The sequence below is a fragment of the Sturnira hondurensis genome, unplaced genomic scaffold (assembly GCF_014824575.4).
Source record: "Sturnira hondurensis isolate 20B ecotype Veracruz unplaced genomic scaffold, ASM1482457v3 Scaffold0008196, whole genome shotgun sequence".
Taxonomy (NCBI): domain Eukaryota; kingdom Metazoa; phylum Chordata; class Mammalia; order Chiroptera; family Phyllostomidae; genus Sturnira; species Sturnira hondurensis.
Genome location: NW_028080827.1, coordinates 22272024 through 22384639, shown reverse-complemented (window position 1 = coordinate 22384639; position 112616 = coordinate 22272024). Strand labels below are relative to the sequence as shown.

General features: G+C 43.9%; 2 protein-coding genes and 1 long non-coding RNA gene across 3 annotated transcripts; 1 reads left to right on the top strand and 2 right to left on the bottom strand.

Annotated features, from left to right (window-relative positions):
• The first annotated feature begins 18364 nt into the window (after positions 1-18364).
• On the top strand, positions 18365-56122 carry PYGL (glycogen phosphorylase L). The gene is made up of 20 exons (XM_037054281.1): positions 18365-18714; positions 23626-23727; positions 26710-26788; positions 30118-30221; positions 38257-38388; positions 41083-41194; positions 41632-41714; positions 46231-46374; positions 46612-46704; positions 47335-47481; positions 47807-47970; positions 48445-48559; positions 49127-49228; positions 49355-49502; positions 49601-49659; positions 49765-49906; positions 51256-51463; positions 52346-52480; positions 52919-52985; positions 55772-56122. Exons 1-20 carry the CDS (start codon positions 18472-18474, stop codon positions 55946-55948), a joined length of 2556 nt encoding a protein of 851 aa, XP_036910176.1. The 5' UTR covers positions 18365-18471; the 3' UTR covers positions 55949-56122.
• A 53-nt stretch (positions 56123-56175) lies between these two features.
• ABHD12B (abhydrolase domain containing 12B) lies at positions 56176-81974 on the bottom strand. Its single transcript, XM_037054282.1, has 13 exons — positions 81736-81974; positions 77293-77420; positions 76310-76412; positions 74351-74470; positions 72759-72789; positions 70307-70352; positions 69995-70124; positions 69524-69561; positions 64776-64855; positions 58573-58655; positions 57386-57464; positions 56676-56794; positions 56176-56556 (listed from the first exon to the last, which is right to left on the bottom strand). Exons 1-13 carry the CDS (start codon positions 81795-81797, stop codon positions 56529-56531), a joined length of 1047 nt encoding a protein of 348 aa, XP_036910177.1. The 5' UTR covers positions 81798-81974; the 3' UTR covers positions 56176-56528.
• A 28827-nt stretch (positions 81975-110801) lies between these two features.
• LOC118992385 (uncharacterized) lies at positions 110802-111708 on the bottom strand. Its single transcript, XR_005067619.1, has 2 exons — positions 111331-111708; positions 110802-111044 (listed from the first exon to the last, which is right to left on the bottom strand). It is a non-coding gene; the product is annotated as an uncharacterized LOC118992385 (long non-coding RNA).
• Positions 111709-112616: the final 908 nt, after the last annotated feature.

Genomic DNA, 112616 nt, shown 5'->3' with positions numbered 1-112616 from the left:
TGAATCAGGATTTCTGATTATGAATCAAGGGGACTCTAGTAAATAAAGGAATTCTCAGATCACACTACCTTATAATCTATATAACTATGCTAAAGACATCTGCATATATTTCTCAAATATATGTGCCAGTGCCTTCCACTGAGTTACTTAAGGAAGCCCAGATCACACAAAACTGAGGCTACCTAAATCTTGCCTTTATCTGAAGAACCAGCTTTTTGGTGACACAGAATGTGTGGTACTGAGTAAGAGTGAACAATGGAAGCACGTGATTAAACACACACTAACACCAGTCCGGCCTTTTGAATTTGTTATCTGCTCCACTCTGCCACAGCTGTGCTAAGAAAAGCTGCAGGTATAGAATTAGATACCACAGAATTAGAAAGTGGGAATGGTTGCATAACCTTGTGAATATAGTAAAAAATAAATCACTAAACGATACACTTTCAAGGGGTGAAGGGCCATGTTGAACCTGACGAGGACTCTCCTTACAGCCTCCCTCACACCACACCTATTAGCCTGTTCCTATTTTAGCTAACCTGTCCTCTGGGGTAAAGCCCAAAGCAGAGGGACAGGAGAGCCAAGGACCTGGCAGCTGACTTCCTGACCCTACCTTTCCTTTCCCCGTCCACCTTCCCCACCCCCACCCCGTCAGTGCAAGGGCTTTGCCTCGCTTCCACTTCCTCTGGTGAAGATTGTCTCTGCTTTTCATTATCTGCTTTTCTGACAAGGACTTTAACCTTCCCCTTTCCTGAGGGCCATGGTGGTGGGAAAGGTAGGAAACCTGATTACAATTAAGGAAGCAACTAAAAATAGCTCTTACATACTCCCTGTGGTTAAGAATCTTGTTCCTATATTTTTCTCTTCTCCCACCAGGTAGAAATAAACACCATGAAATCTAAAAGGGATCGTATTGTGGCTCATAATCTTACCCTTTCTTTCCCAATGCTTTTGCTAAAATTCTCTAGTAGTTACTGAAGATAATAAAAATGATTTCACTAATAAGCATGGCTGAATGTTAAATTTTAATTACCTGTTTATCGACTTAAAATCCATCTTTTGATGCATGACCATGATTTTTGGTGTGTGAAAAAGAAAACTATATAGCTGAAGAAACCACCTTGAAGAGAAGAACTTCATAAAAGTATAAACCAGTGGCTAAAATTCTCTGAGGGCGATGTGTTCCACCATGTGTTCATATATGTTCTACACAAAGAAAGGGACACACGTGAGATGAAGCAGGTAAAAGTGATGGCCTAATAAAGGTGAAAGACATGTCAAATGCAAGTGTCATTACTGTAACCTCTGCACGCCAGCAGCCCTGAGAAGACTGGTACAGCAGCTGAGAGCACAGTTTCGGGCAGTGACTGAACTCTGGTCCTGGCTCTCAGGGGTGACAGCTTGTGCCCTGGAGCAAGCGATGACCACTCTGGCACACTTTCCACATCTCTAAAGTGGAGAGAAAATAGAATTGTTTTTGAGGGTTAAATCAAATAACACGTGTAAAACATTCTGAACAGTGCCCGGCCCATAATGAGTGCTATGGTATTTTATTTGCGTACAATCTGTCAATGGTGCGGGTTCAATTCCCTCCCTTCTTTAGCACTAATCCCATCTGAGTGTTGACAATGACCCTGACTGTCATCTCAGGAGATGAGCAGTATTTGGGGAACTTGACAAAACGTTCATTAACTTCTTCTGCAAACATTAATGAAAGAATGTTGGCAAGGAGATCCCTAGAAAATGTAATAACTTGACTTGTAGGACACAGTGAACTATTTCACAGCCACAACAATCAACATGGTGTACGTATTACTAAAAATAACCACCAGCTAACTCAGAAATAGAGATTTCAGTAGATCATAAGGGAGGAAATGAAAATTATTCAAAAAAGTTGAAAAACATTATTTGAAAATTGGTTAAGTATTTGGAAAGGAAAACTGTATTCTTCATCACATCATTTTCCAGATGTTAAGGTGCTAGACAAAATATTTAAAACTTTAATAACTTTACGTGACTTGCCCATCAAAAAAGAATGCAAATAATTCATCTGATCTTCTGAAGAAGGTTTAAGTCACTGTAAATTACTTCATGCAATCAGCTTATTCATGCAATCGGCTTATCCATTTCATATCTTCTCTCCTACTTACAGTTCACATTATAAACTCTTCTTTGTTATCCTTGCCTGCACAAGTTACCTGTTTTCTTCTTTAGTTCCCTGGCCATCTTCATCCTGTCTAAACCCACTTCTGGTACTGTGGATTTACTGAATGTATTGATTTACTGTTATGCTGCCATTTAACAAACTACCCTTAAGGGAAGATAGAGGCATTAAGTATAAACTACTCTGCACTCTGTTTTTGGACTGTATTTTCAACCTGCCAGTCAATGAGTTTATAATGAACAAATCCTCTGAGGTAAATGAGGAACCTAATGGTTCCTTCTGTAATGCTAATTTGCACATATGACCTGTGAAAAGACCTCTCCACTCAATACATTTTCCTAACTACCTGGTGGGCTGTGTGGCTGTCAGATCTGAAGAAATGTCTCCAGTCTTACCAGGTGGGCAGGCTTCAAATGATGAGAGCAGTTGAAGGTTAATTGCAGCTTCTCAAGAGGTTGGCTTCATGGTTGGCAATGCCACAGGGTTGGCAAAATATGCAAATCTTAACTATCTAAGTATAGCGATGCACTCAGACCTGATCTGCAGAAAAAAAGTATAAATACCTATCAAGAAAAAAAAAAACAGTCTTAGAAACTTCTCAGGATCACACAAAACTTCATGCCACTATTAAATTCCATGTCTTCAAGATTTCAACTAAGACCAAGAATTAGGATGCAGTGCAGTCACGCCTACCATCCACGAACTGTGTGTAAGCTCGTTGTCCATCACCAAGCTGAGGGGACACTTGATGTTAAGAGAATCTGCGCATCCGCCCTCCATGCCTTGGGAATGGACAGAGAGAGAATCTCAGTGGAGCAGACGAAGCACTGAGGGCCAGCCCAGGGGCAATGGGTTGTCAAATCAGGGGCTCAAAGGAAATGAGAGAGAACAAGACACCGGAGCAGGCTCGGAAACAATGATATTGAAGTGCATTTCTCATGTACTTCTTTCCCTTTAGAAATGGGTCTCAGGCTTCATCTTTAAGCCTCCTGCAGGTGTTTGGCAGTAACTAAAGGAAACAGTAATCACTGAGGCACATTCCTAGTAGAAACTTTTTCAAAGACACTCTAAAAGAGGACAACTAAGGAGCACAATTTTTCTACAAAATGAGTCTGACCCAATACGATATTTTTCATGTTCTGAATCTTCCCGGGGGCTAGATTAACAATAACCATGATAATAATACCCTATTTTCTCACTTCACAGATGCAAGAGTTGTTTTGTGTTTTGATTTTTTTCACTGTTTATCATCCCTGCAATGAAGATACATCTTACATGTGTCAAAAGAAACTCATCAGCTACCAGCAAAGTGATGGTTCTCAACCTCCGCTGCATATTGAAATCACCTGGAGAACTTTAAAAATCCTGGCACCAGGCTACTAATTTAGTTGGCCCTGGATGCAGCCTGAGAATGCGGGATTTTGAAGTTCCCTGGGTGACTCTAACCTGCAGCTAAGTGTGAGGATGAGGATGCAGAGGTAAGGACTGAGTGGGTGGGGGGCGCACAGTCAGACGGTGTTATTGCCTGTACATCCGGGATGTTAATGGGATGGAGGGTTGGGGCCACAGCCAATACCACCTTTCACGCCCTTTCCAAGCAATGAACACAAGAAATCACCACCTCTAAGGTACTCAGAACTCAACTAGGAATTTTTCTGCATAGCATACCCAGCAGCTAAGGAAAAAGTTCCTTCTTTAGGTATTGCTGATCCAAATATCTGTCTCAACATGGACTTCCGAGTCAGAAAAACCAGGTTCCCAGTCCAGGCCAACCACTTATTAGATACAAGCTTAAACAAATTAATTTAACCTCAATCAGCCTTAATTTGTCACAAAGCACAAGTAATTATACCTACGAGACAGGGCGATTGCGAGATTACGTTAGAAAATAACGTGTGAAGTGCTTGAGGCAGCGCCTCCTTGGGATTCCTCTTCGTTAAGCTCTTGCTGACCTTTGCAATGGCAGGTGGAACGGACATAATTGAATGCACACTGCTAGAATGTCTGCATTGTGGATGTGGGAGAGAAAGGGTTACAAAAGGGCTTGGGCTTGAATAACTTTCAAAGATTTATATTCCTTGAGTATAGTTCACACCAGTGTTTCTTAGGGCAGGTAATAATTGCTACTGTTACTTTAGGGCTTGCAGTGTGCCCTGCGCTATTGTAAATACTTCATTTTTATTAACTTGCTTAATCTAAAAGCAGCCCTAGGAGATAGCAGTACTATTCGCCCTCATTATAAAAACCAGGTGTATGTAATTTGCCAAAGGTCACACAGCTAGTAAGCGGGAGAGCTTGGATTTGAACCCCCATGTGTTGGTCTGGGGCCTTCACTGCTAACTGTTCTGCTTCACTCTCCAAACAGCAAAGAAGTGCCCGCATGGGCCCCAGTGGGCTGTTCAACTTCCTCTCTTGGATGCAAAGTTGTCCATTTGGAGTAACAAATTAGAACTCCAATTTTAAAACTATATGTGTAATGTTGATTCTCCAAAAATATACTTCAAATTTTTTTCAAGTATTAAGTTTTGCTAGGAAAGTACTTCATGTGAATGTGAGATGTTTGAAGACAAGAGCCATGTGTTCTTCGATGTTATTCCATATGCCCACTGTCCCCTACAAGCTGTTCTGTGTAAGTGTGAGCAAACCAACCACACGCACCTATGCACACACCTATAGCACTTGGTACTACTGGTCAAGCTTCTCAGCTGCGTCTGTTCATCAGAGTAGCATGTCTGACATGAAGAAGACATTGGGATCAGGTAGTGGTCTGGAAGTAGGGGGAAATAGGCATTCTCCCCATTTCCTAAAATAGATTTAAATGGTTGATGTCCGCATATTTGACTATCGTAGATTACTCAGGTAAGTGGGGTAATGCAACATTTGCCCTGATGTGACCAGTTTATTTCATTTAGCATAATGTTCCGACAGCTCATCCGTGTTGTTGCAAAGTATAGAATTTACTACTTCTTTTAAGGCTGAAGAATATTCCATTGTATATATACACCATGTTTTTCTTTATCTCTACTCACCCACAGAAGGACATTTAGGCTGGTTCGGTTGCTTGGCTCTTGTGAAAAGCTCTGCAACGAACATGGTGGTGATAAAACACAAGGAATCAAATTGGAGAATGGTGGTTGCCAGAGGCTAGGGAAGAGGGGTTGGGGAATTGCTCATCAACACATAAAGTGTCAGCTAAGCAAGATGAGGAAGTTCTAGTGATCCGCTGTACAACTTTGTACTTCCAGTTAACAATTCTGTACTGTGCACTTAAACATTTTCCAGGAGTATAGACCTCATGTTGAGTGTTCTCACCACAATAAAAAACAAAAAAAGTTTTTTTAAGGTTAAGTCCAGGGCCTGGTGAAATTCTTGCAACCTGGCCCCTGACCTTGGCCCTCTTGGAGAATCACCAGGCTGGGGTACAGAGGCTCTCTTCTCTGAGCTGTATTGCCCATCTGGTGTCCTGGAGGATGGAGAACAAAGTCAACTCCAGGCAAAATACCAAAGTAAACAAAGTGTCTTTCTGGCACCTTTTCACTTTCCTACCTGTGACCACCACTTCTCACGCAGAATACAACATCCAAAGTACTGAAAGCTGAAACTTGCCCCACGCCTCAGGAGCCGAACTCGGCTCAACCTCTTTATCACTTCCCTCATTTATCAAATTTTCTACTCTGCAATTTCTAGGTTATTGTGTATCAGAGTAAAAATCTCTAATACAGTTTCTTACAACTTCCCACTAAGCTATCTATACAAGCTTCTTAAAATGCAAAACTTTCAACCGCATTAGAAATTCTATCCATTATTTGACCGTGCCTAAAAAGGATCTAGATCAATGTCAGCATGAAAAAGGCTGAACTGCGAAACATCCTTGTGGCCAAGGTGCACGGGGAACTTGTTGAAATAAACAGACTCCACCCTCTGACACAGAGCAGCAGGATCACCTTGAAAGAAGAGAAGCAGCAGCTTGGGCCACCCAACCCCCATCAGAACCTAGCTCAGAAATACAGGTCTGCACAAAAAAAAATGCCCAGGTAGCCATGCCCTGCTGCACCCGCCTCCTCCTACTGTATCCATTCAGGACCACGCCTCTCAGTACACACCACGGCTGTGGGAGGAAGGCAGGGGGCAGGGGCAGGGTGGGGGGGCATCTGAGGGCTGAGAGGGGAAGGTCCTGAGAGGCCAGCCCTATTAAGGGTGTTTTGCTAATATTCTTGAAGACAGAAATCAGTTTTCTCAGTGAAGCAGAACAGAAGAGTGGGAGTTCAGAGCAGGATGACCAGAGCATAAGAATTTTTAAAGCTGCAGCCAGAGCTGCACTGAGGACACTGCGGACAATGTGTCCTTTGCGGGGGAAACTGCTTTTATTCTTGTCTCCTTCTCTTTCTTCTTTTCTTAAAATGCTTTAAAGGGACCTCTAGTTATATAAAAGGAAAGTCCTAGCCTAGCCCAGTAAGAGTGACAGGAGAGAATGTGGAGCTAACCGTTCTGCGCTGTAACGCGTTTTCATCTTTGCACAGTTAGGGTTTGGGCATAGAGGTTTGTTGTTTGTTTGTTTGTTTGTTCATTTTAAGGGACTTCCTTTGCCTTCTGGCAGCTGCAGCTGGGGGGTCTCAAGGGAACAGAAAAGTGGAAAAACACTCTAAAAGGGTGGCCTCCTGGAACATGGAAGCAGCATAGGACCCATAGAAAGAAAGAGCCAGAAATGAATTCCCTCTGACAGTGTTTGCCCCATGGTCTCTGGGCACAAAGATGCCTGCTAGCTGATTTCAAGACATTGCCTGTGTTGTGAGAGACTTTTATTACCACAACCTCCCACCACCCACCACCCCACCCCCACCCCCACCAAGTCTTCCTTAACTTACACGAATCAGGGCCAGTCTCACATGAGAAGCACCTTTGTGCTTCAGACTAAGTGACTTGGGGGTGGAGAAGTCAACCAAAATGCCCAGGATTTATTCAGAATGAAATTGTGCTGCATTTGTATAATGGAACACAATACAGCGATGAAAACATGTGCTGTTTGGCAAGAACATAAATAAAACTTACAAACATAATGCTGAGTAAGTGAAGTCGGGCAAAATAGAGAGGTACCACATGATTCCACATACACAAGGTTTAAAACAGCCAAAGTAACTTGCAATGCCGGAAACCAGGGCAGGGATCCCCTTTAGGGTGCAGCAGTGAGTAGAGGCAGCACAGTGAGGCTTCCGACTGCTCAGAATGATCTGCAGCGCAGTCTGGGTGGGCTTTGCATGAGTTCTTCATTTGTGAAAATGTATTGAGATACAAACTCAACATTTATAGATCTGTCTGTAACTGTGTTTTAGTGCTATACAAATATTACACAACAGAGGGTTTTCAAAGAGCGTATACAGGATAAGGCAAAAGTAGGTTTATAGTTGTGAGTATGTAAAACAGGTTTTTTGTATAATTTATTAATTATTGTATTATTTCCCACACCAACAACTGTAAACCTACTTTTGCCCCACCCTGTACCTCAAAAGAGACAGCTTTTAAGGTTCTTTTAATAAATGTTCAATAAATCTAAAAACCTGACTAATAGTATGTACATGATGGTGCTTATTTCTCTAGTTCTTAGGAGCCTCTGAGTGAGAGGACATCTCATTAATCCAACACAAATGTCACTGGTATTGTTCCCCCTTGCCTTACCAAACCTCCAACCCCAGCACACCAAGCCCTGTATTCCTGGGAGTCTCCAGAAGGCATCTTCACGGGCTCACAGTCCGGCTGGAATCCTCAGCCCCCAGAGCACAGGGATTCCCCCAGAACTCTAAGCTGTGCAGGAATGAAGTGCAAGAATGACTCACTTGCTCCTGTTAAAAGACAAAGCAGTATTTCTGAGATCTGAGCAAGTTTACAAAGCCTAGTGAGAAAATTCTTTCACTTTTTACTGACAGGCCTCTTCGTCCAGTAGAACACGTGCTTTTAGGTAGCTGGACCAGAGAACAGAATCAAGAATCCACTGCAATGCCCCAGCCAGACTTCCTACCACAGTCTGACAACTAAGACTTCTTCCTGGCTCAAGCTAACCACAGACTCCTTCTACCCTTAGGGTGAGTTCTCACCCAAGAAGCTCCTCAGCCTCCACTGGCCGCCCACAACTTGCTAGACAAGCCTGTATAGACCGAAGCCCCGGCAGTGGGCCTGGCCTGACTTCTTTCCCGACAACTCCAGCTCCCCTAGACACACTGACTCCACTCACGCCTGGCTCACCAGGCTGCAGACACACCCACACAGGGTTGGAAACCTGCGACAGACCCCCGTGAACCAAGTAGAGATCCATCTTCTCGGCTACTGTAAACTCACCTGGGCGACTGGGAAGCCCGAGCCGCTAGCACATCCAACTTTGTGTGTGTTCCAAATCTAGCGAAAGAATGTTACTATCCCATGTTTTCCTTTTTTTCATGGCTTCATTTCTAAGTTTTATATTTTAATTTTTACTTTTATATTTTATTTTTATTGTATTTTTTCCATCACCATTTATACCCCTTATACCCCTCCCCCCTGCAAGCACCACACTGTTGTCTGTGTCCATGAACTTTTTTTTTTAATTTTTAAGATTTCATCAATGTTCTATATCAGAATAAATTATTCATTTAGATTTAAATATATTTACATTTAGTGTTTGGAAGAGAAGAAAGTGCCATCTATTTTACACTCTGGCTACAGTGATGAGAATAATCAATTTTTATTTATCTTCAAAATACAGGTATGCTGGGGGGAGGCAGGTTTAATAGGACTAAATGGTGATGGAAAAATACAATAAAAAGATTAAAAAGAACATGAATACTTTTCACAATATTTTGGTGCATAAACACCTAGAACAAAGAAAGAAAACAATGATTAAAATTGCAATCACGGCCTTTGGTGAACCAGTAGCCAGAGATGTCAACTTTAAATGGCAAATACCTCCACCTGCTGGTGGAAGCCTGTTCTGCAGTTCTCACGCTGAGTCCTTTCCTCAAAAAAACAAGATAATTTGTCATGAAAATTATTAATGGAGTAAATCTCATCTTTTCACGTTAAACTGGAAATGTATAATGATTGCATAACTAAGATACAATATCATTCAAGAGGGTGAGGTGTAAATAGAACTGCCAGGAAAAAAAAGAAACATTTGTTGATATTTGGCCTTAAGACAAATATATGATTCTCTTTCCTTCCTCTAAACTTAGATAGCTCTTAAGGTCTAGGCTAATTGCTTTTTAAAAACATTTTATTTATTTATTTTTAGAGAGAGGGAAAGAGAGGAAGAAAGAGAGAAAGAGAGAAACATCACTGCACTAGAGAAACATCGACTGGTTGCCCCGACATGGACTGCAACCCAGGCATGTGCCCTGACCAGGCTTTGAACCAGTGACTTTTTGGTTTGTGGAACAACGCCCAACCCACTGAGCCACACCAATCAGGGCTGGACTAATTATTTTTTTCTCTAGCATATTTATTCGGCCTTGTGTCTTCAGGTGCCTTAACCTAGTTTAAAAGTTCTTGTAAGGCAGTGATATGGCCTGTATTCTTCATACCATTAATAATGAGCACAGTACCCTGTACACAGTAGGTGTGCATCATTTAGTGATTTTTTTTTTACTTTCCAAGGTGGGCAAGACTCCCAAGTCCTTCTTTCAATGGGGACATGACCATAGGGGAATTCTATAGTCATGGTTGTAAAACCTAGTTCAAGTTAGAAAATGTGGGCAAAGGGCAAACATTTGCCCACAGAGGTCAGGGCAAAACGTGGGCCCCATTAAAGGTCTGTACAACGAAGGCCCTGAGACAAGGTGCACCATGATCATCTGCTGAAATCCTGTGCTGAGCACACGTCTCACTTCCCTCCCTCCGTCAGCGTTTGGTCATATCTCTTTGCAAAATTTTCCCAGAATTAGCCTCATTCATTCCCACAACAAGTTGAAAGTTTTTTTCTGAAACACAAGTCTTGTTGCCTCAGTAATAATACCAGAGGGTTTTATCACTCTTGGTGTGTCCCCCGAACGTTAACCTAGGCCAACAGGCCAAACTCAGGAAGGCTCATGTCCTTCCCCAGAGGTTCAAAACACAGGTGCCAGGGCGGCTTCTCGTGCAGAGAGGGGAAAAGTAAACTACAGGAGAAAAGTCAAACATTGACTTTATTTCAAAATATGATCCCAACCCAAAAGCTGACATCTTGATAATGCTTTTCACTGTCTACTCATAGGTAGACACACTGTGCTGGCACTTCTCCACTCATTATTACTTCTTCTTGGAGCTCAGCCATTTGATGGAGTGAATAGGACAGAGAATGTTCTCCTTACTTTGCAGACATCGAAACCAAGGCACTCAGTGATTCCCCAGTGTCAGCACTTTCCACAACAGGGACATTATTAAACTCGTGATTTGAAGGGCAGGGAGAAGATGGGCTGCTGAATATTTCTGGTATCTCAGGAACTCCCACCAGACCACACCTAACAAGTCAAACGACTGTATTAATGAGCAAATCAAATATGACAGGACCTGAAAGTGCCAGTCAAGCACCCACTTGCTTCAAGACAAGCCAAAAATATTCAGGTAACAAGCGAATGGTCATAGTCACAGCCAATTATAGAGATGGTGATGCAGTCAGCCGAGCTGCCTACAGATTCTAAGGACATTCAATTATATAATAAATCAAGGCTCTCAGTCATCTTACTAAATATTTAAAACAGCAGCGCCTTGGTTGACAGATTCAGACATTAAATATACTGTGTGGAATGTACTGAAATTCACTCACCGAGCAGAAAGCTTAGCTCACTTTTTACACTGTCCACCTCTGGAGGGCAAATGACGTGTTTGTGGGCCACTCTGGACCTCTGATATTTCCCTGAACTTCAAAACTGATTAGAAGTAGGTCAAAAGGCCAGAGAGCAGTGCAGAAGATAGGAGTGAGTCAGCTGAGGGGCAGGCAGAATTCAGGTTTACTTAACAGATTGCAAACCCTGTTTCAGAGGAGGAAAAACAATATAGAAAGATTTGAAAAAACTCTTCAGCCTTGTACTTGTTAAGTGATCTTGATCAAGCTACTTAATGCCTCTAAGCCTTGGTTTCTTCACCTGTAAAATGGTAAGAAAAATAGAACTTGCCTCAGAGAGCTTGGGAGAGGGCTAAATGGGGGAATGCACATTAAGAGCCAAGCCTGAGCCCTTGAAAAGTAGGAGCTGTGGTTTGGGTGAGCCTGAAAGTGGTGTGCCAACACCGTAAGGCCTACTTTGAAACATAATGGCTGTTAACCTGTATTTGTTTATCTAATATCTTTCCACGATCGCCACTAGAATGGGCCTCACAGACCTGCAACTGCAGGGAGCATAACCAGGGGCCCCAGGTATCCTTGCTGTGTTTGTGCCAAAGCCACGCCCCCCAGGGGGATGCTCCCACCAAGGACTAAGAGCATGGGGACTTCTCTGACGGCTGACTTTGGTTCCATAACTGCCTGGGGGCCTTGCTGGGTGCCCCGTGACTGCACAGCAGTCTGTGGTACTCCCTTCCACTCTCCCTGCCCTCTCTCCTCCACGGGGGGGCTCAGACTTGCATCCCATTCTAACACCCTCCCGTGCTAACTCGGCTCCTCCTGCATTTTCTCTCCCACAGACATTTCCCCTAATAAAGTCCTTGCATGTTTAATCCTATCTTCCCAACAGCTTCTCTGAAAACTCAGACTAACGCAGGTTCCAAATGTTCTTTTCCCATAGTGGGAAACTGATACTTGTCCTGTGAGGTCTGGAGAGCTTGCTCATTATTCACAGCAATGTTTCACCATAGCAGCCCCCGGGAAGAAGCAGATGGGAAACAGGGACAACATAGGTTTGGGGGCAAGATTGGTGTAAACAGATGTGAGCAATTTAATGCACACTTTTCCAGGCAACCACAGTTTTTGGTGTTTGGGGTGTTTCTGGTCAGGGAGAGGTGAAAGGTTTTTTTTTAGTTTTCTGATGCAGACCCTGGCTCATGGGGCCGGAAACATTATGGATGAGATACAACACAAATTCACACAGACTACCAAGTCCTGTGGAAGAAAAAAGATGGCCACTCTCTCAAGGGGAAAGCACCCCAAACCTTGCCTTTACAAGCTTTTATTGGGTTCAATTTACACAGAAATAAAGCTCATCAATCATTGTCAGGCAGAAATAATTAAACAATAGATAACATTCAAAGAACTCTGAGGGTCAGATAGTTAAAGGGCCACCAAACTCTGGGGAACAAACTCACTTCCTGCTTGGTCCCTTATTATTTAAATTGAGGGTATTAGCAAAGTAGGTTTTATAGTATTTTATGCACTCTTCCTTAGGCCTGATCGCCCTAGGGAACCTGCCCTTCCCAGCACAGGGCAGCACCCACCACCAGCTTTGCTTCAGGCTTTAATCAGGCAGGGGGACTTCCGGCCAAGATGGAGGCATAGGTAGACACACTGTGCCTCCTCACACAACTAAAATAAGAACAACGACAATTTAGAAACAAAATAACAACCAGAACTGACAGAAAATTGAATTGTACGGAAATCAGACAACCAAGGAGATAAAATGGACACATTCATCCAAACTGGTAAAGCAGGGTGTACTTGGGCAGCTGGGTGGAGAGGGGTTGTGGCACAAAAAGTGGTGGCACTGGGCCCACAAGGCACCCCCAGGCACATAAGACAGCGGCTGGAGAACCCCAGTGGTCAGGGTGGCAACAGGCAGACCCAGCAAGGCAGCAATTGTGAAGCGAAGCACTGCAGGCAAGGCAGCTGGCTGACTGGATGGCCCCACATTCTTGCGCGGACAAACCAAGTGAAATTGGGGAGTGAGACAGACCATGCAACCCAGGGTCCCAGGGCCAGGAAATAAAGCCTCAAAACACAGATTGAAAATACTTGTGGGGGTTGAAGCACAGGGAGAGACTCCCAGCCTCACAGGAGAGTTGGTTGGAGAGTCTCACAGAGTCCTAGAACGAACACAAGCCAATCCACATGGGAACCAGCACCAGAAAGGCCCAGTTTGCTTGGGGGAAGTGGTGGAAGGGACCAAAATCCAAGAGAGCAGAGCAAGCGCCATTGTTCCCTCTCGGACCCCGCCACCACATACAGCATCACAACCCAGTGACTAGGTTGCCCCACCCTGGTGAACACCTAAGGCTCCTCCCCTCATACATAACAGGCACAACAAAACCAAAAAAATGCTCAAACTGAAGAACAGATCAAAGCCCCAGAACAAATACTTCTACGTAACCAAGAGATAGCCAACCTATCAAATGCATAGTTCAAAGCACAGGTGATAAGGATGCTCACAGAATTAGTTGATTTTGGTCACAAATTCAATGAAAAAATGAAGGCTATGCTAAGTGAAAAGAAGGAAAATGCACAGGGAACCAATCATGATGGAAAGGAAACTGGGACTCAAATCAATGGAGTAGACCAGAAGGAAGAAAGAAACAACTAAATAGAAAAGAATGAAGAAACAAGAATTCAAAAAAAAATGAACCTCCAGGACATCTTTAAACATTCCTACATCTGAACTAAAGGGCACTAGAAGAGGAAGAGGAAGAGCAACAAGTGGAAAACATATTTGACCAAATAATAAAGGAGAACTTCCCCAGTCTGGCAAAGGAAATAGACTTCCAGGAAATCCAGGAAGCTCAGAGAGTGCCAAAGAAGTTGGACCCAAGAAGGAACACACCAAAGCACATCATAATTACATTAGCCAAGATTAGAATGAATGAGAGAATCCTAGAAGCAGCAAGAGATAAGGAAACAGTCACCTACAAAGGACTGCCCATCAGACTGTCAGCTGATTTCTCAAAAGAGACCTTACAGACAAGAAGGAGCTGGAAGGAAGTATTCCAAGTCATGAAATCCAAAGACCTACAGCCAAGATTGCTTTATCCAGCAAAGCTTTCATTTAGAATGGAAGGCAGATAAAGTGCTTCTCAGATAAGGTCAAATTCAAGGAGTTCATCATCACCAAGCCCTTATTATATGTTAATGTCCCTTTAAATGTTAAAGGGACTTAGCTAAGAAAAATAAGATAAACAGCATGTATAGTAAAATGACAGCAAACCCACAATTATTAACAACCACACCTAAAACAAAACAAAAACAAACTAAGCAAACAACTAGAACAGGAATAGAATCACAGAAATGGAGATCACATGGAGGGGTAGCAACTGGGAGTGGGAGGCGGAGAGAGGAGGAAAAGGTACAGAGAATTAGTAGCATAGACGGTAAGTAGAAAATAGACAGGGGGAGGGCAAGGATAGTATGGGAAATGTAGAAGCTAAAGAACTTATGACACATGGATGTGAACTAAAGCGGGGAATGTGGGTGGGAAAGGGTGTGCAGAGTGGGAGGGAATGAAAAGGAGGAAATGGGACCACTGTAATAGCATAATCAATAAAATATATATTTTTTAAAAGGCAGGGGAAGTAAGGCAGCCAAGAGATTAGGAGACTTCTTGCAGATAGAATGAGGACTCAGGCTATGTTAAAGCCAAGGGGCTAGGGCCCATCACCCCCTTTTTCTGTAGCCCCCCAAGTCCTTCCCTAGGGGCCCCAGTGATCATGCCTGTCTTAGGTCATCCCTCCCTTGGGGAATTTTACCCGTTATTGGCTAACCAATCAAGCACTGGGGGCCAGGCACGGTGAACTAAAAGGAGCAGAGGCAGCACCCCTGCCAGGGAGATAAGCTTTGTCTCCTTAGCGGCTTATGGTCCAAAGGTCACTCACTCAGCCTTAGCCATGAGGGGGTTACAGCTTTTGAAACCAGGCAGGGCAGTTCCCAACAGTTTTGTTTTTAATTTTAATTTATTAATGAGAGAGAGAGAAACATTAATTTGTTGTTCCACTCATCCATCCATGCACTCATTGGTTGATTCTTGTATGTGCCCTGACCAGGGACTGAACCCACAACCTTGTTGTATATTGACATTGCTCTAACAAAGTGAGCTACCAGGCCAAGAAAAGGTTTTTGAAGATAATCTTTTTGGTCAAGTAACTTGACCTCCCTAGGCCTCAGTGTCCCAGACCAGATAGAGTACAGAACAAGCTGGTGTCAGATTTCAACCAGATCTGGGAGACCATAAGCTCTGTGTTCCCCAAACTTCCGTTACATTCATACGCCACTTTTTGGCCAACCCATGTAACACCCAAATGATATTATTTTTCTTTAAGTGAATTTCTCTTGAACTTAAAACTTAAAAAACAGCCCTGGCTGGTGTAGCTCAGTGGATTGAGCGCGAGCCTGCAAACCAGAGGATCGCGGTTCAATTCCCAGCCAGGGCACATGCCTGGGTTGCAGGCCAGTTCCCTGCAGGCCAACTCCCAGCAGGGGACACACGAAAGGCAACCATACATTGATGTTTCTCTCCCTCTCCTTCCCCTCTAAAGATAAATAAATAAATAAAATCTTTAAAAAAAAAAACTTAAAAAACAGTTTATTTTGAAACATTAACTAGGAAAGTATCATTTATCATAAATGCAAGACAATATTATTAAATTTTAGTTAAATGCTGAAATCCGAAGAGAGTTTATGATAAGGGACTCAAGACTTGGAAAATTTTAGCTTAAGGTAAAAAGTTGTAAGTCTAGCAAGTAATGTGTATGTTAAAGATTTTGTTTCGGAAACTACAGTAAGGCCCATCCTGGCTCCTGGGAAAACAGCCGGCCTCCTGGAGCACTGGCTAGAGATTACCACCTGGGGACAAGTTGGAGGCATCCAGGCCTTTGTGTTCCAGTGGGGCAGAACACTACCCTCCCCTGGTAACAGCTAACTGCCCAGGACAGGAGTGCTGCAGCTTTACCCACCCAAACCTCCCTGAATTTCAAAGCCCTCATCGTACCTTGTTTATCCACCCACCCACCCACCCTATAAAAGGTCTGGCCTGGAAAGAAAGGACAAGATGGTCTGTTAGGGTAAGAACCCACCATCTTCTCAGATCGCTGGCCATCTGAATAAAGTGCCCATAAAGATCAATCACTGTCATTGCTTATTGGGTTTGGTAGTGATAGGCAGCCCAGACATCAGTGTCTTTTCTGGTTAGTTTAGAGTCTGGGCCTGCTTTCTGTTAAAGGTGCAGGTAAACAAGTTTTAAAGATATACTAATGTTAAAGACTTTACAGAAAGACTAAAAGAGAAGCGAAAAGGGAATAATCTCTGGCCATGTGATTTATCATCATTTGAGCCTGGGTCTGTGTAGTGCCCCAAGCATCTGGTACCGTGATGTTCTCTTTAACACAGGAGGCTAATCCCTCCCCACGTTCTATAGTTTGAACAGTCTATAGTCCACAGTTTTTCCCCTTTGAGAGATGTTCAACTCAGGGGTGTGGGCCTACTGACCAGGAACTGAAGCAAGTAAATAGTTTATTAGCTCATTACTATCTTGGGTTTTCAACAAGAATTTAGTACATCTAGGGATATAGTGGGGCTAGGTTCCACTTATTTGAAACTGTCTTAAGCAAAACTAAGGAACAGTAAGTTTGCCTTTGGAGTTTTCCATCTCCTCTTTCGCACCCCCCAATTCCTTACTCCCATCCAAGTGCCCAGACATTATTTTGCCTTTTGCTGCTCAGAGGTCTCCCTGGAAGTAAGATGTACCCAGATCTTTCCCCTCATTCCACTGCCCCACCCTATTCCTTTACCGAGCTATTAAAGTTGATTGAGCTATTTCATACCAATATGTGAATGACTCAAAATGGGCTTAATGCTGTGACCATCCAAGGGGTATTCAAAACTGATTTTAAGAACACTTTTTTGCTTATCTAATCTGTCAAGGACCTTTTCGTTCAGTCATCTACCCCCAAACATTACCACACAGGCCTAGTCATTTTTTAAGATCAATCATTTTTATGTGGTTCCACTCTCACTCAGGGTATATTTCTGCCCTCAGCTCGATGGCCACACCTTCATCCCCATATCTCCTGTAAATGCTTTTCTATGCAGATCATCAGTGTTTCAGGTATTGCGTGAGTCAAAAGTCAGTCTCAGTTTTGCCCCAAAGGCCTAAACCCCTGGATCCTGGGGTACAAGGGGTCGGATATTTTACCAGACCTATGCATTAGAATTTTCATTTTTATAGCGAAGGCTGTATTTAGCCTGAGTCAGACAATCCTGCCCCCACCGCCAATGCATCAACTCCAAATAATCAGTTTTGGTTTATCTTATGTAAAGTCTATCCATCAGTTCTAATACTACTTCTTGAAAACGGAAATGCCTCTGACATTCTTAAAACCCTGTGTGTTGGGGGAGGGGTGCGGGGAAACACACCTACCGGAAGTGAACGGAAGTGAACGGTGCAAGGATCTCCTGTACTGCCGATTAACCATTAACACAGACTGCTTTGTTTCCTGTAAACAAAGGGCCAGTGAGCTATCCCTTCATTTTTTCACACACACACCCTCTCTTTTCTCCCCACTCCATCCCCCTTCCGTTCAAAAGGAACTCAAGGTGAAAGCCCCCTGGCCCTAATCATCCCGAAGGTCCAGCTCAGGGCTTCCTTATGGAGTACTACGTCTCTGCAGATGAGCAGTGGGGTGCTTTGGACAAAGCAAACATGAATCTGAGAAGCCGAGAAACCCGAATCTTTAAATCCTTAAAACAATAAATGAAAAAAAGGCGGGGGGGTGGGGGCGGGCACCAGAGAATTCCTTTCTGAGGTCTAAGATCCAAGATGCGGCAATGCCAAGGTCTGACAAGAGCAGAGGAACAATAAAGTAAAAGGGTACAGACCCTCCAACATTCCTTCCAATGCTTGTGGTAACCCCCTTCCAGATGAGAAATAATAACAATAATAATTGCATAGCAGACAAACATCTGTACAACACATTTTGTACGGATGCTGCTTTTGCTGTGCATCCTCCTTGCATCCAAAGGTCTGGAGTGGAGAGGCTGGACAAATGCCCTGTTTCAAATTCCATTCCGCAGATCCCAAAGGGAACCTCTACGCGGCTACGTGACCTACCGAAGGTCCCACCTTCCACAGCCAACACGGCCAGCCCCGCCCCATCCGGGCAGGCCGGGCGCGCCCAGTCTCGGTGGCTGGGGTCCCCGCGCGCACGCGCGCACGCGCGCACGCGCGCGCGCACCCGCTATTCGATCCGGAGTGCGTAGAGGGACCGGCCCGCCCTCCGCCACTCAAGCCTCAGCCAGCAGCGGGGAGGGGGCGGTTCTGCACGCAGGGGCGGACCCCGAACTTTTCTCCAAATCAAAAGCCTCTGCTACGAAAGCTGCGGAGCCTCCTCCATCCGTGTCCTGCTGCCGGGTTCCTCTGGCCTCACGTCCCGCTTGCAGCGCCGCGCCACCCGCCGACGCCATGGCCAAGCCCCTGACCGACCAGGAGAAGCGGCGGCAGATCAGCATCCGCGGTATCGTGGGCGTGGAAAATGTGGCGGAGCTGAAAAAGAGCTTCAACCGGCACCTACACTTCACGCTGGTCAAGGACCGCAATGTGGCCACCACCCGCGACTATTTTTTCGCGCTGGCTCACACGGTGCGCGACCACCTGGTGGGGCGCTGGATTCGCACGCAGCAGTACTACTACGAGAAGTGCCCCAAGGTACTGGCCCCAGCTCCTCCAACAACTGCAGAGGGGGTGATGTCCGAGGTGGGAGGGAGGATCCCCCATGGTGACCCCTTCCCACTGGAGTCTCTCCCCGTGGGGGTCGTGCTTCCCGAAATCCGAGGAGACCGTGCTCCCCGAAATCCGAGGAGGCGTTTCTGGGTGGTGAGTGGCCGTCCAGGGAACAGGCCGGAGCTTCACCAGCTCTGCATTCACGCTGCCCTCCAGCCCTACCCAAAGCAGTTGGCTCCCGGGGGCAGCCGGCTCCCGGAGACAGCACAGCGTCAGGACTCCCTCGCCTGACCACTTCACAGTTTTTGGAACATTTATTCTCCACATTTAATCAAGAGGTGTCAGGCGCCTCCTGTCTGTATGCTAAGCACAGCGCTAGGCCCATAGCAGTTGGTCAAATCCCTGCCTTGGAGAAAGGGATGGGAGACAAGTATATAGAATTCGCCAAACGGAAATAGCCCCTGGGAAAGGAGGAGGAGTTGGAGAATGCCCAGTGGTTTGGGGCTTCTCCTAGGCATCGCCCGAGTGTTGTGGAAAGGTGGGTAGAAGTCCCACCCTTGGACAGAGCTCTGCGCCACCCCGCCCCCCTTCCTCCCCTCCACACCCCCCACCCCTACCCCCGGTGTTCGGTGAATAGGGTGTGGCGCTCCCGGGCTTGATTCCTGCAGGATGGAGGCCTTTCTCCCAGGGCATTCTCAAGCAGGACCTGCCCCCGCCGCTGCGGAGAAAGGCCGTTCACAAACCACCCGGTCCACTGCGCAGGGACTTTATGGAGGGTTACTTTGGGAGCTTAGAAGGACACGGCCTCCCCCTGGTCAGTCTGCGAAGGTGGTGTGGGGAGGATTGAGGAAGACTGCAGAGAGAGGGTTGTGTTGTGCAGAGTGGGTGTGAGAGAGTAGCTCTGGCTGCTGCAGTGAAGTGGGGGTGAGTCAGTATTGGGAGAGGAAACTGGAAACGCTAGTAGGAGGCATATTGGGAAAGGTGAAAGACTGATATATCCTGGAGGCAGTGAGAAATACATTAGGAATTTGTTTAATATGTAAAAACCATGAAAAAGAAAAGGATAGTCCATAATCACAGCACACCTCCCCCCCAAAAAAATCGGAGCAAAAGAAAGTAGATTCTCATAGTAAGAAAGGGCAGCTGCAACAAAACTTTCCAATGGAAAGTAACTTCCTCACTCCAGAGGGCTAGGCCTCTATCCCAGGGATGGGTGTGTGTGTGTGTTCACTGTATCTTTTTAAAAATTTGCTTGAGGGGACTGTTCCTTGCGCTGGACTTTTTTTTTTTCTTTCAGTTTTTAAACTGGAGAGTGAGGTGATCAGCTATATTTTAGGACCTCACCCCCACAAACCTCCCTCCCCACACACACTCTTCTATAGCATTTAGCACCAAGCCTCACAGAGCACAATCCCCTTGCATGCATCTCCTCCCGTGGCTTATCTGGCACTTCATAGTTTTCCTGGTTCTCTAGCTAGTGTCTTCACTGGGTTCTTCCCTGCTTGAACGCAGATACAAGCTAGGTATTCTGATAGTGATGCACTAGGGATACAACAATGAACAAGATTCACTCCACACATGTTAACAAGGTATCTGCTCCGTGACAGCACCCACTGCAACAGGAGTCCCTGCCCCCACAGAGCACGGACTAGAGCCAGTAAGTCTCCGCCCCCACCTCCCCTGTGCTACAGGGACTGTGCAGATGAAGCCTGAACAGGGATCTCTCCTCTGAATTGTTTTTCAGACTCCATTCCTGCACTTCTAAGTGCTTGGTAAACACACCTAGATCTCTTTCTGTTTCCTCAAACTCAGGCCGTGATCCCTCCCAGTCCTGCCCCATCTTCTGTGTTTCTAATTTTAATGGCATTGCCATCCCCACACTCACCCAGACACAAAACTTGTGTCTCGCCTTTGACTTACTGTATTCCTCAGTCAGCAGGTTGCCCAATGCTGTTGATTTCTGCAGATTCCATTGAAAATACTCCCCTGCTGTCTCACTTCTCTTATTGAGGCTGTGGCTGCTGATCTATGGAATAGACTTCCAACTGGCTACCTGGGTTCCCAGAAGTGGTAAAACGGGCAGCGAATAGCTGAACTGGGACTAGCAGACATATTGTGGTTGGCCAACAAGACATCCTCAAGTAATTTAATTTTGAGTGGTTTGGGGCAGGACTTGTACACTACAGTTCTTGGCCCAGTATTCCTCATTATTATATGTGATCTATATTACATAGGTATTGCCTCTGCCTGGCTCCTAAAGGTGCCTGAGTTGGCAGTCCCAGCTCATTCTATGCATGGTAGTCCCATTAAGTTTACAAAGCCATATATCCTGCCCTTTGTTCAGGTATCATTGGCTCCCATTGACTTCCTTAGTCCTTAATCTAGGATTTAAAGCTCTTCTCAGTCCAGGTGACCCTGTCCTTCCCATCTTATCTCCCATTACCCTTCTGGATTTACCTTGCTCTCCCACCAAACCAAGGTGCCCTCCCATCCACGCCCTGGCCTCTCCACTCCGGGCCTCTGCCTGCCCTGCACCCTTCACCTGGAATGCCCTCCTTGCCAGTGTCGCCACACTCAACTCTTACCTCCTGCGAGTCTCAGTTTTTTTGCCTCATTCCGCCTGTCTTCCCAGAAGTACCCAAGTCCTCTGAGTAATGTTAGGGATAAAACTTAAATTACTTTAAAAATAGTGGTTATCGTTATCTCCTTTATTTTATCTTTGCATGCTTTTTTTGAAATGTCCGCATTTTCTAAAATATACACAACTAGTAGTGATAGCAGTGCATGCATGTAATTTTAAGACAGATATATTGGAGATGCTGTGCATTTTACTACCAGGCGTATGTAGTATTTAGAGACCACTGAGTAAGAGGATAGGAGAAATCTATTTTTCAAGGTCTCATATATCCCCAAATATAAAGCAAAGTTTCTCCCAAAGTTATTTTTATGAGAAAATAGGAAATTGCCTTACATACATATCTTTGTGAAGTCTCATATAACAAAGTCTCTCTAAATTATTTTAAGCAGCAACATTGTTTACAAAACCTTTACTTGGTCTTTGTATAATGTCCTAAAATGTCTTAAGTCCTTGCTAATGTGTAGTCATTAAAATGGAGACAAAGAAACTTAATTATTTGCAGGGGCATAATTTAACAATCTCAAGTGTGGGAGATACAGTCAAACCTGGGTTTTTGAATGTCTTGGTTCTCCAGCAATTTGGTTCTCAACCCAAGTTGTTCACAGAACAAAATGTCTTTCTTGATTGTCTAACAAAACTTTGGGTTTCTACCCAGCAACCCTTTCATGCTGATACCTGTGTGATCAGTCACGTGTCTCTCGGGTGACAGAGGAGATTTGGCCTTTGAACAGATCACTTTTCAGTTTTTCTCAACGAATTAAGTTCAAGAGCCGAGGTTCCACTGTGTATACTATGTTTATAAGCAAGCATTTTATAGATCACCAAAGAGTCAAAAGCAGTACACAATGGTTATCTTATAGAGATGAAAATACAGAGAAAACACCTGTGCCGATGTTATGCAAATGGGTATTTGTGGCATGAGATACTCTTGCCAGTGACACAGTGGCCTTGTGTACAAGGACATCAGCCATGGGAGCGAGTGGTGCCATGCACCTCCTCGCCTGGTATCTGCCCAGGAAAGATACCTTTTCCCAGCTCACACGGAGGCACCCAACAGACTGACGAGGGCCCTGATGGCAGGGTTACAGATTTTCAAACAACGTGGATAAATATGATGATGATGTGTTCTGGAAAATAGTGTTCGGTGACCCACTAAATATGGATGTTGACTATTCATGTTAAGACTTAGACTTCAGTTATTTCATTAAATGAGAGTGGGGAAAAGTAAAATTTCTAAATTGACATTTTCATAGGATATTTTAAATATATGTATAACTAAAGAGTTACATATTACAATAGGCACTTATTATACTGAACTCTGTTTATACATTTTTTATATTTTTGGGTTGACCAAATAATTTTCCTTTTGGTTCTTTTTATTAAGAAATGAGGGGAGTCCTGAACTTTTAGGTGACTTTATGTTGATGCATTTACAGATTTTTGTTGTTTTGTGTTTCATAGAGAAAAGGCATTGATATGGAGAAAAATATACTGTAAAAGGAGAAGATGAAGTTACTGATCTTTTTAAAAAAGAAATTAGTAAACTGCGTTTGTATTTTAAAAGGTTTTAGACAAGTCTGACCTTTGCACCTTTCACTCAGCAGATACTATTTACTTGGTGCTTTGTCAAAGGCAGTTTCTAAGTTGATACTTCTATTGAGCACACATACCAATAAACTTGAGGTAGTCTTTTGTTATTACCAGTTCGTGATTTTCTAGAACAATTTAATTCTAAAATAATTCATTGTGATATTACTTACAGAAAGTAGTCATGGAGTAATACTTTGTAGCCATTTGGTATATCTGGAAGGAGTTAATCTTTGTATTTCTTGGATGATTTGAGACGGTCTCAGCCAACCCCCTCTGACTCTCATCCTATAAATATTTTACAAATGAGCAGTGAGCTATCGCAGTCTGACTTCTCTTTGTCCAAAATATGTGCTTAATTTACGAGGCTCATGAACAGAAAGGAAAAAAACCACAAAACATTGAATCTAATTAGTGGGACGAGTTTACTTTTTTCTCCCTGGGGTTAAAGACACAGAACTACTTTGCCAAAAGTAGGATAAAATATGGATTCCCAAGGCCAGTTGTCGGAAATGCTTTCATTCAGCCCTTCATACATCTATAGGAGTTTCCTTGGGACCTGTGTCAACGTTGCCCTGCCTGTTTGTTTTTTATTGTCGGCCTTGTATATGATGTTGACCAGTAAGGTTGGCCTCATCGAGTTAACGTGACCTCTCTTTCCTTTGTTTCAGAGGGTGTATTACCTTTCTTTGGAGTTTTACATGGGCCGAACATTACAGAACACTATGATCAACCTCGGCCTGCAGAATGCCTGTGATGAGGCCATTTACCAGGTACATTGTCTCTGTATTTCTCGCATTCTCTCCCCTCAAATTTCAAGCTCAAGTCAATAACCTTGGGGATATAGCACCTCCCCTCCGGCCTTAAAAAATAAGGTGAAAAAATTGTTTCTATAGACATGGCTATTACAAACTATTAGAACTATAAACTACTGGTGACCTCTGGGTTAAGAGAAAGAAAGTTAGAGACCTAGTTTTACCTAATGAGAATTCTCCTTTGCAATCATGGCTTCTGACAGCATTCCCCAGCAACTTACATCTTAGAAACTAGCATCTGAACAAGCCTTTTTAAAGTGCTCTATTCTGCCCCTGGCCAGTGTGGCTCAGTTGGTTGGAGCATCATCCTGTAACCTGTAGCCAAAAGGTTATGGGTGGGTTCAATTCCCTGTCAGGGCACATACCTTAGTGTGTACAGGAGGCAGTGATCAGTGCCCCTCACTCACACTGATATTTTTCTCTCTCCCTAAAAGCAATGAAAAAAATATCCTCGGGTAAAGATTTTTAAAAATTTAAAAAAATAAAAATAAATAAGAGTGCTTGAATCTCTGTTGTCAGAATCACAAGCTTTACTTTAGGCTCCTGTCTACTTTCTAAAAATGGTCAAGGATTGACTTATTTTATATCAAGGCAATATGTGAAAATAATAAGCTTTTAAATTTCCATCACCGTACTTTCTCTTTTGCTAAGTGGCATGTAAAAATATACTTCCTCCTTAAAGGAGGAGCCTGAGGTCTTAAACCTAATACGCTAATTTATTTTTATAAATAGTTAACTGTTTCTCTCCTGAACTTCAGGGATCTCCATACCAAAGCAAACAGTCCTTGACCTTTTTGATGTGGTTGAAAGGAGTGGGTGTCTGCAAAGATATATTCAAAGTGGGAGACTGTTTAAACTGCTTTTTTTCCTTGGCTTGGGACTGCCCGTCATGTGGTCATGTGGTCAGCTGCTTGTCACTAAGGGCTGGTTTCCTTTCCGTGAGTTAGCTAGAATATTTCCTTATGAAAGAACCATGGCAGCTCCCCTCTACTTCTCTTTTTTCTCTTCCCGTCCCCTGATAACAGCTGAAAACAATATACTTTCCATGGCCCAGCAGCATATAACTAGGTAAGATGAAGTGACCCATGTCTGTTTGCTCAAGGCTTTTTTTGTAATTTAGATGTAGATTTTTAGAATAACCCCCCGCCCCCCGAGAATGTTAGCATTAAGCAGTTGACTTGTACAGGGTCCCCAGTAAACTCTTGCCGTACCAGGGAGCAAATTGCAAGTCCTTTCAGCAATGAACAGAAGCAAAACCATTTTTAAACTCTTAGAAGACTTCATGTATTTCACCATGTATAATGTGCACCCATGTTTTTGTGTGTATTATGCACAGGATTATTATACTCATGGTATGTAATCATTATACCCAGGTATAATGTGCCTCCCTTTTTTCCCCTAAAAAATTTGGGCAAAAATGTGCGTGTTATACACGGCAAAATACAGTACTTACCAAGACATGTGACAAAGCAATGTTTGGTGTAAGGGTAAGGTTCCAAATAGGTGACCATGGAAACTGAGGCATCAACTTCAAGCATGGTTGCTTCTCCTGCCTATGTTTTCAAGTGTATAAAGTATGTTTCCACTTTAAATAACATCTCATTTCATGGATTGCCTCACTCTCAGGTGAGAATGTAGTCCTTTCAGAACAGACCATCCTCAGCCAAGCATGGGCTGAGTTACGATCGAGTCAGCACAGGACGGGTCATTGGTTTTATCTGCCATCAGTTCCCTGACTGTAAGATGAGCAACCCAGAGTGATCTCCAGGGCAGCGGGATTCTGACGTGAGTCCTGAGCAGCCTCTGGCTCTGCAAATCCCAGCACGTTGGGGCCAGGAGCTGACAGGCTGCCAATTGCATCAGTCCCCGACGTCACACACGCCTCTAGGCCTCCCGTGGCCTTTCATCCGACCCAGAGAAAAATGGAGGATTTGAGCTCTGTCCGGCTCAACCAGCGATTTACGATCAGCGTGCCACAAGAATTTTTAAAACTTGCAATACCTGACTGTTTAATCAGGGGCACTGACCTCTTTTCTCTTAGACTGTCAAATTAAAAAGTGACAACAACCAGCATGATACTAGCCATCCGGTGTGAATGAATCAAAATTGTACCTATTTTTGTGTCAGATCAGCAGAAAATATATTATTTGGTGTGTTGCAGAATTGTATTAACTAGTTTATGTATGCCATGAGATGAAAAGGGTTGGAAATCACTGAGCTAGACCAGGGGCCTGAGGTTTCCTTGACTGCTATCTGGCCCAACTCATGGGCAGTGATTCACCGGCTGGCTATGGGTTAACAACCATTGACCCCATTGAGTAAATACGCTGCAGGACTGAGAAGGTGACCTTTACTCTGTCCTGGAAACTCTGACCTCATCCTCATACCTTTTGATAATTTTTAAAATTCTTTGGCCCAGTTAGTGTCAGCTTGGTTCTGGCCTATTTCTGAGGTTTCACCCCGACAGCACAAAAAAAGAGTCTGAAGAAATAATAGTAAGTTAACATTTACTAAGGAATATTGGGCCAGGAATAATATGAATGGTTTGTTTGTATGATCTCACTTAATTCAGAACAACCCTAAATATGGTACATATAGCCGTCCATTGAGGACTTACCCTTTAAATAGAAGAAGTGAGGCAGGGAGAGATGTAGTAGCTTGCCCAGGGTCACATGGCTGAGAAGGGACAGGGTCAGTAATGGACCCTGAGAGCCCACACTTCTCCACAAGCTGCTGCTATGCCCGTTTGAACAGTGTGCATTTGCAGTCACCAGCATCTGCTGCGGGCATCTGATGCCAGAATAAGTTGCAAGGGAGCCGACAGGATTGAGCACACAGAGAGGCCTGGGTACCCAACCCAGAGCTTTAGGGAATGACTGTTCTCTCTGAAATGGCCTGCATTTGTATCCACATTCAGTGGTGTTTTCCTTTCATCACCAGCTTGGATTGGATATAGAGGAGTTAGAAGAAGCGGAAGAAGATGCTGGGCTGGGCAATGGTGGTCTTGGGAGGCTTGCTGGTAAGTGACATGGTTAGTGTGTCATAGTGTTTGGCTGGGTGGTGCCTTCTCAGATGCCATGCATGACCATGCTAAGAACCAAGCAAGCTTCCTAGAAGTGTATAGTGTAACCTGCTTGTACATGGACTTGTTTTTGAGTTTGCACTGTGGTTTGATCAGTTCTACACAAACAGTAGAGAAGAGAACTTGAACAAAAGACACATTGCTTAAAATCCTCAGAGATGTTGCTTAAAACCTTAAGGTTAACCAGATCCTTCCTGTGCACTTAAGGATTTCCACAGTGACCCCTTTACTTCACTGTTAGGCAGTCGCAGCTACTCAGTTCATGTACTTGTATGATATAAACTAAGTTGTCTGACCATGGAGGTATTGTCTTGTGCACTTCACAGTTTGCTTTTTGATGGACTAGTAGGTAATGGTACACTCGTTATAGTATTGGTATGATTTAGTTAATTATTCTTGTTTGTATAGATGTGGTTTGAGTTCTTTATTCAGGAAATGGTTTTTCAACAAATATAGAGGAAAACATTAAAGATATTAACTCCATTAAGTTAAAAATACACACACCACCCTGGCTGTGTGGCTCAGTGGATTGAGCTCTGATTTGACAACCAAAGAGGCACCTGTTTGATTCCTGGTCAGGTTACATGCCTAGGTTGCTGGCCAGGTCCCCAGGTGGGGCCTGCAAGAGGCAACCGATCTGTTTCTCTCACACATGGATGTTTCTCTCCCTCTTGTTCTTCCTCCCTTTCCCTCTCTCTTATCTTAGAATAAATAAATAAAATCTTTAAAAAATATATATGTACACATACCTATGACCAAACAATTCTACTTCCGGATTATTATCTACTGTAAAAAAAAAAACCACCTCAAACATGCACAAGGAGGCATGTGAAAAATACTGTTATGGTATTGTTTGTAAAAATAAACTATTAGAAATAACCTAGTATCCATCAATAGCAGACAGGTAAGTAAGTAGCGGAACAGTCCATATTAAAGAATAGCGTACAGCAACCAAAAAAATAAAGTTGATCTCTATGTAATGTCCTAGATAAACCTCCAGGGTATGGGGGTGGCAATTTGCAATAAAAGCTATATAATGTGCTACTATTTATGGTTTTTAATATTTTCTGTGAATGGTTACACACACACACATCCACACTCATACGTACACAAAAGTCTGGAGTTTTCTCTTTTTGATCTTTTCTAGAGAGGAGGGCAGAATCGGGGGTGGCAATCAAGGTGGATGCTAGTCCTGTCTATAACATTTTAACATTTTTTATAAGAAGGATGTATTAATGTATTACTCGTGAAACTTAAAAGTGTACCACCACACGTGTATGTGTCAGATTGTATTCTATGAAAATATCTATCCTCTTTTCTTTAGAAATGGTTCCAAAATCTCTTCATTTTACACAAACTTCCAGGTTACTGGAAACCCATGTGCATGTGTCTCACATGTTTAATCCTCTCCCCTTAGTTGCACTGTGCCTTAACGTTGCCCTTAGGACTAGGAAAACATTGCCTTCGGGATGCTTGCTCCCTTGCGGAGTCAGCCATCATGCAGTTTAGAAGGCTTTCCATGGGACTGTGGGAAGATCAGCAGAGCCAATGGCGTGCACCCCTGAGATTGGCCACCAGCCTGCCTGCCTTCTGTGGAAAGCTCCAGACCTTCAGTATTTGTTGGCTGGGTTAACCCCACTCTGTGCCTGACTAACAGCCTCGCTCCTTCAGTTGGCTGAGAGTGAAGTGGCAATCGAGGCTGAGTATTTCTCCTTAGGGGACCTCATTTCCTACCTGACTGAAAATCTTGGGACCCCAATCTGGTCAGGCTCTAAGGATAATGTGATCAGGACCCAGGAAAAGACCAGCAGCCACAGTTCCAAGAGAGCAAGACCTGGATCAGAGCCAGGACATGTGACACGGGGACTTTTGTAATGTTGCAGTGACCTGAAGGATTGGCCACTGGCTTTTGTGGGTCTCTGTTTTAGGGCTCCACCATGAACCTAAATCAGTCCCTTTCTGTATAATCTACAGTTTTCAGTATTCATTCCCATTTTGGATCCTTCGGTACATTTCCTCATTCTCTGTATATTTCTCAGTTCAAAGTCCTAGAGGAGAAATCTTACTAGTATAAATAAGCCCTCAGGTTATACCTGGCCACCAGATAGATCCCTACCCAGCCTGTTGATTGACTGCTTTGGATCAGGAGTTCTGTCATTAATGCTCTTGACAACTAATGGCAGAAAACCTAGCAAAATAAAAATGGTTCAGCCAGCAAGTACACGTGTTATCACAGAACAGGAAGTCCAGGAAATGGGCTGTTCAAGGTCAGTTATTTGGCAGTGTAGCTCTGTGGGGACTCTGGGTCTCTCCGGTTCTCTTGGCTTTCCCCCATGGGACAGTTACGGCAGCTGCAAGGGACATCTTTTGCTTCACCCAGAGGACTTATTAGTGCCTCTCACTGGGTTGAATGTCATTGCAGTCATGCCAAAACCAATAACTGGTGAAGGAAATAGAATTACTGTGATTGGCTAAGAGGCTTAGACTAGTTGAGCAAGATTCACTGCTCATCCAGCCTCCCTGTAGCATGTGGCCACCTGGTACCTGAACGACCTTGGAATTCCGTTAGCCAAAAAGAGAGTCTGCCACAGATGTCCATGTAGTCAGTCAGGTAGTCACAGGCCAATCCTACTCTCCTGGAACTGTCTTTTCAGGCAGGGAGCTACGGAGACAGCGTCTCTTAGAAAGCACAGTATGAGTGACAAAGACAGGGGCAGCCATGTCCAATGCAGGCCAACTTCTTTATGTCTTCTCAAATGAAATGGCAACATGTACACAGCAGTTATTTTAAATGATGAGGTAATAAATGATGTTTATTTTCTTTTTGTACATTTTTGTATTTTCTAACTTCCCTGTAGTATTCATTTTACAATTTTTAAAAAAATTTTTTTAAATATTTTATTTATTTATCTTTAGAGGGGGAGGGAAGGAGTGAAATATCAATGTATGGTTGCTTCTCGTGTGTCCCCTGCCGGGAACTGGCCTGCAACCCAGGCATGTGCCCTGACTGGGAATCGAACCACGATCGTGTGGTTCGCAGGGCCGCGCTCAATCCACTGAGCTACACCAGCCAGGGTGCATTTTACAATTTTTAAAATGTTACTTAAAAAATGAATTCCCACTACACAGCAGTCTCTGTGCTTTAAAATAGAGATGTGGTTGCTCATAGGAAAATGCTTTGTGGCTGTTGTGCTTTTTAGTAAAAGACCTGAAAAGTGAATAACCTTGATGACTCTGCCTTTTGGCTTGTGTTTGGATTGATTCAGCCTGCTTCTTGGATTCCATGGCAACCCTGGGACTTGCAGCCTATGGCTATGGCATTCGATACGAGTATGGAATCTTCAATCAGAAGATCCGAGACGGGTGGCAGGTATGTGAGCCGTGGTTTTAAACTCTGTGATTGAAATACTTCTCCTTGATAGTCTGGATGATTTATCGTTTACAGACATTTAACTTGGAACTTCACTGATTCCCCTTGCCTTTGGTTGACATGAGGGAATACTGCCGCCCTTCCCCCTTTTGTATGTAAGAGCAGAGAGCCGGCCAGCGTCATGCACTGCCAGATCCAGAGCACCTTATGCAGTGCCCGACTCGCGGGGGTGCTCTGAAAGAGCTTATCGCTGAGTGTCTGCGTGTGGACCACCTACGATGTGGGACGTTCCTCTCTGCAGCCTGCTAAATGGAGGAGCACATCTTTTGACTTTTCTCTCCCAATAACCTTTCGTAGTAGGAGCATGTTGCCATATTACAGGTGAGAAAGTTGAGGCTCTTAAGAAATGGAGCTACCCCAGATCCCACTGCTGGCAAACGTGGGTCTGTCCCCAGGTTTTCAGATCCAGGTTCAGTGTTCTTTTCTGTGCTCAGTCCTGTCCTCCTTAGCACGACTATTTAAAAGATACGTAAGCCCAGGGTTCTGATTTTTTAATAAGGTGAAAGCAGGCAATCCTACTAGCTGTAATATCAAATAAATCTGATACATGTTTAATATGTATCATTATAGTGCTCTGTAGATTTGCACAGATAGTAATCAGTCCAAACAAATGATTCTAGTTTTACTTTACTTTTATTTTATTTTTATCCTCACCTGAGGACATGCTTATTGATTTTAGAGAGAGAGGAAGGGAGGGAGAGAAACATCGATGTGAGAGAGAAACATCAATCGGTTGCCTCTTGTGCACCCCAACTGGGGACAGGACCCTCAACCTAGGCATGTGCCCTGACTTGGAATCGAACCCACAACCTTTTGGTTTACAGGATGATGCTAGAACCAACTGAGTCACACCAGCCAGGGCGCTAGTTTTACTTTTGCTTAACCAAACCAGGTTCTTAGGAATTTGTTTCTCATATCTTTGGGAACTCTTTGAGTCCACACTCAGCCCTGGTGTGGACAGTCTTCCCCGATACTAAGTGTGATTTACACTCTTTCTCTCCCTACCTTTGTTTCACATTCATATACCATTGACGAAAAGATAGGTTGTTTTTCCAAAAAGCCTGAGTTCTCTCAGCCCCTCCCATACTTCTGAGCGTTGGTCTGAGGGCAGCACCCTCGGGTTGGATGGGAGGGTATAGGCTGGAGCTAATCCCAGGGGAGAGGAAGGACAGTAAGCGCAGTGCTCCCTGCTGCCGGCCTCTTTCCCCTCTCTCAGTGTTTGGACACTCTGGGCCGAGGAAGGAAGGAACTAAAAGATTTGGTGTGATGCAAGAATGCCCCAAGAAAAAAGTCTCAGAAGGAGAATATCAGGAATACATTAAAAGATAAACTTCCAAATTTTGCTAAGGACCAGTGTATCTTTACCTACTTCTCAATGAGTCAGGAGTCAGCATTGTGTGGGAAAAAGCTCTGGGGCCCTAATTTGAGATTTGATTTCTATTTTGAGGCCTAATGGCCACTCGTTACCCTTACAAGGTGTGTTGCCTGGACTAGGTCACCCAACTTCTCCGAGCCTCAGTTTTGTCATCTGCAAAATGGAGGTGCCAGCTTCACAGAATTATTATGAAAATATGTAAAATGTCAGCAACAAATAGACATTCAGTGAAATGTTCATTTTGTCCAAGGAAAGGAGGATAATTTAATAAATTGTAGTATTATATAATAAAATATTAATATATCCGTTAATATTATTTTATTAATTTTAATGAAATGGAAAATTATTTATGTTAGTTGGAAAAAGTAAATGTAAAATCATATGGATGATATGACTCAACTGTCCAAAGGCAGCCAAAAAAATAAAGGGCTGAAAAAATACATGAACACTTCAATAATAATTATCTCTGGGAGATAGGATTACAGATAACTTTCACTATCTTCTATTTATGTTTCACATTCCATAAAAAGTGTGTATTTCAGAGTCATAAAAAGCTGTGAAAACAGAGTAGTTGGGTCCCTTCCCTAATAAAATAGCATAGAGTTATGTGGTGAGAAGCTTCTTACTAGGTCGGCATTTCCAGTGTGGCCAGTGTTTTGACACAACTCAACCAAACAATACACAGTATCCATTCTCTTTGAAAAGTGTCCTCTGCGGTACTCATTACACCCCAAATGTCTAAGGATTTCATTTCATATCTTTTAACTACTCTTGTGCAAAATATTGAAGAGAAACTCTGAAAATCAATCTCAAAACAAAATCGTTTTCATTGCATTTTCTCCAGAATTTTATGAAAGGTCATATCTACTATTTTTGCCACTTTTCAATGGTCTTTATTCCAAGAAACCATCCCTTCTCTCAGGTCATACCGAGGAAGTACATGTCTCTCCTGTCAGACCAGGAATGATGTGTTATCCAGTGTTCCTAAGGAAAAAAGAGAGACCGCATGGCCCCAGCCAGCCTCACTAGCCGACATCACTTCTCTTCCTGTGCCTTGAAATTGCGTCAGTAGCCCACAGAGCTTCATTTGCCGTATCCACTGTTTACCAGGATGAGATTTTAGAGAGCAAACATAAAATATGTCATACCACAAAGAAACTATTTCCATAAAAAACTGGAACTGTCTTCCAGGAAAGCAGTGTGCCTCTTCAGGCTGTGGTCACACCCCACTCTCGTCAGACACATCCTTGCCACTGTAAGCAGTGACAGATACAGAGAATTCTAATGAAAATTACGCAAGCTGGGAAGATTTTCAAAGATGGATGGACTTTTAATTGTTGAAGTCTCTTTTCAAGGAAGATTTGCAGTCATGTGTTCATAGTGAAACCCCCCTAAAGAAAATAATGTTGTTGCTAAAATTCTTGACTTACTGTCAACTCTAATGGGGATCAGTAATAGTTCTCTGTGAAAATTACTGGCCTCTGGGAGGGAGCGGGGACAGGATGATTGCAACAGCCCCACAGTGAGTTTAACATCACACGCCAAAGTGCTGAGTTTCTACACACACAGTAGGTATCTTGCAGTTGAACCAAACAGTGTCTGCTGGACCCTTCTGTCTCTTAGAACCCCATGCCAAGCCTTGAATAACTAGTCATGCAAAGTTTTTACTACCTAGCAATCTTTTGGTTACCATTGTTGTATTCTCCATGTCCCCAGAAACATTTTGCGATTGTTTCTACCAGCAGAAAGCAAAGCTTGTTGACTACTCCTGGTGTTTGCTCACTGGTTCTTAATGTCCCGTGTGCCCCACAGTCGAGGGGAAAGCATTTCTTAGAATTCAGTCGCTGACAGAGCCACCTGAGCTGACCTCTGCTTCCACCCTGGCTGGGACACAGATTGCATTGAGCAATTCCTCTAGGGAGATGCCAAGTCCAGGCTGCCGCCCCCACCCAGGCCAGCACTCTGCCCCTCACTCCGCAGAGCCTCACTGCCTTGGTCTCAGCTCTCTTCATCTGGATGTTCAGGTCCAGCAGCCCGCTTGGATGTCCATGAAAGCTCTCCTCCCACCCTGCCCCTCCCTTCAAGTGGCTCAGCATGTTAGTGCGTTCAGGGATCACTGGCTCCGTGGAAATCTAAATTTACAGGCCAATTTGTTGATTCACTGGGGAGAAAAGGCAAAGTAGAGCAGAGGTTTGTCACCGTCTGGCAGCTTCTGTGGCTTTAGTGAGGGCGGTGAAAGGGGACAGCAGTTCTCTCTTTGATATGCTCAGACCTGCTTGGGGTTTGAAATATATGTTTTCTCTACTTACCTTACCAAACAAACTTGGTAAAATCGAGGAAAGTATTAAGTGATTCCTTGCTAAATCAGAAGACTACAAAATAAAGAACAGCAGGCTTAGAAATGTGTCCTCCTACAGAAGGCATTAACCCAGTGAAATTAAAATTCGCCCTTATTTGACAGGGAAAAGTAAAAGCAGTGTTGGATGGCATTATGAGTAATCAGCTGACTGGTTCCTTGTCCCAAAGAGCAAGGGCAACCTCTCACTTCCATAGGACACCGGGCATGGACTGGCCGTGGGAGGCCTCGGAGCCCACGGTCACTTCTGGAAGCATTTCAAGCTGCTTGAAGGCAGGACAGTATGATCTTATGTTTCTCAGCAGAAGATATGTTGCCGGTTCTCCTGTGCACTTGACACTTGACAGAAAACTGTTTTTGCCTCATCATCTTCCTGTTTCTTATACCTTCAGGTGTGTTTTACCACAGTCCTGAGTGCTGAAATGAAGCAAGCGGTCCTTTCTTATAGTTCTTTCCTGTTACAAGAAAGTGTTCATGTTGCCCAGTATTTGAAAACCCCAAACCTGCTCTTGCCTAAGTGCAGCCTAAGGTGTTTTGTAAAGCAGGATGTTTTTGATCCTTTCTGGACATTCTCATTTATTTGTCTGAGAGCCTAGTTATAACACATAGTTTCGTATCAGCTGATAAAATTCAATTGTATCCTTGTTAAAATTTAACCTTTTTTGTTCTCTTTTTAAGGGATAGTGCAGGTCTAAGTCCTTAATTACAGTTAGTGACTTTGTGGCACCATGTAGCCCCTGGGGGGTCATTAAAGGTGCAGAACTTCAGCTCTGGCTGGCGTGGCTCAGAGGATTGAGCAACAGCCTGTGAAATGAAAGGTCGCTGGTTCGATTCCCAGTCAGAGCACGTGCCTAAGTTGTGGGCCATGTCCCCAGTGAGGGGCGTGCGAGAGACAAACAGTCAGGGTTTCTCTCACACACCGATGTTTCTCTCTCTCTCTTTCTCCCTCCCAACCCCCCCTCTCTAAAACAACAACTAAAATCTTGAGAGAGAAAAAAGATGCGGAACTTCAGGTTCCATCTCCGATCCACGGAGAATGCCCATTTTAACAAGACACAGGTTGCCCTGGAGCTCAGATCTAGCCCCAGGCTTCCCTGGGCTTCATCCTCCATCGGAAGCATCCTCCTGCCTCCAGGGGCTCTCTCACTTCCAGATCTTCCACAGAGGACGTTGTTTCTGCGAGTCTCCCTTGCATTCATCATTACGCTGGTAGTTGGTATTGATGGGTGGCTTACTGGCTCTCTTGATATGAAGTCCTGATCAGTGTTTGAATAAATGAATGTGTATTTGCTTATCTGGCTGTTGACATAAATATTGTATTTCATATCTCAAAAAACATTAGCTGTTTGCTTCTCTCCCCATTGTGCCCAGGGCTGGCACTGAGCCATAGTTAGGTGATCGTGAGGCCCCCAGCCACAGTGTTATATCCTAGTTCATAACAGATACCTCCTTCAACTAAAGCCAAGTGAGTAACCACATTTGAATCTCATTGACAGGGGGCTTGGTACTAGAAAACCTTATTAATTCCTTCTTGTCAGAACACTTTCATTTTTTTAAATATATGTGATATGTTCAATGTTCACAGGTAGTATCCTTACATTAAAAATACATTCCCCAAAATATATTTTTGTTGTTTTTGTGTTTTAGTTTGTTTACTGCAAACCGAAATTCATGTGATATTTAGTATACTGTACTAAATACAAAACAGGATTTTAAAACATTTATAAGAAATATTTTGTTACAGTGAACATAAATAGATGACAAAATATTAAACTGTCAGTTGAAGAAATGTCCTTACCTCTTAGTATATGTTATTTTCAAAATGGACCATAATGAATAATTATCAGATTAGAACATTTGAGGAGTTCCAGCCAAATGGAGGTGTAGGTAGAAACCCTTCACTTCCTTGTACAACCAAAAGGAGGATAACAACCAATCTAAAATCAATAAACAACAAAAAGCACCAGAAAAATCAAACTGCATGGAACTCCAACAACCAAGGAATTAGAGAAAAAATGAACTAGACCAATGAGACTGGTAAGGCATGGAACCGTGCAGGCCAACTCAGGAAAACCTCAGAGATGTGGCCCACCATGGGGGCAGGGCTGGCTGCCAAGCTCTGTGGGCTGTGCGGGAGGGGCTCACTTAAGGGGAAACTGAGACTCAGAGCTGACTGTGGGCTGCGGCTGGGGTTCCGGAGGTGGGAGATACTCCCAGTCTCACGTGAGTGCACTGAAAAGTGCCCCCAGAGCAGGTGAGCCGCATCATTCCCTCTCTGGCCCCTCCCCCACAGGCAGCACCACGGTGCAGCAAAGAGGGTTGCCCTGCTCTGGTGAATACCTAAGCCCCCCCACAACTTATCAGTTGCACAAGACAAAGAAATACGGCCCAAATGAAAGAACAGAGCAAAGCCTTAGAAAGAGAACTAATCGAGGAGGAGACAGCCAACCTACCTGATGGAGAATTTAAAGCCCTGGTAATCAAAATGCTCACAGATCTGATTGAGCTTGGTCAAAAAATAAAAAAAAACAAGTGAAGTATACCTGAAGTGACATAAAGCAAAATATTCAGGGAACCAACAGCGACAGGAAGGAAACCAGGACTCAAAGCAATGATATGGAACAAAAGGAATAAATGGAAAAAAAAACCTTTTTCATCCAGAAGAAAATGAATGAACAAGAATTTGAAAAAGTGAAGGGACTCTTACAAGCCTCTGGGACAACCTGAAACATTTCAATATCAGAATTATAAGGGTGCCAGAAGGAGAAAAACAACAGCAAGAAATTGAACTTATTTGAACAAATAATGAAGAAAAACTTCCCTAATCTGGCAAAGGAAATAGACTTTTAAGAAGCACAGAGAGTCCCAAAGAAACTGGACCCAAGGAAGCACACACCAAGATACCTTGTAATTACATTACCGAAGATTAAAGATAAGGAGTGAATCAAAAGCAGCAAGAGAAGAGGAGACAGTTATCTACAAAGGAGTTCCCATAAGACTATCAGCCGATTTCTTAAAAGAAACTTTGCAGGCAAGAAGGGGCTGGAAGAAGTATTCCAAGTCATGAAAGGCAAGGACCTATATTCAAGATTGCTCTATCCAGCAAAGTTCTCATTTAAAATGGAAGGGCAGATAAAGTGCTTCCCAGATAAGGTCAAGTTAAAGGAGTGCATCATCACCATTATTATATGAAATGTTAAAGGGACTTAGCTAAGAAAAAGAAGGTAAAAAATATGAACAGTAAAATGACAACAAACACAACTGTCAACGAATGGACCTAAAAAAACAAAAAGAAAAACAGTGAAAACAAAAACTAAGCAAACAGCCAGAACAGGAACAGAATCAGAAAAGTGGGTATCACAGGGAAAGATTTCAGTGGAGATGGACAAAGGAGAAATGGGCCGGGGAAGGTACAGGGAAGAAGAGACATAATTACTAGGCATAAAATAGAGGGCGAGAGATAAAAAAATGGTATAGGAAACAGGGGACTCAAAGAACTATATGTACAACCCATGGACATAAACTAAGGGGAGGGAGATGCTGGATGGTTGGGGGAGCAGGGTGGAGGGGGAATAAAGGGAAAATTGGAAAAACTGCAATAGCATAATCAATAAAAATACATAAAAAATAAAAAAAAATATTAGGTTGAAATTCTATAGGCATTAAATTAAATAAGGAGAACAAAATATCTTCTATACCTATACTGAAATCAGCTCTATTAAGGGAGCTTTCTGTGAGCAGCATTTCTCAGCTGATTCTGTGCATTGTGGGCCCTAGAATCTTGACTGAAACCATCCTGTAGGACGCATCAGGCCCAGGTGTGCAAATGTAATCACCCCTGGAGGGCCTCTGTCTCTCGCGCAAGCTGGACGATCGTCTTCATCAATGTTAAGACACAGGCTCTGGAACACACACCTAAAGTCAAATTTTAGCTGTACCGTTTCTATTTGTGCAACTTTGAGCAAGTTACAATTTTCTTATGTTTAAGAAAGGAATCATAGTTTCCTGTGAAGATGAACTGCAATAATACATATAAAACATTTAGAGCAATATTAGCAAATGTTGTTGGGTTAGGCTGTGTGACAATAACTACCATGAATTGAGACTGACAACCAGCTCACTACTCGGAGCCAAAACAATATTCTCCAGTTGATTCAGTTAAAGATATTTTTAATTTGATACCATGGAAATGGCGAGGTCCCCCTCTCCTGAAAAATACATTCTAAGCCATATCCTTTTTGCAGGTAGAAGAAGCAGATGATTGGCTCAGGTACGGAAACCCGTGGGAGAAGGCCCGCCCCGAGTTCACGCTGCCTGTGCACTTCTACGGGAGAGTAGAGCACGGCGAGGCTGGGGCCAAGTGGATCGACACCCAGGTATTCAGAGTGTCCCCGTGCAGAGCACGTTGTACAGTGCAGCACAGGAGTGTGTAGCAAAGAGTATGTGTGTTTATGATACTGAGTGGAGTGTGTCGTGCGTTGAATAATAAAGCATGTTTTTGTAAATAAATGTGTTACTCCTCTTAGTGCAGTCCAGTCATTTTGGAGATCAGGGAAGTGAGGCCAGGAGATAAGTGACTTACTCAAGGTCCGGAGATTCAGCAGGGTCATTTTGTAATCGGCTTTAGCAAAAATTAATCAATTCTACGATCCCGGTGTGTTTAGCGCTCCATTTTACAAAAAGTTGTTGATAGCAAGATGGAATAACTTTAAATGTCCTTCTTCACCCCATCACCACATGTACATTTATTTACTTATAACTTCTCTGGGGTAAATATTTTAAACTGAAGTAATTATTTGAAGAATTACCAAAGTTCCTGTTCATTGCAAAGTCAAAAATAATGCAAAATATTGCAAAATGTATACTCTGTTATCTTGTGCCCAGTCACTCTTACAGAAAAATGTTGGTGTCAAGCAAGTGCACTTGCTTATGGCCACTAGATCGGAGTGTTACCCTGTCGCTGAACCGTTTTGTTTTCAGCACGCCCAGTGGTGGTTTGTGCTGTGCTGTCTTCGTACTTCCTGGTAAATAACCTTTATTGACTGCTGGGCTGCACTGTCCAGTCATCGGAGTCTCCACCTGAGATGTTTGTTTAATAGAGATGGCCTCAGGCTGGAAAAGATGCATCACTGGTCCTTCTTTAAGTTTAAAGAAAATGGTACAGAGCCATTAATGTTGTTCTTATATAACAAAATGGGGAATGACACTCAGCACTGTAATACTAAGGTCCGTGGGTTTGTAGGTTACCCTCTGTGAATAACGTTTCGTGTTGTGTCCTAGAAGCACCCAGACCCATGTTGTGGCTGGCTTTTTAAACTGACAGTCTGTTCCACTGATTCAGGTAGAGTTACTCACCATTCAGAAAAATAAGTCTTTTTAAAACAAGTTTTCCTAGCTAAACTTGAATTTATTCAGCCTATGAAATAACAGATTAGAAGCTAAAAATAGGTCATAGTCTACTGATAAAAGGAGTAAACTAATACTGTGATTTCAAGGTAGTCTCTCTTTTTTAGTTAAACAGACAATAATCTAAGTTGTACTTGGATACAAATACGTACCTCAGGAGAACTGCAAACAAATGAATTGTTATTATATCCAAAGAATTCATACATGTATTTGGTATTAAACTAGCAAGTATTTGGTGTGGATTTGGTGTCTAAAACTTCCAGGGACTTCTGATCTGTTTAAACGTGTGCAGTTCTACACACTCAGTGCTGGAAGCATCCTGTTGGCGCTGTAGGTCCCACTATTGAACTACTTCATGTTTGCCAAGCACCTCTAAATGTTTTCATAATATATCCAGAAATTCAATTAGGGAGAGTGCATTTTCTGTGCCCACAAATGCGAGGGTATGGGGCAGGTGTAATATAAAGTGAGTGACCCGGGCAGCACAGAACTTTGTGTATGTATGCAGGCCATCCCTGCTCAGCCGTAGATGTGTGGCTGGCAGGGTCAGACAGCATGAGGTCACACAGCTGTGGGCAGCTGCCAGTAAACTGAGCAGTTAACTTCATTCTGTGTCGGTTCAGGTCCTCTGGGAAGCAGACCCCAGAGAGAGTGAGANTTCTGTGCCCACAAATGCGAGGGTATGGGGCAGGTGTAATATAAAGTGAGTGACCCGGGCAGCACAGAACTTTGTGGATCTATGCAGGCCATCCCTGCTTAGCCGTAGATGTGTGGCTGGCAGGGTCAGACAGCATGAGGTCACACAGCTGTGGGCAGCTGCCAGTAAACTGAGCAGTTAACTTCATTCTGTGTCGGTTCAGGTCCTCTGGGAAGCAGACCCCAGAGAGAGTGAGAAGTGCAAGTGATTCAATTAATGTCATTCGTCTTCCTTAGAGTTTGACTCTGATAAGGCAGGGAATAGAAATGAGTCTTTCCCCACGTAAATTTTAAATCACACGAAACACAGTTCATCTTTCTGTTCTTCTCTATTTCATTGACTGTCACTGAGATTGAGCTAGATTTTCCAGAGCTTACACCTTAGACCCATCTCAGCTAATTATCCGCCGATTTGTCAGATCACTAAAATAACTCCTCTTCGTGCAATTGGGAAAAATCTAGCGTAGCATTTTAAACATCGTATGTGATCAGTCTTCATAAGTTTCCTGTTCCATTGATTTTTACCACTCTTGAAATCAGATCATTGAATCACCTACACTAAAACTTATCCTGATTACCGTTTTTTGATGGGAACAGATTCACATCTGTCACTTGTACACCACATTTTGTTACTCTCAGAGCTGTGGCTTGACCTGAAAAGATCTGCATCCAGATCAAGGCAAGAAAAACAGAGAAGTCAACATGGAAATGATACAGAAAACCATCCGTCTGGATGGTTCAGGCTTTCCAGATTGTTCCAGTGCGGGGAGGGTCCACAATGGCCCCTAATACCATGCCAAGCCCCACCCCGGCCCAGCCCTAGGACCCTTGGTTTGGTTAAGGCCATGCACAATTTGAGTTGGTGATAGAGCCAGCAACAGAATCCCAGTAGCTGTCTCCCAGCCTATTGTTCGACCTGTCATCACCTTCTGGAAACAGTGAGCAACTGCTTCCATTCAATCCAACAGGTGGTCCTGGCCCTGCCATATGATACCCCAGTGCCCGGGTACATGAATAACACCGTCAACACCATGCGTCTCTGGTCTGCTCGGGCCCCCAACGACTTTAACCTCCAAGACTGTGAGTACAGCATGGGCTCTTGTTTCCCTGCATGTGTGCTTAATCTTCCTGATCTGAGGAGTGAGTTGGTACCCTGCTCTAGGAGATGGCATAGAACAAGGATCCTGGGGACTAGGACATAATGGTTGCTTTCTGATTGCTACTTAGAACCAAATTGAGCTTGAGGGGAAAAGCCTTGAGCTTCTCATCTGAACTCTTCAGGGACTAAGCAGCTGTATGGAGGAGCAGGTGTGGAGGACATTGTTAAAGCAATGACTTCATTCCGTCTTGCCTTCTTAGAGTCTCATGTGAATCACAGCATAAAGGTTTGCCGAAACCTTTTTGGATTTTTAGGAATTTTAGGAATTTGGTGTACAGCAAGCAACAGGTGAGATCAAAGGACGTTGATGAGAGTGGCTGGCTTGTCTGTTTATTCATTTTTCTAACATTCCCCTCAGTTAACATTGGAGACTACATTCAGGCCGTGCTGGACCGAAACCTGGCTGAGAACATCTCCCGTGTCCTCTATCCCAATGATAACGTGAGTGATCAAGCTTGCTTTCTCAGTGGAAATAGAAGTAACTTATTTTAGAAGCACCTGTTCATTAGCTCTATAAAATACTTTAACATTTTGTTTCTTCAGTGCAAAATAATCTCCATATCTCTTCCTGAATTGTCTAGATTTCTCCTCCCACCCAAGTAAGGAAACCAAATTTGTGCAATTCATGAAATCAGAATTGGTATTTTGCCCTTGATTAGTGACCCATGACTAATTGGGAAGTTCTGTATGTGTATTTCAAAACAAACCTGGATATAAGAGATGAGTTGAAGAAATTCCATCCACACTTACCCTGGAGGTTTCCTGCCTGGCCTCGTCCCCTCCACGACGGGGCTTTTCCAGCCTCTGGCCCCAGGTGAGGAAGGGTCATGGACTTCAGAGCTGACCCAGGAGCAAATACCTATTTTTCATGCCACTTACTCATCTCTTTAAACTTCATCTTATGTGCGATTATTTCTACATACTAAGAACAGCTTAGCTTTTTAAAAAACGCACTTGGAACTGGATCTTAGATGACTGCTATGGATTTTTATTTGGTTTAAATATACTTAGCTCTTACTTCCACATGAGTAAAATAATTTTCTTGAAGCTATGATGACACATTTTTTTAAAAGATAATCTCAGAAGCAACCAAATCAGGACTCTGGTCTACAAAGATGGCACAAAACAAAGATTTGGGGACAAGGACATAAATGATCCGTAGGCCAGATGTTCACTTGGTGTTAAACCACCGTCTCTAAGGAGGATTGAGTTTGCTGCCGCATCTTCAAGAACTTAGTGGTATATGTTATTTTTTCTTGGAAGAAATATTGTGACTTCAGTACCTTTCAGAGAAATCTCTGACCCAAAAGCAAAAAGTTGATCTATTTCATTATCACTTAAAGTAAGAATCCTTCCAAGTCTGGGGCCATACTGCCTACCCAAATCCTGGACCTGTGGGATTGTTCAACTTGAAGGGGCTTGAACTTCATCCTTCTGTCTTCAGTAAGCACCAAACCTTACTTTACTTGAATATAATCACCTACAGCAGTTGACAGCATATACTAAGTTAAGAAAAATGAGGTGCAAATTTGACTAAATTCCTTGAGTGAAAGGTAGCTCTCAAGGTTATGCTTATTTTTAATTACAAGTTAATAAATCATTTTTGTACTGTAATTACAAGAATAAACTCATTCTTTCTCCCCAACTTGGCCATCTAGTCCAGACAGTATTCTTCCAAGACTCTGTCCTCCCTCTACAATGAGTTAGATTTATTTTTGTCTTGCCTAAAGCTCTTTACATGCTTCTGATCACCTATAAGAGAAGTACAAATTTCAGATGTGTTCTCTAAGTTCTTCAGTAATGCAGTTGTGAGTTCCCTGGTGCACCTGCCAAGATCTCGCAGTGGTAGTGAGGTCCCAGACGTGCAGAGCAGCCTGCCCTGTCTGTTCCTTCTCACCTGGATGGACGCCTTTCCCAGGCTTTGGGAAGCAGCCTGCCTGTGGGCTTCTCTCTCTGCCGGGGAGAAAGCACTCTGGCCCTCTGTGCTCCTCCGACAGATTCCTATTCACCTTTCAGGGCTCAGATAAAAAACACCTGAGTGCCCGGTTTCCCAAAGTACTGTGTATGTACTAAAGTATAACAATTTCTTTAAATCATCGCATTTTATTTAAAGCCTTATTTACACATCTCTCTCTCCTCACTAGTTTGAACTTCTTGAGGTCAGCAATTATGTTGAATCGTTTTATTTCTAGTACATTAAAAGTTCCCTAACTCGATAAATGTCTCATTAATTTTGGATGGATTTGTAGTGCTTCTTTTTTTTAAGAGTAATGATTTCATTATAATTTTCACCATGATACATGCCATTAGGGAAAAAAACGTAAGCAATATAAAAGAGTATCATAAGGAAAGTAGAAAAAAAATCCAAATTTCACCTATAAAATCTCATTGGTGATATCAATTCAGTTTCCTATTAATGATTTTCGATTTTTATTTTGATTTTTAAATTTTTATCAAATTTATACATGCACACAGATTAAAGAGAAACACAGTTCTATGAGGCTTGTACAAAAACATAGTCCCCCACTTCCCAGAAGCAACTATATATATCCCCTAGCTTTTAACTGATTTTCTGGATTCTTACCTCCATATTTCTAATAACGTGCTGTTCCTTCTTGGTTGGCCTGTTTTTACAACTGTGCATTGACTCCCCACTGCAGAAGATGAGAACACAGCTCACTCCCTCATACACACTCCCACCCTCAGTGCACAGACACGTGCGTCCTGCCTGCATTCTCTCAACCTAATGATGCAGAATTCTCACTGGTGCCTTCATCAGTGTTCCCATTATGACGACCGGGCAAGTGCTTCAGGGTGCCGACCTGTGCATGTGTGTGTCATCATATAAGGATTATGTTCCCTTGAAAAGTGTTGTTTTTTTCTGGAATTAATCGTTGTTTGCTTTGGTTTTGAGCACTTTTCCCAAATTTATCCCTCACTCTGTCTCGCTGTAGAAATTTCCTCTCGTTGTATTCAAACACGTTCGGTATTCTGTTAACATGGTGGTTTTGAAAAGCCTCTGCCGGTCTCTGCTGGTCGACTGCTCCCCTGTCATCTCGTGATCATCTCTCCCTGTTAGGCTGAGGACCCCTGGGCTCCTTGAGTCTGGGATCATGTGTCTTCATGTCTTTCTTTTTGTTTGTTTCTCTGTTTACTACCTTGTTTTGCTAGTATACATGCTCTAAGAGGTATCCTGGTAAAGGAGGTATATAAGGTCAATTTTTTTGAGGCTTTGCATATCAGAACATATGTTATTCTGTCCTCATATTGGTAATTTGCCTGGATGTAGAACAGTCAGATTTTTTTTGTTGATGTCCTTCCAGATTTCAGTATTGCTAAGAAGTACAGTGCAATTCTTAGTTTTTCTTTTTAACTTTTAAATTACAGTTGACATAATGCGTCAGGATGGCCAAGTGGTCTAAATTACAGTTGACAACAATTCGGATTCTCTTAGTCTTTTGTTTGAATCCTGCTTTTTCCCTTTGAAAGCTTCTAGTCTCTCCCCCTCTACCTCTGCCTTTTCCTACACCCTGCCCCCTGCCCCACAACGCCCACCGTCAACCTCTCCTCTCCTTTCCTTTCCCCAACCAGCTTGTCCCAACTGTACCAAATTTGGGGATAGGGTGGTTTGGTGTGAATCTCTTTTCACCCCTGGGGCCTGGGTATCCTTTTAGTCTGGGAACACAGCACTACAGAACTGATCCTTTAGTTTTCTTACCTTTTCCTCATATTTATCATTTCTTTGTCTTCTTGCTCAGCTTTGTGGGCAGTCACAACTCTCTCCTAACCCTTCTATTGGGTTTTTCATTTGTGCTATCATGTTTTAACTTCCAAGTAATCTTTTTTTCTCTATATACCTTCTTAAAGCATCTTAATCTTATTTCTTGAATACACTATGTTTTCTAATCTATCTGAAGATATTGGTAGTATTCTTGTAGTATTCTTTTTTCCCAATCTCTGTGCCCTCTAGGTTGGCTTTTGTTTGTTGATTATTCTAACCTCCATCTTTCTTTTACAAAGTTTTCTTAGATGTCTAGTGATTCTTAGCTGCCCACTAAAGTTTAAGGGAGGGGTATCCACAAGCTTTGGGGTAGCTCCGTGTCCGTGGGGGGGGGGGTTCCGTCGTTGGGCTTCACCCCACTGTGACCCGGTGGGGCCGTTTCCTGGGGAGTACCTCATCTCAGTGTGTCCCCAGGTCTTCCTCTTGGCTGGCCAGAGTCTCTAGAGAAGACCAGCAGCTTCTTTCCCAGTAGAATGATATTGACGGCCTGTGTTCTGATGCCTGGTCGGGAAAAGAAGACTGACAGTCTCCACATTCAGTGCATAAACTTGCACTTTACCCCCTTCCTCCCATTTTCATTATGGGGTGGTACCCCACCCTCCCCTGCACCTGCTGCCCTCCAGTCCAGAGACCCTGTTTTACCATCTCCACAGAAACACCAACAGCTTCTGCTTCCGATGGGCAAGGAAATGGTCCCACTGGGGGAACTGGGATGAGGTCTGAGGCTACTGCTTCCTAGATGGGCTCGCAACTAACCCATACCCCATCTTCACCCCTCCTTCCTAAGGTGACCCAGTACTGTCGTTTCCTGAGCCTTTGGGGGCTTTGATGTGTAAATCAAGTTGCTTTTTGGCTCTTTTCCAACACTAAGTCAGGATGGCGCTTCCCTGCCTCTTCCAGCCTGGTTATCACTCATCTTTTTTTCAGGTTCTAAAATGTTGCTGTTATCTTCTCTCCCATCTCCTTCATTCTTTATCAGTATGCCTTTTTAATATCCTCTTACTGTCATTTAAATGGAGTTTCAGGAAAAAGCAAAGGCTAATAATGCTTGGTATCCAGCCTGCCATCTTCCACCGGATGTCCAGTGGGCTTTTGCCTTCAAGTGTTCTGGGCAGACACCAAGCTTTAGCCATGCATAACAGTATGAGCTACTCACTCAGTCTCTCCGGCTTGAAGTTTTTTGAAGGGAAGGAGCTAAGACTGAAGCAGGAATACTTTGTGGTGGCTGCTACCTTGCAAGATGTCATCCGACGTTTCAAAGCCTCCAAGTTTGGTTCCACGGGTGGTGCCACAACCGCATTTGATGCCTTTCCAGATCAGGCAAGTATTCAGCCTGTGAATGCAGGCAGGTATTCAGCCTCAGACAGCTGAGGGGATGAGGCCTTCTGTCACGTTTACTCCTCTATTTCGGTGCTAAAAGACTGGAGGAGGTACAGCGTGCTAAAGCGTTCCGTGGAAGGGGGTCCTTTGGCTTGGTCTTCGCCCAGCATGTATGAGGTCAAGGGAGCCAGAGCTGGGCCATCAGTCACCTTCACCTTATTGTCCCTTCCTCCACAGGTTGCCATCCAGCTGAACGACACTCACCCTGCTCTCGCCATTCCTGAGCTGATGAGGATTTTTGTGGATATTGAAAAATTGCCCTGGCCCAAGGTCTGAATAGTTTGGTCGCTTTTGCCTTCAATTAACCAGGATGTCTGTGGTTGGGGGAGTTTGCCAAAAGCTCCTTTTGTAGTTGTTTAAAATAAGTTACTGTTGCTAACTTTAGCAGTTAGAGGTAAACTTTGCCCTGGTGGCTGACATTTCTCACTCTTTACTGCTTTACAGTGAGTAAGACTAAGAAATAAATAAATACACTTCTAAGGGGGACTTATCTTTTTTTTTTGTCTAGAAGGATTCTAAATTAAGTCTCTAACCTCAGGATACAGCTGATCGAAAGTGTCCCATTGCTTTGGAAGTCAGTATTTTAAACACATTTTGTACCATCTAACAGTACTACTTAAGTTTTTATTTCTCAAATTTTATCTATTTAATAAATAAAAGATATATTGGAATAGTAGAGAAAATTTACCAGCATGCTGTCTTAAGTTTTATCAGTCATATTTCCCACTCTCTGGACCATTTAGGAACCTAGTGAAGTCAAGTATGTCTCACTACATACAAACAGAATTCTCCTCTTGCAAATGCGTTGTCCCACTATGAACAGGCGGCAGCTGAGGGAACGTCTGGCCCTGTGGGGTGGGGTGTATGAAGCAAAGCAGCTCCGCCCTTCCTCTCCCTCAGGCGTGGGACATCACCCAGAAGACCTTCGCGTACACCAACCACACAGTGCTCCCAGAAGCCCTGGAACGCTGGCCTGTAGAGCTGGTGGAGAAGCTGCTTCCTCGACACTTGGAAATCATTTATGAGATAAATCAGAAGCATTTAGATGTAAGTCATTTTGAGCGTTTCATGAGAATGAGGTCTTGAGGTGGAGGGTGGCTACCGTGGTACCTCTAACCAAACTTGAGACCTAAATATCTTTCACTCATTGATACCTCAAAATATCCAAGTGTGGGTGGGACTCTGGTAGAGACATCTTTTTGAAAACACTGAAACAGAGGAGCGGCATCTCCCTAAGGCTAACTGGCCCTGCTCCATGGGAGTGAAGTTTGTACTCACTCCATCAGAGAGTTTGTTTGGGAAGTGAACAACATAATCTCCATGTTGCTTTAAACCTGAGTGAACAGTGCAGCCTTTCTCTTCCTTTGGCTAGAAAATTGCGGCCTTGTTTCCTAATGATGTTGAGCGCCTGAGAAGGATGTCTCTGATAGAAGAGGAAGGAGGCAAAAGGATCAACATGGCCCATCTCTGCATTGTGGGCTCCCATGCTGTCAATGGCGTGGCTAAAATCCACTCGGACATCGTGAAGACCCAAGTGTGAGCTTCCATTCTGACGGCAGTGGGTCTGACGTCGGTCCATTCATAAACAGTGCTAGTACATTCAGGGTCGCTTTGGAGATGAGGAGAGACCCCATCAAAATGTTGTAAAGTATTTTTTTCTATATAAAGTCTCCTCCTCTTAAAGAAGAGGAATAAAGGCCTTTCTGTCTAGATAATCCTAGTTCTAGGCTTAGCAGCCAAACCAAAAAAAACCAAGTATTCTGTTGAAAAGTCTGGTTTATATATCAGTGCTGGGAAATCATATGGAGGTGATGGGATTGGGGGTTTTTCTTGTTAACTGTTTTGAATTGCACATGGATTTCTATTTAGATTGACAGCCATTTCCTCCCTCCTCCTTTGTTTAACCTTTCTAAGCCTACACTTGGCTTCTTGAATGTAACTGTGAACTTCAACCTACGTGCAGGAACCTGCCATTTCAGCCAAATTCAGTGATGTCTTTTCTGTCTCCAGATTCAAGGACTTCAGTGAGCTAGAACCACATAAGTTTCAGAATAAAACCAATGGGATCACTCCAAGGCGCTGGCTCCTGCTCTGCAACCCGGGGCTTGCAGAGTTAATAGCAGAGGTACCTGGGAAGTGTGCAGAGGGAGGGAGGTCTGACGGTGCCAGAGGCATGAGTGCATGTGCAGTCTGCAGAACCAGTCTGCAGCAGGGCCGGCTTCATCGGCGTGTGACGCGTGCAGTCCCACGAGGCTCCGGGCTTGATTTAGTTCTCTGCTGCAGTCATCTTGAAATTTTTAATTTTTGAACAAGGGTCCCCACAAATTATGTACCTGGTCCCGGCTAACAGTATTCATCTGGCACACAGATGGAAGATGATAACCCTATTTAGCAAAGAGGGTAATGAAGGTCATATAAGTAACTGGTAGAACCTGGGTTCTTTGTCACCCTCTTTAGTAGATTTTCTGTCTTTGACATTTGCTGCCACTGCAACTACATTTAAGACACCAGCAAAGTGGTTTTCCCACACAGCATGTCTAGCCTCTTCTGTGAGTGAGGCCGTTCTGTGTGTCGTGTGGTAGGTGAGCCATCTGGTGTGAGTGAGTGTGAGCACACTCAGCACATTGGCAAACTGCTTGTTTGGGCTTGATTGCCATCCCTGACTGAAGCCACCTCTTCTTTAAACTGAAAGAAAATTGGGGAAGACTACGTGAAAGACTTGAGCCAGCTGAGGAAGCTGCACAACTTCCTGGGTGACGAGGTCTTTCTCCGGGAAATTTCCAATGTGAAGCAGGTGAGGCTTCCGGCGGGGGTTCTTGCCCGGTACTAGCTTAGAGGGTTTATGCGGCAGTTTTTTAACTAGAGACCATGTGATGCTTCTCAGTCAGAAGGACTCAGGCACTGTGCACTGTCTCAACAGGAGAACAAGCTGAAGTTTTCTCAGTTCCTGGAAAAGGAGTACAAAGTGAAGATCAACCCGTCCTCCATGTTTGACGTGCAGGTGAAGAGGATCCACGAGTACAAGCGGCAGCTCTTGAACTGCCTGCACGTGATCACAATGTACAACCGTGAGTCAGCCCGGAGCCACCGGCTGCCCCTGGAGGCGGGAGCAGCCCTGGGTGCCGCTCTCCATCCTGGGTTCCATCCACTTCTCCATCTTTTTCAGGCATTAAGAAAGACCCTAAGAAGTTATTCGTGCCCAGAACAGTTATAATTGGTGGCAAAGTAAGGCGATTCTGTTCATTGGGGATGTGGGGGCTCTAATCTCTCACGATTTCTCCACTTCCTCATGGTTGCATCATGTCAGCATGTTTGACCTTCTTCCCCAAGGCTGCCCCAGGATATCACATGGCCAAACTGATCATAAAGCTGATCACTTCCGTGGGAGATGTGGTGAACAACGACCCCATTATTGGAAACAAGTTGAAAGTCATCTTCTTGGAGAACTACAGAGTGTCTCTTGCTGAAAAAGGTAGTGCCCTCATTGCAAACCATGTGAGTCCAGGGCAGACCCTAGGGCAGGGTTACAAGATACAGAAAAATGGGGCAGCTGAGCCCAGGCGGCCAGTCACTTGGGATAGCAGGTGTCACTCTCAGGCAGAATAAGAGCCTCAGCTAATAGCTTTTAAGGTGACCCACCTAACAATGAAATTGCTGTCCCCAGAGTCAACACCACACTATATATATCACAGCATCACAGCATACATTAGAGCGCATTTTCCTCCCACTTAGTTAGAGCTGGGGGCTGGAGGAGGTGGCCGTGGAGCTTTGGTAAAGTGTGGGCTGCTCTACAAAAGACAGCCCCAGTTTGCAATAGAACACCACTTCCCCAGCCCCCAGATAGTCCTCTGGTCACTCTCTTTGTTCATGTGGTGACCGGGAATGAGGACAGACGTCAGGCTGCCAGAGCACGAGGCTCAGATGTGCCTCAGATGGGCACTCAGATCAAGCATTGAGTTCGCACATGGGGACAGCCGGACTGGCAAAAAGCCAACATCCCTTTCTCTACCACTGTGACCTTTGCTTATTTGCATCACATGCCCACAAAGCACCAGCCACATTCAAATGCCAACCATGTATTCACCCATTTCCCAAATTAAAAAGGGATCTTTCTCTTTCTGAAGTGTTCGTGGGTCCTCTGATGATACTGTTTAAGAACTGTCTGCATGAAGGAAAAAGAGCCAGGTTCCTACAGATGCAGATGAAGACATATCTAACCCACAAATAAGCCTGTAGTCAGAGGGCCAGGAGCACTGGTGTAAATCAGACTAAAAGGTCAGAGGCTTGGCATCTGGCCTCAGACACACCTCAGTCAGACGTGGTTTATTTCCCTGTGGGGAAATGGGAAGGAGGGTGAGGAGAAATGGAAGGAATGCAGATAATTCAATTTCTTCAGCTTGTAAAAGAAGGGTCAGGAGAGACTGAATTTAAGGATCAAGAAAAAGCAGTTTTAATATATTTAAAGTTATAAAGAAGAAGAATATAAATAAAGCCATAACAAAAATTGGAAGGGAGAAGAGAAATGTGGCAACTTAGATAACAGAGTCAAAAGATGCTCTTTGAAGTTAAGACCAAGAAAGAGTAGTATAAGCATATATTTATTTAGCACTGTGGCCAAAACCACCCAGACAGCACCTCAAAAATGGATACAAGCATCTGCCTGAGTCAAGGGGAAGAGTGAGATCTGTCCTTCACCATTTGAACATTGACATGGATGCCATGTCCTACTTTAGCGATCAAAATAAATATATTCGCGAATACAATACAAGCTGATCTTAGAGAGACAGGGTCACTTACTTAACATGCCTGCCTTGCTTGCAGTCATTCCAGCCACAGATCTGTCGGAGCAGATTTCCACCGCAGGCACTGAAGCCTCGGGGACAGGCAATATGAAGTTCATGCTGAATGGGGCTCTGACCATCGGGACCATGGATGGGGCCAACGTGGAAATGGCAGAGGAAGCTGGGGAAGAGAATCTGTTCATCTTTGGCATGAGAGTAGATGATGTGACTGCTTTGGACAAGAAAGGGTGAGAGAACAGCTCTCCCAGGAGGATACCTGCCCACCCACGTGTCCTGCTGAGGCTGAGTCACATGAAATGTAGCAGCAGACATCTCCCCCAAATCAGAGGAGCACCCTGGTCACAGATTAATCTTAGGAAACCCAGCAAGTAAAAGTAACAGGAGCTTGGGCCCAGGTGCATGGAGTTGTTGCTCTTTCTGTCAGCCATTGCTAAGCTGGTCTGATGAGCTAATCCCTTCTCTGCATCCTGTGATTCTTTATTTTATCAAAAGATGAGCCAGTTTTTAGTGAAGTTTTTGCCTATAATTTAAACCATCTAGTGTTCCTTTAAGATTGCAAAGAGATGGACTAAAATATGGGAGAGAATAGGTATAGATGTGTAGAAGCACCCAGGAATAGTATTTCCCTTAATATCTGGAAAGGTTTATTACCCTGGATTCCAACAAGAAATAAACAGTGCTGCCCAAAGGAACTACAGAGATCACAAAATTGGAGGATGTCCAGTATAGTTCCTGACCTGGAAAGTAAATTTTAACTCAGTAGCAACAAATTTGGAAATCTTTCTGTACAAAAGGTTCATTTAACACAGTGTTTGGAGCCATAAAGTCTGCTTCAAAATGAATCTAATTCTTGTATTTTACCAGATTAGACATTGCTGTATGAGTAGAATTTTATATCTACTGTCAAGGTCTTCATTTACAAGGAACTAAACAAATTTAAGTGGGAAAATGTCAAAATCTAGTCAAATATTAATACCCATACTGAACTTTATAATTACTTCTATAAATACCAGTATCCCTGAATGCATTTTTCACAGCTAAGGTGGTGTCGGGTATGTTGACAACCACAAACACTAACAGAACCTTCTTATCACACCTCCGCCCCACAGGTACAATGCAAAAGCATATTACGAGGCACTTCCGGAGCTGAAGCTGGCCATTGACCAAATTGACAATGGCTTCTATTCGCCCAAGCAGCCTGACCTCTTCAAAGACTTAATCAACATGCTGTTTTATCATGACAGGTGAGTTCCCCCAAGATGATGATGTTATTTGGGCCACGAGAAGGGAACGAGGACATCTTAAACCAACTACAGCCCAACCGTGAAGATTAGCATAGGTCTGTGATCTTATAAACGAACTTAGGCTTGAAAAGAAGAATGAAATCTTCTCCAGTGGCAGTGCTAGGAAGCTTTAAGAATAAGACCCACAAGTCTGGTATTATTTTTCTCCTTCCACTGGTGTATACACCTTTCAGATGCACCCGTATGTGACATTCTTACCTGTAGGAAGAACCACAGAAAACCTGAGGGCTGTGTAAAATGCTCGTGAATAGAAATATGAGTCTGGTAAACTGACTGTGTCTGACATTAAGCCAAGGAGAATTTTAAATGGAATCTTAATCTGTTATTGAAGCTTTTCACCATTTTAATTTTTCCTTCCAATTACACACCAAAAAACAGGTTTAAAGTGTTTGCAGACTATGAAGCGTATGTCAAGTGTCAAGAAAAAGTCAGTCAGCTTTACATGGTAAGTACTTTGCTGAGACTTAACAAGTAAACCAGTTTACTATGGTTAATTAAAAATGTTGTTTTTATTAAATCTAAATAGCAAGGCCCCAGTCAAAAAATGGAAGTGAGACAACTATCTCGGTTCAGATCAAAACGTGACTTTTCCCAAGTTCAGGCAGAAGTCGGGACTTGACGTTTCAGTAGCAGTTGTAGATGTTTTAATATCCAAGTGAAAAAATTACAAATAATTTGGTACTTACTGAACTCCCACCATGTAGCAGGCATGTTCTGGGAACTAAAGGTATAAAGCCGAATTAAGTGCTCACCCACCCATTTATTCAGCAGAGAGGCACTGGGGCCTTCTTCATGGCCGGCTCCGTGCTGGGCACCGAGACCCCAGCATGGACCGAGTCGAGGCCCCTCCCTCCCCTCAAGGAGCCTGTTTAGTGCACACCAGAACCACCTGGGTAGCTTTTTAACGTACGGATACCAGTCCCCCTCAGAGAGCTTCTGACTCAGTAGTGGGTGGGCTCACCATCAGTATTTTAAAAATCTGCTTAAATGATTCTAATGCTGGGCCATAGCTTATTGGGATAAAGACTGGCCCCTGATTCTTTGAAAATTGCAAAGTGCCTCTCCTGGGCCACCCATGGAGTGGGGCTGAATGAATAGAATATAAATGTATAGAAAGAAGGGAGGATTCATGGTTGAATTTTTTTAAAAAAAGAAAGGTAAAGGAATAAGAAAGACTATACAGAAAAAGAAAAAAGGAAGGAAAGGCAAGGAAGGCACGGCCAGAGCCATGGACATCTTTACCAAGCAGCCCAGCCCTCTGGGTATATGTAGTAAATACATGGAAAGGTTGATCATCTCTGACAGAAGACTTTTAGTGAATTGCAGGCACCACAGAAGACCGGATATAAGAAGAGAGGATGGCTCTCTTGAGGTCGATGTCCTTGAGCCTTCCGGGCATAGTTGCCTATGCCCCCATAGTCTTTTGGGTTTTTTTCTATTCTCACCCAAGGACATTTTATTTTCATTGCTTTAGAGAAAGAAGGCAAGAGAGAAGAAAAACATCCGTGTAAGAGAGAAACATTGATTGGTTGTCTCCCATACTCACCCAGACCAGGGATCAAACTCACTACCCTTCAGTTAAGGGACAACGCTCCAACCAGCTGAGCCACGCTGGCCAGAGCGCCCCATAGTCTTTATTTTTGCCCTTCAACCATTATACAGCAGAATAGTGAGGACCCATAAAATCACCACGTTCTGCCCTTTGGACAATTAGTAACTACTTCCAACAGAAACATACACTCACATTTCTTTCTATTCCTTTCCCCAAACCAAGGGGGTTCCTGCAGTCATTTCAGGTATCTCATTGGGGTTTTAAAATAGGGTAATTCAAAGCTCGTGCTGCTTCACAGCCATTATCTTCTGGTAGAGTCATAGCCAGTCCCCCGAATGTGCACAGACCAGAATAAAGTCAAGTTAACGGCCATAAGCAAGGAAGGGGGGTGTTAGAGTTAAGCTGAGTGGCTCACTTCCTGCTTCCTGAGCAACGGAGAGAGCAGCCACATACAGCCTTCAAGGACTCAAAGACAGAAAGGAACATGGCCACCTCTACCTCTTTCCTCTTGATTTCAACTCCTGCTTGCATGTAGAAAGGCTTCAGGGGGAAAGAAGCAGAAATAAAGCAGAGCAGGAAAGGCAAAGCTGACCACGGGCGAGCACAAACGTGAGTGTTGAAGTTGCACAATGGCTCTCTTCTGTTAAAATGATGGCCCCCGTCCAAAGGGTGCCCGTCTGGAAGCCAAGCATTTGGTTCAGTCTTTCTCATTCATTAGTGCAAATTGCAGTTTTTACTCTTAACAATAGTTGTACTGTTGAGGCTTAATGACTAGACTACCCAATCACGTGGGATTGTTTTCTAAGCCTCCATAATACAAAGAAAGTGAAGACAGGAAGCTTTTATTTTCTTATTTTTGTAAGTTTCCAGAGTCTGAACTATTCTCTGCGGTACCTTAAGGAATGATGGCAGCTTGAGACTTGTTGTTAATGTGTATGGTGCACTGCTATTGGTTTTGAACAATGTTCTGGTCATTTTCAGTGAACTCTTAGAGTTCTTTACAAGATCGTGGGCTATACAATAAGTAGTTTCTTATATTCTTATTGGAATAAAAATTATGAGATTTGGGGGTTACATATGCTATTAAGGATAAAGCCTTTGTTTTGAAACCCCAGAGGTGTGTTTCGGATCCAGTACAATCCTACTGGGGCATCTGCCTTCAGAAAGAACGAGAAAGGAGAAGTAGATCGATAAAGACTCTTACCAGATCTTTTCCCTGATAGCTGGCATTCTAGCATAATGTTTTTCAAATGTTGTTAGCCACGGATGAAATCACTTGACGTGGTATCTAGCAGATGATGAGTGTCGGTGTCCCCTTCTTTCCCCTGTAGTTTACAGGAAGGCATCTTCATTTGAAATAACACATGGGAAATAGGATTTCCATGCCAAAACACTGTAACCATAGCAACAATTCTCAATCAGGTAATTTACATTCATGGCTTCTCTGAAAGTGAAAAATGCTTTTTTGTTGTTCTTAAGAGAAATATATCCCCAAAGTAGGAGAGAAGCACAGTCTGCCCTGTTCCGCTCTCAGCTCTGAAACAAGAGTGTGCATGATTCACTACAGTTTACTCCCGTCAGTCTCCATGAAATGTGCCCCGATGTGCTTGGCCTGATGGTGGTTGGAAAGCTGGATGGGCGGTCGGGCTCCGGGCCACACATGTCTTTGTTGCTTACAGAATCCGAAGGCCTGGAACGTAATGGTACTCAAAAACATAGCCGCCTCGGGGAAGTTCTCCAGTGACCGCACGATCAAGGAGTACGCCAAGGACATCTGGAACATGGAGCCTTCAGATCTAAAGATTTCCTTGTCCAACGAAGCTAGCAATGAGGTGTATAAGGCCAATGGAAAGTAAGTCGGAAAATGTCTGCAGAAAAAATAGCGTCTTATGGGACTTGAACATTTTTGCAACATTCTTTGATTTTATTTTGTTTAGTTAGCTAACAGTCCAGTTCAGCATCTCCAGGAATTGGGAGGGGGAAGAATGTACCTGTCTTGGCTAAAAATAAAGTGTCAATTTCCAGGGCTACCTGAGTGCCAAAGGGTATTATTTTATAAAAGATTGAGTCACGTGCTAGGACTTTCCCCAGTCAATCAGAAAGCTAGAAAACTGTTTGGAACTTTGTAATGGTATTTAAATGAACTAAACTAAAACATAAATCATTTAACTACACATTTTTCTGTGGGATCCATTTTTTACCAAGTGTTGATTCTCCGTAGTGATGTTTCAGCATGTTCCACAAAGCAGACTGTGATAAGCTAAAAGAGAACATTCCATACCGCCCAAATTCCCTGCTTCATAGTTGGCAGGTGATTTGGAGAAACGCCAGTGACTTTAGCTCATCTAAGCAGCCCAGTACATTTTACACAAAAAAAATACATATCACAGGCGACGTTTGGACCAAGTCTTCGCGGAAGGTTTCTGCTGTCAGACCTCATGCCCACTGCTCGCTCAGGAAATCTCTGCCGAAAAAGGACCTCGATCAGATCACGTGCTTTCCCCACCTCTTGGTCTGAGTAAGCCAGAGCAGCCCTAATTGCCTTTAAGAGAAGAAAGTCACATTTAGTAAAGGTACTCTTACCTCACAGTTTTTAACAGCATGGGGCTTTTACACAGCAGGTTGTGTTGGAAGCCAGAAGGAAAGATCACCATCTTGACCCTCTCTTTGTTCCTGTACGCGTTGTGTGCAATTTCATAGAGCTGCAAGGGAACAGAAAGACAGGCATTCAAAGGCTGACAATCAGAAATGTTTTTCTAATCTGATTTTCATACAAGGGTAAGAAACACCTGGCTTGAGGAGCCAGTCCCATTAGGTCAGAGATGTGGGGCTTCTCCACATTCCCACCGGGCTGCCTCCGCCACTGGAGACCTGGAAGCTGCATGGCTCACACAGAGCACAGAGAACCTCCTCCTCCACTGTCCACACCTCCTTGCGAAGACAAGGAATTGTGACGGACACACTCTATCCCATTAAAAGAAACTGCGTCCCTAGTTTTAGAGCCGCCACAGGAAAGACTACATAGAGGTTCCCATAGTGTCCTGGGATCTTCATGACACTTCCAGGTTCACAGACCCCAAATGAGGAACGAGCAGCCACCACAAATGCTCCTTTGAGCCGAGAAGCACACGACAGGGATGCTTACTGTACACACCAGGAGCATGGTTATTTAGGGGTGTGGAGAATCCCTGAGAACGTCAGAGACCCTCCTCCGGGCTCTAGTCAAAGTCTGACTGGAAGAGATAGTGAAATAAGACCAGTATGTCTCAGTCAGGACTGAGCTCTTGGTTTACCTGTTTTCCGTTCTCCAAAGGCACCGTCCTGTCATCCTCGCCATGAATGATGAGAATCGGGGAAGACAGGAATTTTACACTAGGAACAAGTAGGAGAAAAGCATTCAGTTCAAGAATCATACGTTGGGATTTCTCCTCTTTCTCCAAGTTAAAGCTTTACTGAAACATGAAGTTTGCCCAAAATAGAACTCTTTCCACCACCCCACCCCCACCCCCCGTAGTAACTTATTTTTTCTCTGGGTAATTTTTTCCCCTTCTATTTACTTATACAATTATCTGATGAACTTAGTCTGCTTCTATGTGACTTTTTTTAAATGACAAAGAAAAACACTGAAATACTGAATTTATACAGAGTTACAAGAATCTCATCTTTTTCCTTACTCCACCTTATAATATTTGGAATATTACAATTAAAAGACTATAAAAGAACTCAAAACTCCAGAATAATAACTACCATGGGACAAAATGGAATCCTTTGTGTCCATTTATTTACTTTTCTCCATAAGTGTACAGGATGAACATGCAATAAATAGTTTGATTAGCTTCCTGGTCAGCCTCCTGCTCTGGTAATTCAGTGAGGCTGTGGCATGAAGAATTCGTGTTCCTAACCCAGGGACATCCTCAAATGATACTACCCTCCCCACACCCAGTTCTGATACCCTTCCATCCATGCCACAGTAGTTTGCTGTCTGTTACTCCTGAGAATGTTAGATCCCTTGAGTATGTTGAATAGAAGAATACTAATAATGACTGCCTATTTGCTCAAATTCTCCAACTATGAGAGGGTAACCTACCAAATTCTACTTGTAGGACTTGCTGTCAGGTTAGTGGGCTGCATAGTGGATAGGTTTTGGTTACATGGGGAATAAGGCCTAGGAGTCAGGGATCCCTCTAGAAATGTTAGGCTGGACCCTAAAGGACCTTTAAAAGGTCCTGGTAGGCCCTAACTCTGCAACTCCCTGTATGACTTCCTAGAAAGTACCAAATCTGTGAAGTCATCAAATTAACCATGAGGAAAACATCAAATGCTAAAACTTCGTAGATAATTACCCTAAACCCTAGTGTCCACCTAACAGTCCTTAGCTACCCTCTCAGACCGCTCATCTACCCATCCAGTAAGTCACCTGACAATTACCCCCAGAATCCTAGAAACGTACAGTAATAGACATTTTTTAGCATTAGCTTACTTTTCATCATTAGGGAAGACTATTTTGTCTTTTCTCAGGGCATCCATAAGTGTTTGTAAAAATCCTGGAAGTTTCCGGTAAATCTGTTTTTTAAGAAGAAAATAAATTAAAACTTGGCCTGCAGCTGTATCATTTGCTGTAGTTCCCCACCATGAACTGCGGTAGTATAGAGAGCAGTAATTTTCTAAATAAAATAAACTTTTTAAAAACAAAATTGTTATGATTATAAACCGAAGTGTGATTTAACCTTGGAATGTTGTTTAACCACAACATTCTAATTCCCTATGGTATTTACAGAATATAGAAAAGTTCCTGGTACCTAATGAACACTCAATAAATATTTCCAAAACATGGAATAAGTCTCTATGTAAAATCCCTGGTATACACTGTAAGCTATTATTAGTCATTTTCATCTTACTGTGACTGAATTCCATTCAGATTTTATTCCTTAGAATGGAGGGGAGAGGGAAGAGGGTTGCGAGGTAGTAAGTAAATGGGATGTTGCCTAGGGAAGGAAGTGGGTACAGAATAGGTACTGTAGCCAGTAAATACAAACTTCACCTTCACAGTTTTAAAAAGAATAGAATTGCGTTCACTGTGGAAACACTTTCTGGATTATGCTTATCCTCCTTCCTGAGTGTAGAGAAATTAGTTAGTTGCTCTAATGTGTAATTTGTTGCAGTCTCCCACTATGAACTATAGCAATATAAAGAATAGTCACTTTCTAAATACAATAAACTTTGAAAAAACTTTTTTCTAATTTAAAAAAGAAAGTCATGCCCTGTCTGGGTTAAGTTGGTTAGTGCATCCTCCCCATAAACCAAGGCTGTGAGTTCAATCTCCAGTCAGGGCACATACAGGAGTCAAGCAGTGAATGCACAAATAAGTAGAACAAAAATCAATCTCTCTCTCTCCCCCCACCCCCATCTCCAAACTCCCCCCTCCCTCCCTCCCTCTCTAAAAATAAAAAAATTTTAAAATCACACCATCGTAAAAACTTTGGTAAATTGAAGGAAATTGGTGGAAAATGGCTGCACGATCTGCCGTTGGAGCAGTAAAGACAAACTTCACAGTGTCGGCATCGGCCAGCTGTGACCAGGAGCCTCATGGTCTCACTGCGTTTGGCCTGCACTTTTAGCCCGGTCTCAGCAAATGATTTGCATTCAGGCGCAGTCTGGACATCCCAACAGTCTCTCCTGTTCTTTTTTACTTTTCCTGCCTTTTACCCATATTGAGGACAAAGTTTCTTGTTTTGTCTTCTTTTGTCTTTGTCTTCGGATTCCACCACCCTGGGAACCAAGAGTTCTCTGAGGGATATTCTGTAAGAGAAGCCTTCAGCAATGCATCTCAAATTCTAAAGGAGGAAGAAGAAAGCCGCCCAAGCCAATCTCCTCCTCTTTTCCTCACTCCTCAGTAGCCCGGGTGCCCCTTGAGACTCAGAGGTCATAGCATCTCCTCCAGCCCAGAGCATAGCCAGAGGTTCCTAATTAGTCTCCCTGCCTCCCTGTTCTGCAATACCACCAGATGAATATTCTGAAAATACCATGGGGTCTGCTGTTACAGAGCTTTGGGAGTACCATACTGCCTAAAACAGTAAAAATTAAAAAGCCCCCTGGCTTGGCTGCAAGCCAATCCCCATCCGAGCACAATCCCTCATTCTAAAGGCTGCACGTCTTCAGTCTGTCTGCCCAGCACGAGAAAATGTAGGACCGAATCCCATTTTCTTTTCTTCTAGGGCAGGTGGCCCTTGGGTGCTTAAGCCTCTAAGCCCTCATTTCCCTCGGCTCTAAGTGCAGGCAATGATGCCAAACTCACAGAGTTGCTGTGAGGACGTAAAAGGATAAGTGTGAAAGACCTTACGTGAGAGGCCTATGATTCTCAGCATCTTAGGGCACGTAATTGCCCCATTCCAGCCCTGTGCTTTGACTTGACTCAACGTTCTCCCCTCCAGACTGTGTGACCTAATGGCTCTCCCTCACCTTCAAAAAAGAAGCTTGTGTTATATCAACCTGTAAGTCTTCACTGACCACACCTGCACACAGGACCCTCCTCTTCGCTGAATTCTCATCCTGAAGTCATTGTTCAGGGTCCTCCCCTAACACTTAACCTTAGTCTACTTGGTAACAGAAAGAGCGAGAAAACAGAATATGCATGTGTTCGGTGCCTATTAGTAGCTGGGTACTTTGCATACATTATCTTAGTTAATTTACTCTTGGCAAAAACCCTATTCAATAGACAGTTATCCACCGTTATATAAAAATGGGAAACTCAGAGAAGAAAAATAACTTAGCTATGTCATAAGTGGTTATTGGCAAAGGCCAAGTTTGACTCATATATTTCTGGCTCCAGAGTCCATGCTCTTTTTCCACTCTCATGCTGCCTTCCTTTTCTTGGTAATGAAATTGATTCCAAATGACACACGGAAATCTGTCATTATTTTATATCCCCCTTTAATTTCCTATCTCCCTAACTAGACAGCAAGCTTCTCGAGGGTAAGGACCTATGCCTTTTACCGCATCTGGTGTCTTGCGCAGCATACACTTTCTTCTTATTCAACAGTCATTTTAGAATTATGGCACTCCACTCGTAATAAAGAATAGCTAATGGCCATTAAATGCTTACTCTGTGCCAAGTCAGAAGCAAGCAAGAATCCTAAGGCGAAAGAACATGAAGCAGTCAACACAAATAAAAAAGAGCATAGTAAAGAGTAGATTGAAACCTTAATCCATCATAATTATACTAAATGTAAACAGACTAAATACTTCAGTTAACAGAAACAAAGTCTTTTATACTAGAAAAGAAATCAAAACCCTACTATATGCTACTCGTAACTAATATGCATTAAATGTAAGAATTCAGAAAAATTAAAAGCCAATGGATTGAAAATGATGTATCATACAAACACTTAAAGGTATACTAATTATCAGACAAAGTTGGCTTTAAGTCAAGCATTATTAAGTATAAAAGGGGATATTTCATGATGAAAAGAGGATCAACTCCCATGAAAGATATAAAATTACATTATTGCCCTGATTGGTGTGGCTCGATTGGTACTGGACATCGTCCTGCAAAGCAAAAGTTCGCCAGCTGGATTTCTGACCAGGGTACATGCTTGGGCTGCAGGCCCTGTCCCCATTCAGGGCAAGTGCAAGAGGCAACTGATCAGTGTTTCTCTCCCTCCCTTTCTTTCTTTCTCCCTCCCTTCCCCCCAAGAATAAATAATGTCTTTTAAATCACATTATTATTAAAGTATGTTTCTAATAATATAACCTCAAGAAACTGCAGCAAAAATTGACAGATCTAAAGTAGAAATAACTCCACAATCATGGTGAGATATTTTAATACTTTTCCTTTAGTAACTAATAAAATAGTTTAAAAGTTGGTAGGATATAGGAGAATTAAATGATATGTTAAGAATATTAACCTAATTGACACATAAGAACACTGTACCCAAAAGATAGAACACTTTCTTTTCAAGCATATGGAACATTTACCAAAATTGAGCATTTGGGGGGCCATAAAGCAATTCTAAACAGATTTCAAAAACTGAAATCATACAGAGTATATTCTCAGATGGTAGAATTGAGCTAGAAGTCAATAACAAAAAATCAAATCCTGGAATGTTTAGAAATTATGAAATATACTTCTAAATAACCTATAAGTCAAAGAAGGTATAATATCAAAATATATTGAACAAGATTATAATTAAAATTCATTTAAAAACTTATGAGATGCAGCCGAAGTGTGGCTTAGGTGGAATCTGCCTAAAGGCATAAACTAGGAAAAGAAATACTGAAAATAAATTATCCAAATACCATCTCAAGAAAATTTTTAAAGAACAACAAATTAAATCTAAAGAAAATAGAGGAAGAAAAAGAATAATGAAGATCAGAAATTAATAAGATAGCCTACAATACAGATAATCAACAAAGTCTGAATTGGTTCTTTGAAAATGCTAATAAAATTAATTAACTCTTGATGTAAACACTGACTGCCTCTTCTCCTTGCCCTTGGATGACAGAAGCCATTGCTTCTGGAAGGTTATGCTACCCTCCCCCAACACTCTAACCCCAGGATGGCAGAAACAACTACAGCCTTTACTCAAACCTTAGAGTCCCAGTGGATCAAGCCAAAGCTAGACTTTACCTGAAGTCACATCTCTGCTCTTTCCCCTTCCTTATCCTACAACCCTCAATCAAATGATCTTGAAGATCTTTCTTGAAGAGTACTCTCAATAAATCACACACACCAAATCCCTGCCATGGACTTGGCTTCTAAGAGATCCTAACCTAGCCCTGGCTGGTGTGGCTCAGTGGATTGAGTGCCAGCCTGTGAACCAAAGGGTTGCTGGTTTGAGTCCTAATCTAGGGCACATGCCTGGGTTGCAGGCTGGGTCCCCAATGGGGAACAAGAGGCAAGCACACATTGATGTTTCACTCCCCCTCTTTCTCCCTCCCTTCTCTCTCTAAAAATTAATAAATAAAATTGTTTTAAAAAAAGAACCTAGCCCTGGCTGGTGTAGCTCAGTGGATTGAGCACGGGCCTGCAAACCACACGATTGCGGTTCGATTCCCAGTCAGGGCACATGCCTGGGTTGCAGTCCAGTTCCCAGCAGGGGATGCATGAGAGGCAACCATACATTGATATTTCTCTCCTTCTCTCCTTCCCTTCCCCACTAAAGATAAATAAATAAAATCTTAAAAAAAAAAAAGAACCTAACCTTAAACTGAAATTCAGAAAATCTAATAACTAATTTTTTAAATAATTAATTTAAAAAATAAACTTGTATATACCATGTTCCTGAATTGGGAGACTCATTATTAGAAAACTATCAACCCTCCCCCAAAATTGATCTATAGATCCAAAGTAATCCCAATCAAAACCCCAGGAAGTTGGGTTTTGTTTTGTTTTCTTTAAGAAATTGACAAGTACATTCCAAAATGTATGTGGAAATGCAAAAGGTAAAGCATAGTCAAGATGGTCTTGAGTAAGAACAAAGTTGCCCTGACAGGCATGGTTCAGTTGGTTAGGCAATGTCCCACAAAGCAAAAGGTTCGATTCCAGGTCAGGGCACGTGCCTGGGACGTGGGCACAGTCCTCAGTTGACACAAGCAAGAGGCAATCGATCAATGTTTCTCTCACACATTGGTGCTTCTCTGCCTCTCTTTCTTCCTTCCTTCCCCCACCTCCAAAAAGAAATATAATTTTTAAAAAAAGCTGAAGAACTTAGCCAGATAGCAAGACATATAAAGCTACAGTAATTAAGAGATTATAGAGAAATGAGGCTCTACCAAGAGAGGAACATTGATACATACAAACACTGGCACTGCTGAGTGATGGGGAAGGTCAATGTAGTAAGTGGCACTGGGCCAACTGAACAGGCATATGGACTTCTACATCCTACGTATGCAAAAATACATGCCTGGGATGTAGCTCTAAATGTAAGAGGTAAAACAATTTTTAGACAATAGCATAAATGGTATCTTCATAATATTTGGGTAAGCAGAGTTTTATTAAGATACTTTTCTTTTAAAAGCATTAACCATTAAAAAATGTTGGTAAACTGGTTCACCTGAAATTGAGGGATATCTCTTCATTATGAGATACCATTAAGGGAGTAAACAAGCAAAACAAGTATTTTTAAAAAACAAACAAATCGAATCTATTTGAAATACAAATAATTTGAATGACTTATGTCACTCAATGTAAATGTAAATGAAAAGATAAGAGGTAAAACTTTGGCTCTTCATAAGCCACTCAGTCTATTAGAAGAAAATAAAAGCACTACCATCCTGGCCAGTGTGGCTCAGTGGGTTGAGCAACAGCCTGCAAACTGAAAGGTTGCCAGTTCGATTCCCAGTCAGGGCACATGCCAGGGTTGCAGGCCAGGCCCCCATGTGGGCACATGTGAGAGGCAGCCAATCAATGAATCTCTTACACATCAGTGTTTCTCTCCCATTCTTCCCCTCTCTCTAAAAAATAAATAAAATCTTTTTAAAATAATAATAGCACTACCAAACCTGAAAGCCATTGTGACCTCCTCTAGTAGCAACTAGCTAATAACCTGTTTTAAGTTATTAAGTTAATAACCTGTCTTAAGTTAGAATAACTTAGAAATATATAAAACTAGTTAAGAAAAGGATTGTGGTTGATAAGTGTGTGGAAACACTTGGACATATTGTGAAGGTGAATAAGAGACTCACCTTTAACAAGGGGTAATTGATACTTGCTGTCCACATGTTGGTAAATGGAGCTTCCAGAACAATAGCATCAACTGGGGATCCTTGAAAATAATTAAAAGATTCACCTATTATATCTAAATATCACCTTCACTAAATAAGGGGTACTCAAGGTATTGTACATGAGCTGCCCACATCAAAATCATTCGTGAAGCTTATTAATAATGCACATTCCTGGACCCCACGCCAGACTTACTGAGTCAGAAGTCAGAATCTCCAGGGGACTAGGGGTGTGAGAATGTGCATTTTAAACAAGCCTCCCCACCCACCCAACCAAGAGATTTCCATGCACATGGTAGTTGCAAGCCACTACTTTCTTCAAAAATGCAACCAGATTTTCAAGGTTTGGAGAATTTAAGAAAGCAAAGTATTATGGGAAGGAAAACTGCTCAGCATCCCATTGTTAAGAACATGCCAGAGGCTGACTAGGTTGTTTTGGCCAAAACCTTCTCGCATAACAATTAGAAAACGTGTATCAGATGAGGATGTGTGTGTGTGTGTGTGTGTGTGTGTGTGTGTGAAGGCCCCTGAGGCCTGCTAAACCAGTGAGATTTTGTAGAGCCATTACCAAAAGACAAATGCCAAAAGAGTTTGAGCTGCCTCTCCCCTCAAAGGAGTTGAAATTTTGAAAGCAACAGTGGTAGCTTAGAGGCTTAGAACTAGACAGAACTTTCAGCATCCTCACAGGACCAAATGGACAAAATTAGAGCTCAGGACCTGACAAGGAGAAAGGCCTTAGTACATTTCTCAGGCTTTTTGTTGTGACCTCAAAGGATGACACCTTGGGAATAATGGTGAACTAGAAATAAACCAGCTGAAAAGCAGCTCAATTTTTGATGTGCTTTAGGTGATCTCCCCTATTATAACTTTTGGCAGAAAAACAAATTCTTTCTAGACAAAGATAACTTACCCCAGCCTCACATTATGTCTACAGTTTTCCATAAATAATGTCTAGAACTTAATTAAAAATAACTGGACATAGAGACAAAAATAGCCTTTCACCCAAAATGAAAAAAGCCAATAATAGAAATAGATCAACAAAAGATCTAGATATTGGAGTTATCATATATGGAATTTAAAATAACAACATACTAAAATTTTTAAATTATTATTAAAGCATTACTATATTGATATCAAAGTATTAAAATCCTCACCTTTAAAATTATTTACATGTGTTTACATACATGTGTTACATACATGGACACATAATTAAATATATATTTAGGTAATATATTCAAGAAATCAATGACAAGAAAAATTTTCACAGAAAACTATAAATTCAGTTTTTAGAGACTTCTAGCCAAGATGGAGACATAGGTAGATACACTTTGCCTTCTCGCACAACCAAAAGAAGGACAGCAATAAATTTAAAAACACAAAACAACCACAACTGCCAGAATATCAAACCATATACAAGTTCAACAACCAAGAGGTTAAACATTCATCCAGACTGGTAGGAGGGGCAGAGATGGGTAACTGGGGTGGAGAGGACTGGTGGCACGGTGGCTGCTGGAGGACCAGGGCAGAAGAGGTGGTGGCTGGCAGATCGGGCAGTCCCACATTTGTATACAGATAAACCAGGAGGAGCAACTGGGGAATGAGACAGACAGAACAACCCAGGGCTCCAGGATAGAGGAAATAAAGCCTCAAAACCTCTGACTGTAAAAACCTGTGGGTGTTGTGGCAGGAGAAGAAACTCCCAGCCTCAGAGGAAGGTTTGTTGAAGAGACCCACAGGGTCCTAGAATGTACACAAACCCATTCACTGAGGAATCAGTACCAGAAGGGCCCAATTTGCTTGTGGGAAGCAGGGGAAGTGACTGAAAGCCAGCAGAGAGCCAAGCAAGGGGCATTGTTCTCTGTCAGACCCCTACCCCACATACAGCGACATGGGTTGCACTGTGCCCTGCCCTGCTGAATACCTAAAGCTTCACCCCTTACTATGTAACAGGTGCAGCAAGACAAAAATATATAGAAAATGAAAGAACAGATCAAAACTCTAAAAAATAGAACTAAGTGAGGAAGAGACAGCCAACATATCAGGTGCACAGTTCAAAACACTGGTAATCAGGATGCTCGCAGAAATGGTTTAGTATAGTTGCAAAATTGAGGAAGAAGTGAAGGCTATGAAAAGTGAAATAAAGGAAAATGTACAGGGAACCAACAGTGATGGGAAGGAAACCAGGACTCAAATCAATGGTTTGGAACAGAAGGAAGAAATAAACATTCAACCAGAACAGAATGAAGAAGCAAGAATTCAAAAAAATGAGGAGAGGCTTAGGAATCTCTGGGACAACTTTAATCATTCCAACATCCAAATCATAGGATGCCAGAAAGAGAAGAGGAAGAGCAAGAAATTGAAAACTTATTTGAACAAACAATGAAGGAGAACTCCCCCAATCTGGCAGAGGAAATTGACTTCCAGGAAGTCCAGGAAGCTCAGAGTCCCAAAGAACTTGGATCCAAAGAAGCACACACCAAGGCACATCATAATTACATTAACCAAGATGAAAGATAAGGAGAGAATCTTAAAAGCAGCGAGAGAAAAGGAGACAGTTACCTACAAAGGTGTTCCCATCAGACTGTCAGCTGATTTCTCAAAAGAGACCTTACAGGCAAGAAGGGGCTGGAAAGAAGTATTCCAAGTCATGAAATCCAAAGACCTACATCCAAGATTACTCTATCCAGCAAAGCTATCATTTAGAACAGAAGGGCAGATAAAGTGCTTCCCAGATAAGGTCAAGTTCAAGGAGTTCATCATCACCAAGCCCTTATTATATGAAATGTTAATGGGACTCATCTAAGAAAAAGAAGATCAAAACTATGAAGTGTAAAATGACAACAAACTCACAACTATCAACAACCAAACCTAAAACAAAAACAAACTGAGCAAAAACATAGAACAGAAACAAAGATCACAGAAATGGAGATCACATGAAGTGCTATCAGCAGGGGTCGGGGGAGGGGGAGAATGGGCGAAATGGTACAAGGAATAAGTAGCATAAATGGTAGGTACAAAATAGACAGGGGGAGTTAAGAATAGTGCAGGAAATGGAGAACTTACACGTATGGCCTGTGGACATGAACTACAGTGGGGAATGCTAGTGAGGGTGGTAGAGGGTGGAGGGAAATAAAGGGGGAAAGAAAATGGGACAACTGTAATAGCATCAGCAATAAAATATATTTTAAACAAGAAAACTATAAATTGTATAAAAAGTTATCAAATAGAAATTCCAGAACTGAGTAATACAATTTAATTGAAATTAGGAAATCAATAGACTGGTTAAATACCAGATTAGAACCAGCTGAAAACAATTAGTGAACTATATAAGTAGAGCAAAAGAAAATATCTAAACTAGAGCACAAAGAGAAAAAAGTCTGGAAAACCAGAAAAGGACCTATGAGAGAGAGAAGACAAGAGAGAGGCAGGCACAATATTGAAGATACAAGGACCAACGATTTCCCAAAGTAGATGAACATCAAGCCACAGAGTTCAGATGTGCTATAAACCCCAAGCCGAATATGTACTAAGAAACCCACACCTGGGAAAATCACAGTAGAACTGCTGAAAAACCAAGACCAAAAGAAAATCTCAAGAGCAATCAGAACAAAAAGCTAGCTTTATCTTCAAAGGAGCGGCGGTGAGCCTGCAGCTGACCTCCTAACAAAACAGTGAAAGCCAGAACAAAGCGCTGAGGTAATATCCTTCAAAAATGAAGATGAAATAAAGACATTTTCAGACCAAAACTGAGAGAATTCTTCAACAGACAGGCAGAACAAATATCCTAGATGGAAACAGCAAAATACTGGAACTACTGAAGAGCAAAAATAAATAAATAAATAAATCTAAATATTGACTTTAAAATATAAAAATGTTTTATGGTATGTTTGTAGAGAAAGTTAAAATATGTGATAGCAAGAGTTCATAAGCTGAGGTTATAAATGGAATGGAAGTATTCCAAGGTCATTGCTCATCTAGGAAGTGAAGTATTCATTTTCGTGAGAATTTAGTTCAGGCAATACAGCCTCGTCAACACTGTGAGGGAAGTGACAGAGAGCTATGAGTCCTTAGAGGAACATTGAACTAATGTTTAGTTTATTTACATAAACAATTAAGGTTGTGAATAGCAGGTGACTTGCTTTAAAGTGTTTATGTAACTCAGCCTGACCTGTATTGCCAAGTCAAGTTTCAGATGTGATGCAAGAGATTGCAAGCTTTCGATGCACATCCAAACCACCTTGTCCTATTCACAGAGATTCCAATTCGGGAAAATAGATCCAGGAAACCTGTGTGTTCAGAAAGCCCCCGGGAGAGTCTGATCCAGGCGGTTCTTGGCACATTTTGAGAAATACTGACATAAATATTATATAAGAAGGGCTGCAGAAAAGCAAGCCCTGCCTGTTATTTCTCACCGAATTATTTTCCTCTCCCGTAATTCAAATTACTCCATAACATTATCACTTCTCAATGAGGGGTCTTTCAAAGGTAACGTTACCTTTTTCTTTAATAGTTATTTTTAATTTCATAATCTTGAAAAAGTTTTTCTCTCTATTATATATTAAATAGAGAGAAAAAAGTTTGTTACCTATCAGAAAGTGGCCAAAGTTGGGGTGCCTTAGGTATCTCTGTGTTGAAAATGTGCACAATAACCTCCTGTTTTCAGTTTCCCACCTCAAGCCAAAAAATTATACCATGCAATCATCATATAGTACCTTTCTCTTCTAGTACTCTCGCAGCATTTGTTACAACTCTGTAAAACAATAAAAGTTAGTGTAGATGTGAAACAGTGACTTATCAGTCAGGTAAATAATACAAAACGCAACACCCAGGACAAGCATCTGGTGAACGTTCTGGAAGTACTGGTTAGAAAATGCTCCTAGATGCAAAATTTTGCACAGGATTTCAAGGAGTCCCGCTGACCCTAAATTAAGAATTCTTTTCTTTAAAACTCTCAGGGAGAGTTCTGGAATGGGCTTCAGGGTCACAGGTAACCGTGGAGCTGAGTGGACCCTCCTTTGTTTGACAACCAGGCACACTGGGAAGGCCAGGGCTCTGGCCAAGTGTGGGGAGTGAGAGAAACCAGAGACGAGTCCCTGACTCCTGGATCATGGCCTCTTCCAGGGCTCATTGTTGCCCAAAGCCCCAAGGACCCGACGAAGGACCCATCTTCAGACCCCACTTACCCTGTACCCAGAGAGTGGCCCCAGAGGCACACGGGGGTGGTACCACTTCTTGCCTTGGTCCACTCATAGACACAAATAGCATCCGCAGTCAGTCCCTCCTCTGTGGGCTTACCTGTAGAGTCCCCGAACCCTGGCAGCAAGGCAAGGCAAACACAGGATCACCATCTCCAAAGTGAGTCATCAAAAGCCTCCTGCTTCTTAAAAAATCTTTGTATACTGTTTTTTGTTTGTTTGTGGTGTAACCTTTTTATTCTTGTTTATTCTGTTACAATTGTTTCACTCCCCACCCCCTTTTGCCCTCGTAACACATACCTCTGTAGTCAACAGACAGGACGTGAAAGCCACCATCACTCAGCACCTAGATGGCAAAGGAGCTGTTACCACTTTAATTAGGAGACAGAAGAGGCGGTATAACCTCCTCAGCACCTCCGTAACCCCAGTCGTGATGGTTTAGTAAGTAGGCAAAGATGTATTTTGGAAATGTGGTGTTTGACTTCAGTCTTGAGAAGGTCAGGCCCAGTGGGAAGGAGGGGATGGAAGCAGCACAGCACAGCAGGGTCACACAGCCTGGGCCACACTGGGGCTCTGCCACTTTCAGCTGTGTGACCATGGGCAAGCCATTCACACTTAAATATGTACGCATTATTCTGAGAAGTGAAAAACAGTAGTCACTGCCTTCAGGGTTGTTGGAAGATTACATGAGGTGACGCATTAAAATATCTTGGTACATAGTAAATGTCTTTTTTAAAGAATTCCCTTCAGGATAAGAACTCTACACAGAATTGTAGTAGAGGCAATTAAATAATAGGGAGATAATTATATTAAATAAAAACATAAAGAGTTAATACCAATAAAAAATAAAGAGATCGTTAGATTAAATCAAACCACTGCCAAGCCTCATGTAGATAAGTGAGGACAGAACATGAAAAACATAACCTTAAATGACATGAGTTACAAAGACAGACAAAGAAAGGGCAAAAGAGCAAACTGACTGTACAAATACTTTTCCAACTAAATCCTCACAATAGTCCAGTAAGGAAGGCACTGTCCCCATTGAACAGACAGCGAAACTGAGCCTCGGGGAGTTGGAGCAGTGTGTTCGTGGCCGGCCACCCACGTGGCCAGAGGCAGAACCCAGATTCACAGCTGGGCCCGACGATGTCCCAGCACTGCGCTTCCTCTCCCACAGCCTAGACACGGGTGGCTGACTCTCCTCAGGAACTTTTAAATACAAACTGAACTAATAATGAGAAAATAGTCTATTTTAAATGTCTATTTAAACTACATTCACTCCCCCAAAAAGTTATCTAGGAAACAGGGCAGTTCAGCATCCAGGGAAATGGGAACATAAGTGTGTGGTTTGTGACACTGGACATTGAAGACCATGTGACAATACAGCTCAAGAACAACAGCAGCAACAGAGTCTAAGGATTTATCTCTAGGGAAAAAAATTCCCAAAGAAGAATAAACTGAATACTTGAAGTTTTCCGTAGCAATTCTGTTGAAAAGAAATCACCTATCCAAGAGACAGAATGAAGAGCTAAGGCAGTATGGCCAGGCTAGGGCGGGTGGAGGGGGGGGGCATTGACTGGGGCTGGGGATACCCAGAAGCTGCCCCGGGGAAGACGTCTTCTCATACCTTCCCCACCCACCCCAACTACCACAGGGATGATCTGGCTACTGTTCACACCTACACCTCCAACTCTTCTCCCTTCTGTGCACACAGGGAACATACAAGTCAGCTCTGCCAAGAGTGGGAGGAGGAAAAACTACGTGTTCTCACAGACATCAGCTTCACCACCATCCCACGTGGGAAGTGCAGAGAGAGGGGTACAGGATGGGAAGCACACCTAAAAATGAGTAGGCACTACCATTCCAGGCAAAACTATCCAGCCCCCACTACTCCACCAGTCAGCTCTGAGAAGGCAGTGAGTGATGGAGGGAGGAGCTTCCTGTCTGAAACAGGGAGGGAGGATGAAGAAGGCGCCCGGCCTGGCAGGGTCCTGCACCCCATGAATACTGTGTTAAAGCAGGAAAGAGCTGAGGTGGGAGCAGGCACGTGAGGGGAGAGATCAGGCCCTGTGTCAGGAACTGGACAAGCTGCCTGGTCACCTGCAGCAAAAAATGCCCCAGCTGGAATGTGGGAGAGGATATGCAGAGAGCTTGCCTGACCAGCTCTGACTCAGAAGTCAGAGATGGTTACGTGGGAAGCCTGCCATTACCCTCACAGTTGGAAATGCAGGGGCTGCCCCAACAAACTGCAGTCACGAAGCAGGCTCGTGACCACCATCCCACCCTGCAGCAAAGCCTGGCCACCATCCTGCCGTGCAGAACCTTTTGTGGAGCTGAAGCCGGGGCCTGGATGACTTTTAAAAATAGACATTTTAGGTCTTTATCCTATATCACAAAAAGGGTTGTTTCTGTAGGAGTGATTGTATCCTCTTCACACTTAACGTACCCTCTCAACCCAGCCCCCAGCCCTCAGAAAAAAGTAAATAAATAGACCTTCAAGTCCATCTGCTAATGAAGGCACTAAATTCATGAACGTGTTCTGGGACTCAGAGATACTCACAGCTATTCTGATCCCCCCGGTCAAAACAGGAAGAAAGTCCACCCATGGGAGACTGGGCCCCAGACACCAAACCCACCTTGGAGAGCTCTCAGGAGACAACCACGCTGAAGGCTGAGGGTGATCTTAAGGCTGCAGCCCAGAAGAAAATAAATGAAGACATAAAATCGGTGCCTGTGGCCCCTTCAGACATACCTGTACTAGATTAAGCCTGTGAGGTGCTGCCCTGTAGAAAAGGTAAAAAAAAAAAAAAAAAAAAAAAAAAAAGCAAGATTTAGGGATTGGGATGACAAATTCAATAAAAACCTATCATGCTGCTGGCAGCTGATCTCACAGGTTTCTTTGTCAGGTTAGAGAAATAACTAGGGGAAAGGGAAGTGGGCGTGTCAGGGGGAATGACTGATGGCTCCCACTCCTGCCGAGCTCCTCTGCTTCTTGCCATAAGCATTTGGTGAATACGCATCTGAATCCATCTCCTTACACTTCTGTGCAGCAAAACTCATTTCTAAGAATACTTTTAGAAGCTAAAGGAAAATAAGTTCCAGAAAGTGGCTTTTTAGAAAAAAAGGATGATATAGTCACACTCACTAAACTCAGATCTTGCCTGGAGCCTGTCCACCGTGCCACCAAAGGCAAGGTGAAGGGAAAGAGAGAGAGACACACTCCTGCAGGTTCAAGAAACATTTTTTCCAAAATAACCTCCCATTTGGCCTCCTTTCAGCTCAGTACTCCTGACCGTAAGCTGAGAGCTCTGGGTAGGGGACAGGAGAAAGCTGGGGCTCACCCCAGAGCTAGTAAATCTGCAATAACAGAGACCATAGCAGATTCACACAGAGGGGCAGACGGGAAGGTGGGACCCACGTGATCCTTTAAGGAAGTGCATCGTAAGTGCCCAAGTCTGCAGTCTCAGAACAATGTTAAACAGTGTGGAAAAACGCTAAATTCACAGGCAATCTCTAGAAATGTGACTCTAAAATGGACTCCTCAAGAAAGCCATCATCTGACAGAAAAAGACTGTGAGAAAAAGAGGCATAGGCCAGGGAGCCAAGGGGCAGATTCCAGGGCTTGTCACTCTGTTTGAAGTGACCCTCCAGAGACAGAGCCAGGTCTGTGGGTCTGTGAGGCACATCCCACTCCCCCAAGCGGACAAGGGGCAGTCAGAGCCGATCATCTTCAGCCACGGTAATCCCAGGCCCACCGAAGGCCCTGGCAGCTGCAGTCAAAGGAGAGCCAGGCCTCTGGAAGGCGGTCTTAGTCACAAAGCAAGGTTGGGACCACAGAGAGCAAAGCCGAGGCATCAGTATTCCGGGCTAGACTTGGTCAGAATTCCAGGTGATCTCTCATAGGAGTCCACAGCACTGATCAATAGGATCCACGCTAAATAAAACAGTCTTCGTGTACTTTTGTGAAAACACCACTGATATGGAAATTGCTCTTTCTGTGCCCGTATTTCATGCCTGTTCCCTTTCCCATCATCTATGGGTTCAATCCGTCATTTCAGACACTCTTAGTAATAAAGGAACCACCGCTTTCCTGGAAACCGGTATCTAAATTTTGAAAGTTCATGTCCCTCTCAGTTAAGGATCCACATTATTCTACATATAGAATGTATGGAGTTTTTTTAAAGAGAAGCCTACCACCAGGACACTATGAAATTTCAACAAGGGAAAAAAAATATGTGGAAGCATCTCACAGAGTTGAAAACCGAGCCTCACCTTTCATTCCCCCACGAGGCTGACATGCTCTGTCTCCCTCTTAAAAAAAAAAGTCTAAGCCAAGGCACTGACCGGTGTTCTGCGCTGCCATGAAGATACACAATAATTGGGTTGCCGTCCTGAAGGGCTGCTTCGTACCAGCAACGGTCCTTCCCCTTCGCCTCTTCCCACCGGCAGATGGGCACCGTGTGCCTAAAGAGCAAGGGAAGTTTTTAACAAACATGGTCTGAGAGAAGACTTCTCTCTCCTTGCCAAAGTCTGAACACTCCCTATGCCAGGTAGCTGTTAGATAGATAGATAGATAGATGGTAGATAGATGACTTGTGTTTATAAATATCTTTTATATAAATTTACGTACACAAATGTTTACCTGAGTAGTACATACACATGGCAAATATCAAAATGTAATACTACAAAGCATCCTGTAATGGAAACCAGCATTTCTCGGCTTCCTCTTCCCCATGCATGGAGACAGCCCCTTTTATCCATGTACCGTGTTAGTCCTTCCGACTCCCACACCTAAAACTCTTCCAACACCACAGTTCCTGGGCGCAATCCATCAAAATGAAGTCCATTGAGTGGAAACAGGTGAAAGATAACAGATATTTGCCGTGTGCTATTGGTTTGCTTTAACAGGTAAGTTGGAAAGAAGGTAAAGGGAAATCAGTTTGGGTAGGAGGAAAGAATGTTAACATGAAACTAAGCTATTCTCAGGAAACCCAGTGACTTTGTGATTGTAGATACCTGCCTGCCCGTCAGTTCCTTCTCCTAGTTAAACCAACGAATTAACCCTGAAAATATAAACCCTGCCCTATGACATGTCCCAAGGTGACTTGGAGAACTGGCCACAGAGGAAAAGTCTTCAGTCCTCTGACATAAAACCCCAGGGCCTCTGTACTGTGAAGACGGGCATTGCCGCTAGCTGGGTAAGTCGACTGGAGAGGTGACTCACCAAACCAAGGACCAAAGGGGTAAGAGCAAAGAAAAAAATGATTTTCAAATTCCAACATGCTCAGCTGAACTGCTGTTTAGGGTACAGGGAGATGAAATATAAAACAGCACTGGAAAATTGGCAGTCGAGGACAAGTAATAGAATGAAACAGAAGAAGACACTGAGGTAAGCACAGTGCAAAAGACAACAGAATGCCCATGACTTCACTTGACAAGTATTAATAAATAAGTGCCAAGCACTGTGCTAAGCAGTGAAGACCCACAAACAAAGTCACGGAAGACATAGTCCTGTAAGGAAAGCAAACACTAACCAAATAATTGGGCACACATTACTTAATTACAGAGGGAATCAGTGCGGGAAGGACAAGCACAGGTTGCCACTAACATCTGCCTAAAATGGGGACAAGGAAAGGCTTCCCTGAAAATTAGGCATCTGAGACCCAATGGTGAGCAGGCAGTTAGTTACACTGAGGCAGGAACAGGGGAACAGAGAGATGGGGGTGTTCAACCCGCGACCTTCGGGCTGCATATGGCCCAGGATGGCTATGAAGGTGGCCCAGCACAAAACCGTAAGTTTACTTAAAATATTATGAGATTTTTTGTGTGTGTGATTACATGTTGCAATGTATTTAATGTGTGACCCAAGACAACTCTTCTTCCAGTGTGGCCCAGAGATGCCAAAAGGTTGGGCACCCCTATACGTAGACAGAGAGTGTGGCATGGTTTGCAACGAGGCCAGTGGGTCTGGAGCAGAGTGGAGAGAGCAGTGTGGAGTAAGTCAGGAGGAGGGGCCTGGACCAGGTCCTTCAGGCCTGGTGAAAGGCCCAAAGCACGGAGCAGCACCTGGAAGTTGTCACACTCCAAAGTAAAGTTCCTGAAAAGCAAACTGGAGCAGGTCAAATAACAATACAAATGAAAGGTGTACGGAACAGCTTCCAGGTGCCTCCGAGGAACGCCAGCCTCTCCACAGGCTAGTGGCACAGCCCTGCTCATCCTCGCCCTTGTAACGTGGAATGCCCATGACTGGGCATTCCATGCCCAAGTTCATCAAGCAACCCAGTGTCCAATCAGTGCACTCACCAGACTCCCAGAATCACCCCAGGTTCAACTTTGATATAGAAGTTCACTGTGCGAGGCATCTTTAACTCTGGTTTCTTTAAATCCACAAGAAATGGTGCTTTGACTGGAAAATAGAAATCATTATCAACTCCCAGAATCAAATTTCAGGCATTTCACTCACAATCAAAAAAAGTAATTAACCTCACAGTTAACACGTTTCTGAGCTTCAAGCTACTACACTCAATTCTTAGCAAATTATTTTATTTTATAAACTGAGGCTAGCCTACAGAAGGATTGGCCAAAAAAATTCTAAAGCTAGATTTTAAAATAGCACCAGAGTGCGGTAGGTAGTTCATAACAGAGTTTATTCAATCCTTAGGCTTATCTCAAGCTAAAGGAATCAGAGGCCATTCTCCTGAGAAGGTAAGAGGACCTAGAAACAGGTGATGAGTGTTCTGCTGCTGTTGAGTGTTACTATTTAAAGTGAAACCTAATGATGAGCCACAAGCCATATGCCATGAAATGTCCAGGATAAACGTGCACCTGGGGACATGCAGGTGAGAGCATTACTCATGTCCTAGAAGGGCCCCGTGGCACATTGACCAACACAGCGCTCGGTGGAAAAGACACAGGAAAATAGAGATCTACCATCGGCATTTCTCTGCGCCCCCCCCCCTTGCTCACTCTTGCTCTCTCTCTCTGTCTCTCGGGAGGAGGAGGTGAAAAAGATTTCATCAGGCAGTAAAATACCCACATTAACAGCTGATCTGAAGACTGAGCTCCTGAATTGGAACCCTTTCCACAAGGCCATGTTTTTCTGTCTCCAAGATTGCAAGGACTCATGCTCGGCCCCCAAAGCCAAAGGTAACCTGGTTTCAGACCATTTAACTCGAGCCATAATCTTATAACTGATGTCTGTTTTTCCTTGTGCCACAGCGTTAAGGGCAGTGAGTTCTTTATTTGGGGAAAATATATAGGCAGATTCACGAAGGGCATATACTTACAAAAATTAAAATAAACTAGCATGTCCATCAGAGGAGGGAAAATGTGTTCTTTTAATGGTTTACTAGTAAAGTTGCGGTACTCGGTGGCTATTTTCCTTCTGCATGCGTCACAGCACTGTGGAACAGACCTGCAGGATATTGTGAAACAAACAAAGTATTCAAAAATCAGTCCAGGTTTTGTCTTGGTTTATTTTTTCTGTTAAGATCCAAGTCAAATTTCAGACACTAACACAGGGAAATACCGGTACCTTGGCATTTAAGTATTTACAGAACTATATGTAATTAGGGCAGATCAAGACTGGGCAGGCACTGAGGGAGAAACAGGGGAGGAGAGCAATAAGGCGGGGCCCCAACCAGCTGCTGAAAAAGCCCAAGACAGCCAGGACAGGTGGGGAGGGGACACGGATGCGCCAGAATCAGGCTCATTCTCCCACAGCAGCCCCACAAGGGGACCCCGAAGTCATCAGGAACCAGGAGTCAATATAACTGTTGCCACGGTTTTTAATTACATCATAATTCAGTACTGTGTGTGTTAGCTATTATTTTTATCATTATTATTATTATTATTATCATTATCATTAGTCTAAAACATTAAGCAAGTTAACATCAGATCACCACCCTTCTGACTGGGTCTTAGGAAGAAATGAGCCAATAACAGAAAACCCTCACTCCTGGCGTGGCATCCCTGGTGAGAGGCACCATGAGGAGCAGGGTGGGGAGTGAGGGGATCTGAAGGTTGGTGGCAGCAGGGCTGGGCCTGGTCAGGGAGGGACACAGAGGGGCCGTGCACATAGTGTTTATCCTGCCGTCCCCGTGACACAAACCACTAAACTGGGAGCCATCAGGAGATGAGTTATGAGTTTTCCATGGGGCGTCACTAATGTCACTCTGTCTCGAGCCACATCTCTCAGGAGGGTTGAGTGTCTCTTACCTTTGAGAAGCGAGGGATCCAGGAGGCCAGTGTGAACACTCCTGCTTCCAGTTTTTTGGCCACATCATCCATTAAATAAACCCCTTTCCCTCTTGTGGGCAGTCGGTGTGAAGACTGCTCAATGTAATCAAATTGTGAGGTTGGGGGCTGAAAAGCATTTTCAACAAACTGTTTCCCCTGCCTTGATTTTGCTAACGGACCAGAGGCAGTTGAGAAGGTAACTTTTAGTACCTAAACTTGGCAAATGAGAAGACTGAAAAGTTAAGCAATCTTCCCAAGGTCACACAGCCAGTGCATGGTAGGGTCACGTGTACCCTGGTCCGTCTGCCCCGAATTCTGTGACGCTCTGCAGTCACACTCCTGGTGGCTCCCTCGTGCCCCCCCACACAAGCAAAAATGAGCCCCAAGGACAAGGCTGGTCTTGGGCAAAATACAGCTCTCAGAGGAGGTTGGCAAGGACCCCTTCTCCCTTTCAGCACCCCTGCCGCTCTCAGGGTCCCTTCCTCCTCCTACTTTCTCCCCTCTTCCTGCTCCTGTGTTCTCAGGAGTCTTCTGATGACAAAGTATCAAAGACAGACCTCTAAAAATGCCCCTCGGGTGTTAATCACTTAAAAGCCAGAGTGCCTATATATGCTTGGAAGAGGCAAGAAGGGATGAGATAATGAACCTCTGATGAAGTCTAGCAATTCTCAGAGAGTGGCAAAGATATCTTGGCTAAGGGTAATGAATAGCCCTTCAAATACATCAGATATGGGCAACTGCCTACTCACGAACTCAGCAAGAAAGAAATGAAAATGCCTGCTGCATAATACCTTAAAATAGGCTGGGGGTGGTAGGAAGGAGAGGACATGGTTGTTCTGATTCTAGAGATAAAACGTCAAACCCAGAAAAGTCGCTTTGAGCCACAGATCAAGCCGCAACGGGCAGAACTGAACACGATCTGAATTCTTCTGCTTCCTTCGAGCTGGCTGGCCCCAGCGTTCATTCTCCTGACTCTCAGAACTCAGGCTACCCTGCCTGTTAGGCTCCTGCTAAGTTATCTTTGAAGGTAGCAGGGTGCTTGGGAGGCAGAGGCAGTAGGAGGAAATATGCTCCCGTTTTTAAAGAATAATTCATGCAGGACCCTTCTCTCAAATAGCTCAAGGCACTTCTGTGAGAAGAGAACAGAGTGACTGTACCCCTTTGGGTGCACAGTGGCTTCTTTTAACTGGGGGATTGTCAGTTTGACTTCCCTCAGATCAGTAGGGAATCAGAAGTCACCAGCGGCTCATAGACCTTATTCGAGCAGAGGATGCCGCTTCAGCCCACTCCCTGCCCACAGCCAGCCACACAAACAGCCCCCTGGCTGCTCTGGGGTTCCCGCACCTGCCCTTTGATCAGATGTGTCTGTAACTGTGCGGCGTCCCACGGGGGCCACGGAGCCAAACTGGATGGCTCTTACTGGAGGAACATGGTGGAACCTGAGGTGCCACAGGGTAAAACATTCATGTTTCGTGCTCAGAGGTGTCTACAAACCCACCTTGGGGTGTGCAAATCTAACATTTGGCAAGATAACGGTTCCAAATATTGAGCCATGCCGCACACCCAACAGGCCCATTCATTCAGCCAACATGCAAGTTACATCGGTGTCCTCCACTCTTCTTTCCCCCCAACCGAATCTTCCCCTTCTTTCACATCCCCTCAGGTGTCTCTTCTTTGTCAAAGCCTCTCTAGACAGATCTCCCCATGGTGGCCTTTCTTTTCCTTTTACCCTTCCCACTGATTATAATCAAGGCCTCCGTTTGACCTTTAATAGTTGTCTGGTTGTTTTCTCATCATTAGCCCTGTCTTTCCAACTTTCCCCAGATGATGAAAACCACCTGGCATATAATGCTGCTCTTACTGTCCGCTCCGTCTACCACGGGCTGAGCTCCCTAAATACTGTCGATCCACAGGTTGAAACTGAGACGAAAGGCACACCGGAAGCCCTCCACGATGTGTGCTGACCTGAACTAGCCTGGCTCCAAGAAACAAAAGGGACCCAGGATGCTGGATACCGGTCTGGGCCTCAGCCTCAGAGAGTTAAATTAGATCCGTAATTTTCTGCCCAAAGAAATGCGCGATTATTTACTCCTTCAGGAAGCTTCTCTGGAGACTTATTTTTTAGTAATTAGTAAGGCCAGTGGTAGAGGGTCCCCAACTTCCCATCTCATACTCCATTATCAACAGCAAAGTGAGTTGTTCTCTAAAAGCATGAACTGCATCTTTGATTCTCTGCCAAGTAAGTGTTAAATTATTAGCAACCATCAGCTCTCCAGAAAGCACGAAGTAGAAAGTTAGTAAGTGCCGGCTTTCCCAGAACAATTCACCAAATCAGGAGGCAGTGCCTGGGAACAGGAAGTTGGAAGAGGGCTGTCCGTGACATGTTCGTATCCAGCACAGAGGGGGACAGGGGCCAGCACTGCTGGGCTGGGGGTTGGGGGGGTAGGGGGTGAGGGGGGTGGGCAGCTGTGATCTGCCCCCTGCTCTGAGCTACAGAAGGAATAGGAAGACAGAAGATGGATGTTTGTCTTCACCACTCGGGCATTCCAAAGTGAAGTCTTCTTTGTCTGGTTGCAATTCTTGAATATTTTGCAATGAGAAAAAAAATTAAACAAAAAGACAAACCAAAAAGCCAATACCTTCCTATACCAACAAACCAAAACAAGATGCCCAAGTTCCTGGGTTCAGGTTCTCCAGCCAATACCTGGCTGTGTTACATGCAAGACTAGTAATATACTGCTGGTGGATTCAGATAGTTTAAGATCATTGCTTAAGCCAAGAGAGGATTCATGGGAAGAAGACAATAAAAAACTCATTGATATAGACGTTTCAGATTTAAAGGATGTGAGATTGTAACACAGGTGATGCCGGGTTACAGTTCGATGTTCCATTCACCTTCAGCATCAGGGAAGGGTGTTTGTTCTGTAAACACCTGCCAGAGAGTTCACACTCTGGGGGCCAGCTGGCTTCCCCATCTGTTTCCATCTTCCAGGTAGGCCCTTGACCTAAGAGGATGCCATCCAACACTACGACATAGATTATTATTGTCACTGTCATTATTTTTTTAATCCACCCTGTGAATTAGTAAAATGGTCAAGGCAGATGAGAGATTGTTATAGGAACCTGAGCCATCTTTCTGGAATCTCTAGTTCAGAAGCCCCAAAGGTGTCTACCTTCCTAAAAAACCAAACCCGAGAGTCTCGAGGGCCAGAGTAGGGGCTTAAGATAAGGTGGCATCCAAAGAGCCCCAGGGGTTCACAGAACTCTGGGGCCTCTGAAGCCCCCCTCCCCACCCCTCCCCGCAGCAGCAGCAGTGCCTGCCCTCGGGGCCCCAAAGCCCACCTTTGAGTCTTGGTCGCGATCTCGTAGCCTTGTGCTTCCCTTGGCCCCTCCCTCTGCCCCAGCGCCCGGCAGCCGGGCAGCTGAAGCCGTCCCTGCGCTCCCGCTCCCGGGGTGGACAGGTCTCCTGGCCGCGGGCAGTGCGCACTCACCGCGCGTTCCGCACGACCATGTCCCACCAGGCGGCCACGCAGTCCTCCGTGTTCGTCTCCATCCCGCGCCGTGTCCCGAACCGCCACCGCGGGAGCTGCTGCGGAGATCCATGGGCAGCGCCCGCCCGCCCCCGCGGTGTCCAGCCCGCCCTCCAGCCCCGTTCCGGCTGCAACCTGGCCCGGCAGGGCGACAACCACGGGGCCTTCGGGGTGGAGAGAGCAGGGTTGCCGACCCCACCGCAGGAGCAGGACGTGGCCTGAGGGTGGACTTCGGGCTGCCCGAGGGCACCGCACCTCCACACACACACAGTATAATAGAAACAGGTTTCCCATGCTCATAATTAATGAGCTGTGCACGTTTGTATTTTATGTTTTATTTTATACATTTGTGTGGGTGTGCACACCCTTTCTTACTATGGCAGCAATAAAAAAAAAAAGTTTGATGGCCATACCTGTAGAAGAGCTTCAGGAAGAATTATAAGCATTTTTCTACATTGACTCTTATTTTCTCTCTCCCTTTCTTTTCTCTTTTTCTGAAGCATCCTCACCCCCCTTCTCTCTCTCTCTCTCTCTCTCTCACACACACACACACACACACACACAGCTGTCATCATTATTGTACAAGGAATTTATTTGGTCTCCTTTGTTGACAGTTTATCTGTGGGGGGTATGAACCCCGCCTTGCATCAGGAGTGCACACCTTGAAAGCTTTGGCAGGATTCAGGTTTACAGATCGCATTGTCACCTGGGAGCAGGGACTGTCCTCCATCCGGGCTGCTCCAGGGAAGCCACAGGGCAAAGTGCAGGGGCACATGTCTGACCAGAGGGAGTAGGGCTCTGTTTGGAAGCCATCTGATGCCCGCATCAAGCCTTCGTGCTGCAGGCAAGCTGCCACCTCCTCAGGGGGGAAATGCGAGGTTCTGTGGTACCTGTGCTGTTTGGGCTTTGCCATCTGCACAGAGAACACTGCAGGGGACGGCCAACCCCCAGCAAGCACACAGGAACCCATGTATGTGCAGCAAGCACACAGGAACCCATGTATGTGGAGCGAGTAGGCCAGTCTGGAGGAGAGCGCCACACTTTTCAAGAAAGGGCATTTCTCTTCCAGGACTAGGCCATTTCGTACAGCTAGCTGGTCAGGCCAGGGCGAATTCTGGTCACTGCCTGCAATTGCTCTGTGAATGTCAATTTTCTGATTCACATCAAGACAGAAGAGGAATCAGAGCAGGAAAGACCAAGGGGATCAGTGCCTGACTGATGAGCCAGCTGGTGGGTTTTCACAGGGCCACGCCCTGCTTGATGAGAGAGGCGAAGTGCCCCCTGCAGCAGGTGTCAGACTCCACCTCTGGGATCTGAGAACTTGTTCCGGGAAGCTCTGGTTGAGACCCTGGGCCAGCAGGCAGGGGAGGAGAGAGCAGCAGCCATATTTGGTCCCAGATTCTACCTCTGTTGATTCGGGTTGGGAGTGTAGAGTCTCACATGCTGGTTAAACAAACAAACTTGTATGTCCCAAGTCTAAGGAATTGTTTGAAATGCTCAGTAAAATCTCTGAAGTGGAAAACCACTATGGCCTTTTAAAAAAAGGTGGTATAAATTAAAACTCTAGGAGAAGGCTTTTCACAAGGTTAATAGCTTCTTTTCAAAAGGCATGTCCTGGAAATCAGAGAGCAGAGTCCCTGATAAGATTTGGTAGGATCTGAAAGCCAAGTGATTCGTTCATTTAGTCAGTATCTGTTTACGAAGCAACTTGTAGGTGACTGACACCACATCGGGCACTACAGGGATAAAAAGCCAGATCCTGCCTGATAGATTTATCTCAGGATAAATCACGGAAACACGAAATAGAAATTGAAGAGTAACCTAAGGGTGGATATCAGATTGGGGGTGCAGGCCTAGATGTGGGGGGAGGGGACCTAAGGGAACATTTTAGGGTGGTGGAAATAGTCTACATCTCAAGTGTGCTAGAGTAGACGTGACTGCAAACTTCCACCAAAATTCGTAGAGCTAGAAACCTTCCAAAGGTGAATTTGACTGAATGTAAGTTGTACTTCAACAAACCTGACTTTTGGAAAAGTGGTCTAACACATGTACAGATAAATGACACAAACTAACAAATCCTATGTCATAGACATGTCAAGACAAAGCTCTGCGTGGGTACAAATATGTCAGAAACCAAGGATTGGATGGTATCTGCACTTTAGGCTGAGAAAAGAAATCTTGATTAAAGACATGTTACTTTTACCACCTAAAATCACTCTGTAAAAAGGGAGTCGGGGGTGAGAGTGGCAATTTCTCAGCTGCCACACAGCTGTGGAGGTAAAAAAAAAAAGCATTTGAGGAAGGAAGAAGGAACAAACAACAAATCACTGATTTTTTACTCTACGGAGAAAATTTTATCTTGTAAGTATTCACCGCCCCTTGCATTTTCTTCTTTTTAATATAATGGCCTTATTAAGATGTAGTTCACGTGTCACAAACTCACCCTGTTTAAACTGTACTACACGGTAGTTTTAGTGCATTCACAGGATTGGGCATCTGTCACCACTGTTTAATTCTAGGACATTTTTGTCCCCCCGAAGGGAGTCCCATACTCTCTCCTGAGTTATGGGGTGATTTCAGGAGTCATTGTTTGAGGGACGGCTAAGTGCTCTCCCAGGCGGCTGACCCATCCTTCGCCCCCACCAGCGGGAGCGCTGTGGAAATTGCGGCTTCGCATTTCCCGTGCTCCGCTGTCTCACCATCTCGAAGCTCTCCACGCACAAACAGGGAGTTTTTAAAACTGATGCTGTTGAGATGGAAATGCAACATTGAAGGGAAGTTTAAGATAGTTCCAGATGATGGGGAGTAAGCAACTTTTACTTTTTCTATGCTGTTACAGTTTGTATTGCCTTTGCCTCTATCAGATCTAATTTAAGACAATTCATTTTCGTTACAAGATTGGATATGGGTTTCTTCTAACATTTGAGAGTGTTGTTATGGGCTTCCTTTTGGCAAAAGAGGTGAATTCTTTAAGAAGAAAGGGTGATGAGAGTGTTGAATCAGGAAGTACTTGTGAGTCCTTTTTCCCAAAGAAGTCTGCACATTCGAGACTCGACCCGCAGACTCCTTTGTTCCATGGCAAGAGGTGGGCTTCGGTTTTTCTCTCTTTCCGTGGAAGGATGGAGCCGGGGTTAAAGCTCCCTTCTCCTCACTGCGTGCTCCTTTTCAAATTCCTTTGGCCCCTCCTTAAAAGTCAGTTGTTCTGCAGGCTTCCTTCCTAGCCCTGCTTCTCTTCCTATGTTATTACATCAGCGTTTCCCAAACCACGTTCAGAGATATTTGGGAAGCTTTGGGCTAAATACCATAAAACACGTTCCTTTGGCCAGGATCTCATGCCTCAAAATCATTGCTTGGCTAATGTTCTTTCAGAATCTCCAAGAAGGTATAGAATGCAGCCTTCCCCTAAATCCACCTCCTCTCCCTCTTCCTCCCCCCCCCCGTCTCACCTTGAAGAATAGCATCATCAGGCACCAAGCGGCCCCCACAAACTTGGGGTTCACCTTTGATTTTTCTGCTTCCCTTGAGCCCAGAACTCCCTCCAGATAGAATTATGGCTATTTCTTGCTGTGATCTTTATTTATTTAACAAATACTTACTGGGCGCATTTTACATAATATCTAGAAGCTTACACTCTAATTGTAAGGATAGAATCTACACAGATGAAAAGCTAAATGACAACTTGAGATGTATCACCAGATAATAAGTAAGTGAGCATTACAGATAATACAGTGCTGCGGGCTCGGTGAGAAACATCTCTGTGGGCAGAAGAGGTCAGGCAAGGAGTTCAGGGAAATACTGTTCTGTTGCTTAGAAACAGCACTGGAGATGGAAGATAATTTTAAACAGCTATTTGAAAGGACCCCTAGAATGTGGAAACTGGAAAACATAGAAGCAATCAATCATTTGCCAATACTCTCACTTTACATAGAGGAAACTGAGCTGCAGAGAGACCCATGGAGGGATGATCAGCTGCATTCATGCAGTATTTGCCGAGTGCCCACTGCATGCAAGACACAGCGTGGGCTGCACTTCTTTGAAAGAGCAGGCAAGGTGACACTCATTTTCAAAGGACACCTGGTATTTACTAAGACTAACCCGTGCCAAACATCTCCAAGGGCAGGGCTGTGACGGTGAGGTGGTGAGATCCCATGGCAGCTGTAAACTGGGTTACTAGTTCTCCCACTCACCAGTAAGAAGAGAAGAATTAAAGTCGTTAATCACAGGTTACTTCTGCTTTGTGAGTAGTCAGGGTAGAAGAATGCACCACCACCTACAGTGTCCAGTCACCTCATCAGATCCCCAGGCAGGAGATTCTGAAGCAACCTTCACAGTGTCCACTTCATGGAAGGTGACACAGCCCAGTTTTTGTGACGTGGAAACATGGAAGTAGGTTTTGAGACAATACAGTCAGGGAGGCAGGCAAAGTTTTACCATCCAGGATTATTTTTTTCTTGACTTCTATTTGAGTTATTTTTTTTAAATGCCCCTCTAACAAAGTCAGAGTAAAGACACTTCCAGAGTCCCCAGGCCTGCCTCAGGAAAAACAGTGACAGGGGGCTTTTTAATCTGGAGGAAGTCGAACAGGAAAAGCTAAAGATTCTGTGAGAATAGAGAAAAATAGCTTACTAAAAATGAAGGCATACACGTGGAGAAATTGGAGCAGACAGGAAGAAAGTCGCTGCCGTGGATCAGGTAAACAGGAACTGGCTTTTCAGTCCCAGGAGACTCAAGGTTCCCAATTCTGGGCTTTCTGGATGCTTGACATTAGTTGGAAGTAATCGATATCTCCTTGTTTGTAGACTCTTTCAAGATGTTCCCCAAAGTAATCTTGTTTTCTCAGTTCCCCTGTCCATGACCCAAGTGTCTGTGTGCTCCTGGCACAGCTTGAAATCACTGTATTTTTCATCTTTGCCTTTAGTTTTGAACAAGCAGGGAGAGACCCCCGGGGACACCCTGGCCGTGGCGTGTGGGCTGGGCTGCCTGTGAATGAGAGTCAGTAGCCTGAGGCGGGTCTTCATTATCCTCACCCCACCTGGCTTTCCATGCGTGGAACAACCTGCCCCTAGAGAGGACTTTTAAAATAATAATATGTGGGAGGTGAGATCACAGATATAAAAGCTTTTCTTTGAAGTTAAAAAGTTTCAGCCCACAGATGCACAGTACTGACATTAATGAAGGTTTTTGATACTGTCTTTGTCGGGCTCCTAGCCTCATTCATTCAGCATTACAGCCGATGGATTACCATAGACATTTAGTTACTAATAAATGCTCATACACATACTAATGTACCAAGGAAGCCATGCAGCCACACTCTTCTACTTCACTGCCAACCAAAAGGAATTAAAAATTGATATCGTCGTTACAGTGTAAGAGACAGAGGGATGTGTGAGGGAGGGGAGGGGGTGCTCTTTCCTCCCCTGCCTCAGTGTCAAAGAGGACAGAGCTCCCGAAAGAGTCCTCCCAACCAAGCCGTCACCAATTACTTAGCAAACACCAGCTCATTCATCCAGTGAGTGTTCACTAGCATTGCAAGATGACCTGCGAAACAATTCTTAAGCAGAAGAACTATCATTTACCATGTAGTCCTAGCATGAATCCTTGCTGTGGTTGGTGCTACTTGTCAAGTTTGGGAGAAAATTTTCATACATGCAGGCTGTGTGTATTCCCAGCACCTAGCATTATGCCTGGCGTGTAGTGGGTACTCGATACATATCATGTCGCATGATGGAAAGACGTGAATCTCTATAGTATGCAGTCCAGTGACACGAAACTCCCATCTCCCCACCACACACACTCTCTACAGGCCCCTCTGGGGTTCTCAGATTCACACCTACAAAATTTGGAACCGCACGATGTCAGCAAAGAAGAACCCAAGGTGAGCAAAGGTCCTGGAAGGGCTGCCCCAGAGGCCCGTTGCAGCGACCACTGGCCTGTTCTCACCTCCACCCAGGGACAAGGTTCGAGATTAGTATAGCCATCACACCCTGTGTGAAGGTGGGCTCTTACTCTGCCTTTGACCCATCTGGAAGTTAGACAGGCATTTCTTTTCTTGCGCAATCCCACTCAACACGCACCCATCACATGCCAGCAGCATACGCTACCCCATGCTGGGCACTGGGGAAAAACATGGATATACAAGATATGGCTCCAGCCCTGGCTGGTGTGGTTCAGTGGGTTGAACCCTCGCCTGCCAATCCAAAGGTCACCTGTTCAATTCCCAGTCAGGGCACATGCCTGGGTTTCGGGCCAGGCCCCCAGGAGGGGGTGAGAAAGAGGCAACCAGCAGATGCTTCTCTCACACACTGAAATTTCTCTCCCTTCCTTCCCCTCTCTCTAAAAAATAAATAAAATCTGAAGAAATGTATGGTTCCTGATCTCAAGAACTAATGTTTATATTTAGGGAGCTTCTGTATTATTCTACAAACATATTGAGCATATGTGCTAAGGACTGTTCTAAGTGCTGGAAATTCAATGTTAGCCAAGACATATAGCTTCCCTGCTCTCATGATGCTGATGACATTCTAGAAGGGGAAGACAAAAACAATCATACAAAAAATACATAATTCAAATCAGGTAGGTGTTATTAAAATCAAATCAGGTCATGGAGAAATTATTTTATCTGTGCTCTTAACGCAAGAGCTGAGAGCAGAGTTCCAGCCGAGGAAATAGCAAGTTCAAAGTCACCCAGATGGGAACACAAGCTCAAACTGTTCAAGACCCAGCAAAAAGCACAGGAAATGAGAGGGGGGTGGGGAGACAACATGGGTTGGAGAAGTAGGCAGGAGCCAGGTCATGCCAGGTCGTGTCCCTTGCTACTCAAAGTGTGGTCCGAGGACCAGGAGCACCAGCAGCACCAGCAAGTTTGTTGAAAATGACCCCCACTCGTTATTTCCTTTCCTGCACAGCCACAGACGTTTCAGGGGGCACACATCTGTCTCCAGTAAAGATCACTGCTCCACATCTCCCTTGCAGAGAGAGTCGTGGTCATGTGACATAAAGAAAGTGATATATGTGACTTTCCAGAAGTGTCCTTCGAGGGGCATCCTCTCCTCCTTTCTGCTGTCTGGAACACAAGTTTAAGAGCTAATTCTCCAGCATCTACCTTGTCCTGTGCGATGCCTTCGAGAATGGGAGCCACTCGGGGCCAAACAACTAATGAAGAACCTGTGTCCCTGACTGTGGCGGGCTGGACCAGCCCTGAGCTGACTGCTGCTCAGACTCCTGAACATAAATAACTTAATCCCAACTGATTCATACCCTATGGTGTATAATTATTTCTCTTATAGAACTGTGTATTAGCCTTTCAATAAAACCAATAATCCAAGATGGTATGCTGTATTTATCTTGTATTTTAATAGCTTCAAACAATTCCCACTGAGCCCGGACTCCTCCCACTGCTCGATGGACACCCACACAGCAATCCAAGCAGCACAGCCCTGACTGGATGGCGGCAAGGGGTGTGGACACAGCAGAGGCCAGTGGCAGAGGCAAAGACACAAGGCTAAAGTTAGGCTTGAGTTCCAGGCCTCCTGCTTCCTTCCTCCCCTTCCTGTGGACACCTACAGAAATGGACCCCTCCAGGCCGAGCTGCCAAGCCTGAAGTCTTGGTGGCATGGTCCCCACTATTTCAAGATTCTCAAATTGTTAAACAATCACAGGTCTCTTGCTCTGTTGAAGACACTTCGGCCTATATCGATTAAACTCTCCACCCCATGATTCTCTACTTAGAAAGAGCCCATTTGAAACATTGAAGGACTGAGCAACTGATTCCCTTCCATGGCCCCTACATTCAAGCTGATAGTTACCCCAAAGCCCCCTTTGCACAGAAATTCTGGAGCCTCTGACATCTAGGTTCTCAGCTGCCTCTGCGGATGCTGAAAGGCACCTTGACTCTTAGAATGAAATGTCTGCAGATGCATCAAACTTGGAATATCACAGGAAATACAGGGAAGACTTTATTCAGAGCAATTTAAATGGCCCAGAAATACTGGACTTGTATGTCAGTTTGTATCATGTAATCTCCGCCTTACCCTCCATGGTGATAAAGCTGGTGTTGACCTAGTTCACAGGAGCCTCAGACAAGTGCCTGAAAGAATTACAAAACATGGTGACCATTCCACCAAGTGCTCTTCTTTCAGCAATGCCAGCTGTCCAATTAGAATGAGCTTTAAAACTTTCCCTTGGGAAGAGGCATGGGGTTCCTTCTAAGAGAATCTGCCCACATGGGTTCTATGTCGGCACTGAATTTGACCAGAGCAGTTTGATTGCTTTGGGGGAGGTAAAGCCTGGGCCCCTCCATCAGAGCTTCAACAGTGAAAGGTCAATAAGATAGCTAGGTAAGCACTCAAGAATCACCGGTTACTTTGGGAAGTTACACCCCGGCTACCACTGCAGTGTAGAAATATTCCACGATGAGTATTCAGAGCAAGTTGCCATCTGAGGAGGAGGAGCCTGCTGCCGCCTTTCTGCCTAAGGGAGCAGCTCCTTGACCTATGCAGGATGGAAGCCGCTGTCCAAGTTTTATCTGGGACAACGTATATCCTGTGTTTCTATGAAACAAGAAGTAAATCAGAGAAACTACGTGAATGAACAAGAAACAGGAAGCACTGGCAATTAACATAAATCTAGTCTTGCATAAACCTTAGTGCACCCCATACTCAGGCAGCCACTTTCACGTCAAATTGGGGAGCCAATCTGCCCACCTGAAACAAAGGTGCCAGGTGAGCACAAGGAGGTTGCCCTTCGGCATGTATGTGTTTGAGCCCCGTATCAGAAATCATCTCACATCAGACACCCTTTGTGCAAACTTTCAGTCATCCTGACCATAGGATTTCTATCGAATGCTATATAATAAAATCTAATGCGCTCAGTGAATAAGGCGTGTGTTTTCTCTGGAAGGGAGTCTCGTTAGTAGGACCTACATCACTAATGCAATCATAATCACTCCCTCTAAGGATTAAATGTGTCCTTTCAGCGAAGGCACAATGAATTGAAAAAAAGTAATATAATGATGTCTTCTAAAATGAAAGCCTTGGTGAAAACTCACCTGAGTTATACAGCTTTCACTGACAAGCTAAGACATTGCTTTAATTCTATACCATTTATTGTCATGAGAGCTGAGAGACTGGTGGGTGTTCACCACTAACAAAGCAGAAAATGACGAGTTTTGCTGTAGTTTTCATACTAGACACTTGGGGGCAACAGTGAGCCAGCCAATGAGGAGCATAAACAATGGTGTCGGCTTTGAGCCAGCAAGTTTGACTCTACTCATTGAGATATAAGCTGTTTAAAATTATTTAAATCAAGCAGCAAATTTTTCTAAAACCCTTTAAAATTAACTGATATGAGTATTCACTCTTCTGGTATATGCTTCCTTACTTCCCAAATGTTTTTACTTTTCCTATTGACAATTTTCTTTTTTTAACCCATTTAGGGGTTTGATCATTTTCAAGCCGAGAAACCTCTTCCTGGCCAATCCAAGTGGAAGCCCGGGGCACAAATACAAGCTCTGTGCCGTGCAGAGGGGGCAAGGGCCGGCTGCGTGGGGAACCCAGGGTGGGTCCCGCTGACTGCCTTGGTAGAACGGATTGGTGTCCGAGGTCTTCTACCTAACTGGGGCAACGCACCGCACTCCCCCTTCCTCGCAAAGACCGACCAGAAAGCCTCAGAACAGTGTGGGCCCTACCGGTTTTGCTTTCGCTGTGGGCAGATTTGTAAACAAAGGTACCAGCGTCAATCTATCTTTAACCAACCCCCCAAACGAGGTGGCGGTGAGAGAGGCCTGGAAGCAAAGGGCTTCCAGGAGCTGGCTATTGGAGAGGCGTTTACTAAGGGCAGTGGCACCCAGAGGGATGGGGGGAGGGTCCGGGCTCACTCCCCACTTGGTGGCCCCGGAACAGCCCGGCAAGGAGCGCTCAGGACAGCCCCTCTTGCTGCGCTGACAAGAGGCCTTTGTTAGTCTGTCAGGCGGGTTTTGTTTTCAGACTCAGTCGGGGCTGCACCCCCGCTCTGGTCTTCCCCTCGCACAGCTGTTGCTTCTGCTTCCCAAAGCCGCAGTCTACAGGTGCTGCGCTTTCCCTTTGTTTGGCAGCGACAAGTTGGAAGAGTGCCGACTGCTTTAAAGAGGAGGCGGGGAAGCCCGGGGTTGGGGGTGGGGGCTTAGACCCCTCCTCTGCCCAGCCCTGCAGCAGGGTGGCCCCCGTCCCCTCAGGGACCTCCAATCCAGGCATTTTAAAACCAAACAATTCTGGCCAGACTACGGGCAGCCTCGTCTTGTTGAGCACCCCGAAGTGTTAGGCCCTCCTTACTGTCTCTCTGAGTGAGTGTGGGACAGGTCCCCTGGTGCTGACCTGTGGAGGGACCACTGGAGAGAGCAGGGCCCAAGGCAACCGCCAGAGCCGGCTCTGCATTCCCTCCCACACCACAGGCCTTCACGGATGAAAAGGGTTCCTCGTGTGTATCATGTTTTACATGGTTTTCCCCACTAAACGGAATGTGTGTTTATTGTATTGTATTTCCTTCCCGTGTGTCTCTGGACGCATCTCAGCAGAATTTCACGGTTCTGATCTTTTTAGCATGGTTGCTGCCTTGTTGAACATGTGACTGCCCTGTCCCCGTGTGTATTTTAAAATCTGCCAGAAATGTGCACAGGGAGTACGACTTGGGGTAGGAGGTGAATCGATTTTGCTTTTTACTTTCTACTCTCTTGTGTTGTTTAATCTTTTCCCAAGAAATGAATTATTTTGCACTGTTTTTAGATGAAAGGAATGAAGACAAGTCTAACTGAAGTCAGGGCCATTGCCATATTGAACATGCCCTCAGCCAGGACTCCACACAGCAGGTTTTTCTCTTCTGTCCTTAAAAATAAGCTTAAATTCTGCTCCTACCACTATAGTCCGCTTTGCAAAAAGAGTATCACATGGCTATGGTGTCGCTGGACACCATTTCCTGGGGAGCGGCTCTCTTCCTCTGCCCAGTATCCTGCCTGCTCTTCCCGCACACCCCATGCTCTATTTTTTCCTCTTCTTTTTCGGAAGCATGTTGCTATCAGGCCCAAGAATTTGCCAAGAAAGTACTCAATACAGACAGGACCACTCAGAAAAACAGTAAAATAAGTGCACGTATTATATAACACTTTGAAAAGTGAATTGTCAGGAAAGTAGAAGAAGACCGTCTCCTCTTTATTTGAACACTTTGCCCTTCAATTTGTATTCTCTATTTAATCTATTCAGCCTCTAAACTCCTGCTGAACACCCATCCTGTGCTAGGCTCTAGGTGGGTGCTGGGTTGTAAGGGAGGTAGCCCCAGTTTGCACCTGGAGGCCCATACAGCCTTGTGCAGGACACAGCCAAGTGGTGAGCCTTCTGTGAAGTAAGCAGGTGGGGCCATGGCCCAGAGCCACCAGCCCAGGTGGGAAAGGTTCTCAGGAGGAGAAGATCACTCAACCAAGTCTAAAGGGCCGGTTGGTCAAGCAGAGAACAAGATAAAAGAAACCTGAAATAATCAGGTCCCTCTCTCCTGAGCTTTTCTACACATCATGGCCCTCTTCTGAACATTTCACATGTATCATGTCACTTAGTTCTCACCGCCCTGCAGAAAGCACGCTTCGGGCTCCCATCATAAAGCTGAGGTCCCTGAGGCACAGAGGGGCAGTGATTTTCTCCAAGGCCGTGCATTTAGGCGCGGTGGAGCCAGGATTGAATGGGGGCAGTCTGGCTCCAGAGCCCTTGCCTCTAACTCCTCACCTAACCTGTAGGTTGGGTTGCTCAAGAAGTGAGGGGTGACAAACGCAGACCTGCAGGGTCTGGGTCGGAAAGGCGGAAACCGCAGGATGCTGCCAAGGCTGTTTTGCCCTAGAGACAGTGAGAGGACGGAACACAAAGGAGTGCCATGATCACATTCGGGTTTCAGACAAGTCTGTGCCTCTGAAGTGGTCCAGGTGGATGGAGAGGGCAGAGGACTCTGAGGCCCCCTGAGAAGACAAGGCTGGGTCTGCCCAGAGTGTGGAGAGGGGAGGCCGGTGCTTGGCACCCAGTGTAGGTGACTGGGCCGAGGATGGCTCTTCTCAGGTATGCTGGGAACTCTGCAATACGGGCAGGCTTAGAAGGGGAGGAGTCAGTTCCTGTGCCCCCGGGGATTCCATGTGGACGTAAAGACTCTAACTGGGTGCAGTGGCAGGAGGCCTGAAACATGTGTTCTGGTCCACACAGTAAGTGTGGATGCGGAGAAAATACCCAAGGCGTTTCCTCACTCCAGTTTCCCCACAGAAGTGGATCCAGGGCGTGTGGGCCTGGAGAGGGCACAGTTTGGGAGGAGGGCCTGTTCAGGGAAGAGAACACAAAATGTTCTAAATTGAAATTAGGAACAAAGTGGGTACATTTAGAGTTAGGAAAGAAATTGCACAAATTATATATTTTTAAAAAGCAGACAAATCCTCCAAATCCTATGAAATTCAGAAAACGATGAGATTTATAGTCGTTGACTGGCACACCTCCTCTACAATACTGTTTTCCCCTACATATTTGGCTATAAATTCTGATCACCTCTAAAATGACAATAACTTTTGTAATATTTTCTGAAGAGAGAGTAGAAGGATAATTCAGTATTTTTCCTACGGTGGGTGGTTAACATCTGTTTTCTAACACAGAGGAAGGACACACAAAACTGGCGGCTTCAGACCGACCATAGTTCTGCTGTGGGGTTCGGCTCTGCAAACGCAGGAATCACAATCCTATCTAATGCAATTTCTATGACAAAAGACAGACACGTATAACGTTTGTCAGCTTGGACAACTGTCACAACACACCATGCACTGGGTGCCTTGAACCACGAATCCTGATTTCTCACAGTTCTGGAAGCTGCAAGACCAAGATCGGGGTGCCGGCAGGGTTGAGTCCTGGTGAAGACCCTCTTCCTGACTTGCGGACGGTCACCTTCTCAGTCTGTACTCACGTGGCCGAGAGGAAAAGAGCAAGCTCACGGGCCTCCTTTTAAGGCACTCGGGCCATCGTGAGGACCCCACCCTCATCTAAACCCAATCGTGTCCCCGTGGCCCTATCTCCAAATACCATCCTGGGGGGCTCTGGGGGCTTGGGGCAGCAGCATATGAACTAAGGGGAGCACAAAAATTCAGTCCATAATAATGTGTTGACAACTATTTATTAATTACTAATTATTAAATAAGTAAATACCTTTAAAAATTCTTCTGTTTTGACTCTGTCCCAAGAACCAAATCCTCTATTTACAATTTTATACATCAGAGGATTACAAGAACTTTCTACGGACTAACTTCTGGTTCTGTACGTGTCCAACCCTGTCCCCTCCACCCCCACGCCTCTGCGGGACACATTCCCATCACCTCGTCCTGCCCTGCATGCAGGCACAGAGGGCAGCAGAGGCCCAGGATGACCTGCAATAGCTGAGACCGAATGGAAGTGTCCAAACCACACAGATGTTTGCCCACAGAACCCAAACTAAATGTGTCTCCAATTTAACTTCCTCTCAGCTGATGCCCAAATGCCCACAGCCACTTCACTGCTCCCTGACATAAGGGGAAAATGTGGAAACAGGCAATGTCTTAACCACTTGCGATTAAAAGATCTCACTTCTGCAAATTTGACAAAAGCACCACATGAGCACATTGCCAGGGCCCTGGATGTGATGGGCTCCTCCACGTGAGGGCTTTTCCCCTCCCCAGCACCCTGTCTCTGCCCCCAGGGTGTGGGCTACGAAACTGAAAGGGTGCCATAGGACACACCTATTGACAATAAAACTGTTGACAATTATATAATGCTTACCAGGAAAGGTGTTTTGTGCGTATTCAGTTGCTTAATCCACATAAAAATGCTAGGATGTTGGTAGCATGAAATTCTTTATTTTACAGATAGGGAAACTAAGTCACACGTTAGGTGACTTGCCCCAGGTCACACCTGGAGTGGTTGCCAGAGCTGAGATTCGAACCCAGGCAGCCTGGCTCATGCTGGCACTGAGTACCCCGAGCAGCCTCCCCACAGCACACCTCCCAGCCTCCACCCCCACTGCAGACTCCGCAGTCCCGACCTGTCAGACTTGTGCACATTTTAGTGATATGCCTGTGTTCTGTCTCTTGCTACTAAAATATAGACTTTATGAGAGCAGAGCTGTTTATTTTGTTCACTGCTGTATCCCCAGCACCTAAAACAGCACTTGGCACATAATAGGTATGTACTCAATATTTTGTGATTATCTTAAACTTTTTAGTACTCCGCTAAACTCTTTAATTTCTCCAAGAAGTAATCTATTTGGAAAACTGCAAAAGAAAATGAAAATAAGAAGAGACACATACCCCCCCCCAAAACAAAACCAAAACCAAAACCAAAATGGGAAAAGTTTGGCCCATATGAAATCCAAAGAAAAAAGGACCTTTATGTATTTTGATTAGCATAGTTTGGCTCTGTCCTAAATGTGCATCATTCATTCGTGTGGGTCAGTCCCACGTGTCTCAGACCAGGTAGATTATAAGGAATTAACTGGGAATGATCAAAGAATTTCAGATCATCTTGAGTGTCCAGGTGACGTTTGAAATTCAGAATCTGTATCAGCACCTTCCTGCCTGATTATGTGCTATGTGGTTCTCTCCTGGAAGCTCAAGGGCCAGAGAAAGCAGACGGACGGCTGGATCCAAGACTGAGGGTCTGTAGGTCGTCTGTGCCAGCAAGTCAAAGGAAGAAGGGGGCTGTGTCTGATGATGGGAGGGTCCTTGAATCTGAGAGGACTGCGGGTGGTTAGATGGGAAATTGAAGTCCGGTGCCTTATTAAGACTGAAGATAGGTGGGGTAAAAGTATAGGGCAAAGAAGGGGAGAGGGTTGAGGTCAGAGTGGAATTTCAAAGTTCCATATTTCAGAGATGATGACAAGGTCTTGTAACAGGATAGGGGATATTGATGGCAAGTGAATGGAGCTCTCAGATGAGTCCTGGGACATGACAAAATTTGATATCATGTGGGTTAGGCACTAATGGATACATTTATCAGTTTGAGCCATGGTTTGTAAACTGTAAAGTCAGCTTTAAATAACACGTAATATTTAAATAGGGCATTTTGCTTTGAAATGGTTTGTTTATAACAATTCTAAAATAATGATCCTCCACAAGTTAACAAACTGGGATACTAGCATCATCTCAGTCCAGCAGAGGTTCGTAAAGTCGGGGGCTGTGAGTTTTGCATACTGGATGTTTGATTCTGTTCACACAAGAAAGGTGTCACTTTATAGCTCCAGATTAAAGTCCCTTGCGATGACATTGAAGAATCCCTATTTTATTTGGTGTTACCCGCATTGTAAAAGATCATTAGTCTCCCGCAGTTCACATTCTAAGGCTACAAGACACTCAGCAAATACATAAATATAATGTTAAACAATGCTGGGGCAGATAAAAAGCACTTAGGTCTCCCAGACACCCAGTTCATGAAGTGCTCCAGTTACAAATACAACCGGCTGATTTTCAGAGGAACAAAAAACGTTACTGGGTATTCTCCGGTGGCTGAAAAAAAGATAAATAGAAGCTTGAAATTGGATGTAATGTCCAGTGAGGAGTAAGATTTCAACTTCTTTCACTGTCAGGTGCAGCTGGGGATAGGCAAAGAAATGTGTTGTTTTCTAGATTTGTTTTCATTCTGTACTTAGCCTGAAACAGGAAAGAAAGGTATCAGAATTCCCAGATCAACTGTAGCCAGCAAGTAAGTCGATTATATTCTTCTAAAGTATATTCATAATAGAAGAACCAATCTGTGTGTTTCATTAAATTCACCTGAAATGGTAAGAAATCTTACAGAAGTCTCTCGAAGCAGAAGTTGTGCAAAAGGCTTTCCACCTTGCAAATTTCTAACCAGGGAGTAACTAAGCACTTTCTCCCTTCCCCAGCTTTGCATGGCAGGTTGACAGCTCCTGGGTCGTGAGTGTTGTGCAGATCAGAAGTGAAGGAAGCCCTCTCTCTGCTAGATCGTCTACGTGAAGGAATTTTTCGATATTTTAGAGAACTAGGGAAACAGATTTGCCCTTTCCCTTTTCTGCAACTGAGGCTTCCGTATCTCCAAGACAGATGGAACGCGTGTAACAAAACCAGCCAAATGCAGAGGATGCAATCTGGGATATTAAAAGTGAAATCTTTTCCAAATCTTCACAAGTTCCTTTAAAAACACTTACACTCAAGCGTTAGACAGTTAACAGAGGTGTCTAAAAATGGAAAGAAGGAGAAGAGGTGCCCTGAGGGTTCCTTTTTCAGAACCAGTCAGCATTAATATTTACTTCTCAGAAAGGGCTCTTTGCACAATCAGTAAATATGACCAAATTTAACCACATGTAGGATGAAGATGATTATATCCCAGAGGGCTCTCCACTAAGGATCTCTAAATATAAAAATGTGGAATCAAATCCAGAAATAAGACAAATAGGCAAATGCAGTTAATACCCAGGTAGAATGTTAATATTTCAAAGGATTGCTAATAAATATTCAGTACCAATAAATTATTCAAAGAAATCAGTAAAGAAAATACGGTTAGCTAGATTTTGGTATTGTATTCTTTAGCCTTTCTAACTATCAGCTCTTTATTATAGAAACATGGTAGCTTATATTTTATATTTTCATAATATTTAAAAATAGGAACCTATCAGTCATTGCTCCTGGGTTAAAAAATAATTTATTTGAAGGTAAATGTAATTTCAGATTTTCTAGAGGTAGATAACCTCACAAAATTGTGCTCAGATATTCCATTGCCATTATCCAAAGACTACATTAATATTCAATTAAATGTAGATAAAATTAATTTTTCTCCTTTTTTCCACTGGGACATATGTGAGTAAACTGTTTGAAAGGCATTACTGACAGAAATTACATGTAAATTACTTATTTCTTAATTTATGGAGCCTCCTGCACTGGAAACTGATCTGGGTGCTATGGCGATGAATGAGGCGAGCAAGGCTCAGTCCGGCTAACGGGCAAGACTGGCGACAGCCGGCTAAATGGGCAGATGAACAAACGGGATCGTTTCAGACAGTGGTGAGTACCGCGGAGGAAAGGAAATCTGCTAATGGTACAAAAGGTGGCAAGAGAGAGAGAGGAGCAGGGAATGGGGATTGGGGAACTGGAGAAGGTGACATTTGGATTAAGACCAAAGGAGGAGACGGAGCCAGCTGTGCAAAGAGCCTGGGGGAAAGCATTGCAGGCGAAGGGAACAGCTAACGCAGGAAGGAGCCCTGGGTGTTCATACGGCAGAGAGAAGACGTAAGGGGCTAGACTGGAGAAACACGGAGGAGCGGGTGTGAGTGAGAAATGAGGCCCAGGTATTAGGCAGATTGTGCAGTAAAGATTTGAGGTTTATTCTGAGAGTGAGAAGAAGCTATAGGAACCGACTACATTCTTTAAAAAGATCACCTTGTCTCCTATGAGGCAAATGAATGGTTGGGGCAGGGACTAGTGTGGAAGAAGGGAGACCAGTTAGACTGACCCAGGAGTCTAAGGGAGACCCAGTGGTGGCCATAGGAGGGTGTTGGCAGTGGCCACGTGGGGATGGTAAGAAGAAGTGTTCAATTTCAAAAAAAAACACTTTAGAGCCCCAACCAACAGGACCTGCTGGCGGTTCATTGCGTTTTCCCGAAGGACTAAGTTCTCTCTCTTGCGCTACATTTCTGAAGCCTTTCTGAAACAATTTCAGATCCAGGTTCCTTGTCCTCACCACCCGACTCACATGCACATCTATGCACCCCTTTCAGTCCTCAGAGAAATGCCCCAACCCTCTTTAAAATTGTCCTTTTTCAACAGCAGTTTACATTCGATAGTATTCTGCTCCCAACCTTCTAACTCACAGTTGGTCTCAATGGCTTACTTGACCGTCCATTCCAGAATGCCAAGTGCATCTCTGCTGCTATTTTGCCTACAGACCCCAGAAGTGACTCTCCAGACAGCCTTTTCCAGGTCCTGTTGTCACCTTACAACCCGTCGTACCCTCCTACAAACTCCTAGAGAAATCCCCAAATGGCCGTTTCATGTTCATGCAGGACTCTCCATATGCCCAAGACTTCTGCACCCTCTGGGCGCAGGGTCTGTCCCAGAATGTTTCGACGGCCTCAATAACTACCGAAACCCAGCTGTGAACTAGGGTCCTCACCTGCCTCAGTTACTTCATAGAGGACAGAACCATCAGCAATGCCATCTGGCCATTGAGGGAACCAGGACACAAACTTGCTTCGCAAATTGTGAAAGAACACCCAGCTAGGATTTACATCAGGTGAAGCTCAAAGGGGCTTTTAACCTGTTGCTTCTTTAAGAACTGATGCCCACGAACACCCTCTGCTGCTCTTGGGTGAGCCTCAGAGTTAGGACAGGAGTCTGGAGCCAGATTGCCTGGAATCAAGTCCAAGTGCCACTGCGTTTCAGTTGCACAACCTTAGACAAGACACTTAACCTCTGTGTCTCTGTTTCCTCCTCCAGAAAGGAGAGAGAACAATAATACCTGCCTCAGACAATGAGGGTTGAGTTACTACATAGCAAGTGCTTCGAATGGCACCCAGGATAGAAGGAGGGCTAAGTGAACCTATCACCATCACCCTCGTCCTGCCCAGCCCCCACTGACACATCACCCTAAGTTCACATTTGTGCAACAGAAACTCAGCTCTGTGGCCACTGAACCATTACCGAAAGCCCCTAGGTAGGTGTCTAGGTAGGCAGGTGGTTAGGGAAGCGGATAGTGAGGTCATTACAAAAACAGTAGCCTGGTGGGGCAAAGTGATGAGGTGAGTGTCAGAGATACTAAAGAGACACTTAATAAGTCATGATTAATTTACTCTAAATAATGCATTGAAGAAAAGACATATTAACAACATTATTTGGATTAAATTACTTACTATTCTGAGGCTGATCTCACTAAGCAGCAAGTGTGTGGAGTGGGCAGAGGTGAGCCTGTTCTTCCCAGTCACTGTTCAGTTACTTGGAGTCAGGGTGCTGCATCTCAAGCTCTTGCCTTCATATCACTGTCTTCAGTCACTACAGCTTTTAGGACGTTTACCAGTCAAAATAGACCAGACTTCTCCACAGTAACAACAATAACAACACTTTTCAGCAGCTTAAAATGATAAAGTATATTTCTTGTTCATGCCACACGTCCATCGTGGAAGAAACAAGAAGACCCTACTGACTGTAGTCATTGAGGGCCAGGTTGGCAGAGGCCCCCTCTCAGCGTGCTTCCCTGATCGAAGGGGCAGGGGACAGGGAGCATGACAAGCCACACGTTGGCCCTCCAAGCTTCTGCCCAGAAGTGCCCCATCATGCTGCTGACATTCCTTTAGTCAAAGCAAGTCCTATGTCCATGACCGCGCTTAAAAGGAAGAGTATGTACAATTTTCCCACAGGGAAGTACCCCAAATCTTTGAGGACAAGCTACCACAAAGAGTTAACTGGAAGAAAAACCATCTAAAAGCAACATGAACAATTAAGATATTATTTTCTCATACAATATGTAGTCTGGAGGTGGATCAGGGCCCAGATAAGTAAAAACAGCAGCTCAGGGGTGTCTTCAGGGACCCACTTTGTTTCCATCTTTCTATTTGGCCATCGTTAGGGTGTCAGTGGTAGCTTCCTTTATGGTCACAAGATGGCTGTAGCAGTGCCAGCCATTGCATGCAGACCAACAACATCCAGAGAAGAATAGTGGTATTTCTTCCCATTAGTCTCATATTATTGAGAAAATCTTCCCAGAACCCCAAGCTTACTTTGGTGGCCATTGGCCAGAATAAAATCACATGGCCGTGATGTCGACAGTCACTGGCAAAAGGAATAAGATTACTTTCCGGGGTTGGAAAAGGCCTATTTTCCCTTTGCACAAACAACTCTGATTTATATAAGAACTATGCCACTGAACATACAAAATCAGGAAAATGTAACCTAGTTTCACCCATTCTGGTGAGCTCTATTCAGAGTACAAATAAAGAGGGACCACAATGTTCCTCCATAAAAAGCCTTCATTTGTGTTTATGTAACTATTCACAGTGGAATAACCAGGGGCAAATAAAGCAAGCAAAACAGGCATTTAATAGGGAAGGATCATTTACCTAAGGGTCAGGGAAATAAGAAACTACTTTGGATTGATATTACATCCATTTCAAAAGAGTTGACTCAAAGAATTCACCACTCCCTTCCTTGTGAACCCCCCCACGATAGCCTAAGTGTTCTTTTTTCGTTATATAACCCACCACACTTTATTACCTTTATCTGTGTACCCGTCTGTCTCCACCTGCAAGACTATAAGCTCCTCAAGAGATATGGCCTGTTTCATCTGTTTTCTCCTGTGCATGATATAAATAACAGTGGGTAACATCAATTGATCACTCCCTGTGTATCGGAGCCCATTCTAAGCTCTAAATGAATTACTTCTTGTAATACTCAAAACTGTCCTGTGAGACATGTGCAATTGCCATCTATGCTTTATAGATGAAGAGAGACAGAAGGTCAAAAGGTTACGTCACTTGGCCAAATACACACAACTATTCAGTGAGAGAGTTGTATTTCAAATGCAGGCAGCTGAGCTGGGTTATGCCCAGCACAGTTGCCAAACAAATAGGTGAAACGAATATGCTTTCTTACCCAACATGAAAGTGAGAGAGAACAGGAGTGAAAAACAAGTGATATTATCTTTTATTTAAATGTAGAATCTGAAGTCAAGTATGATAGATTCTCTGAGGGTAGAGATTATGTATGTTTCTCTTGCTCAGAATATTATCTCTTACTCCTAGTACAATTTCTAACACACAGTAAGTTCTCAAGTAGTCCTGCAAGTGGCGGGGGGTGGGGGGGTGGGGGGGGAAGGAAGGACTGAGCAAGGGATGAAGGAAAGGAGTGACGCAGAGAGGCAGAAAGAGCGAATGAATAAACACCGTGCCCTCCTTCTCTTGCCCACTGTGTTTTCTATCTTCTATTCCTCTATTATTTCTATAGGTGTCTTGGCTTCTGAAATCTATCAATACACCTTACCTTAGGATAGGAGGAAGTGTTAGTTTCCAAGTATTAAGTATTTTCAAAGAAAAGAATTTACATATAACACTGATACAGAATAGTGAGGACTTTCTCTTGCCCTGTAATCCATTTGGCTTTTGAAACAATGTATCTTGTGTAAAGTAGACTTTTCCTCAAAAGGAAACATTTGTCAGGAATTTGGACTTGTGCTTTCTCTTCTAATTGTACGCTGCTTAAATGTCAAGGCTGCAGGGATGCCAGTTCTCACATGGACATATTGACTTATTTTTTAAAAAATCAATACGAGGCCATAAAGCAAGTGAACAGCAATAATTAAGGACCAGGAAATGACCACTGTCTGTTGATGGATTTCTTTCTCCAGCTGTCCCTCCTCCAGCAATGTGTTACATTAGACAGATAACGGGCTGTACACACTGACAGCATTATTTTTCTTTCTTTCAGCATCGTCATAGGACTCTGCTTTCACAGATTGCTCCAAATAGCCAGACAAATTTAATACATCAGACATAATCTTTAGATCATATGGATGCCCTACTCTAGTTTTAATCAGTAAACTTAAACCATAACAAAAAAGGAAGTATTGCACTTTGTCATAAATAAGTTTTGTGTTCTTATTTTTAAAGGGTGTCCAAGTTTCTGTGGTTGGTTTTATTATTTTGATTCCATTCCAGAAAGCTATTTTTAAGAAGTGTCTCTCTTTGGTCTAACCTTGAACTAGAACTTCAGTGTTTGAGTATCCAAATATTTTCTTTATGTTTTTATTCTCAGACTTTAGGTGCCTCCTTTAATTTCAACATATGCAAAATGAACTCACACATTTCTCTGGCTTTTGCCTATTGGTTTCTCTCTCTTGGCGGGTGGTAACATCATTTACTCTCTAACCCAACCCAACACTTTGGCCACTTCTGACTGTTCCCATCTACATCCAGTTAGTTGACAAGTCCATTCATTTATTCCCTAAATCCACCCTCCCCTTGTCATTCTCATGCCCAGTGCCCTAAGTCAGTCCCTCATCACCCTCCCCCAGAATATTGCAATGACCCCCAAACTGGCTTCTATTGCTTATCTCTTACGTCTCTGACCTGTTTTTATATTTCCACTTAATTATTTTCTAAAAGGGAGGTCTATCATGTTTCTCCCCTGCTCAGAAACCAAAACGGCTTGTAAAGACCCCAAATTCTTAACAATATTGAAGACTTTGGTTAATCCCAGCCTATCTTTGCAGTTTTGTCTCCCACCGCCTCCCACCATAACCTTCATTACCCCTGCACAGGTCTGTATGGGGTCTGGTGGAAGTCATGCCTGCTTGAGTGTGGTGCGTAGGGTAATAGTATGGATGTAATGGTTTATAGTGTTAGTTTGAACATTTCATCTACTATGTCATATGCTGTGCCTGAGTGTGATATTGTTGTGTTACAGAATTACATGCTTATGATTTTGTAATAACAGAGTTTGTAATAAAAGGGGGCATTATTTGTGCCAGACTCTATAGTTTTCCCTAGATTTATCATGACATTCCTCAATTACTTCTGCCTGGCAAAGTCCAAACTACCCTTCAATGCCCAGTTCAAATAACCTTCCTTTAATGGAAACCTCCTTGATCTCCAGGCAGAATTAGTCACTCTTGAGCTCTCATAGCATTTTGTCTATATCCTTATTGTGCCCCTTGTCTTAGGTCAGCTTCCCAGGAGCCAATTCTTAGAGGAAGATATGTAGGGAAGTATTTTATTAAGGAAATACTCCCAGAAGAGCCCGGCGAGTAAACATGGAAAGCAGGAGAGGGGGAGGAAAGAGGCTGAGCAAGGGTGAGTTCAGGCAAAGCCGTGGAGAGAGTAGCTCAGCCTGATTCTACAGGGCTACGAATTTATGTCCAGCTGTAAGGTCAGAGACCTGGGCTTCCTTACTCCCCGCTGAGCGTAGGGACGAAGCTCCCAAGCACTTCTGCTCTCTGTGTGTGTACACAGAACCCAAGGGCAGCCACTGAAGAGGAGCTATAGGTGCAGGCCTGGGGAAGCAATTGCACTTGATGGAGGGACACACAACATGGTAACAGGCATCTGAGAGCGTCCGGGAGGACGTACACGGTGCCAGCGACACTCCTTAGTATATATAGTCTGCCTTGTTTCCTCCTAGGCATCCGGGCCACTGGAAGGTGAACCACTTGGGTGCAGAGACCCCTTTCTTAGTCGTTGGTAGGTCCCTAAGGCAGAGATTGTCAATGCTTTTCACCTCAGGGCACACATAAACTAATTACTAAATATTTTGGCACACCAAAAATATATACATTTTTGCCAATCTGATGAAAAATAAGTGTAATTTTTACTCATTCATACCAGACAATGATTGAGTTGGCCATTATCATTTTTTAAATTTGGCAGTCTAAGGGAAAAGAGGTCTGTGCCCCTGACTAAATAGTCAGGTATTGCATGTTTTCAAAACCCATGCAGCACACTGGTTGAAAATTGCTGCATTAAGCCATGGAGGATATCATTTTATACCTTAAAAGTGCTTAAATGGCATTTTTGGTATGAATTGAATACTCCACTTCTAGGTCTTGTGTGACATTTTGCTACTTCTAATCATATTATGAGCTTTTATTCCCTAGCTGGTTATAGCTCAATAATAACAGCTACAGCTTCTGGGGTTTCAAAACCTAAGGTTCAACTTTTCACCTCGCACTTTCCTTCCTGGGGAAACAACTTGCTCAACACGTCTCTTCCTAAATTCCAAGACAGGCTGCTTGCTCTGTTCATTCAAGACTGCCAACCCAAGAAATATTTTTAAAAGATCACAGCCGACATCATTGCCAAGAGAAAAAGTTCTTGGCACACAAAGCACCCAGTTCAATATGAGATACCAGATGGTGATTTCGACTTCAGCTAAATTCCCGCTGAAAAAGAAGTGTTTGAACTGCAGATGAGAAAAGCTTCTATGACAAATTTCCAAGTGTTAGAAGCTTCAGAGGGAAATGGCAAGTGTTGATACATCTCCCCTGCCCCCAACCACATGCACACATACCACAGAACTACCACCTGCATCTGGCAGCTAAGATTCCCACAAAAATGCCTTTGCTCTTTAAGAATTGGCCTTCATTTGATTTTTACTAATATTACAGTGTATTAGCCAAGTCCAGAAAAGCAAACGCTGTTTAATTACCTGCAGTGTTTTCTCTTTTTCCTTTCTTATTCTTTCTTTTTAAATCCTCACCCAAGGACATTTTCTCATCGCTTTTAGAGAAAGAGAGAGAGGAGGAAAGGGGAGAAACATCGATGCTAGAGAGAAGCACCGATTGTTTGCCTTCCATGGGTGCCTGGACAGGACATCAAACCTGCATCCTAGGTATGTGCCCTGACAGGGGATTGAGCCTGCACATTTCCAGTTGAGGAACATCACTCCAAACAACTGAGCCATGGTGGCCAGGGCAAGTTATGTGCAGTGTTTTTTTAAAGGGTGCATCTGTGAGCAACTGCTGTGAGCTTTTTTGGTACCTGGAGGTCACTCTTTGCTCTTTACCAATAACTCCATTATTGAGCCAATTAAGTGGTGTGTCTCCCTCCCTAAATACTTTCAAATTACAGAGGCTATATGTGGAGCATAAAGTGAAGGTTCTTGACTTGGATATCCTTGGGTCCCTGGCTTATTGGTACAAACTCTGAGATATATATGCCCCAGAGTTCCACTCGAGATTCAGCTGAGGCTGGGACTTTGTCTGAAATCATATCCTTGCTGACTTCTGCTTTCTCTGTCTTGCTTCCCCCTCCTCTTCCTCCACCACACCCCCTTGCAGGTTGCTCCCAGGAGCATCTCTTCAATAAAACTCTTGCACACAATTCTTCATCTCAAGGTCTGCTTGGGGGAACTGACCTAAAATGCTGGACAATAGAAAAATCAAGGTATTATATACTAATAGAGAGAGGGGCCATTGTTTCTGGAGCATGGAATATATGCATAACGACCCTATCGATCAAGATCTCAGGGGAAATAGTGGGTAAACTCGAATTAGGTATTTGGGGAATAGTTAATAAAGAGACTGATTACAGAGGGGTTGGCTGGGCACAGGGAAACAAGGGTAGTACCTGCCTAGAAGGTGATGTCAGGGGGTTAATCCTAGGCCTCATTGGCAAGAGGAGAGGACTGCTCAACAGTTATGATCTTAAGGGATGCAACCAGCCTCCAAATACCCTAGAATGAGCAAGCTGGGCGAATAAATGCCCCAACCGCATGCTCCTTCTACCTCCCAATCTTTTGCCAGTGACCCCATCAGCTGGGCCTAATGGGATGCCAGGGCACAAAGGAGCCCCTTAATGCAGCGCATCTGGGTTGGCCTCTTAGTGCATAGAGCAGTTGGGGAAGGGCAGAGGGGACAAGCTACAGAGCACATCTACCTATTCATTCGTTCATTCTCTCTCTCTCTCTCTCTCTCTCACACACACACACACACACATTTTGACCTGTTATTGACTTTGACCTGTGATCAGTAACACACAAATAGACACTGATCTTTCTCTCAGCTGCTCTTATTTCCTTTTATCTTATTTGCACTTTAGGAAACCCAGAAATCAGCTGCACGTTGTAGGGGAGGAGATCTCAATAATCAAGAATTGGACAAAGTACACTTTTATTAAGGCCTGAGTATGGCATTTGGGCATCTCAGCATTAGCTCCCAACCCTCAGCCTCTAAGATGGCATTTGACATAGATTGAAATAGGACTCACAGAGGTCACTGCCATTAGATTTGTCATCACTTTGGCCTCAGTATTTTGGTGCAAAGCAGCCTAAATTATGTCCTCAGAGAATCATGCCCATTCCCTCTCAACTGAAAACAAAATGTAACTCAAAGATTTATCTTGCTCTTTGTAATGATGTAGGTATTGCTTTCTCAAAAGTTCAGGTGCAAAGATGTTCTCATTATTCAGTTTACTGCCAAATGTCCTCATTATCGGAAGCAATGTCTTCCTATTGGTCTCATTTTCTGTTTTTGAAATGCTCATTTCCTGAATTCAGCTTTGACTTGGTTCAGAAAACACTACCAAATGTGCATAGTGGAAGACAAAAATTCACTTAGTTATCTCAGGGTCTTTGAGATTAATTATGGAAAACAATATGGATCCTTGGGATGCTGGCAGGAGCTGATGTGGATGGGATGAACAATGGAAGGTGGAGAGGCATCACTCCCACACGCTCCCTGGAGGGCAGGCATTGCACTGCCTTCTTGTCCCCCAGCCTCGTCTCTGCTGGGTACCCTGCAGGCTCAGATACTGCTGAGTGCAAAGCAAGCAGGCTGTGGGGTAGGCATTAAATGACCTACTAGGTTGTCATTTTTAAATAGTAAAATAGTACATATTTAGCTGTTTTCTTCTGAAATTTTACTTACTAAAATTCTTTTTGGGGAGTCCACAAGTTTTAAAGGGTGGTGACTTTAAAAATATTTTAAAGCACTGTTTCATTCTGAGGCAGCTATTTGCATCACCCATGAACCTTCATAGGTGGCCAGTACTGGGGTGGATGGGCCCAGACTAGAGGTCTGATGCAATCACTCGTATGATCGTCTTGAACAAGGCACTAAACCCTCCTGAACCCAGGTTCCTTGTAACAACAGGCGGTGGATTAGAGGAAGTGGAATCCTTTTCCAGTTCTAACACTGCACTATCTGGTCACTCGCTACTTATTGACCACATGTAGGTAGTCTGAATTGAGATGTGCTGTAAATGCGTAATACACACTCGATTTCAAAGACTTCATACAAATACCAGTTTAAATGATCTCATTAATACTTTTTATATTGGTTACATGTTGAAATGATACTCTTTGAGGGTATTTTGAGTTAAATAAAATATGAAAGTTTTACTTTTTGAAATGTAGCTACTAGAAGCTTTTGAAGGACTATCGATATTTTAATATCTAAGTTTCTGGGTTCCCATTTCTTTGGTATATGCATCAAATTCCAGAAAACTTAAAGTGGTCTTGTTTGGGGGAAAATGTTACATCATTTTCTAGTCAAGGGTCTTTTTTTAACAAAAAGGTGAAGATTCCATGTCATGTTGGCCAAGTATCCAGGAGAGGGCGAGGGAAAGGAATACCCAAGTTTCTTACGCCAGAATTTAATTTCCTTTTACTTTGAATGAAGCCGTGTTGCCTACCTTCAGGCACTACAGTCTGGAATAGCAGAACATTTCCGGATGCCAGCACATGAAAAAGGATGGTTTAAAAACGATGGCCAGACTCCTCCCCACTCGTGTGCACACACATGCAACAGCTCTTCTCCATGTGAGGGCCAAGTAAAAATGTTGGAAAGCATGTAAATGTTCAACCCATGTGCTCCCCAAAACACATATTTAATAACCACTTCATCAAATGCGTGAACTGCTGTGTCAAATAAAGAAGAGTGAACAGAGACAGAGCATCAAATAGGCCTTTGGACTGATGATCTGGATAGGAAGAGCAGCAGAGGGCAGACTCAGCAGCACATATGGGCAGAGTGGCAGGAGGGTGGACTGTCTGGGGACATTGAAGATACACACATTTGCATGGATCTGCAGGGCGCTTCATCTTAGGAAGGAGATCCAGGACCTGACACGAAAAGCAGTGGGCAGAACGACCTGATGGAAGCCATGTTTTTAGGGCAATCATTCCTCTCTTCTGTCATGTTATATATGTGTATGATGCCCAACTGGAGGGCCTGATTAGAGTCCAATGCCACTTCACAGTACTCTCTTATTCTCTTGTGTGTGCATATTTTTGCTTCTCCAAGAGGGAATGATATATTCCTCAAGGGCAAGAATGAAGATTGATGTTTCTTTTGAATGGCTCATGACTTCCAGGACAGTAGTGGGCCTAGCTGGTGTGGCTAGTTGTTTGGATGGTCGTCCCATAACCAAAATTTGTGGGTTTGATTCCCAGTCAGAGCATATATCTGGGTTGCAGGTTTGATTCCATATCTGGGCACCTACAGGAGGCAACCAATCAATGCTTCTCTCTAGCACTGATATTTCTCTGCCTTCCTCTTTCTCTAAAAGCAATGAAAAAAATTCCTCAGGTGAAGATGAAAAAAAAAAGTTAAATTGTGCCAAATCTGTTTCTTCTTCCTTCATGTATTTAACGAGGGAAAATGGAGAATCCTAATTCCTAATGAATGCCCTTTGGGGGCAAAACCATAAGTCAGATTGTCTTCTGTCTCTTTCCTGCTCCTTTTCTGTGTTGTTCTCCTTTTTCCCTGCCAACTTCTTATGTTCTTATGCAAGTCTTTGACTTGCATGTCTCCAATCAATTTCTCCCTTCCTCTTTTCACTACCTATTGCCTTAGGGCCCTGGGGAGAATGATTCCCTTTCACTCCAACAGGCCCTGGGCTGGACCATAACTGATAATGTGCTTAAACCAGCTGACCCTCCCTGATGTAACTCTACAGTTTCCCTCTACAGTTTTCTCATGTTTCTTCTTCGAAACATGAAGACTGTTTCGATCAGTTCAAATGGTCAGAGAAATAAGAAAGACATTTACTGAAGAAGTGTAGAAGGACCTGGGGGTTACTACAGGGTGACAGGAGAAGATGTGGGGTTTTTCTTGTTTGTTTGTTTTTTACTATTTCGTACATGAGAAATAAATTACACCTAACAGCAGCTTTGGGGGAAGATGGACTGTTTGGTTAGAGCACGGGTGGCAAACACAAGGCCCACAGGCCGAACCCGGCCCTCCACCTTGTTTTATCTGGCCCAGCACCTTGTTTCTACCCTGAGGCAGCACCGAGCTCCTTGCCCCTAGTTAAGGAGTAGTTGCATGTATTCAGTCCTAAAATGGCATTCGGCCCTTTGAAGGCAAACACTAGGCTAATGTGGCCCCGTGTGGAAATGAGTTTGACACCCCTGGTAGAGTTCCTTATATGCTTTCCCTGATCAGAAAAAAAAAACAACAACCCAACAACAACAACAACAACAACAACGACAAAAAACCCATACCTTTAACTCTGCACAGGAAATTTACAAAGTCTGAATTTGCTTTTTCTCTTTTTTTTTAAGTTCTTTTTTTTTTCTGTCTTGACTCTAAATTAATCATTACAAAGTTACTTTCAGGAAGAAACAGTAACTGTCTCTTCACTGGAGTACTCTTTAGTTAACGTCTTAGAGCTTTTAATCACCTGAGAAAGCCAGTTTAAAACTGAAAAAAAATGCAGCAGAAAGCCACTCAAAAACATCATCTGCAAATGCTTGAAGGATCCTGGGTCCCAGAACAAGGCTCTTCATAAGGTGAGAGATGGCATTGGAGGCAGATAAACTGCAACAGATAAGAGTGACATGTGGTTTGCAAAGGGCATTAGTGCAGGGTAAATGTTTACATTTCTTTTTCACTTATACTATTATTGCATATAATGTAAAATCGGAGCTTGGCTATTATTTTCTGCTATTACCTTCATTTTTGTTTTACTAGAGAGAAAAGCTCAAGTGATAGGTTCTAAGGTATTGATAAGTCCCCACTTTCTTCTGCTGACTTGAGTGGACTAAGACTAACCTTCACCCTGTGCAGCCTAAATTACAGGCGTATGGTGTTAAATTATACCTACCTCAGTAGAATTGCTTTTGCAAAGCTACACCATGAAGTAACTGTGCTGCATTTCCTCCACTTTTGTAGGGGGGCTGGAGGTTGCTGAACATAATTTCCAGTTCCTAGCCTCAGCACTCACTCCATGCTGCTCACTCCTCTCAAGGAAGAGTATCTGCTGGTTTTCAAATTATGTAACCCCCCCCCCTCAATTCTGATCTTCCTCCATAGGGAGGGAATGCTGGTTCCAACAACCCAGTGATTCTGGTCCCCAAGAATCACTATGTTTTAAACTAATGAGCAGTCTCCGCCTGAAGATTCTTGCAGATTAAAAAGAGATATTTGGAGAGGAAACCGATAGGTTGAGTTTCCCATGGTAGAGATTAGGTAAAGCAAGAAAAACATCTCATTTTTTAAAATATTTATTTATTTATCTTTAGAGGGGAAGGGAAGGAGAGAGGAAGAGAAACATCAATGTATGGTTGCTTCTTGTGCATCCCCTGCCAGGAACTGGCCTGCAACCCAGGTATGTGCCCTGACTGGGAGTCAAACCACGATCATCTGGTTCGCAGGCCCGTGCTCAATCCACTGAGCTACACCAGCCAGGGTCATTTTTTACCTTCTAAGACTTTTGGCTGTGTTAGTCCCCAGTGGACATTATTCCCTTAATATAAAATGACACCAATGTAAATATTCTGGTAACAAGTTAGCTATTCACTTAACAGTGCATATGTGTGGCATAATTACTGTCACTGAACAACCATGCTTAACTTGCATGAGTGTGGGTGTGCACACAGAACGTGAACCTCTCCCCTTTCTTATTCCCCAGCCACACTGTCTGTGGAAGGCAGAGCGCTTGGGCTCTAAAATAAGACCAGTCTGCCTTACTTTTTAAAACTCTGTACTTTGAAGTAATTGCAGGTTCATATTAAGTTGTAAGAAATAATGTAGAGAATCCTCATGTCCCCTTTACCCGTTTCCCCAGTGATAACATCTTGCATAACTAATACACATACTATCACAACCAGGCAACTGACATTAATACAATCCTAGGGCCTTATGCAAATGTCACCAATTTTACAAGTACTCGTTTGTGTGTGTTCTTAGTTCCATGCAATTTTATCACATGTGATCTGCTTTTGCATCTGCTCTTTTTGAACTCAGCTCTGCCAAGTACTATGTGATCCTAAGCGAGGTTCTTAACATTTCTAAGGTCCAGTTTCCTCAGCTGCAAAACGAGAATAATAATGCCTGCATCCTAAAGGTAGTGCAAGGACTAAGTAAGATCACGTCTGTCGAGTTTCCAGC

What these genes read in the sequence shown, in the direction of transcription:
- PYGL (XM_037054281.1), top strand. Translation starts at nt 18,472, where the DNA reads ATGGCCAAGCCCCTGACCGACCAGGAGAAGCGGCGGCAGATCAGCATC. An exon ending in CGACTTTAACCTCCAAGACT is followed by an intron (nt 41,195 to 41,631) that starts GTGAGTACAGCA and finishes CATTCCCCTCAG; the next exon opens with TTAACATTGGAGACTACATT. An exon ending in TTGATGCCTTTCCAGATCAG is followed by an intron (nt 46,375 to 46,611) that starts GCAAGTATTCAG and finishes CTTCCTCCACAG; the next exon opens with GTTGCCATCCAGCTGAACGA.
- ABHD12B (XM_037054282.1), bottom strand. Translation starts at nt 81,797, where the DNA reads ATGGAGACGAACACGGAGGACTGCGTGGCCGCCTGGTGGGACATGGTC. An exon ending in GGCCACTCTCTGGGTACAGG is followed by an intron (nt 69,562 to 69,994) that starts GTAAGTGGGGTC and finishes ATTGTTTTACAG; the next exon opens with AGTTGTAACAAATGCTGCGA. An exon ending in GTCTTCCCTAATGATGAAAA is followed by an intron (nt 57,465 to 58,572) that starts GTAAGCTAATGC and finishes ACTTGTTCCTAG; the next exon opens with TGTAAAATTCCTGTCTTCCC.